The 128620-nt window shown below is 34.9% G+C and overlaps 6 protein-coding genes across 9 annotated transcripts; 2 read left to right on the top strand and 4 right to left on the bottom strand.

Moving 5' to 3' along the window:
- The first annotated feature begins 10045 nt into the window (after positions 1-10045).
- Positions 10046-21017, top strand: LOC138323839 (eukaryotic translation initiation factor 3 subunit B-like). The gene is made up of 18 exons (XM_069268700.1): positions 10046-10215; positions 11958-12150; positions 12538-12657; positions 12884-12941; positions 13279-13407; positions 13836-13993; positions 14957-15088; positions 15473-15539; positions 15924-15970; positions 16620-16860; positions 17211-17283; positions 17470-17592; positions 17834-17912; positions 18609-18747; positions 19169-19294; positions 19469-19546; positions 19865-19973; positions 20388-21017. Exons 1-18 carry the CDS (start codon positions 10074-10076, stop codon positions 20477-20479), a joined length of 2106 nt encoding a protein of 701 aa, XP_069124801.1. The 5' UTR covers positions 10046-10073; the 3' UTR covers positions 20480-21017.
- A 3224-nt stretch (positions 21018-24241) lies between these two features.
- Positions 24242-28726, bottom strand: LOC138323838 (actin, cytoplasmic 1-like). Its single transcript, XM_069268699.1, has 2 exons — positions 28499-28726; positions 24242-25590 (listed from the first exon to the last, which is right to left on the bottom strand). Exons 1-2 carry the CDS (start codon positions 28619-28621, stop codon positions 24586-24588), a joined length of 1128 nt encoding a protein of 375 aa, XP_069124800.1. The 5' UTR covers positions 28622-28726; the 3' UTR covers positions 24242-24585.
- Positions 28727-36837: 8111 nt separating this feature from the next.
- On the top strand, positions 36838-64855 carry LOC138323837 (sodium- and chloride-dependent glycine transporter 2-like). Of its 2 annotated transcripts, none has more exons than XM_069268697.1 (14): positions 36838-37204; positions 39891-40314; positions 45633-45764; positions 46216-46504; positions 46934-47066; positions 51871-52005; positions 53854-53957; positions 54526-54650; positions 54969-55081; positions 55793-55921; positions 56637-56736; positions 62497-62597; positions 62839-63009; positions 63406-64855. In XM_069268697.1, the coding sequence occupies exons 2-14, from the start codon at positions 40104-40106 to the stop codon at positions 63562-63564; spliced, it is 1902 nt and encodes a 633-aa protein (XP_069124798.1). In that variant the 5' UTR covers positions 36838-37204; positions 39891-40103; the 3' UTR covers positions 63565-64855. The 2 variants fall into 2 exon arrangements, with proteins under 2 accessions (XP_069124798.1, XP_069124799.1); XM_069268698.1 differs by having other exon boundaries at positions 39614-40314.
- A 1536-nt stretch (positions 64856-66391) lies between these two features.
- Positions 66392-92438, bottom strand: LOC138323836 (rho-associated protein kinase 2-like). Of its 3 annotated transcripts, XM_069268695.1 has the most exons (4): positions 91897-92438; positions 85560-85701; positions 68537-69985; positions 66392-68192 (listed from the first exon to the last, which is right to left on the bottom strand). In XM_069268695.1, the coding sequence occupies exons 1-4, from the start codon at positions 91948-91950 to the stop codon at positions 67768-67770; spliced, it is 2070 nt and encodes a 689-aa protein (XP_069124796.1). In that variant the 5' UTR covers positions 91951-92438; the 3' UTR covers positions 66392-67767. The 3 variants fall into 3 exon arrangements, with proteins under 3 accessions (XP_069124796.1, XP_069124795.1, XP_069124794.1); XM_069268694.1 differs by lacking the exons at positions 85560-85701; positions 91897-92438 and adding an exon at positions 84227-84379 and having other exon boundaries at positions 66393-68192; positions 68537-69983; XM_069268693.1 differs by lacking the exons at positions 85560-85701; positions 91897-92438 and adding an exon at positions 79076-79870 and having other exon boundaries at positions 66393-68192; positions 68537-69983.
- Positions 92439-97798: 5360 nt separating this feature from the next.
- LOC138323835 (testis-specific serine/threonine-protein kinase 6-like) lies at positions 97799-99481 on the bottom strand. Its single transcript, XM_069268692.1, has one exon. The coding sequence runs from the start codon at positions 99429-99431 to the stop codon at positions 97938-97940; it is 1494 nt and encodes a 497-aa protein (XP_069124793.1). The 5' UTR covers positions 99432-99481; the 3' UTR covers positions 97799-97937.
- Positions 99482-121137: 21656 nt separating this feature from the next.
- LOC138324568 (very long chain fatty acid elongase 6-like) lies at positions 121138-122932 on the bottom strand. The gene has a single exon (XM_069269618.1). It carries the CDS (start codon positions 122928-122930, stop codon positions 122109-122111), a length of 822 nt encoding a protein of 273 aa, XP_069125719.1. The 5' UTR covers positions 122931-122932; the 3' UTR covers positions 121138-122108.
- Positions 122933-128620: the final 5688 nt, after the last annotated feature.

Raw genomic sequence — 128620 nt, 5'->3', positions numbered from 1 at the left:
TTCGTTCTATAAATATATATCGTATATTCATGTGTCTTATTAGTTTGGCGATATGGCTTTACAACCATTTCCCGAGAAATCTGTAAAGTGCACAAACTCTTCTGTTCTAAACTCGGTTGATAAAGCCCAGACCCAGGGATTGGATTCATGAAAACGTTGTCCGGTTATTCTCATATTTCAATGTCTACATATTTTCAAGAAGCAGCAACAACATCAATTGCGTCACTGCCTTGTTACCATGGCAACGTCCATAATTTCACGACTTGAACATTGAAACCTACTACATTGAAACCTACTACAAAATGCCATAAAATGACAATAAAACGGCGTTTAATTTTCCATAGATGTTGTTACATCGTAAACTACACGGCTCACTTTGTCTGTGATGTGTTCTACACAACTTACCAATATTTGTTAGCACCACAAAACAGAAGAATGGTTTGTTTCGAAACCGATATTTATTTGATTATTTTTTGACGAATCCGTCCAGATATATCGGGATTTATTGAAAAAAGTCTGTGAAAAACAAGAAATCGATATCACTCATATCGACTATGAATGCCATTGACAATGAATCAGTCGTTTCATGCGGGTTAGAATAGTTGATGAATTAGTCAGAGACTCGGAGGTTGAACTGTCAAGTTAGTTTACATAAAACATAAAAGTACTTCATGTATTATATCATCTTTAATTCGTACAATATCATCTGCAATATTGTCATTAAGGTACCTAGATCCGTATGCTATTTTTAGCGATAGCACGTGCAATGTAGAAAATGTCAATGCTGTTACATATCGAGAGAATTGGTGTTAACAGTCAGCAGTGGCGAGCGTCTCTACAGTTACCGTACACTTAGTACTAAGGTGATGTAAGTCCAGGTGTGAATGTAATAATTACCACAGGGACCTGTGATTTCGTTAAAGTCTTCATGTATATATATTTATATATATCATGAACGTACCATAGACCTAATGGTCTAAAATAGAATTGTGTAAGAAAGTGTATCTCTGTGTGTTATACATGTGTAGCACATAGAGGTATCATTTTCACTTACATGTAATTTTAATCTCGACCCCGAAAACGTTAGAGAATGACTAATGGAGACGATGCCGCGGTCCAAATATATGTAGACTTAAAACTAATTATCGGGTCCTTGTGCGATACATCTGACACATGCCGTCAACATATTCCCCGTTATCATCGTCCTGTATAAAACCAATGTGAAATGTAAAGCGGTACACTTTGATACGAATGGGTTGCGTCTTCGCTTCCGTAATTGCAAGGTTAAAAGAGCACTCGCCTAAACCCTGGAAACAATAAAGCAGATACCATTAGTACCCCCTCCCATCCAAACATCACACGTGGCAAACAAAAAGTATATCGGGAAATAGAGTTAATGTGGAGCGTAGAATTCTAGGGATGGTGTACACGTGTTAACTGTGTCATTGTAAGTGCTGACGGCATGGATAATCACGGCATTGCGCGACACCTACGTCATTCTGGGCGTTACACAATATATATAAACCACCCTAATATCATTGTCTTTCTAACAGATTTTGATCTACAGGAACGACAAAAAGGTTGCAGCTGTTTTTTTAACATTTCCGGAAAAAGAAATCCTCATAAATATCATCGGCTGATCTTTGTTGTCACGATGACCGTCTGGAGAGACAGGATATGGTCGGTCCAGAATCCAAAGCAATTATGTCTACCAAGATAGCCCGGAGTGGGAGACATCGGGTCAACGCGGTCATCTAGTGAGCCAACAGTTTGTCTGTATAGAACGAACGGCGCCGGAATATCGGTGACGTGTCCGTGAAGGTGACATTTGGAATGGCGCGGGTTATGGCAAAGTTATGTTCATAATCATTGCCTACAAAACTATCTTAAACTTAATAAAAGCAATTTTCTCGAGCGAAGGTCGGGCAGTGTGAATGTTAAATACACGGTATAGGGCTATTTCTGCCACCATGGGATGCGAAATGTCAATAATAGTTACCTGCAATTCTTAAGGCAGTACATGTAACATATACCGACGTTGAACTTATATACGATGGTACAGCGCTAAGGACAGTATTGGTATCAATTATTTTCAAACATTCTAAGTTAATTTGACACAAAATCGCTACAAACTTTATTTAAGTGTGAGCATTAGGGCCTTGGTATGACCCAAACCCTCGATCTTGTATTGTTTCTAGTTCTCTCCCGGGGGTGCGACATTGTATTGGCGTTTTGCCTCCCTTCGTTGCTTGATCAGGTGGAAGCTTTAATGAAATAAAAGCCAAATTTATCTTACTGCTAACGGCGATGCCTGGTTGACAATTCATGTGTGCTGTTAAAATAGCACAAAGGTCTTTTAAATCTCGAAGACAATCCACTTTACCTCCATTTTGTTCTGTACTCGCCGATCAGTACGTATTCACAGAAGCATCATTGGTTCATAATAACCGCGAGAATAATTACTTCTGGGGAAAACAAACGTTTCATCAGCACTTCTTCCATCCAATTAATGGGAAGATATCTTTCGTCGAGTTTTTTTACCATCAACATAAAGAGAGGAGCGAAAACTGAATCGACCATCAACGAGAACAGAAATTATCATCAACAGGGGTGCTATCATTTCAGCTCATATAGATATAGTTAATCATATATGTATTGATTTTAAGGCATATAGCAAATCTCAGAAAAGAATGATAAAAAATGAAAGATGAAGCGAAATAAGGCGTTATGTGAATTTCAGCGTACATATCATACCACGCTCAAAAACAATAATCTGAACATCAAATGGTATTTAATAATACATTTATGTATTTGAAAATGGCTTTCTACTTTGTGCTAAGCTACATTTCATTTTTCCGTATGTTAGATTATGGGCTTTGCCGTAAGACCAAAATCAAGTGACTCGAACTATAAGATATTTAAAACATGAAAACATGGATCGTTCGTAAAATTATTTCAAACCAATAAGAATACTAAATAGATAGAAGCTGAGTTTTTCTGCAGATTAAAAGTTCCCGCGATTTTCATTTGAACGAAAATTAAAGTTATACTTTTCAAGTAATATGAGGGCGTATTTTTCAAAATCTATTTTGATATATCATGTCTTGTTTTCGTGACTATGTCTATGGTAGACTGGATTGCCTGCCGTAGGTTTTCTACTCACCGCTAGGCTGCGCTCCGAAAATACAAGTATTTATGAGCACAGCCTAACGGAGAGAATTGGTACTAAGGCAAGTAATCTAGTCTATGGGTCACAAAATAGCGAAAATATCATTCCTTTTACACAATATGCCAGGTGATGAGTGGATGAGTAAGAGTCATCCTCGATACTCCAGGGGTTCTGATCACTTACAATCTCTACACCCGTGAACTATCTCAGTAAAATTGGAGGCAACAGAATAGAACATGTATTTTATCAAAAGAGCCGTATAACGGTACACTGTGGTTGACTGTGTGGCTTTGAAGTTGGGCGTCCCTCTCTCTGTAGTCTTCAAAGATTTTTTCGCTGGCATGTGATTGGTTCAGACTTATTCCTCTGAGTTGCCTTCAATTTTAGTCCAGGAGTGTAGAGATCGTAAGTGATCGGAACCCCTAGAGTATAGGGGATGGTTTCACATCTGTAGTATATGTTTGTATATATTTGAACTGATAAGCCAAATGACAAATAAGTTAAACCTCCACGAAAATAAACTGGTGTTGCACCAACCACCAGGACGATATATTTCCATCGTCAGTGATTATAACGGCATATGTATAGTTTTAGGTAATAATCCGTATCATTTGTGATAATATCAGCATGAACCCAAAATAGGTTGTGCTGTAGGTTTTCAGATGTTTTTTGATGACTTCATTGCAATCCTTGATTATCTAGAACGTCAGGAAAACGAAAGGAATTCTAACACCAAAAATGTTAACAAGAGGCCCAAAGGGCCTTAACGGTCATCTGACTACCTTGGCAAAAGTAAAATTAATTATATATGGTGTCACTTTGTCAAGCCATAACAGGATCATTTTCAATTTCTTTCAACAAATTTCATTTCAAACAAGAGGCCCAAGGGCCTTAACATTTAGGAAATTAATTAGATATAGTGTCATGGTAGCAATCTTCGATTTGTGATCAACCAGAGATGTAACAATACCTTGTCGGACCATGTCAGGATCATTTCATGCAAGTTTCAGCCAAATCGCACCGGTAGAACTTGAGAAGAAGTTCAAAATGTGTTTTGAAGATGGCGGCTGTGGCGGCCATCTTGGATTTCAGATCGACCCGAAAAATAACAACACTTTGTCGGGACCATGTCAGGATCATTTCATGCAAGTTTCAGCCAAATCGCATCGGTAGAACTTGAGAAGAAGTTCAAAATGTGTTTCAAGATGGCGGCTGTGGCGGCCATCTTGGATTTCGGATCGACCCGAAAAATAACAACACTTTGTCGGGACTATGTCAGGATCATTTCATGCAAGTTTCAGCCAAATTGCACCGGTAAAACTTGAGAAGAAGTTCAAAATGTGTTTTCAATATGGCGGCTGTGGCGGCCATCTTGGATTTCGGATTGTCCCGAAAAATAACAACACTTTGTCGGGACCATGTCAGGATCATTTCATGCAAGTTTCAGTCAAATCGCACCGGTAGAACTTGAGAAGAAGTTCAAAATGTGTTTTCAAGGTGGCGGCTGTGGCGGCCATCTTGGATTTCGGATCGACCCGAAAAATAACAACACTTTGTCGGGACCATGTCAGGATCATTTCATGCAAGTTTCAGCCAAATCGCATCGGTAGAACTTGAGAAGAAGTTCAAAATGTGTTTCAAGATGGCGGCTGTGGCGGCCATCTTGGATTTCGGATCGACCCGAAAAATAACAACACTTTGTCGGGACTATGTCAGGATCATTTCATGCAAGTTTCAGCCAAATTGCACCGGTAAAATTTGAGAAGAAGTTCAAAATGTGTTTTCAATATGGCGGCTGTGGCGGCCATCTTGGATTTCGGATTGTCCCGAAAAATAACAACACACTTTGTCGGGACCATGTCAGGATCATTTCATGCAGGTTTCAGTCAAATCGCACCGGTAGAACTTGAGAAGAAGTTCAAAATGTGTTTTTTCAAGGTGGCGGCTGTGGCGGCCATCTTGGATTTCGGATCGACCCGAAAAATAACAACACTTTGTCGGGACCTTGTCAGGATCATTTCATGGAAGTTTCAGCCAAATCGCAATAGTAGAACTTGAGAAGAAGTTCAAAATGTGTTTTCATGATGGCTGCTGTGGCGGCCATCTTGGATTTTGGATCGACTCGAAAAATAACAACACTTTGTCGGGACCATGTCAGGATCATTTCATGCAAGTTTTAGTCAAATCGCACCGGTAGAACTTGAGAAGAAGTTCAAAATGTGTTTTCAAGATGGCGGCTGTGGCGGTCATCTTGGATTTCGGATTGACCCAAAAAATAACAACACTTTGTCGGGACCATGTCAGGATCATTTCATACAAATTTCAGCCAAATCGCACCGGTAGAACTTGAGAAGAAGTTCAAAATGTGTTTTCAAGATGGCGGCTGTGGCGGCCATCTTTGATTTTCGGATCGACCCGAAAAATAACAACACTTTGTCGGGACCATGTCAGGATCATTTCATGCAAGTTTCAGCTTAATTGCACTGGTAGAACTTGTGAAGAAGTTCAAAATGTGAAAAGTTAACGCACGGCGGACGGCGCACGGCGCACGGCGGACGACGACGGACGAAACATGACGACAATAGGTCATCCTGACCCTTCGGGTCAGATGACCTAAAAATAGACTGACTCATTTACACACACATACTGAATAAAAAATGATGAGAAAACAATTGTTTTTTTGTTCTTCAAATAATTGGCAAACGAAATATTGATTTAACCACAGGTTTTTAGCTCTATAGATTTTTTTTCTCTTTACATATAAGTAATACTGCGTCAGTGTTACAAGCCAATACCATGTACACACAATACGTAAAGGGAGATAAGTCATAGAGTTTGTCGCTTTTCGAAATCTTCTCGGAAAGTTGTTAGGAAGAAAGGTTTGATGATCATAGTGATGAACTCTTTTATTCTTGAATAGAGGATAAAACTATAGCGGTATACATCCTCAGGGCACAACGAAGGCAGAAATATACGAAAAAATGTGATAAGCACTTCAAAATTTCTCTTTAATGTCTTATCTTAGACGTTTTAGTAAAACATAAATCTTCTAAAGCTGCTGATGGATAACTCGGTCCGACAATTTTATACAACATATTTCTTATTTATATTTATCCGCGGGACTATCTAGTCTATCACGCGCACTGACTCATCACAGACGTTAAAGTGGCAGCTTGTCGACACTTATAGCATCACATCACAGCAGGCCAACCATTAAAATAAGTTAGTGAAAATGGTCATTATCATCTTACAGATTATATCGTACAGGAAATGGCCGATTTCGTTTGTTTACAAATCCACATTTATCTTTACTGAATATCTTAATAATCTAAACACGATTGAATCTGAACTAACTGCGTACTTGCACTTAGTAATTAAAAAAATCCATGAAAAACAGGAGATTCGTAATTTAGAAATGTTGTAGATGCCAACAAACAACCCCGTGCTGGAGAAATAAACTCACAACAATCTAAGACACAGGGGATAAACAAATTTGGTGTCGTACCGGTGATGTAACTGAATCTCAGATTAGGGAGGATACAGAGAATCACGAAAACAAAAAGAAATATTGTTAAAACACAGGCTCAGATATCCAAGGAGGGTGCAACAGTTGGGTAAGGAGGTGTTAAGTAGTCAAGAACGTATGACGTTTCATATGAGTCAATACATCCATTCCGTTTCTTTATCAACATGTTTTCCCAGTGACGAATCAAAACAAATTTGTAGATACAAAACAAACATGAAACGTGGCAACACGAATCTAATAAGCGATAAAATGAAAGCTAAAATCAAAGAAAAAAACGTGTTGGGTTCACTAAAATGAAATCAGAAATTACACGTACTTCAAAACTAGATTTTGACACCAAGTTTAAGGTGACAGCTTTGTATAGCAGGTGTTCTGTTCATTTCATATGGTATTCTATAAAACGCGTCTTGAGTTTAAAGATGCTCCACCGCCGACAGAGCATAAATGATATTCATCATTTGAACAATGATTGGTGTTTAATCGTGTATATGTATGTCTAATTAACACAAAAAAATAATTTAAAAAAAATAATTTATTTTCCTTTGGTAAATGCGCAATCAGTACATCTTTCCACATAGGTATAGTACCACGGATTTTTTTCGGGATGCAATTAATTATTTTTCATATTTTTAACTTGAAGTAAAATTAGAAGCTCAAACTTTAAACTTCAATGGTGGTAATGGTGTAAAGTAAGTCACTTTTGTAACTGAAGAAAAATACTAAATCGTCTGCTCCTGTTTTTGATAGTGAAAACATACCATTTGTTAGCGGTGGAGCAACTTTAAAGGCCCACTACCTTTCCGGAGCAAAATTTAAAGGTATCTAAAAGAACATTAATAACATAAGAATATATATCGACGGCATAAGATGAGGTTACAACATGAAGTTTATGTAAGATTTTATGCGTAATATACCTGATAACAGTTGGGTTTCATTTCTCTGTTTTGCCATCTGGCGCAGTGATAATTAACTACCGCGCGGTATTTAGGACGACGGCGGGAAACAAAAGACGACCCGCTTTATAAAAATTAACATTTAATTCATCTAAATTAAAGTGTTCAGAAGGTGATGATAAGCGTATCATTACCGGTAATTTGATAACTTTTGCGGCTTTATAAATTTATCAATCTCGTTTTACATTTCCATTTTAAAAATTAAAAGCCGTTTCGGAAAGGTAGTGGGACTTTAAGCTTTGGAATTAGCTCACCAAATCTCGTGCAAAATAAAATGTCAAAGAGGGAATACTGTTTCAAGTATCCTAAAGTAAACTGGAAGTTTCCCAACATTTTTGGCAATTTTGACTGGCATGGTAAAAAAAGTGTATGCTATTGCAGCCAAACAAGTTGAATGTTACGTTTGAAGGGAAGTAACTCTTGGTTTCTTGTAAGTACCGAGATCTCAGGTTTATGAGGTTTTTTTTATATGACCAAGATGTATATAGGTCCACTTCCTTTCCGAAACAAAAAAAAATATTAAAAACAATAATAATATTAGAAATTTTATATCGATGGATCAACATTTTGGCAGAGATTTAGATAGTATTCAAAGTTACTGGATAAGGTTACAACACCAAACAAATTCATGATTTCCTGCGTGACAGTGAAGATTTATTTCGCTGTTTTGCCGTCTGGCTAAGTGATAGTCAACTGGTATTTAGGACGACAGAGGCAAACATAATACGACCCGTGTTATGAAAATTAACTTATTAAATTATTGTTAAGGAGGTGATAATAAGTGTTAAATTAACATTAAAGGCCCATTACCTTTCCGGAGCAAAGTATAAAGGTTTCTTAAAAAACATTAATAACATCAGAAAATGCATACCGATGACCTAAAATAAGGTTACGACACCAAACATATGCGAGATATCCTGCGTAATATATGAAAACAGTGGAGATTCAATTCGCTGTTTTGCCGTCTGGCGCAGTGATAGTCAACTACCGCGCGGTATTTAGGACGACGGCGGGAAACATAATACGACCCGCGTTATGAAAATAAAAATTTTATTTATTTTAATCAAATTGTTCAGAAGGTGATGATAAATGTAGTATTAATAAATGTAGTATTAACGGTAAGTTAATAATTTAAAGACTCTACAAAATTATCGATCTTGTTTTACATTCCCATTTTAAAATTAAAAGCCGTTTCGGAAAAATAGTACGTGGACCTTTAATAAGATTTATATTTTTTTGCGAGTTTAAAAGTAAGCAATATCACCTTCAGAATTTGGCCTACAACACCAAATAAATGCAAGATTTCCTTAGTTATCTTTGATTACAGCGAAAATTCATGTCGCTGTTTAAGTAACGCGCGACAGCGGGAAACATAAGACGACCCCAATATAAAAATTAACATTTGATTTATTTGAATTTAATTGTTTATAAGGTGATGATAAGTATAGTATTAACGATTATTTAAGATAATAACTTTTAAAACTCTACTGAATTATCCAATTCGTTTTATATTTCCATTTTTTTTTAATTAAAAGCCGTTTCGGGAAAGTAGTGGGCCTCTTAATATTCAGGCTTTGCTATAAATAGATTTCTTTATAACCATTCAATTAGGTCCCGTTATGTTTTTGGCAACATGAATTAACGGTCTATAAACAAAAAATCAATATTGCAGACCTAAACTGATATCGTCATTAGGTCATAAACTCTATAATCTATTATTTTTGTTATAAAACATATGAACAGAGAATTTGTTGTGTCTATCAGAAACATGTATGTTTCTGTGTCTAGTGTTTGTATACGCAATATAGTCCGCTAAACCACTTTAAAAAAAGTCTAATATATAGACTATTATTGGCATGTTTAGCGGACTATGCGTAATGCTTCCTTGCAGTATTTTTTGTAGTTATTCTAACGTTACTCAAAATTTAAACAAGCCGACAGAAATTGAAAAAAGAAACCGCTTTGGGTATTCGTATTTTATTGTCATGTCGATATTTAGCTTAAATCACAACATTCCTTTCAAAGTACCCGACGATTCGGTATCTTTTGCTAAAGTGATCGGACAGAGAGACTTCAGACCTATAGTGTAGACCTCGGTGACAGGTAAGATTTTAATAGTTTTAGTTAAATTTTCTATGTCTCTGTTAACAGGTATAACTAATTTTAATTGGTCGTGTGCACCCTATAAAATATTGATGGAGTGTTACCTCCCTTTATGCTGCTGAACAATAAATATATTATTCAGACTATATTTTGTATAGCTATATCGAGCTGTAATAAGTGTAAAATTTGATTCGAAATATGAAAATATATCATATTTTTATACGCATTTATAGCAGGTCTAGTTGTTTTAACCAATTTAGCTTTCTTGTAAAATGTCGGACATGCGCAATCGCGAACCGGCAAAATACACGAGGTTTTCAAGATGGCGGCTGAAAAAGGCGACCACGAGTCGCGAAGACATAGAAAATCGGACTCGCATAGTCATGATGGTTCCCGAAACGAAGAAGAAGAAGAACCTGATTTCAGTGACCCTGAAGATTTTGTAGATGACTTATCAAATGATGGTTAGAATCTTTGAGATTACAAAATATGCTCAATATGGTGGTGGAGTAAAACCCGGCAGTAACCCCATTCTCGTGACACATTTTTACATTTTCGTGTCCGATATGTTAATAATTTCGGTTGATAAAATGGTCTTATAGTACAACAATGTGTTTTCTGTATCAGTGGTATGATTACTGGCTTTGATTGTTTTAAGCTATTACTGGCTTTGATTGTTTTAAACATAGCTTATATGACATATTCAATCATGTGGAATACAGTCAGGTGGCTGTCATTGTAATCTATCCCATAGGCCTTCCAGATGTATTTATTCCCTCGCATATTGAGACTAGTTTGCCTAAACCTAATTTCAATACGGACATCTTCAAATGCATTTCGACAGTCATCAACCAACAAAATAAAAATTAGCCCCACTGAATCTGTTTACCCTAAACTAGAATCCATTCAATCCAAAAAATATCTAATAAATTTCATGTTTCAAATTGCATTAACACTCAGCACAGATTTGTGATTTTCCATAATGAAGCTAGTATCGTGACTGAGTATTTAGGAACTAAAGAGGCCAAAAGTTTCTTTTTAAATTGGTACAGATCATACAATATCACTTCAAGTTGAGATGTCTGTTCAATGACCATGAATTTATCATGATCACCATTCACAGATTAATTGATCACCCACTGTATTGCCAAAACATTCCAGCAAAATGTGCATTATTAGATTTCTATACAGATGAGTTACTCAAATTGTTAAGCACAAGATTACGATGTAAAACTTTGCTCTGAAAAATAGTTGGTTCCACATTCAAAATTTACATTCATGTCCTAATCATCACAACACTAGTACAATTTCCATGACTTCACAGTTCTAAATAGATATCCCTAACTTACTCATTTGTCTTTGTAAATCAGGGAAACTCTTCTTCCTGTGTTATTATGAGTGAACTATTGGATCTACACGCAATAAGCTAGAATTATTGGCAAATTAATTTAAATAATGAGATAGTACAATTTAATAAGAAATTGTTTGTTTGCAGAGGTGCTGGTAGATCTGATGCGATCCAAGCCAAAGGAGACTGATGGAATAGACAGTGTCATTGTTGTGGATAACGTCCCTCAAGTGGGAGTAGAGAGGCAAGAGAAGCTGAAAAATGTCATCAGTAAACTGTTCACTAAGTTTGGTAAAATTGTCACAGAGTTTTACCCAATGGAGAATGATAAAACAAAAGGGTAAGATTATTAACTTTGTATTTATCACATTTCTATAATTCTTTTAAGTTTTCTTGCAGTTTTCTGTTTCATAATGACAAAGTGATTTAAACATTGGATGTCAAATGATCAGCTACATCAAACATAAATTGCATGTGGCATATGATAATCTTAATTTCAACTTTTCCTTATTTAGGGCTGTTCCAGTAAAACATATATGGCACCCAGGGAAGGCACTTTAAAAAATAGTATGTGCCATGGTGGGTTCAAAATAAAATCACTTCTGTTCCACATTCAAAATTCAGATTCATGTCCAATCTTCCAATTTGTTCATCACAACACTAGTACAATTTCCATGACTTCACAGTTCTAAATAAATATCCCTAACTTACTCATTTGTCTTTGTAAATCAGGGAAACACTTCATCCTGTGTTATTATGCGTGAACTGTTGGATCTACACTCAGTGAGCTAGAATTTATTGGCAAATTGATTTAAGTAATGAGTTAGTACAATTTAATAAGAAATTGTTTGTTTGCAGAGGTGCTGGTAGATCTGATGCGCTCCAAGCCAAAGGAGACTGATGGAATAGACAGTGTCATTGTTGTGGATAACGTCCCTCAAGTGGGAGTAGAGAGGCAAGAGAAGCTGAAAAATGTCATCAGTAAACTGTTCACTAAGTTTGGTAAAATTGTCACAGAGTTTTACCCAATGGAGAATGATAAAACAAAAGGGTAAGATTATTAACTTTGTATTTATCACATTTCTATAATTCTTTTAAGTTTTCTTGCAGTTTTCTGTTTCATAATGACAAAGTGATTTAAACATTGGAGGTCAAATGATCAACTACATCAAACATAACTTGCATGTGGCATATGATAATCATAATTTCAACTTTTCCTTATTTATTTCTTTTTCATTTCTTACTTCAAATGTAGAGCTCTGCTATTTTACCAAAATACCTACCTGATCTCGGGACACAATTCACTTTTACCTTGATTGAATTATGTTCCATTTCTTCTCTGTAGCTAAATAAAATATGTTGTTGGTAGGAACCTAATTCCTAAGTAGAGTAGATGTTTTACAATCCTAATCTTTGGTGATAATCGTTTATTTTACAGATATATTTTCCTCGAGTATACATCTCCTATGCATGCTATGGAAGCTGTCAAAACTGCAAATGGTTACAAATTGGACAAGCAACACACTTTTTCTGTCAACTTATTCTCAGACTTTGTGAAGTAAGTATTGAAACAGTATTGTTGTTGATATTAAAGATAAATGATGAATTTCACAATCAAATTAAATCTTGATTGACAGCATGTAAATCTTTAATCACAGCATGCAAATGTGAAAGAATGATATGAAAATATTGGTGTTTGTTAAAGATCCTTGTGCTAACTGATAAAAGACATTAAATTAAGTGAATTTTAAATCCATGTTTATGTAAAAATTGCTGTGTTTTAGATATGGAGATTTAGCAGATGAATGGGTACCACCAACAAGACAGCCTTTCAAAGATGTGGTAGGTATACTAGTCTGAAGCCAGTATCTTAAATGAACTGTGATAAAGGTTATCACAAATAATTGGTTATCTTAACTTATCTTGTTTTCAAGGAATTATTATTTTTGATAGAATGTTGACACTATTTTCAACACAAGATTTCTTTATCTCTCTATTTTAATTTCTGTCTATTCCAACCTGTTGGATATTTATTTTACAAGTCGTATTGTAACTTTTGTTTTGATATTAAAATTACTTTTTGTATGATAAGAAAATATGTTTTACTATTTTTTTTTCTGATATTCACATTGTTATTGTCATATGTAGATGAGACAGTCTTAAAACTTTCTTGTTACAGGGTAATTTAAGATACTTTCTCCAAGAACCTGACTGTGTTGACCAATACAGTGTGATTTATGAAGGTGGTGAACGGACGGCCATATTCAAAAACACATCGAGGGAGCCAACAGTTATAGAAGAGAGAGCGGTAGGTGTTGACTATAGTAGTTCCCTATCATAATATAATAATGTGTTTAAAGACGAGAATAATTCCTTTCAAGCATAAAATAAAACCTATTGTGAGCTCATGTGAGATAATAAGGGGAAGAAAATCACTGGTTTCAAGATTGTTTGTATCATTTTAATATTTTTGAATTTACTTAACCATATAAAGTTTAAAAGTATTTTGAATTGGGGGGAAAAACATAAGAATATCTGCTTTACTGACTTTATCAAAATTAGTAACATTATACATTTTGTTTGACAGTTATTTTTTCACATTCTTTCTGATTTACCTCTAATTCAGTGTGCTATTCATTCCAAACGCCATGTATATTCTACTATCTGTACCATAGATGAACATTACCTATTGACATGATTAAAAAATATGATGAATGTTTGATTTTTGTCCTTCAGAGATGGACAGAAACATATGTTCGCTGGTCTCCTCAAGGAAACTTCCTGGCCACGTTTCACGGAAAAGGAAATGCTTTGTGGGGAGGAGAAAAGTTTGATCAGATCATGAGGTTCAGTCACACTGGGGTTCAACTCATTGACTTCTCTCCATGTGAAAGGTGAGTTAACGTAAGGAAAGCTCTCTACAAGCAGCTCTTCCAGGTCCCTTGTACAGTTTTATAGGAAATACATTAAAGATGCTCCACCGCCGACAGCGCTTAAATGATATTCATCATTTGAACAATTATTGGTGTTTAATCGTGTATATATATGTCTAATTAACACAAAAAATTATATAAAATAATTGATTTAACTTTGGTGCATGCGCAATCAGTCCTTCATTCTATATAGGATATAGTGCCATGGAATTTTTCGGGATGCAAATAATTTTTTTTTTTATTTTCAACTTAAAAGTAAAATTAGAAGCTCAAACTTTTCAATGGTGGTAATGGTGTAAAGTAAGTAACTTTTGTAACAGAAGAAAAATACTACATAGTCTGTTCCTGTTTTTGATAGAGAAAAAAATACCTTTTGTCAGCGGTGGAGCATCTTTAAAGGCCCAATACCTTTCCAGAGCAAACCATAAATGTTTCTTAAAAACATTAATAACACCAGAAAATATATACCGATGGCCTAAGCTGAGGTTACAACACCAAACATATGCACGATTTCCTGCGTAATATATGATAACAGTGGAAAGACATTTCGCTGTTTTGCCGTCTGGCGCAGTGATAGTCAACTACCGCGCGGTATTTAGTATGACGGCGGGAAACATAAGACGACCCGCGTTATGAAAATTAACATTTTATTTATTTTCATCAAATTGTTCACATGGTGATGATACATGTAGTATTAACGGTAAGTTAATAACTTTTGCGACTCTACAAAATTCTCGATCTTGTTTTACATTCCCATTTTAAAAATTAAAAGCCGTTCTGGAAAGGTAGTGGCCCTTTAAGACTCTTTGAATAAAACATATACACTCTAACACTACACTCGCCTCCACCAGGAGTGTATTTATCTTTGAACGCTGGTAATATTATTTTGTTCTTTACAATTAAAAAAATTTCTTTGTGTTATAGGTACCTTGTCACCTTCAGTCCTGTCCCCAGTAATCCTGAGGATCCCACAGCCATCATTATCTGGGACATCCGTACTGGACAGAAGAAACGAGGATTCAACTGTGAAACACAGTCCACCTGGCCTATTTTCAAGTAAGGAATCAAAATCTTAATCATAAGTTCATTGAAACCTTGGTAACTCAACGTTGGTGGGATCAAAACTTCAAGTTAACAAAAAATTCATGTCATGTCTACTTTGAACATTATTTATACAATTTGGCTAGGCTGATAAAATGTTTTGAATAACACACCAAGAGTATTCAAGTTATTCTGTTTCTAGCTGATGAAGTTCAACTATTGTCATCAGAACTTCATATAATGTGGTGTTCACGAATAGCCGTCTACGTTATTAGTCTTTTCATTCCTGGTATGAACTCTCAAACTTAAAAGACAATATTTTGAATACAAAGAAAATCTTTATATTGTTTTTGCCTTTTCAAATATTTTGAAAGTAAAAATAAATCCTTTAATTTTCAGGTGGAGTCATGATGGAAGCTATTTTGCCAGAATCAGTAGGGACACCCTAAGTGTTTATGAGACCCCAGTATGTGTTTAGTGAAGCTTTATACAATCAGAGCAGTTCAATATACGGATACACTCTAAGATTGTAATGTCCATATATAGAATACCAATAAACCTTTATTTGCCAAGATTTTTCGGAAAACCACAAAGAAAGAATATTTTAAACTTTTTAAAACCAGGTGTATAAAAAAAAAGAAAATTAAAAAAAAAAACCAAAACAACTAAATTATATTCACTGTACCTTTCTGTAGTTGAGAATGTTCTGATGATGCTTGTAAACAACATAGGTAAAAAGGGCCTGTTTGAACTTTAATACCAGTAGAGTTTTGGTCCAAGTTGTGCAGTCTGTATCACACATTAGTACAGAAACAAAGACAGTTCTAATAAAATCTTTTCTGTTTTGTAGTCCTTTGGTCTGTTAGATAAAAAAAGTCTGAAGATCAATGGAATTAGGTGAGTAAACAAAATCTACAAGTCTTACTGGACAAAACACCAATAATAACTTTATGTTAGCCAGTCAATATTCTGTAAGAAATGTCCAATGTATTGTCTATTTCTTTATCTTTAACCATAAGAAACAATAAAGTTTGGTAAACAAAATATCGGGCAAAGTGAATAGTCGGGCAAAGAAAACCAGTCTAAATGCGTTCATTGGCCTTCCAAAAGTTCTCACATATTAATACGACGGTCAAGTTCTGTTTAGTTTCCCAGTTCTGACCATTAAAGTAAAGAAAAGTTGAAAGCATTGAAAGCGAGGCTGCAATGAAATGTAACCACGGACATAGTGAGCCGGGAGGACGTTTTAGAATTTTCATACTTTAAATTAATTTCTTCGTACGCAGACAGATTTTGACGAGAGATTTTATTTTTCAATTTCATAAGAAGTTATACTGGATACATTCACACCATTTTACCGACTTTAACCATCCTTGCCCGACTGTTCACTTTAATACAATTTTGTCAACAACAAAAAAATACCTGAATATTGCCTTCTAAAATAATGATATTGTTTAAGACAATTTTGTAAAAAAATAAAAAATAAAATAGCTGAAAATTGGCTTCTAAAATAATAATATTGTTTGATATTGTTTTAATTCAACAGAGATTTTACCTGGTCTCCCACCGACAATATAATTGCTTACTGGGTACCTGAGGAACAGAATGTTCCGGCTCGTGTGACGCTCATCCAAATACCTAACAGGAAGGAACTATGTGTGAAAAACTTGTTCAATGTGGCAGACTGTAAAATGCACTGGCAGAAAAATGGCGACTATCTTTGTGTGAAAGTCGACCGTTACTCTAAAGCCAAGAAAGTGGACGAGAAAGACCAGTACAAGTATAGCGTAAGTGTGGAGGATTTCTTAAACATATGGGGATCAGCCTTGATTAGCTCTGCGGATTTACTTGTAGGTTTTGACCAATCAAGTAACTTTTCATGTTTTAAACTTTAGTCATCTGGGTCAAAACTAAGAGTTGAATAATTGGAAGTAGTTACCTTCTTGTGAATTGTACATAGGTTTTTGTCAATAACTCTTTGAAGTTCAGTTATACTGACTTTTAAATTTTGTAAATTGCATCAGGTAAGAAAATTTATTTTAACATGAGTTTAACTTTTTTTCCCTTTTCAGTTTAAGTTTCCGACAAAATACTGTATATAAATATGATATGAGAATTTTTTTATTTTCTTACATAGGGTTTGTATTACAACTTTGAATTGTTCCGAATCCGAGAAAAGCAGATTCCTGTGGACAAAATAGAAGTAAAAGGTAGGCCACATTTACCATCACTTTCTGATTGGCCAACTTGAAAAGCATTTACCCAAGTGATACTTCAAAAGCTTCAAGACACTACAGAAAGTACACACAAATATATCATATCATATTATATAACAGTAACTTACTTCATACAAGTGATATTTTGTGGTGACAATAAAAACTTCTTTTTTTTTACAGAAAATGTGATGGCTTTTGCTTGGGAGCCAACTGGAAATAAATTTGCATTTATCCACGGAGAAGGTTCCAGGATTTCAGTTTCATTCTATGCGATACGTACACAAGGAAAGGTAGAACTGCTGAGTAAGTATTTGATCATTGCTGTAGTATCACACCTAGGCTTGGGATGGCCAGGACATTAGATACAAACTATTTAAATAATTTCACTGTTCACCTTAAGTTTTCACTGTCAAATTTGTTCTCTATTGCCTTAAAGGAACTGTTGATAACTAAAGCATCTGTATCCTGTTTCAAAGATTTGTAATACTTGATCACATGGAACATTTTGTCCGAAATCTAAATCGCATCATGTGTTCATCTACAGAAACTTTGGAGAGAAGAACAGCCAACCACCTATTCTGGAGTCCGACAGGCCAATTCATTGTGTTAGCTGGTTTGCGCAAGTAAGTGCAGTGAATGTTTTATTCAATGTAATTATATGAAATACAGTGTTACTCGTCTAAACTGGATGTCACAGATACCATCATATTTGGCCGGTATAGCTAGGTTTCCCGATTATACAGGTTTTAGTTATTATAAACTAAGAAGGGATATATATACAATTACACCTAAACACAGGAATCTGGATAAGACAAGGACCAGTTTGACAAGGTATACTTATAACTGTATTTTGATAACTGATGAACACTTAGTCTTTTTGATAAATAGTTATTTCTGTTGGATTAAAATAATTTTCTTTGGAGACATTGTAGGACACTACTAGACATTGTTTCAACCAATTCCACAAAGACATTTTAGTGTTCATAATATGACGGTTTTGAGATCCCAAAACGACGTGAGTAAAGTACAAATTACGGTGAATTTTGCGATGTCATAATCACCGAAGGTGGGACTAATTGACGGTAATTTTATACTTTACCCACATCATTTTGGGATCTCGAAACTCCCGTATTGCACTGGTGCGATCATCATAAAACTCCGCTTAGTTGAAGTTATTGAAATATCTTCCTGATCCGGACTCCAAAATTAGGCATTACCCATGGTTACTCATTTCTTTCTGCCGATTTATAAAAAAAATCTTTAAATTTAGAAATTGCTGAGTTGTCCAATATTTTACACAAGTGATTTTGTTTTGACAGTATGAATGGAGTGTTGGAGTTTGTGGATGCCTCTGATGTGACCGTGATGGCACAGACAGAACATTTCATGGCTACAGATGTGGAGTGGGATCCCACAGGACGATATGTAGTGTCTGCTGTCAGCTGGTGGGGACACAAGGTATTAAAACATGACTATACTTCTATTGATTTAATTCTGATGGTTCACGTTACACGTAGATACTAGTAGCATCATTTAATATACTTCAGTTTTGCTCTTGAGAAGCAGTATTAACTGATAAGTTTTAAAAAAGAAAAGAAATGACAATCTGATTAAAACCAGATTTTCAATTACACTCTGATACTTTACGTTTCAGTACAGATCTTTGATCATGTTTCAAATCTCTGTACCATTGTTAAAAGGAGTTATTGGAACGCAGGGTATTTTTGGTGTATTGAAAACTGGTTTTAATCAGATTGATTTTTTAACAGCATCACTTTTGGGGAAGTGGAGCAGCAATGATACAAAACTCATATCAATTTCTTATTGAGGTATATGTGTCTCTAATTGATAATTTTTTACTTAAAACCTTTCTTTACAGGTGGACAATGCCTTTTGGATTTGGTCTTTTCAAGGCCGTTTGTTACAGAAGCAGCCATTGGACAGGTTCTGTCAATTGCTATGGAGACCCAGGCCTGCTTCTCTTTTATCCAGTGATGCTATAAAGGTTTGTATAAAGAAGTTGTTAATATCCCGGTAACTTAACCTTACTACAATTTATCTATGAAATATATATATTAATTGCAAAAATATTTTAGATAATAATTTTTTCCTTTTAAGAAATTACTGGTTCTTTTTTGTATATACTTGTATATTCATTGCACAATTACTTTAATTTCAGTCCATTAAGAAAAACATGAAGAAATACACTGAGCAGTTCGAGATGATTGACAGACTTCGTCAATCCAATGTTTCCACTGTAAGTTATTTATGTTGATCAATAGTTTAATATATTGCAGTTGGAACAGACCATAAACATCTTTTAGTGTTGAGGCAGATATTAACATATGTCTTAATATATTTATTCAATATATTATCAAGACATTTACCAAACAAAACAAAATGAAAATTACCAAAATTTTATGTACATAATTTTGAGTTCAGACTTCTCATATGCTAGCACATCCCTTGACTTTGATTAACAGAATTTATGGTGACCAATTTAGTATAATTTGATATAGACAATATATATAAAGTGATGTTTAGCATGATTGATTGATTTTTTGGGGTATTGTAGGAACTGTTGGAGAAACGTCGTGCCCTGATGGCTGAGTACGAAAGATTCCGCGACAATAAGACGGAGGAGTATGAAGAGATGAGGGAGAGGAGAATAGAGCTTCGTAATGGTAAATACAAAATACTATTTTATGGGAAAACCGTTTGATGATATACTTCTAGTAAGACATTATTGGAACAACTGCTGTCTTAAGATAACAAATTTTGTTAATTTTTGAATCAAAATATTGCAATACTGTCATGATCTTTGAAACGTAATGGTAAATAAAACATACTTTTTTTATGGGGAGTTTTACAGTTTTAATGATATATGACTAGAAATTATCAGAATAACAGATTTTGGTAATTTTTTAATATAAAAAAAGTTGAAATTTTTGGTTCATTTTCCTGATTTTCTGGAAGTCATTTGTACTTAAAAATTAAAGCTAATGCGACATATAAACAGACAGATCATTATTTGGCTTCAATTGCCTGATCCTTGTATTTTTGAAATGTAACTGATGTTTTAATCTTTATCATTTCAGGCATTGATACAGATGAATGCTACGAGGAGGAATATGATGAGGAGACGGTCGAATTTTTGTTATCTGTCGAAGAGACCATCGTAGAGGAGTAGACAACTGGCCAAAACCATCCATTAGCCATCTATACATCACAGAAAAGGCCTGTACCTCTAGGCAGACTCAGTCTTATAGTTACCACCAGCAGCCATCTTGAAAACTGGTTCTGACTAGAGGGCAAGCTTGTAATTGCATGTGACACTGTTGAATACAGTGTATGATATGTCTTCTGCAATGAACTTCCGTTTTACCTTCAGGGAGATAAACTCTGAAGAGGACAACAGTCATTTTATTACAAAAAGTAGCTATTTAAGTACTATGAATGAATTAAGTTATTGCGTGACCTGTCACCGGGCCCATTGTGTTATAGTTCTGTTGTTCCGGGTAATCCTGCTACCATTGTTTAACTACAGCTTTTTGTCTCTATCGTTACTATTCGGCCATTATTCTGGACAATTCCCGGTTGCCTACAGGATAGCTACTTACCTTGCTAGTCTGTATTGTACTTCACATGTGTTTTTTCATGTGCACCAATTTATCCAGGGGATACCGAGGGGAATTTGTAAATCAAATAAAATTTTCTTTGTGATATTTGATATGTCTTCTGTTACTTTATTGAAGATTCGAGTTATCACTCTTAGGAAGCAATGATAGCGCCATATTCAACCCAATAAGTACCCAGGGTGTTTAAAAAAATAAATGAAAATAAGCAGTTTTACCTCTTTTAAAGAGAAATATTGGTCTTGAAACTTCAATACTGGTATGTATGATAAGGGTTGGATACCGTAACTCAATACCAATATATATAGTATTGTTTCTTAATAATCCACATTTATAAAGTGACTAAATGAAGAAGACTGAAAGTGTATTTTGAAGATGTTTTATAATGAAAAATACATTGTTTGCATATCATACCAATTCGTTCTTAGCCATATTCAACCAGCTGAAGTTAGACTAGATATTTTTCATGTGGGTAAATTGCGGAACAACGTACAAGTTTTTGAAATCCATAAGAATCTAAAATATACCAACAGATATTGTATTTGCTCCGAAAGATAAAAAAAAATCACTACATTATAGTGATGTTTATGTTTACCCTTGATTCAGATTTTATTTATTATTAAAACAAGAGGCCCAGAGGGCCTGTATCGCTCACCTGGTTTTTTGTTAGTAATTATCACAAGACTCAGACAATTAGAAAAATAAGCAAAATTGACTCCCAAAGTTTAATTTTGAATCACAACCATACAATGATGCTATTGATACCATACAAATATGCTATCCAATACATAGGTTCAGAGACAAAGTAATTTATATGAAAATAGTAGCCTAATTGACCTTTTGACCTCGCATCTATTGCCGTCTAAGGCCCCGGGGGTCAGCCCTATCATTTGTACAATTTCAAATCCCAACCCTATAAGGATGCTACCATTGCATTATAAGTGCTCTTCCATTCTTAGTTGCAGAGAAGAAGTCGTTTATATGGAAATAGCTAAATTGACCCCTTTTGACCCCACCCTTCAGGCCCCCGGGGGGTCAGCCCCATCATTTGCAAAATTTTGAATCCAAACCCTATAAGGATGTTACCATTGCATTATGAGCGTAATCCCATGTTAAGTTGCAGAGAAAAAGTCATTTATATGGAAATTGACCACTTTTGACCCCGCCCCTCAGGCCCCCGGGGGGTCAGCCCTATCATTTGCACAATTTTGAATTCCCACACTATAAGGATACTACCATTGTATTATGGGTGCTATACCGTGCTTAGTTTCAGAGAAGAAGTCGTTTATATGGAAATAGCCAAATTGGCCACTTTTGACCCCGCCCCTCAGGCCCCCTGGGGGTCAGCCCCATCATTTGCACAATTTTGAATCCCCACCCTATAAAGATGCTACCATTGCATTATGGGTGCTATACCATGCTTAGTTTCAGAGAAGAAGTCGTTTATATGGAAATAGCCAAATTGGCCCCTTTTGACCCCGCCCCTCAGGCCCCCGGGGGGTCAGCCCCATCATTTGTACAATTTTGAATCCCCATCCTATAAGGATGCTACCATTGCATTATGGGTGCTATCCCATGCTTGGTTTCAGAGAAGAAGTCGTTTATATGGAAATAGCCAAATTGAACCCTTTTGACCCCGCCCCTCAGGCCCCCCGGGGGTCAGCCACATCATTTGTACAATTTTGAATCCCCAACCTATAAAGATACTACCATTGCATTATGAGTGCTATCTCATGCTTAGTTTCAGAGAAGAAGTCGTTTATATGGAAATAGCCAAATTGACCCCGCCCCTCAGGCCCCCGGGGGGTCAGCCCCATCATTTGTACAATTTTGAATCCCCACCCTATAAGGATGCTACCATTGCATTATGGGTGCTATCCCATGCTTGGTTTCAGAGAAGAAGTCGTTTATATGGAAATAGCCAAATTGACCCCTTTTGACCCCGCCCCTCAGGCCCCCGGGGGGTCAGCCACATCATTTGTACAATTTTTAATCCCTACCCTATAACGATACTACCATTGCATTATGAGTGCTATCTCATGCTTAGTTTCAGAGAAGAAGTCGTTTATATGGAAATAGCCAAATTGACCCCGCCCCTCAGGCCCCCGGGGGGTCAGCCCCATCATTTGTACAATTTTGAATCCCCACCCTATAAGGATGCTACCATTGCATTATGGGTGCTATCCCATGCTTGGTTTCAGAGAAGAAGTCGTTTATATGGAAATAGCCAAATGGACCCCATTTGACCCCGCCCCTCAGCCCCATCATTTGTACAATTTTGAATCCCCACCCTATAAGGATGCTACCATTGCATTATGGGTGCTATCCCATGCTTAGTTTCAGAGAAGAAGTCGTTTATATGGAAATAGCCAAATTGAAATTGACCCCTTTTGGCCCCGCCCCTCAGGCCCCATCATTTGTACAATTTTCAGTTAGTAGCCCATAAGGATGCTACCAGTCAAAATTTTGTTGAAATCCGACCAGCGGTTATGGAGAAGAAGTCGATTGTTGACGGACGGACGGACGACGACGACGGACGCCACGGTATAGCATAAGCTCACCTTAGTCCTTCGGACCAGGTGAGCTAAAAATTGTACCGTGATCACCCTCATGTGACCTTGACCTCCGTATTAAAGTGCAATGATTGAATTAAATTCTAGATGGGTCATTATATCCACCATTGAAGAACTGTTGAATTGAAAATGTAAATCCTTGCGCAGTACATCCTCAATATTCCAATCACTTACAATTTCTACACCCCAGGACTAGCTCATAGTAAAACTGGAGGCAACAGAATAGAACAGGTAACTTAGTCATATGATGTTCATCAAAAGAGCTGTATAACAGTACACTGGCTGACTGTGGCTTTGATGTTAGGTGTCGCTCTCTGTAGTCTTCAAATGAAATATTTGCTAGCCTGTGATTGGTCAAATGTTTTCCGCTGAGCTGCCTTCAATTTCACTATGAGATAGTCCAGGGGTGTAGAGATCGTAAGTGATCGGAAGCCCTGGAGTATCGAGGATGTGTGCAGTACAGGTCACTGGCAAAAGTTTCTCATAATTTCTGAATAATCCTATGTTTTGAACTTTTGATGAAGAAGTTGTTCAAAATTTGAGAACAAAAAAGTACAAAAATTTTATTTACAGAGTGTAACAGTAGCGAGTACTGCAAGAAAAGATTATGTGACCAAAATTTGACCTCTTTGTGTGGACTTCATTGTCTACTGCAGGTGAGGGAATGGAATGCTCTTGTTGAAGTTCATCCTAATTATATGGCAAGGATTGGTTGATTTATCATAAAAAATGAAAGATGAGAAATAAAATCACAATTTTTAATTCAATATTTCATTTTTTTTTAAGTGAACATTTTGAAGCATTTGTTACAATGGTCTATAGATTTAATTTACTTTTGAAATAGTCTGGCATTGAACAGTTTATAATCAACTTTTAAAATTTGATCAATAATGATTTAACAATACAAAAGACACTTATTAGAATTCAATATATTAATTGTAGCAAGATTTTTTCCAGAAACAATGGCATGCACATTTAAATTATTGGATCAGTTATTCTATGAATGACAATTATTGTACGGTCAGATTGTCTGGGATTCACACAGGCAAGTAAAAATAACTAACTGGACAAATATAAATTTTTCTGACTCAGAAGCACTTCCTATGCACAACACTTGGGCCGTTCTCGTCATATTCAGCCTTGCTGATCCACATCTGCTGGAAAGTAGAGAGAGAGGACAGGATTGATCCACCAATCCATACAGAATATTTCCTCTCAGGTGGAGCAATGATCTTAACCTTCATGGTGCTGGGAGCAAGAGCAGTGATTTCTTTCTGCATTCTGTCTGCGATTCCTGGATACATTGTTGACCCGCCTGACAAAACTGTATTGGCATACAGATCTTTTCTAATGTCCACATCACACTTCATGATAGCGTTGTAAGTGGTCTCATGGATACCACATGCTTCCATTCCAAGGAATGATGGTTGATACATAGATTCAGGACAGCGGAAACGTTCATTGCCTATTGTTATGACTTGCCCATCTGGCAATTCGTAACTCTTCTCCAGAGATGAGGATGAGGCAGCTGTAGCCATTTCCTGTTCGAAATCCAAAGCAACATAACAGAGTTTCTCCTTGATATCTCTGACAATTTCCCTTTCTGCAGACGTTGTGAAGGAATATCCTCTCTCTGTAAGAATTTTCATGAGATAATCTGTAAGATCGCGTCCTGCCAGATCGAGTCGTAGAATAGCGTGAGGAAGTGCATAGCCCTCATAGATTGGGACAGTATGGGAGACTCCATCACCAGAATCCAGAACAATACCTGTTGTACGACCAGAGGCGTACAGTGACAGCACAGCTTGGATACCAACATACATAGCAGGTGCATTAAAGGTTTCAAACATGATCTGCGTCATCTTCTCTCTGTTAGCCTTGGGATTTAGGGGTGCCTCTGTGAGGAGAGAGGGATGCTCTTCAGGAGCTACACGTAGTTCATTGTAGTAGGTGTTATGCCAGATTTTCTCCATGTCATCCCAGTTTGTCACGATTCCATGCTCAATGGGATATTTCAGAGTGAGAATTCCTCTCTTGTTCTGGGCTTCATCTCCAACATAGCTGTCCTTTTGTCCCATACCAACCATGACACCCTGTAAGATACAAAATTAATGACAGATTGAAACACTTTGTGAAATTTTCATAGTTTTTTTAACTATGTATCAAAATATTGCTTTAGCAGACATTTAAGACATTAAAAGTTTAATTAATTAGTGAAAGGAGTGGTGTCAAATAAAGGCCCCCTTCTCCAGTGCTCTTGCCTAAAGAAATTTTGCTGTATTTTCCCAATTTCACATTAACATTTTCATAAATAAAGTAAAAAATTCTTTTAAAAGTACAGTACTTTTTTTCCCTATTCAAAAATGCAATGTCCCCTGAAATTAGAGAGTATGAAAATCACTAGCATCATAGTCTGGATAAAATTATTAGGACATCTGACCCAAAGGGTCAAGATGACCTATTGTCATCATGCACCGTCCGTCGTTGTGAGTAAACTTTTCCTTTAAATTGCTACTAGTCAAAAAGTTCTTATATGGATTTTAACCAAATTTGGCCAGAAACATCCTTAGGGGAAGGGGGAACAGATTTTGTATAAATGGCGAGTCTGACCCCCATGGGACAGGAGGTGCGGGGCCCAATTGGGGAAATTTTGCTAATTCTTTAAAACGCTAATAGTCATAATGTTCTCCTGCAAACTTGGTCAGAAACATCTTTGGGGGAATTCGAAGTGATTTTGTATAAATGATGGCTCTGATCTCCCTGGGGCAGGAGGAGCGGGGCCCAATAGGGGAAATTTTGCTAATTCTTTAAAACACTACTCGTCATAAAGTTCTTCTTGGATTTTGACCAAATTTGGTCAGACACATCTTTGGGAGAATGTGAGGAAATTTTGTATAAATGATGGCTCTGACCCCTCCCTGGGGCAGGAGGGGTGGGGCCCCAGTAGAAGATGAGATTTTTTTTTTGAAAAATTAAAGCTAGTAGCCATAAACACATCAATAAATTTTGGCCAAAGCAACCTTTTGGGAATGAGGAAAGATTTTGTATAGTGACTCTGCCCAATACCTTTGTTTCGGTTTCTATTTCACCAAATATTTGTTTTCCCTCCCTCTTGTTATAATTTGTTGAAATGATTTTCAGATGACCGTTAAGGCCCATGGGTCTTTCTTCTATTTTTGGTGGCCTGACTGGCCTCAAATCATAAGATTACAATTTTTTTATAATGAACTATTTTCTCCCTCCCAGGCTCAATATCTGAATCCATTAATGAATTTGGAAGACAAAGACTCACTGTTTGAGCAATCATGAGAGCAAGACTATAAGAACTCTGCTGAGAAAGTCTTCTAAAAACCTTAGAATCTGGTGGCCAGTCTAAGCAACAATATAATAATATTAGTTCTTTGATACTTGAAACTATTGAGAAAAAGTCAGGAAATTATTAGATGTTTATGGAAAACCAATGATGATAGAGGACAACATCAATTTGAACCTTTACAGTATATATCTAAAGAATTTTCATAAGTCTGTTCACTATTGTTCGAATTTGTTCCATTCTACAAATTAAACTCGTACTCATGATCAAGCGCTCATATTTAAATCTACAATGTAATAGCTGTATAGGCAGCAGTCTGATGCTTTTATTGTTTAGTAAAATTTTGGCCTCCATGTTTATTTCCACATCACTACAGTTACATTGTTATACTCCACTAACGCTATATTCACCCCTGGACTATCTCATAGTAAAACTGGATGCAACAGCAGATAGGTAATTTGAAGGGTAGTAGGGTACATGTGCTGGTTTGAAGATGGGCGTCACTTTCTTTGTATTATCTTCAAAGAATGTCTCTACGTGCTTGTGATTTGTCAGTTTTTTCTCTCCTGATCTGCCTCTAGTCTAGTCCAGGGGTGGATTTAACTACAGTGATAGTAACCACTGTGGTATCAAGGATGCTACAACTAATACAGAAAAGGAACCAATAATGCTTCTTCTACCGGCATATGACACACATTGGATAGGTCCAGTTTGTTTGTGGCCTTGTCTGTAATCAAAATTGCTAGGCTTAGACCTTATTAAAAATGATACAGGGGATGGGGTGTTCAAAAATCCTTAATAATAATAATAAATTTGATAATCATGATCTCCCTCAGTAAGTCATGTTTTAGCAGTGCGACCATAGAAGGTTACTGTATTATTGATAGAACTGCTCTGAGCCTCAGACATGGAAAATGAAACATTTGATAATCTCATGTCGGAAGATTAGTGTTAGATTTACGGTCTGGAGGACAAAAAACATCAGGAAATGTGACCAAACAACACTGTACAGGGACTGCTAGGTTGCTAAAGTAATTTATCCCATAACTCTGCATGTTTCACAATGGCAAAAACCATGTGATAAATTCCATAGTTATCGTTTATGTTTACACACTTAACACATACGGCGCTTCTGATTGGTCAATTCCAAGATCTCTTGATTCCGATTGGCTCTCAACTTCAGGCTTCTTTTCATAGCGCATTTTCTTTTAAATAGCATTATATTCACTGTTTGGCAGGTAGTTGCTATTTCAAAGTATCAAACAATAGAATAGTGGCTCACTATTAAGGCACTGTATTTTATGGCGGAAGTACATCACTACGCAATGTATGGTGGTAAGTTTCCCTGAACGAAGACGAGAAAATGGTCACCACGGTATAAATATAGAGCTAAAGTTATGGGATAAATAAGTTCCCCAACGCGTGACTGTTGTTTATCATGTTTATCTAAACTCTCGTTAGTTAATTTCCATTTTTTAAAAGACACTCGCTAAAGCTCGTGTCTTTTCAAAATTTGAAAATTAACTAACTCGAGTTTGATAAACATGATAAACAACAGTCACTTGTTGGGGAACCTCTATTTAACAAGCTGACTTGGTTTTGCATGTGTAAATTATAAAAAAAAAATCGACTTTTAGCCTAATTTCGTAAAGATACTTCACGTCTTGTCTATTTCCCAAACATCCTACCTGATGACGGGGTCTTCCGACTATAGAGGGAAATACAGCTCTTGGTGCATCGTCCCCAGCAAAACCCGCCTTACACATTCCTGAACCATTGTCTATCACAACTGCTGCAACGTCGTCATCCATTATGCTTTTATGTTGTTGATGTTCAAAGATTATTTTTTTCAGATTTTCAAGATCTGGCGGGCGTCAATTTCCGCTTTCTGGTGCGTGTCCCGGATGTTACCTTATTTGGTGGTCACGTGCAGCTGATCAAATAACTTTGACCAAATATGGAGACGTAGCATCACCATTTTCTTTACAATGATCTGAAAAACTATTTTTACAATGATGTGAAAAACTGTCTTGGAATAAACAATTGGTAAATACTTACACGCTTTGTTTTTAATAAATATCCCAATCTAACGCGAAGCTTACCAATATTTCGTACACTTTTAATATACATTGTATAAGCTTTTTGAGAGCAGAATTTTCAGTTTACAATCCAAACTGACAAGAATATTGTCCTGAACAAAAATAAAGTTGCTTAATAGTCTAGTAACTGTGAAATTTTTTGATATATCTTATTCTTTCCTGTTCTATTTAAACATGGAAAAATGAAATTGTGAAAAAAAACCGGTGTATGACATCGTGCGACAACCCTTAAAAACCACTAAACAGTATATATTTTAAAACAAGGAAAACATTATTGCTGAATGGGATATTATTGACTGATAGGTGACTTAAATAAACTAAAAAATGTTGAACTTTCCTTAAATGAATTCAAAGAGTTTGATCAGGTCTAGACATTTATAATCAAATCAACCCAAACCAGCTTGAAAAACAGGACTGGACCGGACATGCTTCAAAACTCTCTATTTATCAATATATGCGTTGCTGACAAGTAAATCTATAACGAAAACTGAAGGCATCTAAATGTGTAATGTTTAAAAAAAAGAAATCCAGAGTCAGGCACACGTTAAATCTAGAAATGATTTGTAATCAGTTAGAAAATAATCAGATTAAAGGGGAATAACTCTGACAGACATAGAGCATTAGCTATGAACAGGCTAAGGACAAAAGGAAAAAGAAAAATAAGGCAAAATGCATTGATCATGAATGTTTTTTGAAAAAGACTTTTTAAAGAAATTTTCTAGCTTCAATTTTGATACCGGTACTATAAACTCAAGATAAGACAAAAAAAATATCAAGCCTAATTCTAGTCTATATAAACCATAATCGACACATTTGTTCATCAAATAAATTACGAAAATATTGTGTCAGTTTTTTACTTTAAATCATCAAGCTTTATTTCCCCCGTTAGAGGATATTGAATACAATTAAATCCACAAAAAATAAAAGTTAAATAGGTCGGAGCTCGCTGCTGGAATATACAACTTATGAATAAGTTATATAGCCGCGCGGTTCAGTAACGTTGGTTAACTTCAGTGGTTCACAAAAGGCATCGCTTAACGCGTACAACATATTGAATTGACTTTATAAAGAATTGTCTTTGGTCTGCAACACTGGTGTAGGGGATTCCTGTACTGGCTCCTATAAGGCAACGGGTGAAGGAGGATTGATCCAAATTTTCAATGAAATTGAAAATAGAAAGGTCAAGTTCAGATTGGATATCTTCCATGAAAGTTTGTCTTAGGGTGTCGTAGAATGTACATTCAGAACAAAGATGAACTGCAGCGTTGTCAAAAGTCAGAGAGCAGAGCGGACACTGGTTACCGGCTAACACTCTCGGTACTGCCAAAACTTTACATAAACAGTGGATGGTCTTAATATCGGACAAAGATTCAGCAGCAAGCCACAGTATATATGGGTCGTATGAGGAATGTTCAGTCTTTAAAAAATCTAAGTCATTATCGTTTGCCATACGATCCTCGAGCGCCGAATTTTCACGTAATCTGATATTGGAATTTATTATACGTTTCCATTGGATCTTGGAAGGAAAAATGTAAGATCGTAGATAAGACTACTAAGCAAGGAGGTTGTATTTCTGGAGTACCTTAACTATATCAGGGAAATATCCCTTCTCTGGACACAGTTTCAGATAAAAGTTAAATCCTTATAATATATTTTGGCGTTGAAAGATTTGCGTAAATTGTGAGTGTCCATGACTACAAAGTGTTCACGATCAGTGTTCTATGTTGTTGATTTCAAAATATCGAAGCCTAATCAGACTTATTAGAGATGATAAGTAAATAATACTCATTTTCCCCTATAGATACATGTGTAGTTAAGTTGCATTAATGAAAAAGGCGCCATGCGAAATCATGGGAATGCGATATGACAACAGCATTTTTTTTCATTATTCTTATACAAAGTGTGGTATGAATATCGCAAGTTTTTGTTTGGACTATAAATATAAATGAGTTATATTAACTCCGTGTTCCGGAATTAGGTTATAATAACAATGACCGGGTCCTATAAGGTTGAAAATAAACATAGAATTATTCGTGTGAATCGGAGCAGCTAAATACAATAATGGAAACTTAAACGGCGGATTCGGATAACTTCGTAATTCTATACTGTATATAAAACAGCTGACATTTGAAAATTGTTAATATAATAGGCCACTATAGGACACTTACTGTCAATCAATTTCTCCCAGAGTGCATTGTGCGGGCCGATGTTTTCTTGACTCCATAGGAGAGATAGGCCCTCAATAGGACGTTAAAGAAAACGTAAATGGTGTCCAGCTTCAGAAAGAAAAAAAACTTAATTTTGCGTGCTATTAATATTTGTGTACTTCATGGTCGATTCAACTTCACAATACAGTTATCTTGTACACGTACAAGTTTAATTGTTCTTTTAGTATTATAACGTTTGTCTCTCCTAAAAACAAAACATTGAAAAGGGATTAAATAACAGGCAACGCCTATGTAAGTTCTCTCCCAGGTTATCATGAGTTGATGAATGTAAAACGACCGAATAGATCCCCTCGAAAAAATGTCTTGGAATATAAAAAATGCAAGAAAAACCACCATTATCTAAAAGAAAGGGATTAATGACAAGAAAAAATAACGAAGTCACCACGAGTTCTCCGAGGTTTTGAAAGTTTTCTTTAATCACAGATATGCGGAGAGATCTACCTCTATATGTGTAATTACAATATTGCATATTAAATGTATTTGTACGAAAGCCGATTGGGCTCCTTTTGGTAGAATACAAAAAAAACAATAAAAAAAATCACGTAATAATGCGATTTTTTTTTCTTTTGCCAAAATGAGCTCAATCGGCTTTCGTATATTTGTTATAGAATTAAAAATATCTTTACCATAGTAAGGTAACCACATAGTGAAAATGTCACTTTGTATATCATTGTTTGCACGTTGATGCATTTTAACAAAGGCATGCTCATATTGAATGATCATGGGTACATTTGAATTTATATATTTTGAAGAATTTAAGGTTAAGCAATTTCAAACAGTTAAGGAAGGGATCTTGATGAAAGCGCTTCTTCTTCTGGAGCACACTGTTACATTCTCATATTCCGTATTTGCGTATTACAGAGTTATCTGCCCTTGCGGATAGGTATTGATTGTGACGTCATGTGTTTTCGAGCGTAACGTCACACTTTTCGGAGAAAATGACGTGAATTGCGCTCACAAAATAATGACGTAACAATCGATACCTACCCGCAAGGGAGCTAACTGTAATATGCAAAGACGGAATAACGCTGTTATAGTGACAATAAACTAGGTATTGAGTCATTGAAATACCATAACATGCCATCTATCAATTGTCTCTAATCACCTTCCTACTTCAAGTAATTTTTCTATGTCACATCCACACTTACATTTAAAGTAGAATATTTTTGTTTTGTAATTTACAGGCACACGAATAGTGTTTACACGCTTTGAGTACAACTTTTTTGTGACACCCTAAAATCGTTTTTAAGACTACAATTTTTGTGACACCCTCTATACTGTAAAATCTATTACTGTGACACCTTCGTAACAGTAAAATCTATTATAAGACTACAGTTTTTGTGACACCCTCGCAACTGGAAAATCTGTTATAAGACTACAGTTTTTGTGACACCCTCGCAACTGGAAAATCTATTATAAGACTACAGTTTTTGTGACACCCTCACAACTGGAAAATCTATTATAAGACTACAGTTTTTGTGACACCTTCGCAACTGGAAAATCTATTATAAGACTACAGTTTTTGTGACACCTTCACAACTGGAAAATCTATTATAAGACTACAGTTTTTGTGACACCCTCGCAACTGGAAAATCTATTATAAGACTACAGTTTTTGTGACACCCTCACAACTGGAAAATCTATTATAAGACTACAGTTTTTGTGACACCTTCGCAACTGGAAAATCTATTATAAGACTACAGTTTTTGTGACACCCTCACAACTGGAAAATCTATTATAAGACTACAGTTTTTGTGACACCTTCACAACTGGAAAATCTATTATAAGACTACAGTTTTTGTGACACCTTCGCAACTGGAAAATTTATTATAAGACTACAATTTTTGTTACACCATCGCAACTGGAAAATCTATTATAAGATTAAACTTTTTGTGACACTCTCACAACTGGAAAATCTATTATAAGACTACACTTTTTGTGACACCCTCGCAACTGGAAAATTCATTATAAGACTACAGTTTTTGTGACACCCTCTCTACCAGAAAACTTGGGTCTTGAAAACTATAGCCATTGTATTAGCTATCCATTAAAACCCCATGGTCCCAACGTCACCGCGTAGTTTCAATGAAAGTGATCCAGGAGTTTCGGAGAAGTTTTCTGGGCAACATTTGCAGACGACAGACAGGCAGGATGATTCCAGTAAACCCCTACCAACTTCGTTCCGGGCTGGAGCATAAAAAAGTTCAAACGCGACACTCTTATATTACAGGCTTGTAAAAAAACTTCATATTGGAGAAGGTGTCTTTAAATTGATAAAAGTATGAAAGAAAAGCTGTATCATATAGAAGAATGGGGCTAAGCAAATGTTGTTATTGTGAGAAGATGGTAAACATCTATATTCTATTTGTATGGAAGTATACACAATTCTATTCAGGAGTGACATTCATATCATTTACGTCATAATAGTTAAAAGAACAACTCAATGGTCTTCAGCAGTGCTAAAACAAGCGAAATATTTCCACAGAAACTTCGCTATCAATGCGAATATTCAAAGAATAAATCAAATTGAACATTTCGCTATTTCAGTTGCTGTTACGAGGGAAGAACTACTTGATCTACCAGTTCGATATGTGCGTGGAGTCCTAGCTGAAGATCGTTTCATTTCAAACCACTTATTTTTGGAAGTAGGTCAACCATGACAGGAAAAGTCGGTTACTAGGAGAGATTTTCTTTCAGTACGAGTCTTCTAGGCTGTTAAACTCCAAAACAATTAGTCTAACCACTAAATGTAATCTTCCATTTTACTTCAGCCCCACCGCTAGAGAAGGCGTTGGATGCAGATGACTCTCCTTCTTTTGATCTTTTTTAAAAATTCACATTTTTTTTTTCAGTTAAATGTTTTTCTATGGAAATAATTATATGAAGGATTGTTGAAGAACCTATACTTTATCTCTGGACCAAAAGGATTTTGATGTAGGGTATTAATGGAACATTTAAATAGTTAATGCATTTCGGGTTGTGTCACTTCATTAAACCATGTAAACACTCAACTCCTTCTCCTCATCAATATCCATCCATTTTCATTTTAGAAGTCATTTAATGTTCAGATATATATTGCAATATGAATAAATTATTATCTGGGTACTATAGTGACCTCAATTGTCGATGGACCACGAGGGACTTAATGATGGATTGATGATCTATAACTTCTAATAAATAGAACTGCGGGGTATGACTGACTACGATATCCACCCATTACCAAATTAATCAATGGAAAGTCCAGACGCTGTTACAACCACAACTAAATCCTGATACTGAAATGTATGTCAATACCAGTAATACATTACGGGGAATAGATTGATTATCAAAAGTGATACAGATTATACAGTCAAGCCTGCTATAAATGACACCTCTGTATAAGGCCACCTATGTGTAAACTTTGGACAGACTTGTTAAGAAGTTGATGGCATTGGCAACGTAATTCACCTGTGTAAAGGACACTTGTCTAAAATGACATTTTTGCTATGTCCCATCGGTGTCCTTTATATACAGGTTTGTAACATCTAATCCAATACACACATGTATTTGGTCAATGAAAAGTCCTATTTCACCTAAGCAGACGACAGGTGTCGAAGTTGTGATATTTCTAATACAATGACCTAGAAATTCCGAGGAGTTAAGCTGCTGTTGAAGTACACGGTTGTTCAATGAAAAAAGAGGCGAAACTCGTAGGACGGGTTATCATGTTGAAGCTAAATCGAATATTCTTAAACCCGAAAGATGTCAGGTACATAATTGTTCTCTGAATCAAAGCTGTGTAAATTTCCACATAATCCGATGCTTTAAAATTCTCCACCGCCGACAGAGCATAAACGATACTCATCATTTTAACAATAATCAATGTTTACTCCCACGTGCGCAATCAGTACTTCATTCCATATAGGGCACAGTGTCATGGTTTTTTTCCAAAACCAATTATAATTATTTTTAATGTTTCTATCTTGTAGCAAAAGAAGAAGCTCAAACTTTTCAATTGTGGTAATTATGGTGTTAAGTGAGTAACTTTTGTAACCGAAGAAAAATACTAATTCGTCTGCTCCTCTTTTTGATAGAGAGAAAATACCATTCGTCAGGGGTGTAGCATCTTTCCAGTTTGTAAATTTCCACTCATGTTAGCGCTAAACTGAATACTCTTAAACATATTAAAAACTCTAACACATCCACTCACAAACATAGTTTTAACATAACCCAGGATATGGATGAAATGTATACTGACGTCAAAACGATCAAGTCCTATCTGTCATAATATTTAATGTTGTGTAACTGAAGTTTAATGGATATGTATCTCCAGTTCGTCAATGACTTGCCTGTAGATTGGTGGTATCTTTGTATGCATTATGTAATGAGTTTTGTCGAAAGAGACATAACTTTGTCGGGGAAATTGTTGTGATATTCGTGAGATTTGAGAGATTCGACGGAAATATGTGATAATGAAGTTAAAGAAGATGTTCTTGTTTTAAAGTTTATATAACAAAGACGATATATTTCCGTCTATATATTCACCAATACAAAAATTGTCATTTCGACAAAGTTGAAATTATGCTTGTTCATTTGTACATGAACTGACGAAAAGAATAAATAGCTTTGTTCATTGATTTGTTTGTTTTCTTTAAAATTACATGCTACATAACTGGGTTAGCACTTTGACATGTTATTTTTTCATCAGTTAATGGCAACCATTAGGTTTGATGAATAAGCTGTGAGAATCATCCAAATGTACAGACAAGCATGTATGATCTCGTATAAACAAATGTCCCATCAACCGTTCAGACAGAACTATTATATCTAAAATGCAGAGATGAAATGATCAAATTAAAAAGAAATTAAAGAGACAATTCACTAAGGCTAATTCTTTTACAAAATCAAGAAGCAAATTATAGCATAAATGTATTGTTCTACATTTCTTATAAAACACATAACGTAAAACATTGACAAATTCCACGATATTGTTAAGTATTTTAATTAATATCGTTGAAATATCAAATCGTTGATCAATACGATTAAGCAGGTACAATATGGACGCTGTACCCATACCCGAGACAAAGTCTTGCACGTTAAACAAATGCATTACATAACCACTGAGAAGGTGATGAAATGATTTTTAGGCAAGACAATTCACCTAATTAGGTTAACACAAATACTGCCAGAGCGGTTTGAGCAGTTCTAGACAAAAGTTGTTTTACTCTACGAGCAAGGGACAGGGTTCGGCATACAAGAAGTTTGACCATAGTGTGTAATGGCGGACATCGAGCGAGTTTGAACATTTCACACACATGTCACCACCATGGGCTTTTCAGGCATATCATAGTAAAACCGACTGATCTAATTTCCCTTAGAACTGTTTTTTTTCTTCAGGTATATGTACAAATTTTAATGTTCTCTTAGACTGAATTGTCCCTTTAAAATGAGATAATCATAAACCACTAAAATAAAAATATACCAGGTATATGGGTTCTCAAGGACATTTAAAACACGCATTTGCGATAAATAGAAACTATTAAAATAAAATATATCTGGTTTTCCAAGGACAATTAAAACGGTGTGCTAAATAAATTACGTGATCATATATTCTTTGATACAGGTTTCTGTCGTTAACGGCCACTATACCAGACCAGGTAATCTGCCAACTATTACGTAATCCAGCATTATAAATATATAATGTAAACTGAGGATGGGCCAGGACACTTAAACAACTGTCATCAACCTATGCAGATCATTGTCCTCCTAGGTAGATTAAACTTTACCTGTCTTAATCGACGTTTCCTTTGTTATGAATGCGACATAGACGTGGTTTCTGGTACAGGATATAACGACACATGGTATTACCTGCCGAAACAATGGACCGTGTGTTTATAGTTACGCCCCGTTCAGCATCATTCAGCACCATTAAGACACGTATAATTAGACTTAATGGAACGGAACTTTCTGTTAATGATTGACCGGAAGTGCAGCTGCTGCCATCGCAGCATGATAGAAAAGAGAGGAGACCAAATAGTTCTGATTTTGTATTTGTGGTTCTGATTGTATAAACATCGACGTTGCTCAGGTAAGACCGATTTTCAGAAGTGCTTTATTTGACTCTTACTGTATCAAAATAAGAATTTGAGAGAGATCAGTATTGGAAAGTTATAATTACCATTGACAAAGAGGAATTAATTCCGTACGTCATATCCGTATTCGGTTTCTAGAAGTGATAGGTGTTTGGAAATTACATTGTATTTGTCTCTGAACAGACTTCTTCCCGAGGGATTGTGCGTTAAACAGTAAATATTCACTATTGGAGTACTTAATTAATCACAGTAACAGTACATTTATGTTTCGTTTTATTGGATAAGACTTCATAGTCTCAACTATCAGTAACACTAGTGGAATCTACTATAACCTCTTATCCCATTATCATAAGCATACTTCAGCCGTAATATTTGCTCAATTTGCAATAGTTACGAAAATATAATTTTTATTACTTCAGACTAATTCAGTTATAGCCTAAGCGATTTTGGCTTTTTGTAAGAGGATAACTTTTTATATCTTTTGCCTTAACCTTTGGCTTCGGATTCAATTCAAAACAAAAACTCTTTCATTAAGTAACAATCCAACATTATAGGACATAAAATTAGGTCATCAAACTGCAGGGAACATTCCAAAATCAAATCCCGTAAACCAGGTCGTGAATAATTGTATAAAATGTCAATATAAATGTACGGTTGTCAGGGATAGCCCTTGGTCGGGTTATATATATAAAATGTCAATATGAATGTACGTTGTCAGTGAGAGCCCTTGGTCGGGAATATATAAAATGTCAATATAAATGTACGCTGTCAGGAATAGCCCTTGGTCGGGAATATATAAAATGTCAATATGAATGTACGTTGTCAGTGAGAGCCCTTGGTCGGGAATATATAAAATGTCAATATAAATGTACGCTGTCAGGAATAGCCCTTGGTCGGGAATATATAAAATGTAAATATAAATGTACGTTGTCAGTGAGAGCCCTTGGTCGGAATATATATAAAATGTCAATATAAATGTACGCTGTCAGGAATAGCCCTTGGTCGGGAATTTATATAAAAATGTCAATATGAATGTGTACGTTGTCAGGGAGAGCCCTTGGTCGTGAATGTATAAAATGTCAATATAAATGTACGGTGTCAGGGATAGCCCTTGGTCGGAATATATAAATGTAAATATATTACGTTGTCAGTGAGAGCCCTTGGTCGTGAATAATTGTATAAAATGTCAATATGAATGTACGGTTGTCAGGGAGAGCCTGGTCGTATACTTGTATAAATGTCAATATGAATGTACTTGTCAGGAGAGCCTTGGTCGTGAATACTTATAAAATGTCAATATGAATGTACGGTTGTCAGGGAGAGCCCTTGGTCGTGAATATACGGTTATCAGTGAGAGCCCTTGGTCGTGAATAATTGTACAAAACATGTCAATATGAATGTACGGTTGTCAGGGAGAGCCAAATGGTCGTAATTTGATGTATTCAAGAATACATGTTTGTGAAAATAACAGAGACACCAACTTTTGTACACGCGAAAATTTAGTAATTTACAGTAACCACAAAATATGGTAAATTACAGTAATTACAAAATATAGTAATTACAAACTACAAAATATAGTAATTTACGGTAACTACAAAATATAGTAATTTACGGTAACTACAAAATATAGCAATTTAAGGTAACTAAAATATAGTTATTTACAGTAACTACAAAATATAGTAGTTTACAGCAGCTAAAAAATAGAGTTATCTACAGTAACTACAAAATATAGTAGTTTACAGCAGCTAAAAAATATATTTTTTTACAGTAACTACAACATATATTAATTTGCAGTAACTGCAAAATATAGTAATTTACTGTTACTACAAATATAGTAATTGACGGTAACTGCAAAATATAGTAATTTACGTTAACTGCAAATCAAGTAATTGACGGTAACTACAAAATATAGTAATTTATTGTAATTAAAAATATTTATTAATTTGCGGTAACTGCAAAATATAGTAATTAACAGTAACTACAAAATATAGTAATTTACGGTAACTAAAAATATAGTAATTTTCAGTAACTACACAATGTAGTAATTTACAGCAGCTACAAAATATAGTAATTTACGGTAACTACAAAATATAGTTATTTACAGTAACTATAAAATATAGTAGTTTACAGTAACTACAAAATATAGTTATTCACAGTAACTACAAAATATGGTTATTTACAGTAACTACAAAATGGTTTCTCCCACTGGGAGGCCGTCTTCAAATGGCGTTAGCTGTTGATAAGGCGTTAAACAAAAGATACCATACGTTTATGATATGTTGGAACACTGTATCGTACTGGTACTGACATTTCTCGGTAGGATACAACATTTACTTACATAAACACATGTTGCGGCTCGCCTTCTAAAACCTTATCTCTAATGGTTTGTGTTTCCTACGTTGCAGGAAACAGAATAAAATGGCCGATAGAGAGACAGAACTCTACAAACTTTACAATCCGTCTTTAAATCGAAAACATGGAACTTGAACTATAAATCGTTATCAATATGATACAATAATACAGTTGAGCTTATCATTGGCAATGTCCGTTATGCTTTGTAGTGTTGAGGTTATGCAAGTAAATATTGTTGTTATGCAAATAATGTAGTGTATGTATTTGTAAATAGATATTGATTATTTTAATAATTTTAATTCAACCCTATTTTGATGATGTTCACGATAGGCTCCTCACATATATGTATATACTCTACATAATTGGACTGGGAACACGCACTGATGTACCCATGGGATGTTCCATACTAGAACTACTCAAGCGCAACTCGGCATTAAAACTAGACCAACGGCATAAACCTGCCATATCGAGGAGTTTGCCCAGACATACACACTTGTTTTATCACTCGCATAAGACGTATCATTCGGGCGGTAGGCTGTGAAAATGGATTCAAGTGTACCAGAAAGTGTAAAATTAGAAGTGGGGAATTATAACAACACCCGATCAAGCTGTAGCTCGGAGTCTTCCGAAAACAATGACATTGAGCGTGAACACTGGTCCGGCAAATTGGATTCACTGCTTTCCTTCCTCGGATATGCTGTAGGACTCGGAAACTTGTGGAGATTTCCATACCTTTGCATGAGGAACGGAGGAGGTAGGCATAGCTTCTGATTACTTAATATTGACGCTTTCATTTATACAGTTTTTTAATATGAAGCATTTGTGAAAATAAAATAGTTTTTTTTTCTGTATTTAACACAGATATTTATGATTTTTAGCGCCAGTCATGCCTTTCTGATCGATTCGGTCTGATGCCTAGCAATAATAGCACGTACTGACCTTGGTAAAATTCCATTGATCATATCCCTGCCTGTGATTTCCTGTTTTTCAAAAGAATGATAATGTTTTAGATAAATAATAACATGTTCAGTAGGAAGCTTACGGTTTTATCCATTCTTGACCTGAGTTAAACATATGTCAGAGCGCCTGGCACCACACAAAGAAACATTATTATCAACGGCCCGGTCAACACTAGACTTCTAATGTAGTTTAAGTTATGCTCAAGATTTTCAGTTGGCCCTAATAGCATGGAAAATTTTGGAGTAAATAGACTGTCGTTACTCTTCATCTGTTTGATGTACCCATTCTACAATGGGAAAACTTTTACCGTACACGATACTCAGTCAATCTAGTACACTTACAAATTTCGCGTAATTTCGCATAGGAGTTTGAAGTGATTTTATGTGTTTTGCGAATGTTTAAATTGAACCTATATATGCGTGCACCGATTGTTAGTTAAAGTATTCAGTAGCGAAGTTATTAGTAAAAATCCTCAATAGCGAAGTTATTAGTAAAAATCCTCAATAGCGAAGTTATAAGTAAAAGTCCTCAGTAGCGAAGTTATAAGTAAAAGTCCTCAGTAGCGAAGTTATCAGTAAAAGTCCTCAGTAGCGAAGTTGATAGTAAAAGTCCTCAGTAGCGAAGTTATAAGTAAAAGTCCTCAGTAGCGAAGTTATTAGTAAAAGTCCTCAGTATCTAAGCTATAAGTAAAAGTCCTCAGTAGCGAAGTTATCAGTAAAAGTCCTCAGTAGCCAAGTTATAAGTAAAAGTCCTCAGTAGCGAAGTTGATTAGTAAAAGTGCTCAGTCAGTAGTGAAGTTATAAGTAAAAGTGCTCAGTAGCAAAGTTATAAGTAAAAGTTCTCAGTAGCAAAGTTATAAGTAAAAGTAGCGAAATTTGTAAAAATCCCCAGTAGCGAAGTTATTAATAAAAGTAGCGAAGTTATTAATAAAAGTCCTTAGTAGCGAAGTTATTAGTAAAAGTGCTCAGTAACGAAGTATGAATATGTTGAAAAGAAAGGCTACGCGAAACTTACATGTGTACATAAACACAGGATCATAAAATTAGTGTTCATTTCATAAATGAATATTATGAAACGAATTTAAGAAGTTGTATTTTACGAGCCTTGACGAGCGAAAATTGAAACGTCGACACGAGTCCATAAAATTTCATGTGAAATGAATATCAATTATATGATTTTTTATCCCATAACTACGTCAACCTACATTTTGAAGAATCTTAACGTTTAAATATGTTGCAAAATTCAAGCGGATTCCGCCATTTTTCACGGCGTCATTGACATTATGTGACGTCATTGGTTTACTAACCTAAAGTCATGACCCTACAATTAATTTCAAGCAAATGAAAAGAGCTCCAGTTTACATTACACTAGTGAAATATTAAATGGTTATACAGTCACTGGATACCAGTCTGATTATGTGATAAGATAGTTTACAGTTCTAGACAGCAAACATCCTACAGTCTTGATTTTATCTCTACAAAGAATTGTTCACATAGTGAATATGAGAACTGTACATGGAAACTGAGGTCGCTGTTCGCAAACTCATTTTTGATTGGCTGATAAAGTGACTTCATAACTGCAAGGAGAGAAAAAATCCACTAATAAAGGTGATGTCTAACTGACATTGCTAGAACATTTATTTGTGAGAATTAAGTTTAATTAATATACTTTTGTGTCCTATTTTTGTCACGGTGTGTCCACAATAACTTCTTTTCATAATTTATGTCTTTATGGTATTCAATGGTATTCGTACTAACGTATATAATTACATATTAACTCCAAAAATAAAAGCTATCTGATGAAAGTCGTCGCTGATGTACAAGCTTTAAACAGCGTGCACCTATTTCAGACACAGAATAACTGAATTAAAGTTCATATATTATTTACAGACGTCTGCATCTGATAGGGAACACTCATAATAAAAAAATACTATAGCTTTCTACCATCAGCAAGGTAAACCACACCATCAATTGATCCTGTAGCGGAAGTCGTTTTTATGTAATAGAGTGTGCGATTGGTCGATAAACATTTGAAATTTTACATTAACGTTTACATCGGCTAATCAGTGTGTCTTTTTTTCAAAATCAATAGCATGGATAGCCAGCTGTTAGCTGAACCTTATTTATTTTTACATAAAATCAGTTACAGGGAAAATTCCATGTTTGATATACGAATTCTCAATGAACAAATATGTTGATAACAAATCGCTGTAATATCAGATTGCATTGTCAATTCTAAATGAATGGAATCTCATTCATTTGGGTTTCAGACATGCTTTACCTTGGTGATACACAAACCCGTGAATATGTTGTTTGTAAGTGATATGTAGGTTTATACAAACGTTTGTGTTTTGACCTAGAAAGAGGCACTTATGTTTGGCACTTCCGCCTAACCTAATGGTACAGCTTACAGCACGGCGTCTGATTATATCATTTATTTTAAGTAACTCTCGACATCGGATGTTGACATTATGCCAACTTGGACTTGTGTGATTTCGTTTTGGTTATTATTAATATTTCATTCATTTAAAACCCATAAGACAGAGCCGTTAATGATACCGACTTTTATTTTAATTAATTTCCGATATATTCTAAACTTATGTTTGATCAATTTCCGGAATATTCTAAACTTATGTTTGATCAATTTCCGGAATATTCTAAACTTATGTTTGATCAATTTCCGGAATATTCTAAACTTATGTTTGATCAATTTCCGGAATATTCTAAACTTATGTTCGATTAAATTTCGTGTAGGTTACGGTTATAAATAGAAGTCGCACAACAAAGTCTCCGCGAACAATAAATTATATTATGAAAACGCGAAATTAATTAATCTCGAAAATCACTTGATTTACAGTATGTACTGGTGGAGACCATGGAGACCATTTAAAGAGGTGTAAATATTATGGCGGCTCATTAAAAAATCGGAATCCGTGGCCCATTTTAAGTGGATACAGTGATTATGCGATTTCTACGAGTACATTCATTACATTCTGAAATTGGATAAGTCGATAATGTTAATTGATCCTGCTGTATATTCCCCGAGATGCTCCGAATTTAAGCGAACTAGTCAACTAAGGCGGAGATGAAATATAGTGGTTCCATGTGGTTGTTCGGTGAAAGTTATGCAGAATTTTTTACTTGTTTGGTTTTTAAACATTAATCAACAACTGGGTAAAACTGGAAAAACACTTTCAACTTAAGATTTCATACTTTGATATAAATATCTCGTGATTAACATCAGAGAAACAGAAATAATTTGATTTTTCAACGGTCATTATTAACTTAACTTTTATACACTTTTTTATTTGTTTGACTGACATTGATAATGGGCGTTTACCTTACAGAAACATGTGTTCCCATGAAGGAACCTTTTAACTTGTTGGTACCTTAATAATGGCTACTCAGTACTGAGTTATCGACAAAAAATGATCACAGAAGAATCAGGAACCCAACTTCTGTTATGGAATTAAATATACGTAATTTAATCCGTTCTACTGTTCATTATTTAAAAGATAAACAATTAATAATCTGACTTTTTAAAGTCATCAGATAATTTGAAAAGTAGAGACTGGTTTGTTCTCATATATGGCCAGATATTATGATATGATGTAATACTTGACACCGACAATAAAGTATCTTCACCCATAGTTATTACCGTTAATGTAGCCAATAAATAATTCATTAATAATTCTACTTCCATTGAATAATAACTCACTTATAGTAATTAAAGTTCGTTTCACAATAACCTTAATGGATTACAAAATCAGGCTTATCGATGGATCATTGATCAATCAACTTAACTGAAGATTCTGCTGTCTAATCTCCACGGTTAGTCTGGCTAATGTGCCGATTAAAAGTGAAATGGATGTAGTCGAATTATCATTAAGATACTTCACCACTGATGAATAACATTTATTCTCTATCAAAAAAAGAGGCAAACAAATTCATATTTTTTCTTTAGTTACAAAAGTTACATGCTTTACACCATAACCATCATTGAAAAGTTTGAGCCTCTTATTTTACTTCAAGATAAATATTGTGAAAATAATTAATTACGTCCCGAAAAAAGTCCATGGCACTGTGCCATATATTGAATGATATTGCGCATCCGCAAAATGCAAAACAAGTTAATTAATTTTTATTTTTTTTTTTGTGTAAATTAATGATGTCTCGTCTTAACCTGCAACAAATAGCCACAAATCTACCGAGTGTGAATCTTATAGAAAAAAATCCAGCATTCGCGTCGACGAAATTGTCGATTGCTTCACATTAAACGATTCTTATCAATGAAATGTTATAACATTAACGTGAAATTCAAAGCTAGAAGTATTTTTCATGACTTTTCATGCGTGAATATTCGATTTTATGCAAGAAACAACTTGCTGGCTTTGAGTCATTATATCAGTGAAATCTCCTCCGTTATGTCTGGTGTACATTATAGATTCACAGGCTCATTTCCGTTTGAACCCATTATCATCAGATCACATTATGCTTATAAATTGAATAGTCAGCTTCACTCGACCGACCGCTGTATTAATCGGGTAAAATTCGCAGGTGAATTATTTTCGATAGATATTGTCGTTTTCACTGAAATTCGCGAATTCAATGAATTCAACGAATGTCAATGGATTTCTTAATATTTCATCAACATCATTAAATCGCGAAATCTAACGCGAACACCACCCGTATAGGAAACCGCGATCGCGGAGGGATATCACTTTGGGCCGTTTTACGGCCACTCAGTGATAAGTAAAATATTTTGCATGAAGATACATTAGGGTCAGCTGCATATTGTATGCTATTCAGAATATCCGATTTTTTCTGCTTTCATGGTAATTTCATAGGTCAAAGGTCAAATGGTGAAAATTCACATTTTCATTATCTAAGTCCTAATTAATTAAAAATTAGAATTTAGATAATATTTTCCCCAGGTTTTGCCTGTAAATATTGGGTTTGTGAAGATCAGTTCAGAAAACTATGTAATACTAAACATCATCAACATTTTGTTCCATATAAACATGTCTCTGATACACTTGTCCCTGATAAACAATCTACTGACAAATATGCTATTGATTAACATGACCTCATTTTTCTTCTCTTTCTATTTTAGGAGCATTTCTCATCCCTTTCCTTATTTTCTTGGTCTTATGCGGACTACCGTTGTATTTCCTGGAGCTCAGTCTGGGACAGTTCACAGGGAAGAGCGCCAGTCATGCCTGGGAGGTGTGTCCAATTTTCAAAGGTAAATATTACCATTGTTCTTAAATTTTATAATATTACATTAAAATGCATAGATGATCTTGCACAAGTGAAAAATTTATTAAACGAGTTCAATAATTTGATATGCCGAATTTTATACGAGCTTAATATATCTCATATTACGTAGCCACGAGTGTGATATTCTTTTTATCACACATCTAGTATTTATAGAAATATAGACAAAACGTTCAATTTCGATTTGATATAAGAGTCGTTAAATTAGACTGAAATCCGTCTAGCGAGACAATCGTGTGACGTCATATTTTGATTATTGCATTGTTATTATTGTGACATCACAATAGTGTTATTACACGTTTGTATATATAAAAATAATTTTATGACGTGGCCGTATGGCATTGCTGAACGGTCCAGCAATTTGATAAAATATAATTGTCCATGTTATCAATTTATTTGAAATGCATTTTTTCCCCTAGGTGTTGGAGTTGGTATGGTGATAGCCATAGGGATAATAGCGTTGTACTACAACGTTATAATCGCCTGGACATTGTTTTACATCGGGAACAGCTTCATCAATCCTCTCCCATGGAGCACGTGCTCTAACGATTGGAACACAGACACGTGCGGGGTCAGAGTGGGTGACAACATAAACACTTCAGTTACCTTGAATGTGACAGGATGGAATGAAACTTTCCAAAACAGTACCCACAGGTACGGAGCCCTAGCGACGGTCAAAGGTCTCACGTCAGAAGAGGAGTTTTGGCAGTAAGTATTCTCGTCTACATTTATATGTATACAAATAGACGTTATTATTATATTAGTTTTGCAAATATTCTCAGAAAAGTGTAACCTATTAAAATGAAAAAAAAAAAATATTAATCAAGAATCAGAATTCCATTATCCAATAGCCACGTTAGTGACATTTTCATTATTTGTATTATTTTACATTCACTGACATAATACCGGAACTATAAAGTGCTGTGTTTATTTTTCACCTAAGTATCCACGTTTGCTTTATTTATTTTCTTTATATCGTGCACTATGTATAACTGAATGTACACCAAAATAGATAATTCACAAATAAACAGTTAACTAGGTGGATATACCAACATAGGCCACTATATTGAATGCTAGGATAAAGGTGTTTATGTCGAATATTAGGTAGGTGTATAAATTAAATGTGTGCTTTTGAAGGTATAAAGTTTTAAGTATGTCATCTGGCTTGGACGTCATCGGTCGGATTCCTTGGCACCTGGCAGTGTGCTTCTTCGCCGCGTGGATTCTCGTCTACCTTTGCCTGATAAAAGGTGTAAAGTCGATAGGAAAGGTACCCAGAAATCTCGGTGTATTTGTGATCATGTATTGCCTACCGATCAACATTTTCACATTAACCCACAGAAAAAACAAAGTATGCCTCAATATATAATTATAGTGTATCATAGATTCATTATAAAAAAAAAACCTGCGTCACGATTTTTGTTTTTATAATGCACGACAAAATCTAAGAATCTGAAAAAAGACAGAAAGAAATAATTTCAACATTAATTGAAAATCAATCGAGTCAATGTTTTCATCACTTTCACACACAATGCAGTTTCTTAAATATGTGTTTTTGACGTCAAAAATACATATTTATAGCTGCATAGTGCGTTTATTTTCAGAAAAGATACTGATATGAATCGTATGCATGATCACAATGGCACTTACCTCTTTCTTCTAATACCAAACCCGATTTATGTTTGCATCCTGAAAACTATATACAGGGAGTATTAACATAAACAGAGAAAACATATTTTGTTCCTTAAAGGGATTTTCCGGATAAGACGTTTGATCTCCAACTCCTTTGATTTAGCTGATAATGTAAGCTGAAACTCACAGATTGTTCTGTAATTTATCCGATGCATTGTTAATCAATGTCAAGATATTCCCGTTAGTAGCTAGGTAGTACCATCATTACTAAACAGTTATAGAAACGATATGTTTTTCGTGTCAATATTGTAATATATATATCAAAGCATTCTTTTCTGGCGCTGCCTTTATGACCATATCTCTTTTTTTCCTGATTTACTTCTAATATTGAGAAAATCGTTGGGAGGTCTCTCAACTGAAGAAATCATTCAGCATTTCGTTTCTGAAGATGATTAAATTAGCTATAAGTTATGGAATGTGAAAAGTACCGAAGTGTCAGACATTCTGTTCGGAACATCCCTTTATTGAATTGATGATGCCATGGTAAGTCGGGACAAGACAACTATAATCTACAACTGTCGACATCGATGAAAACAAAAGATATGTACATAGAATCTACGACAACGTTTAAGACTAAGATGAAAGAAGACGGAGTCAGGATCGCTTTTTGTACCGATGTGTGTGGTTCTAGGCTATGTGTTCTATAATGTAAAAAATCTACTCGTCTAGTTTAATCTGCATATAAGTGAAATATGGCTCATTTCATGAGCCCACTATCTCAATTAACTACGGCTCTGACTGTAATAGGACGGCGGTTTAAGGCCAAGTAATGTAAAAAATACACTACTTGTACGCCTTCCACGTTGGGACTTTTACGAGTCAGTAGATAAGGTTATAAGAGTTTCAGGGGATACTTAAATACTTCCGACGTTTTCAATGTGGTGAAAGAAAGTTTTAAGTGGAGCTTGAACAGCACAATTCAAAAAAAAAGGAAACACAACATTTTTTCCAGTAAGCTGTTTGTTAAAAGATACAACTAATGTTTTTTGACACAGCATTATCTGGAAAGATAACTTCTGACTAGGAAGTGGCTGATTTTATTTTATTAGTACTTGACCTGATCTAGTTGTCCTTGCCCCATAAAATACATTCTGGCTTATCGGAAAAATCCACACATCTGTTGTTTCATTTTAACATTCTGTTATCGAAAATACAAATGGGTTGTATTACATCATTAAATAATTCATGATATTCATGATAAAAACACCAGTGCGTATTTGCTACCATAAGGAAGCGAACCGTTTTTCAAATAACCATCGTTTAAACAAACAAAACAGATTTTTCTGTTGGGAATACCATCAATAGATAGTGACAGGATCAATACCAGATCGTAAAATAATGCAGCCGGGAAGGAAAAAATCTAAACCTCTGGATATGCATTTGTGTATGCTTTTACCTCCACTGAAGTATGCATTGCAATGTGCTCTTTACAAACCGGTAACATAATTTGTCTTATCAATTCCATGATAATTTACTACTGCTCAATTCTCGCCGTATACATCTCGATAAATTCATCTTTTAATCCCTCTGTAAGTACATTGTAGTAAGTTAACACGAGTTATCATTGTTTACATTGAAGATTTTGCTATTGTCCCTTCGCCTGATTTACAACCATAGTTATCCATCGTTTCCAATTATTACAACAACGTCTCAAATATACTTCTATTAACAGTAACTTAGAACATGTGTGCCAAATATAATGTAAAGTCGTAGAATACTCTATAGACAGCAACACCATAAGACAGTTTTTGACATTTTGATTTGCCCTGGAAGATTTGTTTAAACATAACGATTATTTATATATATATCTATATCTGTAGAATTAATTATCGATAATTGGACGAAGTGTTTAATACCATGCACAATATTAGTATAATTTGTCTATTTCACTTGTCCTCATATTGAGAGTTAGATGATGTTTGTGATGGGGTAGATACAGCAGGAATTTTCATATTTGCCAAACATATTATTATCTTATATGCTCATAAATGCTTTTATGACTTAGCAGTGTTGAAACGAAGAAGTACGCCTATTAATAAGATATTGTTTACAATGCATGCAAATTTTCATAGCAGATTTAGCTCAGAGTACAGTTAAGTCAATCCTTAGCAGAAATTCTGGCGTTTTGCCAATTCTATTTTTTTCTTAATACCCCATCTGTTCAAAACATTCAATCGTTATCCGTACTTTTTCTAGCTAAGAGATACTTATATTCAGCACCCTGACATTGAAAACACATTACCAAGTTACCACATTTTTCCTACGTTGTCCTAGCTTATGGCACGGTTTTAGGAGATAATCATGGTCTATTTCACATTGTCACGTCGTATCGCTGGAAATGACCGGTTTATTGACTGGTTTAGACCGGTTCCAATGAAATTCAAAATACTTTGTCAATGATTTTAAGATATGCAATGTAGGCAACACAACAACAAATCCGATGATTAGAAATTGAAATAATGCATATAATTATGATGAATATTCAAGATTGTTAGCCTGCTTTCGGTAAAGTATCTTAAACGCATGTACTTTTGACGTTATTGAATATGGCTGATCACGGACATTATTTTGCAATTCAGCAAATTGTTGATGAATAAATCTTGCTTTGAGCGATGGTGAGCGTTTTTCTTTATGAGCGTACATAGTGAAGTCACTATTAGTCACGGTACTTATGAATGACCGATACAACCACGTAATATTTCTAAAGAAAACAAAGCGTCACGCAATAATTAAGAGACTGGTGTGTCGGTTTAATATAAAGGATTCAGCTAAATACATGTATGTACTATGTATGAAGCTATAACACGTTTCGGCAAAGAATGTATTCTGATTTTGTGTTAGTTTAAAGATGCTCCACCGCCGACAGACCATAAATGATACTCATCATTTGAACATTAATTGATGTAATCGTGTATATATATGTATGATTAACACAAAAATAATATAAAGTAATTTATTTTGCTTTTGGTGGATGCGCAGTCCGAACTTTATTCTATATAGAACATAGTGGCACGGAATTTTTTCGGGATGCAATTAAATATTTCCAATATTTTCATCTTAAAGTAAAATTAGAAGCTCAAACTTTCCAATGGTGGTAATTGTGTAAAGTAAGTAACTTTTGTAACTGAAGAAAAATACCAAATTGTCTTATCCTGTTTTTGATAGTGAAAAAAATACAATTTGTCAGCGGTGGAGCATCTTTGATTTAAGCATATTTTATTGTCTTTAGTGAGCAATGATTTTGTGTTAGCGTTTAGCCTGTTTGCGGAATCAAATTCGCCATTTTAACTAAAAACAGATATAGCAAACTTAAGCGGTTTTACTGTTAGGATATCTACCACCCATTTCTCGTGGATCAAACGTCCTGTGAAAATGCCGAAATATCTTCCTTGAGAAGAAAATGTCTACGGTATATCGTCTTTGCATATTACAGAATTAGCTCCCTTGCGGGTAGGTATCGATTGTTACGTCATTATTTTGTGAGCGCAATTCACGTCGTTTTCTCCGAAACGTATGACGTTACGCTCGCAAACACATGACGTCACAATCAATACCTACACGCAAGTGCAGATAACTCTGTAATATGCAAATTCGGAAAAAGACTGCAATATAACATATCCACCAGATATGCTTTAGCTAATCCTTGAATAAAAATGTTTATAAGTAAACCATATTTTAAAGAAAGTTTGTATTAGCAATTCGCTTTATGAGACTAATGGTTTTTTTTCTTTCGTCATTTTGATATAATTAAGGCAATGGAATTTAGATATGACGGTACATCGTTCAGTAAAGTAAAATATTTGTTACGTTACACTTCCATCGTCAAAGTAATGTTGTATTTTAATTACTTGGGAGATCCCATCAACTTGATAAAAAAGTAAGGTTTGAGTTAATTCTATGTAGCACCATAAGGTAATTAACTGGCGTCATGATATTGTATCTAAAACAGAAAATAAGTGTACAAGGTAAGTAGGTAAGTAACTACTGATGACGTCATATTTATAACTCATTACCCTTTATATGCTTTCTCACCAGCTGTACTAGTTTAATTTATTCCGTCTGTGATAGACATGACTTTTCGTTTTCTCAGACAATCTTTTCATAAATTCAATCTCTCGACAGACACCATTCGACTTTTAAGCTCTAAGTATTTTTGTAATGCATGGTGCTGCCGTTTCAATAAATCACATTTATAAATACATGGTGATAAATGAATCTAGTACATTTGATGAATTAAATAAAATAGTTCAACAGCAAAATGAATATGTGTGACATGCCATAATAACAAGTGTTATGGTAATATGTATTGTCACTTCGAGATGGAGAAGAAGCGCAACATCAGTGAAAATTTTGGTAACATTTTTCTTTTTTTTATTACCTAGGTAGTATATGTCACCGCTACACTACCGTACATATTACTGACCGTGATTCTGATCCGAGGTCTGACCCTGCCTGGAGCTGTGGACGGTGTCCTGTTTTACTTAACACCAGACTTCCATAGACTAACCGATATGCAGGTAAACAATGAGTTTACGTCAGGTTTCAAAACAATGTCAAGAGTATGATGACGAAATTATATAATGCAACAAAAACATTTAATCAAAATCATGTATGTATGTTCAATGTTCAAGTTATTTAACTTGAATTTACCCCACAACACGAACTACGCTAGGCAGTTTGCCAGGTACCAACAAAACATTGTTGGCTACCTTCCGGGTAAAACTTTTTTTACCACGACTAAAAGTGCAATGATTTCATTTTGCGTCATGGAGTTCGATATAACGAAAGCTAAAAACCCGTATTGAGGTATTTTTTCAGCGAATCGCGCAGACAAAAAATGGAATGGCTTCGTCAAAATTATTACGCCGTATGAGAAATATCGTTATCAAATTTATCCTAATTTGCTGTCTCGTGTCTCTGTTCCAAATTTTCAAAATTAAAAATCAAATAAATTAACGCGATTATAATTAAGCCTATCGACATATCGACTGAAATCCGAAGTGGAGTGTTTTCACGAGATGCTTTGCGGTTAATGTGTATTTTGGTTTGCGGTCTATACATCGATAAACTCCATCATTATCTCGTTGAAGTACAACTTATTCTTGTGTATGATCACCTGGTCATGCATGTATGGCATAACTTTCAGAATTTCTCAAAGTTTCTTTTGAGCAGTTTTTTTAGAGAGAGAAATGACTTACCATTGGTTAAAACTAAAAGGAAGGCTATTAAAGGGACGATTCACTCAGGCTAATTCTTTTACATAACCAAGAAGCAAAATTGGCTTAAATGTCTTGTTCTACATTTCTTACGAAACATATAACATAAACTATTGACAAAATCCAAATCATTGTTTAGTATTTCAATTGATACCGTTGTAATTACAAATCGTTGATCAATACGATTAAGCAGGGTACAATATGTACGACTGTACCCATATCCGAATCAAAAGTCACGCAGATACGTTAAACAAAATGATCTACATAACCCACTGTGGATGTGATAAAATGATAAAATTGATTTTAGTCAATACATACCCGGCTAATAGGGTAAATCACACTAGCTGTAAGACGTGATTTGAGGCAGAGTTTCTAGACAAAAGACTTGCATTACTCTAGCGAGCCAGGGACAGGGTTCGCATACCAAGATATTCGACCACAATAGTGTAATGGCGTTTTACAGCGATCCGAGTTTGAACATTTCACACGCTTTTCACCACCATGGCGGGCTTTTCTGGCATATCACAGTAAAACTGGACTGAAACTAATTTCCGTTAGAACTGGGTAATGTACAAATCTTAATGTTTTCTTTTAGACCGAATTAGTCCCTTTAAATGAAATTATTAATACATGTTGACATTTTATCTGGAATTAGTGAAAGCATTTAACCTATTCTAAATTCTAAATAAACAATGGAAAAACTAAACTGAATTTTAGTCTAGCGAGTGGTCATATCATTGCACATAGTCCTGACCACTACGCTTTCGAAAGAAAACAAAGTTTATTAACAACGATTTTAATGTAAGAACATCTATATCGATTGCCTAAGATGAAGTTATATCACTAGAAAAATGCTTAACTCCTTGTATGAATCTTTGTCACAATGAAGATTCATTTCGTTGTTTTGCCGCGTGATGTAGTGATAGGTGCGGTAATTTGTAGGAGGACGCCGTAAAACAAAGACGACCCGCGTTATGAAAATTAACATCCATTTATCTGTTATTATTATTGTTATGGACGTGATGATAAGTGTAGTATTACCATTATTGTAAAATATTGAAAATCAAACTCGTTTTACAGATACATTTTAAAAATTAAGATTTCGATTAAGGTACCTTTAAGCTAACTGACCTCGTCTTTCGTCCATAGGTGTGGATAGAGGCTGCTCTACAAGTTTTTTACTCCCTCGGTCCAGCATGGGGCCCTATGATTACTATGGCAAGCTACAATAAGTTCAATAACAACTGCTATAGGTGAGCAAATGGCACTCAAATTGCATCTTCAATATAAAATATTAATAATTTATACATTTATAAACGCTTGTTATTTGGCAATATCTTGGGCATCATTATTTTTTTTGTAATGCCCAAGAAAATTCTTAATTCTTTAACAAAACAAAGATTCTGTTAATTCAAATTTCATAAACAGCAAACTAAGGATTTCTTGTTGATATGAAATTCTCCAATTAAATGCCCAAGAAAATTCTTAATCCTTTAACAAAACAAAGATTTTGTTAATATAAATTTCATAAAAAGCAAACTAAGGATTTGTTGTTGATATGAAATTCTCCAATTAACATGGAAAGGGGAAATATCGATATACGAACGTAATTGCAAATCATGCTCAACTATTGCACGTGGGAAAAAAATAAAATAAAGTTGACATTTTTTGTCAAATAGGATAATTAAAAAATAAAAAAAGAACAACTAATAAAACATGTTGTAACTTGACATTAAGAACAAAAATTTCCAGCATTAGTTATGACTGCTGAAAAGCATATCCCTATTCTATAATTATTTTTTACTTATCTTTCATTCACAGGGATTCTATCATTCTCACCTTTATGAGTGAGGGGACCAGTATATACGCCGGGCTAGTGGTGTTCTCTGTTCTTGGTTTCATGGCAAACAAAGCCAACCTACCAATATCTGAAATAGCAAAGTCAGGTACGTAACACATCATATCAAATCTTCGACTGAATGTTGATATATTTTATGTTTCATTACATATTCCGGCGAAAAGTTTGAATACATATACATAATGAAGTAGTTTATGTACAATATCTGTCGTGGTCATAAAGTAGTTTATGTCCAATATCTGTCGTGGTCATCTTCTCGTGATACATCAGTTAAACTTTAAATTTAACTTAATGTGTAGTTACAAATTATATTGCTTTTTTGTGACACATTTGTTATTTATTCTAAAGTGAAGCCCATGAAAACGTAAAGGATAGTTGTTATATTGTTATGGTGCTATTTATCTAGGTCCGGGTCTAGGATTCGTGGCGTACCCTGAGGCATTGGCCCAGCTGCCCATCCCCAACCTATGGGCAGCTCTGTTCTTCATTATGTTATTGACAGTTGGACTTGACAGTCAGGTATCACTTATTTCGTCTTTGTATATTACAGAGTTACATCCCTTGCGGGTAGTTTTCCATTGTGACGTCATTATTTTGTGAGCGAAATTCACGTCGTTTTCTCTGAAAAGTATGACGTTATGCTCGCAAACACATGACATCACAATCAATGGCTACCAGCAAGGACAGATAACTCTGTTATATGCAAACACAGACTACACTGGATTTGTTCGTCTTTGTAGTAAGGAATAATGTTGTCAAAATAAAAGAGCTTCCGTCCATCCATTCATTCATTGAACGATTATGTTTTAAAGCTCATGGTAGCCAAAACATATTTATTGAAAAATGCAATGATTTTAAGGTTATAAATGATGAGGTCTTTGAGACCGACATTTTATTGGTTTCTTTGAAACTTTTCAAACACCCATATTAAAGCGACACTATAACTTCTTGTTTATCAATCACATAACAAACAAGATATAAGATTTACAGAAGCCATGTCTATTAGTATACAGTTTGGGGTAAAAAAACTCGAATTTATTCAGTAATGGAGTATAAACATTTCGCATACTTTCCGTGTCATATTGGGTAGGCAAAATTATTATTATAAACAAATTAGTAAGAACAAAGAAGGAAACACTTTTACAAAATTCTAACGGTTCACAAAAGATATCATGAACTGGGACGGTGGACATTTTTCGTATTTGTCTATGTATATCTATGTATTTGCAGTTTGTCCACATAGAGGCCGTGTGTACAGCTATAACGGATACTTACCCGTCACTGAGGAAGAAGAGGGTGATCTTCTCGGCCATCATCTGTGCTTTGTGGTGTCTGATGGGCCTACTCATCTGTACTCAGGTAAGGAGCTTTAATTAGTGTTCACAGTTACATAAACTCAGTTTTGAAAATGATTTAGTTTATCAAAACTATTATGAGTCCTTTGTAAATCTCCATTCATTCTGTCAAAATGTGTCATTATATTTCGATTTTTCAACTTTTGTTTTTATTTGTCCCCAATTATTAGCACTAACGAACGAGATTCAATGACTAGCGTTAACTCGTAGCTTTGAGCATCAACCCAGTAAAAGGGGTGCAACTCTTTTAAATTCAGAAAAAGATGAGAGAGAAAAACCGTATACTTTGATGTGTGAATCAAATGATATTAAGCAATAAAAAGTAGCTTATACATTTCCACTCCAGGGAAAGACTGCACCAAATCAGTTTTTATTATTGGGAACGACCATTGATCTCTGTAGAAGAAAGATAGTACTGAAAACCACTTTTTATTCGTGATATATACCATAACTTGAACGCGAAGTTAAATGTTACGCGAATAATTGTTTATTATCAATACACTAAAATCAGTAAATTTAAGTCCCTGATCGCGAATTTATTAATTCACTAATATATCGAAAATAACAAAAACACGAAAATTATTTATAATAATACGCAAAATTTTTACAGAAATGTCATTTATTCAGTATTAATCATTAGCTATGATAAATAATGTAGGTTTGTATAATGTAAAAATCATCATATCATAAATTAAAATTTGTTTTTATCCATGGTACAGGGAGGAATATACATCTTCCAAATGGTGGATTGGTACGTGGCCTCCATATCTCTACCATTGTTTGGGTTAATGGAAGCCTTAGTCATTGGATGGTTCTATGGTATGTAGGGGTACACAGTTAGTATAATCACAGTGTAACATATGTGTTGTATCCAGTCATTGGATGGTTCTATGGTATGTAGGGGTACACAGTTAGTATAAAGAACAGTGTAACATATGTGTTGTATCCAGTCATTAGATCGTTCTATGGTATGTAGGGGTACCCAGTTAGTATAAAGAACAGTGTAACATATGTGTTGTATCCAGTCATTGGATGGTTCTATGGTATGTAGGGGTACACAGTTAGTATAAAGAACAGTGTAACATATGTGTTGTATCCAGTCATTAGATGGTTCTATGGTATGTAGGGGTACACAGTTAGTATAAAGAACAGTGTAACATATGTGTTGTATCCAGTCATTGGATGTTTCTATGGTATGTAGGGGTACACAGTTAGTATAAAGAACAGTGTAACATATGTGTTGTATCCAGACATTGGATGGTTCTATGGTATGTAGGGGTACACAGTTAGTATAAAGAACAGTGTAACATATGTGTTGTATCCAGTCATTGGATGGTTCTATGGTATGTAGGGGTACACAGTTAGTATAAAGAACAGTGTAACATATGTGTTGTATCCAGTCATTGGATAGTTCTATGGTATGTAGGGGTACACAGTTAGTATAAAGAACAGTGTAACATATGTGTTGTATCCAGTCATTGGATAGTTCTATGGTATGTAGGGGTACACAGTTAGTATAAAGAACAGTGTAACATATGTGTTGTATCCAGTCATTGGATAGTTCTATGGTATGTAGGGGTACACAGTTAGTATAAAGAACAGTGTAACACATGTGTTGTATCCAGTCATTGGATGTTTCTATGGTATGTAGGGGTACACAGTTAGTATAAAGAACAGTGTAACATATGTGTTGTATCCAGTCATTGGATGGTTCTATGGTATGTAGGGGTACACAGTTAGTATAAAGAACAGTGTAACATATGTGTTGTATCCAGTCATTGGATGTTTCTATGGTATGTAGGGGTACACAGTTAGTATAAAGAACAGTGTAACATATGTGTTGTATCCAGTCATTGGATGGTTCTATGGTATGTAGGGGTACACAGTTAGTATAAAGTAACAGTGTAACACATGTGTTGTATCCAGTCATTGGATGTTTCTATGGTATGTAGGGGTACACAGTTAGTATAAAGAACAGTGTAACATATGTGTTGTATCCAGACATTGGATAGTTCTATGGTATGTAGGGGTACACAGTTAGTATAAAGAACAGTGTAACATATGTGTTGTATCCAGTCATTGGATAGTTCTATGGTATGTAGGGGTACACAGTTAGTATAAAGAACAGTGTAACATATGTGTTGTATCCAGTCATTGGATAGTTCTATGGTATGTAGGGGTACCCAGTTAGTATAAAGAACAGTGTAACACATGTGTTGTATCCAGTCATTGGATGGTTCTATGGTATGTAGGGGTACACAGTTAGTATAAATAACAGTGTAACATATGTGTTGTATCCAGTCATTGGATGGTTCTATGGTATGTAGGGGTACACAGTTAGTATATAAAACAGTGTAACATATGTGTTGTATCCAGTCATTGGATGTTTCTATGGTATGTAGGGGTATACAGTTAGTATAAAGAACAGTGTAACATATGTGTTGTATCCAGTCATTGGATAGTTTCTATGGTATGTAGGGGTACACAGTTAGTATAAAGAACAGTGTAACATATGTGTTGTATCCAGTCATTGGATAGTTCTATGGTATGTAGGGGTGCCCAGTTAGTATAAAGAACAGTGTAACATATGTGTTGTATCCAGTCATTGGATAGTTCTATGGTATGTAGGGGTACACAGTTAGTATAAAGAACAGTGTAACATATGTGTTGTATCCAGACATTGGATAGTTCTATGGTATGTAGGGGTGCCCAGTTAGTATAAAGAACAGTGTAACACATGTGTTGTATCCATGTCATTGGATAGTTCTATGGTATGTAGGGGTACACAGTTAGTATAAATAACAGTGTAACATATGTGTTGTATCCAGTCATTGGATGGTTCTATGGTATGTAGGGGTACACAGTTAGTATAAAGAACAGTGTAACATATGTGTTGTATCCAGTCATTGGATGGTTCTATGGTATGTAGGGGTACACAGTTAGTATAAAGTACAGTGTAACACATGTGTTGTATCCAGTCATTGGATGTTTCTATGGTATGTAGGGGTACACAGTTAGTATAAAGTACAGTGTAACACATGTGTTGTATCCAGTCATTGGATGGTTCTATGGAATGTAGGGGGTACACAGTTAGTATAAAGTACAGTGTTACACATGTGTTGTATCCAGTCATTGGATGTTTTCTATGGTATGTAGGGGTACACAGTTAGTATAAAGAACAGTGTAACATATGTGTTGTATCCAGACATTGGATAGTTCTATGGTATGTACGGGTACACAGTTAGTATAAAGAACAGTGTAACATATGTGTTGTATCCAGTCATTGGATAGTTCTATGGTATGTAGGGGTACACAGTTAGTATAAAGAACAGTGTAACATATGTGTTGTATCCAGTCATTGGATAGTTCTATGGTATGTAGGGGTGCCCAGCAGTTAGTATAAAGAACAGTGTAAACACATGTGTTGTATCCAGTCATTGGATAGTTCTATGGTATGTAGGGGTACACAGTTAGTATAAAGAACAGTGTAACATATGTGTTGTATCCAGTCATTGGATGGTTCTATGGTATGTAGGGGTACACAGTTAGTATATAAAACAGTGTAACATATGTGTTGTATCCAGTCATTGGATGGTTTCTATGGTATGTAGGGGTACACAGTTAGTATAAATGAACAGTGTAACATATGTGTTGTTGTATCCAGTCATTGGATAGTTCTATGGTATGTAGGGGTACACAGTTAGTATAAAGAACAGTGTAACATATGTGTTGTATCCAGTCATTGGATAGTTCTATGGTATGTAGGGGTGCCCAGTTAGTATAAAGAACAGTGTAACATATGTGTTGTATCCAGTCATTGGATAGTTCTATGGTATGTAGGGGTACACAGTTAGTATAAAGAACAGAACAGTGTAACACATGTATTGGGGTAACGTTATATAAAGTCGGTAACATGTGTTGTATCCAGTCATTGGATGTTTCTCTATGGTATGTAGGGGTACACACCAGTTAGTATAAAGAACAGTGTAACATATGTGTTGTATCCAGTCATTGGATGGTTCTATGGTATGTAGGGGTACACAGTTAGTATAAAGAACAGTGTAACATATGTGTTGTATCCAGTCATTGGATGGTTCTATGGTATGTAGGGGTACACAGTTAGTATAAGCTAAAGTACAGTGTAACACATGTGTTGTATCCAGTCATTGGATGTTTCTATGGTATGTAGGGGTACACAGTTAGTATAAAGTACAGTGTAACACATGTGTTGTATCCAGTCATTGGATGGTTCTATGGAATGTAGGGGTACACAGTTAGTATAAAAAGTACAGTGTTACACATGTGTTGTATCCAGTCATTGGATGTTTCTATGGTATGTAGGGGTACACAGTTAGTATAAAGAACAGTGTAACATATGTGTTGTATCCAGACATTGGATGGTTCTATGGTATGTAGGGGTACACAGTTAGTATAAAGAACAGTGTAACATATGTGTTGTATCCAGACAATTGGATGGTTCTATGGTATGTAGGGGTACACAGTTAGTATAAAGAACAGTGTAACATATGTGTTGTATCCAGTCATTGGATGTGTTCTATGGTATGTAGGGTACCAGTTAGTATAAAGAACAGTGTAACATATGTGTTGTATCCAGTCATTGGATGGTTCTATGGTATGTAGGGGTACACAGTTAGTATAAAAGAAACAGTGTAACATATGTGTTGTATCCAGTCATTGGATGGTTCTATGGTATGTAGGGGTACACAGTTAGTATAAAGAACAGTGTAACATATGTGTTGTATCCAGTCATTGGATGGTTCTATGGTATGTAGGGGTACACAGTTAGTATAAAGAACAGTGTAACATATGTGTTGTATCCAGTCATTGGATGGTTCTATGGTATGTAGGGGTACACAGTTAGTATAAAGAACAGTGTAACATATGTGTTGTATCCAGTCATTGGATGGTTCTATGGTATGTAGGGGTACACAGTTAGTATAAAGAACAGTGTAACATATGTGTTGTATCCAGTCATTGGATGGTTCTATGGTATGTAGGGGTACACAGTTAGTATAAAGAACAGTGTAACATATGTGTTGTATCCAGTCATTGGATGTTCTATGGTATGTAGGGGTACACAGTTAGTATAAAGAACAGTGTAACATATGTGTTGTATCCAGTCATTGGATGGTTCTATGGTATGTAGGGGTACACAGTTAGTATAAAGAACAGTGTAACATATGTGTTGTATCCAGTCATTGGATGGTTCTATGGTATGTAGGGGTACACAGTTAGTATAAAGAACAGTGTAACATATGTGTTGTATCCAGTCATTGGATGGTTCTATGGTATGTAGGGGTACACAGTTAGTATAAAGAACAGTGTAACATATGTGTTGTATCCAGTCATTGGATGGTTCTATGGTATGTAGGGGTACACAGTTAGTATAAAGAACAGTGTAACATATGTGTTGTATCCAGTCATTGGATGGTTCTATGGTATGTAGGGGTACACAGTTAGTATAAAGAACAGTGTAACATATGTGTTGTATCCAGTCATTGGATGGTTCTATGGTATGTAGGGGTACGCAGTTAGTATAAAGAACAGTGTAACATATGTGTTGTATCCAGTCATTGGATGGTTCTATGGTATGTAGGGGTACACAGTTAGTATAAAGAACAGTGTAACATATGTGTTGTATCCAGTCATTGGATGGTTCTATGGTATGTAGGGGTACACAGTTAGTATAAAGAACAGTGTAACATATGTGTTGTATCCAGACATTGGATGGTTCTATGGTATGTAGGGGTACACAGTTAGTATAAAGAACAGTGTAACATATGTGTTGTATCCAGTCATTGGATGGTTCTATGGTATGTAGGGGTACACAGTTAGTATAAAGAACAGTGTAACATATGTGTTGTATCCAGTCATTGGATGGTTCTATGGTATGTAGGGGTACACAGTTAGTATAAAGAACAGTGTAACATATGTGTTGTATCCAGTCATTGGATGGTTCTATGGTATGTAGGGGTACACAGTTAGTATAAAGAACAGTGTAACATATGTGTTGTATCCAGTCATTGGATGGTTCTATGGTATGTAGGGGTACACAGTTAGTATAAAGAACAGTGTAACATATGTGTTGTATCCAGTCATTGGATGGTTCTATGGTATGTAGGGGTACACAGTTAGTATAAAGAACAGTGTAACATATGTGTTGTATCCAGTCATTGGATGGTTCTATGGTATGTAGGGGTACACAGTTAGTATAAAGAACAGTGTAACATATGTGTTGTATCCAGTCATTGGATGGTTCTATGGTATGTAGGGGTACACAGTTAGTATAAAGAACAGTGTAACATATGTGTTGTATCCAGCTGCTCGAAGTGGAATTATCATTGTCATTATTTTCATGTAACAGTCAAGTCACAATATTATATGATGAATTAGTTCGTATTTTATATGATTACTGTTAACCAACGTATTGTCGGTTGCTATATAATTTTGCGAAAAAAATATCCTCGCTGCAACAATTTGTATTCATAGTTGAAACCGATCATACGTTTATAAAACTAAAATAATTTTGTAAGTATTTTTGATATTTATTACTTTCAGGAGCGGAGAGGTTTGCTCGAGATATAAGTTTGATGTTAAATCGCGGTGTCCCAGTGTTTATGAGGGTGTGTTGGTGCTTCATCACCCCAGCTGTACTTCTGGTAAGAAAAGAATAATGTATGATAATTTTTCGACACGTCTTATATGATATAAAGTAACTATTGAAATGAAACGCCAAAATATTGTCTGTGATATAAAAATGATATCAAAATAAAAAACAGAGAGAAAAAAAACAATATTGGTTTATGTGGGTAAATCATTCTGTAAGCGCAATGCGTTTGGCTCAATATGCATCTGTAATACAGTGTACTTAAGTGTGTAACTTTTACATGTTTATTCTAGTTCTTGTTACTGTTCACCTTGTCTACATACAAACCACCAACATACGGGAACTACGTGTATCCTGAATATACGTCAATCATTGGCTTCATCCTGGCATTGATACCCATAATTCCAATTCCGATTTGTGCCCTGTTGACAATTCGTGGAGCACCAGGACAAACCTTCATGGAGGTAAATGCATATCAAATACCACAAGCCTGTTGTTTTTGTTGGTTAAGGTTTTCCCGGTTAAGTGGTTTAGTCATGAAAATTTAATTGGTCAGAATAACAAGAAATAGGTAAATGATATCTTCTCGATAAGATGGTGCGAAATCTTCCGTGAAAATATGCGGTTTTCCGGCATTGCAATTACAACATGTATATTGACATTGTTGCAATGTGGTTTATGAATGAGTGTTTGGTATCGTAACCATTTTTTTTCACTTCGGTGATATTAATAAAAAGTAAAAAGTGCATTTAATGAAATGATATTTTACGTTAAATTATTTAATCATGTACTGATTGCCGAGATATACCACTACATTTATTTACCCCTGATATGTTATTATGTTTTCTCCAATAAATCAGAAAGCTGCGGCGGCCTTTAAACCCTCACCTAACTGGAAACCCATTTCACAAGCGCACGCAAAAACGTACGATGCCACGCGGATTCAGAACGGAGGAACATTTCTGGAGATTACGAAAAGAAACATCCTTGGTGATAACAGCTATAACTACCACCTATAGCGGACTGTTACAGAATATCCTACATTACATATTATATATGTGACCATGTCGTATTCATATTGAATTACCATATTATGTGATCAATGTACCTGATCAATAATTCCGTCTCTGCAAAGTACAGAGTTACCTCCCATGCGGGTAGGTATCCATTGTGACGTCAATATTGTGTGAGCGAAACTCTCCAATCTTTCCCAGGGTGCATTGTGGTCCCCACATTCACCTCTGTCAATGGCTCACGGACTGTGGCGTCTGTTGACCTCGGGTCACAAAATAATACGTCATGAGTCATGACAATTGTTTAATACATTTCGCCCCCTTTATATATGACGTCACAGTGATTGTTTTTGAAACGGCGGACGTCGTATGCAATAGCGATTATTTACTTACAAGTAAATCTAGTGTGTCCGCAAAAGAATCCATTATTGTTTGGTTTGATATTTGATGATCAAATTCTACTATGTCAATCGTTTACAGGAAAAGGATACAAAAGGAAACTTACAATATGTATTAAAGAATTTAGTGTCCTTCCGAAATACTTTTTTCAAGAATATTGAAATTTCACTGAACCGCAATGCACCCTGGGAGAGATACCAAAACTCTCCTTAAAAGTATGACGTCAATACCTACCCACAAGGACAGATAACTCTGTATTATGCATATGTAAAATAGTCGTAATCATGTTTTAGCATTTAATGTAACTTTGATGATTTATTTACAATGACGATATAAAAAAATTGCCGACGGTTCTTGCCATTTGCAATTTATCTTTTAGCCAGAAATTTCGCGTGACGATTCAAAATTTATTATTTATCATTTATTATGGAAACCAGATATCGAGCAATAGAACCAAGAACTAATTACGATGGTCACATTTCATGTTAAGTATGTTACTTGGTATAAATGACAATTTAAACACAAGAATCTTATATCCATGTATTAGGACATTTTATAGTTTCAGTGTTATTCTGTGTTATTAATTAGAATATTTGTTTTTCTTAATTTGTTTTGATAAAACTAATTTACTTTCAATGATCAAAGATTAAGATTTTCCATTCCATTTTAAAGTTCTTTCTTATTCTAATTCAGTCAGTTTATATTATCATGTTAATAAAATATCCAATCATTCTGGTTTTCATTAAAATATGATGGGGCAATCAACAACAAAACAGGATTTTAAAATTTGGAGGAAAAAAATCAAAAATGAATGTACAATTTCTGTTAGGTATTTTTAATAATAATTTTGCTTTTTGTTTCAATTTCCGTTTCAATAAATATACACATTTTTATAATATGTGTCTGCGTTGTTATTACTTGACTGTGGTGTTGAAAACCTTATGACGTAACCGCATCTTTTCTGAATCCAACCAAGAGGAAAAACAGAACCGTCGTCTTTGGTGCTAATCAAAACCACTGCTATTTTAAAAGGTGTTTTTTTTATCTGATTTTTACTCTTGACTTTTTTTCTGATGAACTTGATGAAAACAAATGGATTTTTTTTGGGCTTTGTTGATACAACTCTATTTCGTCTGAAAATGTTGAAGGGGAGTTAATGGCATACAGTTGAACCGTGGCAAATATGTACGTATCGGAAGTTAAAAAATATTAGGAATAGTCTAGGGTAGCCAGCATAGAACTTAAATCTTCATGAGTACTCATGACAGAAAAATATGTACAACAAAAATATGTTTTCATTCTTCCACATTCTTCATAATCACAAGAGAACGTCATCTTCTTGAAAGGAAGAAGATCATTTGAGGAGCGTCAGTTAAAACCCGGCATTCCTTCACAACGAGATGTTAGTTTTAAACGGAAAAGAAAGTTGTCGAAAATAAGCTTCGTGTATATAAATTAATGAAATGATACATATTTTTAATAGTTTGGGATCTGGTATTAAACTTTTTTCCTATGCGTCATGCTGTGAGACTTGCTTGAATCAACATGTGCATATATTGCATCAGTTGAGTGGATTTTGACCCAGTTTGCTGTTTCGACTGGATAACATTTAGTTTTAGAGGTTATGGACGAAGAATGCTATTGTCTTCGACCATCTAAAGTAATGTGTACTGTCTTTGTTCTCCTAAATCAAATCTTTATTAAATAGTAATGTGTCGATAACAAGGACAAAGAAAATCAAAGCAAAATACTTCTTTATGGGAACATTCAGAAAGTATAAGGAAACAAAACTAGGTTTTCCTAAGAGTGAACGCTGCTATAAATATAAGTCATCGGTATATTTATTATAGTCTTTTAGAAGAAAGTTTCGAGTTCTGATCTATGTGAATCTAGAATTTGAAATAAATTTATAACGATTAGGTCTGTTTAGGGTTACCCGACTGACCTTAATTATTTACCCTCGACCCTAATTTTTTTTCCACTTTTCTACGAAAAATAAATAAAAAGTTGGTATTTTGATCTCAGACTCCGGTTCCGGTCATCATTTTAGAGTGAAAGACACTAAAAAAAACATATCCTCCCGACCGACCCTCCCTTTTTTTTTCCCCAATGGAACCCTAAAAAGACATATTTTTTTTCTTAGCCTTATGTAATATTGTCCGAATTCAATGTTTCATATAATAGAATATTATAATATCAGTTAATTGTTATCAAACGTATGATGTTTTACTGTCATCATTTTGATGCTTTATGGTATCTTATAACCATGCCAGAAACACGAGATGTAATGGATCATTTTTTTTTGTAGTTAATTCAGTCGGTGATTAGACAGTCAAAATTATTCCCACCCATATTTCACCCTACATATTGAATTTATTTTTACCTTTTTTCTTTGAATTTTTCCGATCTGATCTTATAACGTATGACGTATGTTAATTGAGTTTGACATACATGTTAACTGCCTTCTTGTTCAGCTCATACATGATAAAGATTGCGTTATTGTAGTTACTGGTAAGAGATAGTAAAAATCAGTTAGAATTCATTCATAAATAAAATCAGGTAAATTCAAATAAACATCTCAATCAGGTTTAATTAAACATAAAACAAATCTCCACTGATTGTTTATTATTTAATGAGTTCAATTCATCTTCTATAACTAAAAATAGAAACAATTAGAAATCGATATATGTGCATTATACATTCAAATCCGAAAAAAACTGAAAGTATTTTCTTACGTCTTCAGTTTGTTTTATTAAAATGATCAGAGTTCGTGTTATTCATAAATTTTGCTTTAATATCACATATATAAAAATATGAATCACAGTGGTGCATTAATTAGGAGACATTAAATCCTGTAACTCATACATGGTTTGTTTGTAAATTATATAAGCGATATACAATTGTGTATCCTGTCGTTCTAAATTCTTTCTAGGTGATACCGATTGTGTTACCGCAAGTTATGAAAAATCCCAAAACCATAGCGTTGGTTCTATATGACAGCATCTCATGCCAAAGGAAAACAATCTCTAACGATAAAACGATATAAACGATGATTCAATCTAACCTCAGCAACCAATGTAGTACTATACATCCATTGTTAAAGGAAAATTCCACTAGTCTAAGCTAGTTATGGAACCTTATTCCGTCTTTGCATATTACAGAGTAAGCTCCCTTGCGGGAAGGTATCGATTGTTACGTCATTATTTTGTGAGCGCAATTTACGTCGTTTTCTCCGATATATATGACGTTACGCTCGCAAACAGGTGACGTAACAATCGATACCTACCCGCAAGGATAGATAACTCTGTAATACGCAAATACGGAATACCCCACTTCCATACATTGAATTAATAAGATTCCAGGAAAGTTCCCTTAACATGTGCATCCATTGTGATAACATAACTCGGAGCTTACATTACCATTCTCCTTAGCAAAGTATGCGTTTCCGAAATTCAATATTCAAAGAAGCTAAATATGGGATTGCTTTCTTTTTGGATCGAAATAAAACACTTTGTTATGGGGATGGATAATAAACAAATACCGTGTCCTCCTTGATATATATAATTCTTGCTTTAAAACACCGTCGGGGGTAATGTGTTCCGATTCTGAGCTAAAAGGGTGACTTAACATCTCCACATTTACACATTTGCATTTACAGATTACGTACTAAACTTTCCATAAAAGATCAAATATATCTCGTAGAAGTGGCATTCCATTTTGTTGATAGCTTAAGCTATCAGACCAACATTTATTTGCAGTAAGTATATCCATCCAGATTAGTAAAACGTCTTTGTCGCTAGATGATGTCCCTTACTGTCGACCTGTTTTTACTTTGTGTGCCGCTCTTAGTTTATCATACCGCTCCACCTCTCTGTAAAACGGCACCAGTTCCGGTGCCACTGAGGGAGGAACATACGTTTCCTTCACTTCCTCTACTATTTTTGGAGGATTCACTATCTTGTCTACTTCCGCCAAAATGTCTAAACGCTTTATTCTCTTCAGAGTCTCCATAATGTCGTCTGTTTTAGCGCGTGTGTGGTGGCGTCGCCATCGGTTCAATGCGATGAGCGTGCGGTTTTCGCGCGGGCCACGTGCACTTTCCACACTGATAGCGCTGATGTCCTTCTCAATTGTCTGTTTACCACGTTTAGGGAAAAACGGAAGTTCTCGATATAGGTCCATCCATTCCAGGTCAACATACTGGGCCAGGGTCATACAGACCTTTGACAGTGTGTCTGAAACATACAACAAAATGTTATATACAATGAACTGTCATTTGAGGAACATTTTAGACTTTGGCATTTGTTAGTGAAATTACTGTTGACAATTCTGTCCATAAACATTGATGCAATACCATTTTCGGTTGGTATATTGCTTTAAACATATCAAATGCATAGTAACTAAACAGAGTGTTTCATCTTCACTCGCATGAAAAACCTAACCGTGTATTCAGAATGACAATATAGCAGGCAAATAGGCATCGAGGCGAAAATTCAATACAGCTTAAATTAGACTGGCAGATCATTCTTTAAAAATTTGATAACAAGTTTTAAATACAAAATCATATAATGGAACTTACCTTCTCTTGGAGTAAGAGACTGGAGTGCCTGGACACGTTGCCGATGTTCTATAGGGAGACAGAAATATATCTTCTCGGCCACATCAGTACTGGTCTTATATCTGTGTATCCGTCGGGCCAATTCAAGCGCTTTAATGAGCTTCTCAACATCATCCTCGCGTTGTTGTCTTCCATGGTCTACATCGTTGGCATCCCGTCTCAACTGCTGCAACTCCTTTTCAATTTTTGCCACGCATGCCTTTTTCTCGGTCATCCATTCTAGCTTGAACTGGGCGGCTGCTAACTGACGTTTCACCAGCGGTAGTCTGTCTTTTACAAACCGAATTTCATCCGTCAACATATCAAATGTCTCATTGAAGCTTTCTGGAGAAACATCCGCCATGTTCTTTTTTAATTCATCTCTTCGGAATACTTTGAATTCTAATTCTGATTGCAACTCTGCATTAAGGTTGATAAGGTAATCGGCCTCTATTTGGAGTGCCTCTTCCTTTTCTTTCATGTTGTCTACTTCAGATGCTGCCTTTTCATATTCCATTTCGCTTTGATTGAGTTTATATGTGACAGCGTGATACCTCTGTTTGCTCTCACGCATAAGTTTAACTTTATCCTCCTTGTGTTTTTCCATGTCATCGATGTCGTTGCGTAGGAACACGGGATAGTTCTCATCGGCTTGTAGCCACGTTTTTAACACACTCATCACAGCACGAATGTTTGTACACGCATCTGCGAATATTAGAATGAAAGGGACATTTTCACATTCATTCCTTTTACAAAATGTCGTCACTGGGGGCGTGAACATGCTGAAATGTATCATGCCATTTTTGAAGTCCCTTTGAAGTTTGTGAACCCTTTCTAAGCTCCCACGAATGCTTTTCTGCCAGGTCCGTAACTGTTCCTCATAGTGTGAAGCGGTCTCCAAATACACGTCAGAGTCCGAATCGTAGAAACTTACGAAATATTTCTCTAGTACTACAAGGATTCGGTTACAAAACTCAATGATTTCGTTGAATTTGTCGGGAACATACGTCAGCACTTTTGCGTACGCTTCTTTCAGAAGCGTTATGTTGTTTGGATCGCCTTTATACCGCTTTGGGTCACTTCCCAATTTAATGGCATTTTCAATCGCTGTAACGGAAGACATGTCGAAAATTGTAAGCATGCGCATAACTCCTTTTATAGGCATTGCGTATTTGTCAACTTCGTGCTGGACGCTTTTCCCGACGCCATAGTAAGATCGCTCAAGCCGCGACAGCTTCTTTCCAACACTTGTCAGCTCACTAGTAATGATATTCCTGAGGTCACGAAGACTTCGTGGAGGATTTGCTTCCAGACGCTTCAGCCCTCGTAATTTTTTGTGGATGGGCGGCATGTCTTCCAAGGCGGGCAGAGCAAAGGCCGCCTTGGTCACCAATGTGGGCATGCGCAGGTCCAGCAGCGGACGTCGGAGCTATAACATATAATTATAACATAACATAAGTGATGGTATGTCTTATCAATGAAATCGGTAATTAGGATATTAGAACAATCAACAAATTAAATGCGTTTTTCATCGAACTGATCCACCTCACACCGTTGTTGCTCACTCAAATGACACTTTTTGTATTGATGGACGCAAGCTAGTGCGATATAAACTTCTTTTTAAGATTCATAATGCGACAAACTTTGTCCTTATAATTTACAGAATTTTAATCCCCGAAAAATATAATATAGGCTCATAATCGTATTTTGTTGTCATGTGAGCCTTAACTAGCATGATAGATACGCCCGAACTGATCCCCACAGATCGATCATAAAATCCATGATTGTATGAACACACGTTATCAATAGCCGTATTGATTAGGCTTAAAAATTAAACTCTCGCTTCTACCTGCTATCTATAACCGTGACGTCGCTATCGACAGTTGGCTAAATATTTGTGTAGGGGACTACTTAACCATTGATAAGGTAACGATATCGTCTGATTCTCCTGACCAAAGTAAGGTCAGGTGGCCAAGAAAGCATTTAAAACCTTTATAATATTGAAAAATTGAAATTTCTTTTAGAATTAGTCGGCACTATTTCTATTGAAAGTGGTACGACAGTGTCTAAATACTAATTATTCCCTTCGTTGGGTCATATACCCGGTAGAATTAATTAGATTAAGTTGGAAACGACGTTAGATAACAAATAGTTTCTCAGCATTTTGTTTTGGTTTGATTTGGTTAAACATCCTACCAACAGCTTTTTAAGGACGACCTTTCCTGTATAAGGTATGTAAGTAATTTTAGAGACAATGGTAAATTCATGTCATCCTTGCTCTGCGACCACATTACAGCAACCTGTCAAAGACTCAGAGCCGCACACATCACCCAGTTACATTGACAATAGGTGATCCAGTCTGTTCACCTTCCTAGTGTGAAATGTTCAGCAAAAATTAAAATCTACTTTGTTGTGTTTAGACCAGAAGACAGAAACCATAGCCTTCCACACATTAGTGAACGCTCAGCTCAAGTTCAAATGTTAAGCAGTGTCAAGAGAGACGTTGGGAAAATGGGGAATGCGTTTCAGAACAAAAAAGACAATATTCCAAAAGTCTTGAAAATCCAAAATTAAGATTTAAATAGTAATTTCCTGGTATAAATGGGTCCTCTCATGTGTGAGGACAAAGTAGTGCGTGTCCTATTTGGTTTTTTAATAATAAAATTATTTTGAATTTAAAGATATATCCCATAAGTCTTTCATATCGATGCAATGGTGTGAACAGGTGCTATTCTAAAATGTTATCTATGGAGCCCATTTAAGCTGTTTTTATTCATACAACCAAAGAAAATTTGAAAGCAGTTCAAGTGTTTATATTCAAGTATGACCATTGAACTGGTATCTTATATCATCTAAAAAACATGATATAAAAAAATCTTTTCTTTAAAGACACAATTTAGTGAGGCTAATTCTGTTACATACCCATAAGGCAAAATATGACATAAATGTATTGTTCTACATTCCTTATGAAACATATAACAAGAAATATTGATAAATTTCACGACACCGTTCAGTATTTTGATTCATACAGTTGAAATTCCAAATCGTTGATCAATAAATTAAGCAGGTATAACATGTACGCTGTACCCATACCCCGAGCAAAAGTCAAGCACGTTAAACAAATGCAATACATAACCACTGAAGAGTTGATGGGATTATTTTTAGACAATAACATGCATCTAATAAGGCAAACACACTACTGTAGGAGCGATTTGAGTAGTTCTAGACAAAAAATTCTTTACTATACTGGCATTAAGGGCCATGATTCGGCATACAAGACATCTGACCACTATGTGTAATGACGGACAGTAAGCGAGTTTGAACAATTCACACACATTTCACTACGTTGGGCTATTCTGTCATAACACAGTAAAACCAAGTAACCAAATTTCTATTAGAATTGGTTTGTTTCCGAAAAATGTTCAAATTTTAATGTACTATTAGACTATAGTCCCTTAAAGTTATGTTTCATAACTGGATACAAATTTTGATATGATATTTTTCTTCAGTTATCTACTGAAAACCATAAGCTTTTATGAATTAAGATATGAAATTCATTCAAAGCCATGTTTAGATGTACTGTGTGCTGGTTAAATAAAGGTATGGCAACTATATATTGACATCTGAAAATGACATACTGCGGGTAGCGTACATTGGTCAACCTATTCTCCAATACTTCTAATAGACACTAAGTCAGCTTCTACATTCATCATAATATAACCATCACCATCACACTCCACAGTGACAAAGAAACATACAGGTAAACACAGACACTTAATTTCCCTAGCCGCTTGTTAATCAACCCATCCATATCGAGACCCTATTAAAACTTAATGTGCCACTCTTCAGATCTACATGGATATGGTTGCTATTTTGACGATAGGAATAATTTCAATTGTACATTCTAGTTATCGAAAAAAAAAAGATAAAATCATATACATATACCTAAAAAACACATTACGGAAATAAAACCAAATGATTTTTTCTATCCTGATAGATCTTCAAAAACATGTATTGGATAATTGCAAATAATAATACTTAAACAATTTAACTTGGGTAGTCTTTGATTACCTGTTCCCGATGGGGTTTAAGGCAATTTAGAATATTTTCATTTTTTATCGGTACAAAACAAAGGTAAGAGGAACTAATATAACAATATTCATAGACCTTGTCTTTAGCTGCATCCAAATTTCACGAGCATGAATCCGTGTAATATATAAACACTTATCAATCCATTTGAAACTTTTCTAAAGCGTAATGAAAATGGATGGAATGCACTTGTAAAGGGCATGCACCATTTGTACACAGGTAGGCGCCTTAAGACAAACAATCCATTTGCAACACATTAATCTTACCTGAATCCACAGACCTGTGCATTCAATTAGACGAAAGCGACATATATATTACAATTTACACGTAACACCTGAACTCTAGCTCGTGGATTCTTACCTGGCTGTACCTTTGATGTATCGGGTAGATTTGATTACAGGTAGGCAATACTTTCCATACTTAACCCTAGGTCGGCTGTAAGCTATCTACTTTCTTTTGTCTAGGTTTCAATACAGGCCTCAGTCTTAACTGTCGAAGTTTGTTATTTATTTCAAAAGGAAATGTAAAAACATTGAGCTCGTTGGTGATTAAAATTGAGAGGCCTTTCAGGTAGGGTATACTGTACATACGTAACTAACTACTGGTATCTCGTGTAACAAGCTAGCAACACAAACAGACCAGGCATACTACCCATTACGAGTAAGAGCTTTTCACACATAAACATCATAAAACTTCACATTATTCCATTTTAATGTTTGATGTTTATTCTTGATTTGTGAGATAGAAAGACGTTTATTTAAGTATGGATATACGGTAACACCAGAGAGAGATAGGGAATGGTATTTAGCTTTGTTTGAAATACAACTTAACGCATTAAGGTATAGTACCATGAGAAACACAACAAAAGTACTTTACAGAAACAGTCATGTTTATTGCTAAAACACAACCAGGTAAAGTCGTTTGATAAACAAAACATTAAGTATTGTAAGAGACAATGTAGATGGTAGAACTCATGTGCCATGCAATGGACAGGTACTACTTTGTATTAGAACTCATATAAGAAGAAAAGACGGTTTGAGTCCGCGAGACACTTCAGAACACATGCAATTTCAGCCTTCATTGAGACACAGAAAACATCACATACAAATTGAGTTCTGCGAGGCATTATAGAACATATATGTGTTCAGCGTGTTTAAGAGAGTAAAGAACATATACATACGAGCTGTGACACACACAAAGACACAAACAAGTATAGGTTTGTGAGAGGCACCAAAGAACACATAAAAGTAAACATGTGTAAGACAATTCAAGAAAGACTTGAATTATAATCTCATGTAAAACATATTAAAAACATACAGGAGCAATCTCAAATGAAATTGTATGGAACATATACAACTACAGTATTGTGTGAGACACCACAGAACAAGGAAAGCCTTGTGGTGAGATATCTTAAATACTTTACTACAATGGTATTGAATAAGAGACCAAAAACTACAGTCATACAGAGTTAATATATGTAATTCATCGCAATTCTCCGACTAAATGTTGAAGTTATTCTTATGCTGTATACCAGTTAATATATGGAATTTTAAAAGCTTCGAAAGAACTCTTATCTTCAAAGTCAATATATACACCAATGCAAATTTAAATTAATATCTTCAAATCCAACAGCTATCTAAATATTGAAGATAAATTAACTGTACAAATACACCCGTGTCAATAAACACACGGTATACCGACCACTAGTGTTCCTCGAGACCTAGGCGACAATCGTGCACTGCCTACCAAACAAAGACTGGCCTGAATCTGCAGCTTACATGGAGAGGTTACTTTGATACTAGTGAAGCAAATTATCATATTGATATGTATCTAAGTCGTTACTCTTCTGACGTAACAAACCTATAAGGTAGTGCGACTCTCAGTAATGGAATCCGGCTCAATGCCCCCTTTTGTGAAAAGCATTGACCAGTGCCTGATCACCATCACATAACCTCAATATGTCGACCTCAATTCGATATCGCGATGACCAGATTGCAATACATTGTATTAGGATTCTTACAATGTTATGGCCTTGCCATACGTTTATGTTTGGTGATAATTTACTTCGACATATCAAATATGAATGTTTTGCTTTTTGACATTGAAAGGAATGTATAGTCTTGGAGAAAAAATGACTACTGTTACAATATTGCCATGGCTCTTATGGCACTTTATCTTAGCGATATACACATTTAAGCGTAATTTTTGCGAGAGAGTATAAAACGTACACAGAATGTCGCAGAATGCACCGCTATCAGTAAGAGTCCTCGATCTAAAATTTATGTATTTGCGAAAATTTTGATGATGAAGACGATGCAAATTATTGTATGCGCGATAATAAAGTGGTCTACTGTTGTTTGCGATCCATGGACCAAATGCGAAGGCCAAATATCCTTAGATGGCGGCCATATGCTCTTGGCAACAATATCATTTCATATACAAATTACGGGGAAAAAATCCTATGAAAGGCTGACACATTTCGTTTTCCTATTATAAATGATAAGCCTTGTCTATTTTATAGTGCTCTCTCACTGAAGCATACTCTTAAAGACACTGTATAGAGCACACAGCCAACAGTATATCGAAAACTGTCCTTAAATGACCTAAGCTGTTGATCGGTCCTTTTACAAGTAATATTAATCCGAAACTAAAACTTATCAATGATCACATATCTAGGTGAGTGAGTGACCGGTCATTGTTTGTCGGATAGACCGACCTTAATTCTCATCAATCAACCTTATTAAAGCATGTGACTTTCACTGGAGTACTCTCATCCGTGTCTCATCAAATCACGACATCCAACAATTACTTGGGTATTGACATTAAAGTATACATATCGTGATCCTTTGAAATACACCATGTGCGTTCATAGTCGAAGATGTCATTAAGTGGAAATTTGTTTAACAATTTCGAAAACCTGCTGCTATGACTTGATGAATGACTATATAACACGCTATGAGTGGAAATCAGAAGGAAAGGGCTATTCATACACGATATAGAAACATTTAGCATAGAGAGTAAAAAACAATAACAGACACTTTATGGAACTTTTCCCATAGAGAATAGAGCAAATCCTTGCTATACAGTATTTCCCATAGAGCTATATTTTGTATATGACCTTTGACAAATTAGAGAAATGCTTGTATGTATTAATACAGTTTCAGGACCACACTGATCGCTCTGACCAAAAGCCAATAGAAGATATCACACACTCGATCTACTGCAATATCAGCCCGCCTCTGGATTGTGTGTTAAAGAACGTTCGGCCAGATAGTGGCAGTAGACCGATTATTTGAATTTCCTTCTGACTTTCCTCTACAGAAAAAAATCTTAAATGGAAATGATTGGTAATAGGACGTTTAACAAATTCAAAAATAAACACAAAACAAAAACAAAGAAGATTCCCAAACAGGCATTAAATTTTGATAAATGTAAGAGTATGGTTTAAGAGTTTTAAATATGTCATATGATTGAAAAGGTTGTCACATACAGCCCAATGTCATTAACCTTGTTTATATACCAGTTATTCTAAGTATTCTCGATAAATGTATCTATAACTACCAAACACAAACAAACAACAAAAAGAAAATAAAAACCAATACAGATCGTGAAAATTTTGTCTGTCCCATTTACTGTTGCATGTCCCATCACTTTACACGTCCAATAAATACATGCACACACCTGACAATTGTTGGTATGTATTGCCCGTCGTTATTTCCTGGTGAACGTGAGAATCACCTGTCTTTAATCACAAACGGATGTTTATATTAAAACATTTACTCCTAGCAACAAAACTTTGTCGTCAATACAAGCACGTTCGTATGTCGTACAGCACGCGACGGACAACGCTATTACGCGAAACAAATCTATATCGTATTCAAACTGATTGTGATTGTGTATTGAGAACGTTGTTGTTTAACCAGATACAATTAGAACATCAATCCAGAATCCTTGTGACAATTCAATAACTATCACAGGTAACAAAGGTAATTCGCTACATAAAAGTACCATACACAGCATAATATGCAAAAATACAACAAATGTCCCCAATTTTCAATTTCACAATACATTGAGTCTGAAATAGGAATGGACGGTTTTTATATTTTGCTGAAAGCTAACGAACTATCGTTGAACTAAGACAAACAAAATCTTGATATTGCCACATATTAATATATAGATCGAATATACGTACCCAGTCTACCATACATTTCGGCGGGTGACACCAGTATCTGTCTTAAAGTCTTTTGAGCTACAGTACTGGAGCTAGTTAATACAGAATATCGAGACAATACCACCTTTTTTTGGAATAACATAAACAAACGACAGGCGAGTGAATTTGGACCACGAGACTCTGTAAATTATGACCATGGAATTCTGTACATTGGGATCTCTCTAAGAATGTTGTTCATTTGGGACAATAATAAGTAATTTTTTTGAGATTAAAATAAGTTCTTGTCTTAGAAATACGAAAGTCATTATTTTGGACCATAAGACATTGGACTTTGACAGTCAGTACCTTGGGACCACGAAAGTCCGACCTTTGAGATTTAAAAAATTCAATACTTCCTACCACAAAATTTGGTATCTTGGTACCACAATAAGTCATCACAATGGGGTCACCACACAAAGTCAGTGCAGTTAGACCACGAAAGTCAGTACCTTGGGACTATTACATATTTTTTTTAATATTTATTGTATCGCTTCATATCATCTCGCCCCGCCTTTTTATGCTGAATAAAAGATGTAATATATTGGGTAATATCAAGATTTGTGAATAAATGAGAATTGTTTGCATTTACACTACGGCCAACATATCTCTCTAATTAAACATCAAAACTGTATCAATGTGTTTAATTTATCCAATATAACTGATAACAGAATTTTATCACGTGCATATATTCTAAGTTGTTATGTTAAATTTAAGGCCAAAAATAATTATCACATACCTAAGTGAATAAACTTTATGATTTAACACCGATAGGCTATCAACTAGGCCGACTGAGATCGTATCGAAGAAATAAAAATCTTTAAAGCCCGTCCCTGCCGTTGATAAATTTTGTAATTAAATCTTCTGTGCTGGTCCTTGAATGAATTACTTAAATTATCCGTCGATCGTACCCTATTAGATCTACGCCGGTGAATACAGGATTTAATTTTCCTACTTATAGCATATCAATTGATTTTAGTAAACATTAGAAATACAATAACATGTTGTAACAGATTTCAGTTAAAAACCTACCTGTATAATCATTTTATTTAAACGTTAGCGGTATTGTATTTTCACAGTGACTTTGGTTAGGAGAGTAATTACCAGAGGGGTCAGGGGTTGAGCTCTTGAATATCTACGTAAGCACATCAAACGTTAATTCAAATATATAGTACGGTAGTAAGTAAACGTGGCCGTGAAGAAGTACAGTAATTACTTCCCTGTACGGTGTTAGATAATTTTATATTTCGCAACGGACCTAGTCCGTAACTATAACAGGGTATCTATTGATAGTAGAGAATACTAAATCTACAGACGATTATTCAGATCGCTTACATTCCATACAAGGTTATTCGTCAATGAATAACACATAAGGTATATTACTTTTTACAATGTCACGTGTGCTGTTGATCAGATTATCAATTATAAACGGAAGAAATAAAAGAAACAATTCTTCCTTGAATAAATAAAGCATAATAAAGATCGTTATAGTGAATATATACTTCAGTTTTCCTCGCCAATTATGTTCTATTGTTTTCTCGTGTGGTCTTTAACATCAAATGGCAATAACAAGCTTCAACATCGAGTATGTCACGTTTCAGTCAAGTTTAAATAAGTGATCATATCTCTCTTCGATTTTGGACAGGGCACCAACTTCAGATGACCGAAGTAATATCAGAACCGAAACCGGATACGTAAGTCCGGCAACTTGACTTTGGATAGAAGGTCAACACGTTAAAAGGTGCGAGTGGTTTGTACAGGACAGTGTCGGATAATCCGGACACTTATTTTAGTATAACTGACCACTTGATAGATCCGCGGTGTAAAGACGCCCTAGGAAAACTTTATACTTAACGCTAAGAAGTTAAAAGGGGTTTTTAAACTGACAACACCGTGTCTAGAGAGCTGTTTATATTAGAGACATTCAGACTTATTTAGATATCAAACTTCTGAAAGTTGTTATGAAAACATTCCATGTGGTAGACGAAAAATTATAAAGCAAAATTATTGAACTATTTGAACCAAATGATATCCATACTTGTATAGTAACGTAAACACAATGACATATAACCTTAGCAACTATATATCAATTTAAATCATGACTCAGAAAAAAACATCTACGATAGCAACCATGATATCATATAATCCCTGACTCGAAAAAATAGTCAGTACTGAAAAATGTTTAAAAGAAACTTAATATGTAATAGAACTCTCGTATAATATACCTTTACATCCATGATTGTTCCTTTGAGAAAATCGGCTCTTGTCAATCAATGATCTGCTCAACGCGATGATTGCATCTTATGTCCAATGTATATATTAAATGTTTGTATCAGATCTGTCTATGTGACAGTAAAGTTTGATCCGGGTATGAACATCTCCGAGCCACGGTCTGATATTATAATCCACCAGCACTGAGCGTATATCCGAACACACAAGACAATCAGGGGTTATGTGTCTCAAATAACAAAACCTCGTGTCAGTCTACTTTCTTTTTAAATCCCGGTAATCGGACGCGACGTAATACCCGCCTACCCCACGACCGTTCTAGCTGAACGCCAGACTACCAGCTCCCCAATACCCAAGGTACTATCGATCCACCCGCTGCCACCACGAAATAAGGCCACTTACAAAATCCTACATTGGCCATCGACGGGAGCTGTATTTATTTTTCTCGTCATGTCGATATAATCGATTGACATGATTAAAGAGTTGGTCAATTATATCAATTAGTATCTAGACCATCTGAAGGGAATCGCGTTAGTTAATGAGAACGATGAGGGGTAATGGTGCGGGACGTCCATACACGGTTAATAAATCGTCTTTGCAAACGTAGGTAGATATTAAAACGAAAAAGTGCTGCACACAGAGTGAGCAGTCGTATACGGGCTATTCATCACCACGGGTTGTCAATACAAGCTCGTGTCCAATCAAACAAACGGCAGCACGATTGCTGGAATGGAATTTACCCGGAGTGGATGGCGATACAGACCGGAAGTACCAAAGTACACAGTGCCATATAGAAAGTGTCAGCGCCAACAGAAAATGCACAGCTTTGATGTCAGAATAAACAGAAACGTACGGTCTGAAAAATATGGCTTCCACAATCAATAAGATAAAAGGAAGTAGATTATGATCGAAACATGATATCTTTTTTAAATAAAACATTGAGTTAGCATGTCTTTCTCGCTTTGTGTGGTGCCTTGTTTAATGTTCGTTTGGTTTTTATGACACGTGTCACTTCTAAAAACCGCATCGACCACCATTTAAAGTACGTTTCTAGAACAAACACATGAGTTGCACAACATCTCTGCAATGTTGTGACTAAGTGATGTTTGTGTTTATCTGTATGACGAGGCAATGATATTGATTTGAAAATGATTGATGATGATGATGATCGATAACTGACCCATATTCGGTACTCAAATTTCCTACACATTGAACCAGTCTCTCACTGTGTCAGTTAATGTCATGTTTTCAATCTGTGATAAAGATTTTGTGTCCTGCAACATTTTTTCTCCTATTAATCTAATCGGGACCAACACAAACTTGTACCATATTTCTAAAACAAATTCTTAAACTAACATTTATTCAAAAATGCATTGAAATTTTACCGCCGGCCCTATTATATTCTTCAGTCATCATGTTTTATTTAACCTTCAAAATTATGCAACATTTGTCACAGATATGTTAATCATCGCATTTGGTCATGCCATTGGAAAGTTTATTCACCTTCATACTGTATAAACATTAAGCAAATGCATTCGGCACGCCTGCGTTTTTCCGGTACTCTTTAGGCCGAGGTGTGCCGAATGAAAGCAAATGTTGGTAAGGAACAAATACTAGATTCACAGTACAAAACAACATGCAGCTTATAGCTGATATCGGGATTAATAGTACACAAAAATATTGTATAATACCCCATAACTCGATTTAAAGTGACATCGTATTACAGATTAAAGGACGATTGCTCTTTGATTTGTTTAGACAAATAGTGTACAATACCCTACAAGTTTGGAATCCAACTATCAATGATATCCCTGTGTTTATGTAATATTGCATGGCGTAGACAATGAGTTTAAGACGGGCCAGACCGGATTGAAGCCGGGGTTCAATGTACTTTGAAAATACACTAATACGTTCGCTTTGTTAGCGTCCAAACATATTTTGTCCAAAAGGACAGTCACCCGAATGTCTATGTGTGTTTTGATTCCTGCCCACTGCCGAGGACAACAAGATCACCTACCACTTAGTCACATAGTAAATAGTTAATACTGACAGTAATATAACATTGTACAGCTCAGAACAAAACAGAACAGAAACAATCCCAAAACAAAATGAAAATTAACTATAGGCTTGAAAGTAGTAATATTTCCCATCTAACGAATATAGCCTTTCTTGACCAGGAATCAGACCCCTAACGTCATCCTACCCCACTTAGTACAAATGACACATTTTTCGCAATATTGTAATCCATGTGATTCAATGTTTGTCAGTTTGTCTGAGGTCTAAAGCTCAACATACCACAAGTATTGCAACACAATCGTTAAAGAAGACAAATTGAAACACAATAGTGAAGAAGCCAAAAAAAAGTTAGATCTTAAAGTTTAAACAAGCCTGCCATAAAGGCAGTAGTTATACTTTATAAGACCTTTCTGTACAGAGGAATGGAATGAGGTCCAACTACAGATATGACACAGAATGTGTATCGTATCATGTGTCATACAAGTCTACAGCTGACGGCTTTCAGCTAGCTTATGGTGCATTATTGATGGTAAACATCCACACTCGTTGTCACATAGCAGAGCAACACAATGGTTGATGCTGCTGTTTGTCATACTGAAATGGTCGGCCTCTCTACCATGGAATCGGAGGTAAATCAATGGTTGGGATAGAATTGGTATAATTATGTAGATATAAAGAATAAAACGTTGGGTGTATTGTTCTCAGACAGTATGGTATTGTATCGGTATATAGCACGATTTGGACTGACATTTCATACTTACGCTTCTATCATTATAGATATTTAATTATATCGTGTGCATTGTGTTATCGATTTGGTATCGAAATTAATTACAAACATACAAAAAGGAAGATGGATGGTATATCTGTGACATCGAAAAAATATACTGTTGTTGTGCGTCTTTGGCAAAATAAAAGTTTTTTGGACGATCTGACGCTGCCATTTTAGTTACATGTATGGAGATTATTTCCAATACCTTCTGTATTACCTTGCAACTGAGAAATCATCGATATTTAAAATCAGTAAATCACAAAATAATCAATCGATCCCAAAGAAAGGAATATGAGATTGATCCTCCGTTATTCAAATGATTATGAATTAATTTAGTTCTTGTCCCATGTGTCTTTATAAGTAAACTTAACCGTTGTCCTCGTCAATGATATTTATCACATCTATATAATGGTTTTTAAATGTATAATCTCCGTAGGGTGATTTATATCAGTAGAGAGTGACACAACTAAAATTTACAATGACATACCAGCAGTAAAGTACAATAACTAAATGTCCAATGGCGTGCTTTAGATTTGATAATCGCCATTTCTATGACGAAATTTGACAGTTCAAATAGACTTGAGTAGTGGATAAGTGTACTATAGGGTATTATGGGTAGCCTATTTATTGGTAGTACTTTAAATGTACGTTAAGATGGACCATTACTTTTTCAATAGTACAATACTACCTGACAGATACGCTTTCTCTATCAATATATATAAATTACAATCGGGTTATTATGAACCACGACCATTACTCAATAATGTCCATCATTCAAGCCACGTCAGAAAAAAATGATTAAATAAGATCGAGGATCAACAAGGAGAGCGGCACTAAAGCCAAAATGTAAATTAATCCCAAATGAAGGTTCATTACTGTAAACGTATCTGTTTTAGTGGTGATCATATTTTAACGCTTTTCTCGACAAAATACTGCGCTCAAATACATTTGTGCTAATTGTATGTTCTGTATGTTGTAAATATTGTGTTGACTTGCGCCAAAATGAATGTGTTTACAATCATCCCATCTATATAAGAAATATAGATAAACAATGTCTCCACAAAGACTACATTTGTGAAATAACGACGAGCAGGTGAACAATTAATGGCACATCCGACCAGTAAGTGAAAATCGTGTCTATAAGCAGATATTGGTGATTCTGACCTTTAATACACTAAATGATTAATTTCCTCTGATTAACTGCGGCCGGTCAACTCCGATCAATGTAACGAATGATTGGTCTCATAACTCGGTCAACGGTAGATGTCCGTGATAAGTACCGTTATGGTGAAGCGTCGTATGATTATTTTTGTCAGCAACCATTGTCGCATTCCGTGTATATCAATCGGTTAACAGGCTTTGAAATCTACACTTTTGACCAAGCGTTGACCAAGTGTTGACCAAGTGATTGAGGGTCCTTTTGCATGTTAAAATATCAAGATATAATGCATGTAATTATGTTAAACGCATCTCCTTGAGGAGAACGTATGTGATTGTAACCCCTGGAGATCGAGAATGGTGTAAATACATGATTAGTTATCATAAACTTCAACTGCCACATACAATGTATTTGTTTAGGGTTTATAAATCAGTTCAGTCCTCACTTATCTCTTGGAGAGAGTTTATGTGATCGTTACTCCTGGAGATCGAAAATATTTTAAATGATGTCTCGCACAAGTAAAAAATTAATTCATTTTATGATAAACATTCTTATGCATGCTAATGCAAGAAATAAGCTACATGTATGTTTTTAGAGAATTCAGTCGTTTTAGTTTACCATCAACTAACTTACTGAATCCCAAAAATAATAACCACTGTAGACATGACCTTGAAGAGTTGTGGATTGCATACAATTGTAAAATGATCTAACTCGTCAGTATGTAATGGAAAATTACGATCGTATAGTCAAAACACAGAGTGAATCAATTTGCTTTCAAACAAATGATATAGGTAAGGACAGAAAAAAGTATATGGGCAATAAAAGGATGTCTAATCAATGATGATCACGAGATACAAAGGAAAGTTTACTAAATCACAAGATTTCAATTTCACGAAGGTTAATTTTCCTTTTAGATTTAAAAATTGAATGGAAAGTTCTATCAATATAAGTGATGTGTACATTAATTAATATTTATTGATTAAATAAACATTCGCAAATTTACTTGGATGGAGAAATTCTCGAAAGTAAACTGAACCCGAAAGAAATTTTGTTAACAATAAAGTAAGTCTCCGTATTTTAAATATGGCAAATAGACAAGATTGTTTCAAAACAGAAATAAATGCTTTGAATCATATTTAAACGCTTACAAATGTCACATCTGAAAGATAATTATGTTATGATGGATGCATACAAGTCACTTACCTAAAAAACTCTTGTGACTTTGACAGACGCCGTACCACACGGATGGGACACATTCCACGAGATGACCATTTTGATGGTTTATTATGATTGTCTTAGTTACCTGCTACCAGGTAAATGACAGTGTTTACAGTCACTAGATACACAACAGATAGTGAAATCCTACCGCATAGTAAAGCATTTATTGTTCTACCGAAACATTATACTACAGACATCTGTTTTAAATGTCCGCTATTGTTCTAAAGGCATTGTTTAGGGTAGGGAATTCTGGTAAGCTACCCAATACACTCACACAAATTAAAACTATACAAAACACCTCATTAAGATTAATAATGGGCGTGTAGACTCGATATAGGAACTTACTAGAATTCCCAGACAAGCTAGGCATATGTTGTTATTTTTTGTAGTTTATAGAATAATAATCTCTCCTTTAAACAATGGACAGTATGCTACTGAGTGAATTTTCCTGTCAAACTTTATAATGACTTTTATAATCTGATATTAAAGTCGCTGACAATGTTACTTTGTATATAAGGAATGCCAAAGTAAAACACAATAAGAGGGAAAAACCTCGTTAACATAACTGGAACCTTTTCTCTGCCCTAATTGGATGTCGGTACGGAACCCTGTTTCGTCGTCCTCCACAGACAAACCGCGGATGAGCACGCACACTAGACATAACAGAACACACATCCTCCTAACCTCAGTTTGTCCGTGAAACAGTACGCTAGCATTGACAGAAATCTAAATCTTTTGTCACATGAATCAATAAATAATTAACGACACAGAACCACCCTCTGTCTTACAAAGCCTATATATACTTTCGTCCTATTAAATATCATTGACCCGGAGTGTAAGTATGATGCCACTACGCGTTGGTCCCTGCTTTGTGTTGACTTTTATAACTACACCTAGGCCTAACTGCGGAGTCGGGTATATATAACGATACTATGTCAGGACAGGCCGAAAACAGATCTATGGACCAATTAATATGGTTAAAATTAATATAACGAGACCAAGTCAGGCCAAATCGTAAAAAAAGCCGGATCTATCGATACGTACTAGTCGTTTATGCTTGTTTTTTCTTATTCTATTTCCGTGAAAGAAACACTTAAAGCAGGTTATTTAAGTGTTGCACTAAACCTCAAAATAACCTTGACAAATGTACATGGTGCTAGGTTAAGAATGTTTTATTAATGGATAAGGGAAATCAAGGACTTTTGACATTTGGCAAAACAACAAGTATCAATATGAATATTATTTCTAGTAAAGATTTTTTTCATTCCATCACATGACATGACATACTCACATCATCTTTTGATTCGTCCTTCGCTGTGATCTTTTGATTCGTCCTTCGCTGTGATCACATGATGTTTGAGCACCAATGTCTGTATAACCTCACTTTGACTCGATCTAATTGTTTTGACGCTTTTAATCTCATCTTCGGAATCATCAGTGTCCTCCTCATCACTTTCCTCCTGTAAAACATCGCAACTTATTTAAAAGAGAACTGTATTTAATAGTTTCCTTTTATGTTTCATCATTGAGTGTAATATTTTTGAATAGTCATTGCCTTGTGGAGTATAATGTTCTTGTAGAGATATATGCTGCAGTTGGTGTTTCGCATAAGCTTGTGTGCTAACATTACGTCGTCTTCTCAGGAAAAATCGACATGACAGTAGCAAACACTTTTTATCATAACAAACAGATGACAGCATTATTAAGAGCTTGAAGTAAAGCTAAATCATTTATATTCACTTTCCATTTCAAATTAAACTACTAATAGTAGCATGTGACATGGTAATAATTATTGAGTTGGACTTCGTATTAATTACTGAATACGACCAAACCTACATTTAAAGTTAGTTAGTAACGATCCTTAATAGATAGTGGAAAGATTTGGTCAGTTTATGTTATTCAATCTTGTTTTTGGGGGTCGGGGGGGTCGGGGGGGGTCGGGGGGGGGGGGGGGGGGTCGGGGGGTCGGGGGGGGGGGAAGAGGGGGGGTGTAAAAAAAAAACTGTTTAAGAAAAAATAGTTTAAGAGTTTAAACTCAACTTATTCCATATTAGTACGTCTATTCACCAATTTAAAATGTAAAATTATATCATTTAAAATACATATTACTCTTTTCCAATGAAATAGATTTTTGTCATTGAGCTGACACGAATAGGATCGAGGAATTTGTCATTTCATTTTGATGTCAAGATACAAACTGATGATGGTGCTTAACCTTGATTTATGTTCTCATTAAAAAAAGTCTTGAAAAAAAGCAAATAGTTGTCATATAGGGGAAAACAACTTGACACAAATATACCAATATTCAATACACACACGATAGATATAAAATAGATAAGGATCGCAGAGTTCTGGTGGTATAGAAATTCTTTGGCATTCTCATTATATCCTATCAAAGGGTATTGTGTGGAGTTTAATAAGATTGCTAGATAACATCTAATAGATTAAACGTGCACCTGTTGTAACTGAGTATTCAATTAAAATATGACAAAAAATCCTCGATGTCACCACATTATCATAAATGGGATTTAAATGCGGTATGCAGTGTTATGTACCTGTTTCTTTGACTGGGCCAATGTACAGAATCACTATTTGTTTGCTTTGAACTCATTTTGCCTAATGATATATGAATGGTACCACATCACCGAAACAACCTTCTTGCTGGAGAGCTGATTGTGGATTGTGTGTTGAAAATAAGAAAAGAAAATAAACAGTTATATCGTTAACGTACTTCTCTAAACGTTTGGTACAATAAGATCTTAGTGCAGTTATTTAATTAACAAGATGGCACAGTAATGAAATGGACTATATGCAAAGATTGTCGTATGAAAGGTACACAATGCAAGTCTGTCCTGCAGGTAGAACGATAAAATTGTACCTGTAGCCCTTATTACATCGTTATAAGCGACTAAATTTGGAGTATCATCTTTTCTTCTTAACCTTGTCCTTTCTAACGTCTCTTGTTACCGCCTCACTGTTGTGGTCGCCCTGTGAGAAATGATTTGTTTTCTTTCCCTGGTCGAAACACCATAGACTATATGAAAGGTAGTTTCTGCTCCTGCTTATTAAGTGCTCGATATAGGGAGTGGAAATTGCTAATATGCACATTGTCAGTATAATATGTCTAGGTGAGTATGCTTCAATGAGATAACGCTATGCAATATGCAGGAGTTACCACTAAAGAGATATACCACGACTGTACCTTGGAAGACCATGGATGTTACAAGACATTAAGCAAGTACTGCTGTCATACAAAGTGAACAGTTCGGAGAAAAAACATTAAAAATAATATTGCCACTTACATTAATTTTTGATATGAACTGGAGATTGCGCGAGTCACTTCCGCATATCGCATTACAATAACCACTTAATGGGTTAAATAAATTAAAAAAATATTTAGCTTACATCAATATTACACCTAATGTGTTTGACTGAAGCCTTTGGTATTGACAATATCTATATTAAAGTTGCTAACAGCACAATAGATAATTTTTCAATGATTGATTTTTCAAAATGTTAAATTATATTTATTGTTAATCAACACTGAACAAAGGGTCAGGGGTGTCCAAATGCCGTAGTTTTTATACGCCCAACACTAATATTTACTTTCTCACGAAAATCCAATATTGTAATGAAAGCTCTCCTATAACGCCATAATGAGGTAAAACAACCACAGTTTTGTGTCTGGAGGTAATACACAGAATTAATAAGAGGGCTCTCAAAAGCCAGAGTGTTCCATACTGAATCAAATAGCTTATAGCCGGTTATTTTTGCGGAAAAAAATTCGCGATTTGTACTAAAAAGAGAAAATTAAATTTCAGCGGATTTTAAATTATGAGATTTGGCTATAAGAATATCAATTCATAGCATTTATTTTTTGAAGTTTGAACTTTTGAAGTCAATATTGAATATCGTAAAGCTGGGGTGTTCTCTGAACGCCAACATATCTATCAACAATAGGTAGGTGTTGTTTTAGGAAACAATAGGAAGGCAATTATATACTGTTTCATATAAGCTGTCTTTAATTTCACCTGTAAAGTCACCACAGATTTACCTGTATTTCAATCAGTATCATAGGTAACATTGGTGGGTTTTGGAAAATAATTCCTTCAATATATTCCGTACAATTACAATGTAAATTATTAATTAAAGATAATCTGTGCTTTAATATACATAAAATCATAAATATTGCAAATGCTAAGAATTAATATGGAGCTACATGTGGATTATCAAGAACGATGCATTTTGAGTTCCAGGTGAAATATGTTTTTACAAATCATATCTCAATTTTATCAGAAAAACAGGTTTCTTGATCAATGTATATTCTAATGTAACAGTATTCTTTATTGACATAGGAGTTCTCCAGGGCTACATTCTTAGCCAACTTTCATTTCTTGTGACCGTGCATAGTTGCGCATGATTTCTTTTATCGCATAGACGTACACCTTGAAGTATTTGGTTAGAAAGTGGAGTGGAGAAAAACAATATCATAAAAGTTTAAATTAATTTTGTCGGAAATTTTGACCTGTTGATTATAGTTTAAGTTGGTAATCTATTGAAGCCGACACAAACACACATATATGATGTTTTATAAACATTGGTAATAATATATCATTGGTTTTTAATGCTCTATATGTTTTTTAGATACAAAATATTTTTAGAAGTCACTTAATAATATAAAAATACTAAATGAAATGAGATTGAAGACTGTTACTTAGGGTCTTAACCATATTCATTTTAATACATATTATAGATGTTAATGTTGCAATACTGGCAAAATTATTTCAAGTCGAAATGTTGTAGGTCTTGTAATTCTCAAAATGTTGCAAACTTTTAGTGCTCAGAATACCAAATTAACAGTTTTCTAATTTTTTCTGTTTAAAGATTACTATTATAGTACATATACCAATTTGTATCTACAATGTAGTAATAATGTTTGCCGAAAATCAACCATAGGAAAGAAATTTATATGTTATTTCTAACATGCACAAAAATATATCATTTTACTGCGCTGTTAACGGACAACAGTTTAATTATGGGTGCTCTTTTGCTATAATGATATACATTTACATTATAATGTAACATCACGTTGATCTAGAAATATCATCTTAGGATAAGAAAGCAGGAAAATTATATAGTTATGATAAATGATGCATCCTAATGCAACTTTCAAAATATATTGTATGTTCTGTTAACTTAAAAAGGTCAGTCAAGTACAAGTAATACATTTTTAAAATTTGGAAATCATTTTTGACATAAATTCACTTACTCTTTTGTAGGTAATTAACGCAGATGTTACATGTACATGTACTATATATGTATATAAGGTCACTTAACAGACATATATGGAAGACCTTGTTGAAATATATCACGTTTCAACAGGCAAAAGGCTTGTATTATTTCAAACTTTTAACCAAATTAGTGATACACTAAGTTGAAATAGGATAATTCTTTATTGGATTTTTTTCTTTGATATTACTGAATGGGAAAGTTACTTACATGTGAAATAAGTTTAAAAGAATTTTGCTTGATTTTAGTATCAATCTATTGAAAATCTAACAAGATTTATACCAGAGATTTTAGATATATCAAGGAAATCTTTAAAATTCTTGAAATAAAATCATTGTGAATTTAATTTAATTTCATTCATAGATTCTACTTTTTATATTTTCATAGCTATTAACAGAAACATATATTATGTATATATGTATCTGATATTAAATATGAACACTTGTTGAAATAAAAATTAATCAATATACATTTAGATATCAACACTGGTAACTTTTACAGGTAAATTTACCTGTTGGCATTGGGTCTGCTTTTAGGAAAAAGACTAAAACCACTGTCACAACAAACTGCCCTACAGGTAAATCCAAAATGTTGGCGTTCAGAGATACACCCGTAAAGCTTACGTGACCACTTTCAGCACACAAAATACCAGCCAGGTGCATAATGTAAGAAGAAAAAGTATTTTTACCTGTAAAATTAGAATAAGAAAAGGGATTTAACTACAACTTTTTTAAGTAAAATATTTTGTTATTGATTAATCATACCTTTTAATATTAATTTATAAAACATTAATGATTAGGTAAAAGTGAAAATTTTGGAATAAAAATGTTAATTGTTAATCGATTATGTGTTTCTCGGGAAGACGGACAATAGGCTAATCTTTTATACCATTGCAGTAACATTTACTGAAATATTATGCTATGCTAAATGAATTCGTTTATTTGCCATAGGTATGAAAATACATACAAAACAAGATCATTCAAAAACATTTATGAATGATCTCCTATTACTCGATTATGCCAGTACTTGTGTCGTACATGTTAACAGGATAATACGTATTATGTCACGTGATTTAAACATACAGGAAAAATAAACAACACAGATACTTAACAATAAGTAGATTATGCCTATATGGATGGGATTGGCCAGAGAAGTACATCTGAACTGCCTACTGCTCTTAAAGTACACAGATTTGACATTATGCAAGTAGCCGTAGTAGCGTCATACAGGTGACAAATTGACATTAATTCCCTCACAAAGAATCCGTTTGGCAAGAGGATAAAGGATTCTGTAAAACTTTTTTTTCTCATGTGGATATGTTCGTCCAGTCAGCCTTAACACTATTCGAGATGTGATATTTTCGCACTATACACTAGCTACTGTTGTAGTGGAAAAGATATCACTATGACTGACTGTTCAGCAGAAGGTGATATCTGAAGTCAGTCAGAAGGTGATATCTGAAGTCAGTCAGAAGGTGATATCTGAAGTCAGTCAGAAGGTGATATCTGAAGTCAGTCAGAAGGTGATATCTGAAGTCAGTCAGAAAGCGATATCTTTTCTGCTAAAATAGTAGCTAATTGTGTAACTACTGTAAACCCACTTATTTTCGCGGGGTTTTTTTTGTGGCCAATAACAAATCGCGATATTAAAAATTCGCCATAGAGTTGGTAAACATTAAAACGAGTCATCGCAAAAATAAGTTTGTTATCATGGGATAGAAATAATTTTTATATTAAATATTGCACTTGTTAATAGGCCAAGGGATATATTCGCTATGTTTTAATGGAAGCTAAATGAGCGAAATTTCGCGCATGATTCTACTTTTTCAGTATCCGAATTACTTGTTTTCATTCAGTACATGGTGATCGATGACCGAAATTGTAGATACGCAATATAATATAGTTTTAGTTTAAGCATATGCCATGTCATAGCTAAAATGGATGTGTTACAATACATATTACAATGATTCCTATCTAGTAATTTACAAAGACGTCTAGATTTTGTTCCTTTGCTATACAGATCGTAATTTACAGACGCAACTAATCATACTTATGGTAGATTCTATTTATGCAGTTTTATGCTATAAGCAGAAAATAACCCAAACAAAATGCATACATCCCATTCAAACATATAAAATTACGATCTATATGATTGGGAAAACCAAAACTGTCAAAATGGTTTTATCTTGTGTATAAAAAGTACATAATTATAAGATTACCATGTAAAACTCTGCAACTCATCATCTTATAAACGCACAATATACAGGAGAGAAAAGAAAAATAATAACATTTTTTCCAATAATTCTCTCTCCCACGATGTAACAGTAATTTGAGATAGACCGTTGGTAGCGTTAGTAATACACTTACCGGAACTGGAGTAACAAGTAGTCTATATGCTGATCTGAAACTCACGGCATCCATCTTCACAAATGTCGGATTTTTTTCTCTGCTATATAGTACTACTTTTAATTAAGAAAACATTTTAAAACTTTCGAGAAACTATTTCCCAGGTTTCCTCTTCTATGCACTCCAGAACGTTTTGAAGAGCAGGTTTAATCTCCAAATATCACGATTCCTCAGATTTCCCCTTCTTTGCGATGCAGTTATTGGAGAAATTTATTGAGGTTTAACACAAATATCAAATGTTTTCAGTGCTGAATAACACAACAAACTTTGAGAATCTATAATGTCTTGAATCCTCGGGTTTTCCATATATCTAAGCCGAGATGGAAAGCCCGTCTCATTCGTCTGAATCCTATGGTTATTCCTCTAAAGTACACATTAGTTTATGAACCACCCTGGAGGTGAGAGTCTCGTCTATTTCCGCTGATCTCGTTAGGATATGATTAATATATATATTTAATCCTATAAAGAACACTTTAAAGAGTCCGGGTGTTATGGATAAGCTAATGTCGAAATGTCTGGACCGTTTCCACAAATTTCTTTCTTTCTGAAAATTCCCATTCGGGTTAACGCCAAACATATATATTTAAACTTCAAGTGGACAACGATTTGTTGGACTAGTCATACTTTTTTATTTAATCATATGTGAACAGTGCAGTAGTTAAGGGCACAATTCATTACACAAAATAATATTGACTTATTTTACTCCATTTTCAACGGGGGAATAAAATATATTATTTTCTGTTTTTGAATCGTAGAAAAGAGTAATTATACGATATGCCAAAAGTATGAAGATGTTTTAAGACACGTTAATTTTGTGTTGATTAATCGTGCTAATTTGACCTATTGATGTGTTAGAACGTGTCGCTTTAATGATATAAAGCATTAGACCGTTTAAATCTATTCTACACAAGGTTTAATCCTAATCCAACAGATTATTACAGCTGGTCGTGGCACGTTCAACTCTACGTAACTACTCAGTATTTACTTTGGTCATTTAATCTGGTGTTAAAGAACCAAAATCAACAGTGTGTAAAATTTCGCATGCTATATTGTTGTTCGAATGAGCCTTAAAATATAATATATAGATGTCAGGAACTTTAAATTACGCTGTTTGTTGAATATTTTATCAGAAAGAAAATAATTAAGAGTATTTTTTCGCATCAGTATGATACCAGAGACTAACGATATTACGTCGCTAATAAAAATTAAAAGGGTTTTCTCGTAATTAAGCATTGAAGTCACTATTTTTTAATTTCATCGGGGTGTGACAGAAATTTTGTTTGCAAACTGTGTGAATCCGCGTGGCGGATTCTCACAAAATCAGTGCTTATTATTAATTTTCCAAGCTACTTTATAAAATGAAATACGTTTACACGTACGATTCCATTGATTTTTTCCGAGGGATTTTTTTTTCCAAATCAATACGCAACGTCAATGTTTCTATTGTGACGTCACGATTACGTCGGATTTCCGCGCCATTCTCGGTTGGTTTTTTTCATCGTGGGATGAAAAAAATGAATAGGCCAATCAGAAAGCCAGAAACAAAGAGAAAATTAATTAATATCTATATTGTAAAAACGCGATAATTAAAATGATAACATAATTCTGTATTATTACTTTAAAATGTTTTCGTAATTACGATATCTAAGCTGGTTGTTCGGAGATTTTCATTTTTTAATATTATTATTTTTTTTCTACGTGACACTATTAGGATTTCACATAAAATTCATATGCACAAGAAATTTAATTGACAAATAACAAGCAAGAAGCAAACCGTGATGATACAAACATCGTTATAATAACAAATCAAAACAAAATATTGTTTTAAAGAAAGTAATAGTAGTAATAGAAGTAGTAAAATAGAATTCCGAATAAAACTATGTAGAGAAATAAAGGAAAAGGAAAAAATCAAAAACAGAACAAAAGAATGTCAGAAATAGGAGCAACAATTATAGTACAAGTATGTAGGACATTGGTAGATGGGATATTATAGAACTCTCGATATATCCAAAATATTAACACGGGAACACAGAATAGTTTTTAGGGCGTACGACATTTTAATCTTAGGGCTTGAGATAATCATTAACATACATTCACGCACACTCTGCATGTTTAAAATGGATTGTCTAATCATGTCAATATTCCTTAATTACCTGGTCAATTGATGGCATACGACTCAACAATACAACAAAAACGATGGTTAGCTACACATGCAGTACGTCAGTGCTCCAACCTTTGTTCTGTAACCATGTATGTAATCAATTAGGTATACAGCCTATGTTTACCTTTCTGGTGTGTTACGTCACGTAGTTGACTCTTTAAAACTATTGAACTGACACTCCTGCTTTGCGTGGATACCATGTAGTAGACAAGGCATGATCAGAAGAGGGACTGTCAGTATCAATTACTAGTATTTACATATACTAGAGAAGAACTAGGACTGACTGTGGTACTGAAATGTATTGTGGTAGTGAAAAGGTAACAAAGTGTATGGCAAGCCAATTTACATTTAATAAAGAACAAAGGTGTATCCCGTATTTAATAGAATTATGTAAGATATGTTGTATATAATGAAGATATCATATATCTTTATAGGATATCTTTATTAGAAATCGTATATAACATATCATATAGTATATGATATATCTCATATAATTATATAAGATATCTTAAAAAATATAAATGACATATTTTATATACATATGTACGATATAAGATATCTTATAAAGAATCTCTTTTGATTTCTATATAAGATTTCTTATATAGTATTATAAAACTCAAGGGTCACAAAATGTTGTAAAACTCGAGGCTTGCCGATGGTAGAATATCTCTATCCTTCATATCCACGTATGAAAGAGTATTGTTCTCTAATATTGCAATTTTACTACTTTGATTTTCCGCAATTTGGAAATAAATTCGAAAAAAAAGTGAATGCAAGTCAATTCTCCATGCATGAAAATTGCGTAATATTTTCAATGCAAATTCCGTTTTTTGTATATTTTAAAGTAAATGCATAGTTTCTGAAAAAATAGTTAAACTTGTACCGAGAAAATGGTAATTTTCTTGGCGCTTTGACGTCATAAGGCTGTATTGCAAGGGTAGGTAACCATGCAATACAGCTTCAGACGACATTAGTGTATTTCTATAGACCAGCCAGTAGTACACGTGTAGGTATGAGAGGAATAAGTTATCGTATATATTATATGAGAATAGATACCCTTCTTGGCCCCCAAATCCGTCAAGTATTCAAAACTGTTAATAAGTATTTAAATTGTTTGATTTGACATAGTTAGTGCATCCCTGTTTGGATTGTAAAGACAGTTCTCATAATTTTTTAGTTTCAGTTGCCACGGTAACCACTCGAAATATGCATAAATTATAAAAATGTGGAAATTTTGACAGCTTTGGCAATTTTTGCTAAGTTTTTGTTTTAGAAACCATGTAGCGTATCTTTGAACAAACTTTATATTTCTCCTAAAGATGTATTGGAAGTGCATACATATTATCAGTAAATATTAAGTTTGTTCAAGGATGCGCTCTATAGTTTCATAGACAAAAACTTAGCCAAAAAATAGCCAAAATTGTCCAGATTTCCACATTTTCATAATTTGTGCTTATTTTGAATAGTTACAATGGCAAATATAGTTGCAAAATTAGAAAACAGTCGTTGTAGTTTGATTAAAGATGAACGTGTTCTAAATATTGAAAATACAGCAAATTAATCACTAAATAGCAGTTTTGAAAATTTCATGGATTTGGAGGGTCAGAAAGGGCCAAAACAATACATAGGCCTTTAGAATCGACATTGCTCCTTGAATAACATGTTAGCTTGCCATAAGACTGGCATCTTCACAAAGCAAACAATGCTCATTGACATTCATAGCTCGTGATTGTCAAAAACATCGTTTAGCTATACTGATTATGCAATGTGAGTATTTTAGCGGACATTTATATCGAAAAATGCTTTACCTCCTCACTTGGTTTAAAGGGCTGAAAATGCTATAAATACCGTCTAGCCTGAACACTCATAAAATGTTATAAATGTAGGCGTTTACTCAAAAACTCAAACTTTGCATCTATAAGTAAAACGTATTTCTGATGGAACCTACATGTAATGGCTTTCATACGGATAATGTTTCAATATATTTTTTTCTTATTTCAAACGTGTTTTTTTCTTTTTGTAAGCAAAATGTAAATAACTTTTATTTCGAGAAACTTTAAATTACATGAGTTTTTAGAGACCCAAAAGTATTTCTTTTCATGGTTTAAGAAATAATTATGTTATTTTTTATTCAGATTTACCTCCCTTTACTCGTAATTTTTGCAAAATTTGTTTGTTATTTTGTTTCATTTTCATGTTCGACATATGACGATTAATTACCAAGTGCTCCGGTAAAGAGGAGTGCCAATTCGGGCCCTCTGGTGATCATCGCAAACAGGTTTAATTATTTGTATATAGGTGCATGTGTTGATGTAAGGGAGTGGTATTGAGACCATTTCGCCTAATATTTATTTGATGCTCCTTTCTTCATTATTTCCATGTATTTTAACACAAAAGCACATCAAATGTCTTTTATTGTGGTCAAAACTTATTAAAACATATATATGAAAAATGTATTCTCTACATGTGAAAATGTGCAAAAAACTAGGTTTACCGTGACCTACTTTTTGGCTGTGTTATTGTTGGTTTTTTTTCCAATTATCTATTTGCAGTTCAAATGCATGAATATCATGAAAACATATTCAAGAGATATCATTAAACCTGTTCCTCTTTTCCTCTTCAAAACTCATGTGGTCTCCAGCTAGACCTAAATATTATGTCATGTCGTGACCATCAAAGTAACTTCAACGTTGAAAACAATGAAAATAAAACTTATTGGTAATGGCAATTACAGGTAAAAAGTGACATTGCTTTCTCTTTTACTAATGCGACATATATCATTAAACATGTATGAAGAGGAATTTCTAATGACTGATTGTAATATGTTATATATTATTACATAAACAGAAATCATCCAGTCCAAATATGATATCCTGACGATCTTGACAACACACAATACCAGCATGTCAGTAGACACAAACAGGTAAGGATATGTGCCAGAGCAAACCAGGCACTAGGCACATATAAACACAAAATGATGAAAGAAAGAAAGAATCTCCAGGACAATGGTGGTTTAAGATCTCACCACTGCTGCTAAGCTCAGATTAGAAAAGAAAAAAAAATGCAAAATCAGAAACAATCAGCAGATATTACGATAAATTCCATAGCTCGAAATTACTTGTAACATTAAAACATGGTCCCAGATAAAAGGAAATCCAAAGCATGTTATCCTATCAAGGAATTGACACAGGAATAAGAAAAGGAAACAAACGACAAGACAGTGCTAAGAGAGAAAAAGTGTCGATCTCTAAAACACTCATCAATTTACACTGAGTTGAATGTCGACGGTCCATCACTTTGACAACATATTGGAAATATACTTAGCTTCTCTTGTAGGTGTAGTTTGCCATCGTAACTTTCAAAAGTCACAACAAATAAGACGGAGTTCTTTCCGATCATGACACATTGTGCGTATAAAAAAGATTCATTGAAAGCATGCATAAATAGAGTCAGTTTTTTCACTGTTGTATATTGAATCTAAGTGTTATTGTTTCTAAACAACTTCAATGCCAAAAATAAATGTTGTATTCTTTCTTTTCTCATAATAACAACTACTACTTTTTTTTATCTTTCTAATGAAAATGACTATCATTTGATAGGCATATCAATGCATGAAGACCGATAGTGTGAGCGCACCATCATGTGGAATTAAACGTTCGGGTATTATAACAACGAAAGTTGATATTCAAAATAAGCCAGTGAAAATATTGGAATGTCAGAGCGTATCTAGATTTATTTCAAACAATAATGTTACAAACTTAAACAATAAAATGGTATGAATATCCTACCAAAGTATTTCTATAGATAACCATGATCAAAACCTTTAATGGCAGTTTGGCTATCACGTGACCTCCCTGAGCCATGGATGTTCAAGAACCTCTTCTATCTTTAACCTTAGGTCTGTATCAGCTTCCAGCATGCTGTAAATAAGGTTCTTACAATCGGCATGTAACTTATCTAATACGCGAACCGGAAACAGGACCTTCTCGATCACCCTCGTCCTGCGCATTAAAGCTAAGCGCATATCGTCGAAGGGCATTGTAGCACACATCATGATGTAAAGGACACAACCGAGGCTCCAAATGTCATTGATTTTGGCATCGTATGGTTGGTTGAACAGTAACTGGGGCGAGGCGTACGCCATGCTGCCACAGAACGATGTACTCGGGCACGGCTTCCCGTCAACAAGGCGAACGCGTTTGGCAAAACCGAAGTCTCCGATAACTGGAGTTCTGTCCTTCATCAGAAATATGTTTTCACATTTAATATCTCGATGTGATATGCCATTTTCATGGAGATACTTGACTCCATGTGCGATTTCAGAGAACATTTTTCGGGCTTCAATGTCGGACATACTTCCGTTTTGTCTGATCAGGGTCAGTAGATCACCTTGGACAGCGTAGTCCATGATCATGAAGACAATACCTTCATTTTGGATAATTTCATGGATGTTGATGGCGTTTCGGTGACTTAAACAAATAGAGATACTCAGCTCTGAAGGCAGAAAATGGTTCACAAATGACGTGTTCGGGCGAAGTGTGGTGTCCACTATTTTTACCGCTAATATGGTTCCATCACTCTCCCTCTCCACTACCCGGACGGTGGCGTATGTACCGTCCCCTATCTTCGGCCCGAGGCGGTAACCCTTATCAGACATAAGGTCCGCCATATGCATGAATTGCCTAGCTGTACTCTTCGGTCGGACATTCCTGAGTTTCATTTTTTTGGGGCGTTCATCATTGATTGGGGAAATAGTTCCATCCGGCGACGGAGTGGCAAATCTTCCACGGAGGGTTGAATATCTTTCACCGGATGTTGGAGATCTCCTACTAAATGTTGGAGATCTTTCACCGGATGTTGGAGATCTTCTATCGAATGTTGAAGATCTTCGACCGGATGTTAGAGTTTTTCCACTGGATGTTGGAGATCTTTTGTTAGATGTTTGAGAGCCTCCGATGTCGGAGTCTCCGCAGGGTGGTGACAGACCCTCGCCAGATATAGGCGACTTTTCGCTAGATGTTAAAGTTGAACTTCCACCGGATGCCGGGAGGTCATTGCATGGAGTTGATGAATCTAAACGGGCTGTTGGGTAATCTCGGTTGATTGTTGATAAACCATCGCCGGATGTCAAGGAGTCTTCGGGAGGTACTACTGAATTTCCGCTGGATGCTGAAGGATCATTGCGGAGTGTTGATGAACTCCCGCGGTATGTTGCACAATCTTCCCTAGATGATGATGGACTTCCGTTCGATGTCGGAGGGCCTTCGCCGGTTGTTGATGAACTTCCAGCGGGTGAAGACGTCCCGCTGTTATCAAACACGAGTCGTCTGTTCATCGATGTCCAACATCACGCAGTCCAAGTAACTACAATAATACAATAGTTTTGACATCATAGATAAGGGTTTATCATGACGTCATCGTGATTGTTTTTGGTTGAGCGCTAAAGTTGATAACCTCGGGCGATCGTTTCTTTTCACGTTAAAGCCGCGAAATTTATTTTTTTTCAGAAATCAACCCATCTTTCTTTAATAACTATATTCGAGCAATTAAATTAAATTTTGTAGAATTTAAATTAAATTGCTTAGAATGACTGAATCTGTCAATTTTTACTTTCGGTTTCCTACACATATACTCGAGGAATGAACTTTTTATGCTTGCACCCAGATACAATTTATTTTTGTTTTCTATATTAGGGTGCCATACAAGTGGCATGGTCCTCAAAGATCTCTACAGTGTAACGCTAAGATACGTGGATACATCATTATATAGGAATATTCCATAAGCTTTATGCTCTGAAAAACTCTTTAAAACTGAAAACAATAGATAGATCATATTATATCAAATGTTCACCATTCCCAGGCACAATGACCCGGAGCACTCAACACAAACACTACATACAGTAAACACGGTTATAATGAATATCTAGGGACCGATCTCTACCATACGTAATGAACGTATCATGAAATATGTTTCGGAAATTCTGAATACATAATGTTTTAGAAATCTTTCTAGAATTTAAAGATGCTCCACAGCCGACAGAGCACAAATGATATTCATCACTTGAACAATAATGTTTAATCGTGCATATAAATGTCTAATTAACACAAAAAAAATAATATCAAATATTTTTTTTTGCTTTGGTGCATGCAGAATCAGTACATCATTCCATATAGGATATAGTGCCACGGAATTTTTTCGGGATGCAATTAATCATTTTTTGTATTTTTAACTTGAAGTAAAATTAGAAGCTCAAACTTTTCAATGGTGATAATGGTGTAAAGTAAGTAATTTCGGCAAAAAAAATAAAATAACAAACAAAGATTATCGTATACCAGGTATTTTAAAGAACAACGAAAAACTTTGTGTTTTGTGATCAATGTGTTATTATCATTTTTTTCACTTTTCTTCATGTTGAAACAACAGCCACATGCACATTACATTTAAAATGTTTTTTTTTTCCTCTTAGGAAATACTAAATCATACATCATCAAATATTTGCTATTGATTAAAATAACAATGTTATCTGCTTCTTATAAAAAACCAACTGTATATAAAAAAAAAACCCAGAAATCTCGCTTAGTATTAACGTGCAAATCTTCTGATCTTTCGATTCTCACCTCCTTTTTTTAATGTATCATGCAAACATGCCTATTCAAACTATTCACAAAATCTGGTGAGGGCTACATGTACATGTAGCTATTACTACAAAATATATAATTATATTGCTGAGGATTTACATCGGATACACGGTCAGTTTCTTACAGTAGGCCAAGGACGTGTCCTTGAATAGGCCTGTTAGTTTTATTTTGGTGTCGACACGGAAAGACGAGATGACTCCTGTCTCCTGGCGTTAAAACAAATCATTTATTTCATCTAGGCAAATAATGATTTGAAAATTCCATATACCGCCTGCAGGGATACGTCCTATAGGCCTATTGCTACCCACAATGCACTCGATCGTGGTCTTATACCTATGTATTATGTAACTTTTCATCGATAATTTGATCCAGATATATCTGTCTTCGACAGTTATATTTAGAATTATGCATATGTGGAAGGAACGTGTGTACAAGATAAAAACAACCCATCTCAACTGCTATTCCGGGACCGTAAAATGTAATATTGGTCACCTCAGCCCAAGCACAGGGGCACGCAAATTATTCATCATGTAAAATAATTGCTATTTGCGAAAAATGAATCATATATTATGTAAATATCGATTAGCTTGTAACTGAATAAAAATACTAAATCGTCTGCTTTTGTTTTTGATAGTGAAAAAATACCATTTGTCAGCGGTGGAGCATCTTTAAATAACGTTTAAATATTTACTCTTACTTATTTATGTAGCTTTTATCTTAAGCATGTTATCCTCTTTCAATCAAGTTTTTATTATTTGAAGCACTCATGATGATCGACTCTAGCACGGGCATTTGCAGAGTAAAAAGATAATAATAACTTTATTAAAACAAAATGCGTGCGCCTGTGGTCTGTACGAAAAACACTCTGTGAAAGCATTCTGGGATATCTACAGTTTGATTACACCTTTCACAGATTTTATGTTCTGAATTCTTTAGATTTGTACCTTAAATTTCTGTAAGCTTTTATCACACACTAAGGTTGTACATTCAAGTAACGCATTAAAAGTATCCCAGTACCTACTGTTCTAACTTTCTGTACATAGACGTTATGTTTTGTAGCAAATGATCCGTCGTACAACTGAATACCTAGCGGAGTTAATTCTGTAGTTAGCGATTTTATACTCGGAATCTGGATTTTTTTTATTTAGTTTTGATAAAATATGGTAGGTCCAGTACATGTGCATCCATCATACCGCGGTGCCTTGTTATTGAGGAAGTGATTTTTTTTTTTAATTGATAAACTATATGACAAGGGAAGTAACTCTCGCGTCGATGACTAGATGTTCAATGATCGCTTCCCTTTGTCCCGTTCGTTTCATTGAGATTAAATTCAATTTTATTTATCAAAAATATTTCGGACGTTACTCTATAAACAAAATAATCAATAACTGTAACAAAATACATTGAGACGTGTACGGAATTTGTGCACATTTCAAGAAAATAAGTAGCGTCCCGTGTTAAAAGAAAGAAGTGTCATCGATTCACAATTTCAGTTAATAAAGAATCGCAAGAGAATACAAATACCATTTAAATATTTCTTAGTGCATTTAACCAGCATCTCAATAGCGTACAATAATTTTTCTTTTGGTAACTGTTTTGAAATTTATCTACATGGGAATACATTTCTTATACAGAGAGAAAACCCATTTCTAGATATAAATCATCAGAAACAACTATATGTACAATTGTCCCATATCCGCTACCTAACAAGTTCAGTCTTTGTCACAACAGTTGTAAATATTAATGTGTAGATATTTGACTATTTCACCATAGAGTTTTTAGTTTTTGTGACGTAACGATTCCATAACATGATTTTAATCCAAAGTGTTTCAATGTGTATATGGTATCAATGATGCCAGTCGGAAGTGATGTAAAAATCAGGCTGACAAAATACCAAAAGATCATACATTATTTATTTTCTTTAGTTTTAATTCAGTGATAAAGAATATCAAACCAAACTTTATTTACTTTAGTAATAGGCGGTCATTCATCCGATCAGAGGTCAATATCACACGACGATTCATTTTGAAGTTTGGCTTTAGGTGAGGCTGTGCTAAATGTCAGTACAGCATTTCTCCTTCCGCTTCACGTTGATGGATATGTGGATTGAGATGGATGTGAAGTGATTGCTGGCCATATCTGTCAGAATGGGCATACCGACGACTGTAGCGTGCTACCTGTCTGTCCATACAACACTACGTAACGATCAAGCTTTGCTCTGCCTGTGGAAACCATAATAGATGTAGACTCAAAGTCACGGCATGGGTACTCATATCGATGGCCTAAGATGAGGTTACAACACCAAACATATGCAAGATTTCCTGCGTAATATATGACAACAGCTGAGAGTTATTTCGCTGATTTGCCGTCTGGCGCAGTGATAGTCAACTACCAGGCGGTATTTAGGACGACGGCGGGAAACATAAGACGACCCGCGTTATGAAAATTAACGTTTTATTTATTTAAATCAAATTGTTCAGAAGGTGATGATACGTGTAGTATTAACGGTAAGTTAATAACTTTTGCGACTATACAAAATTATCGATCTCGTTTTACATTCCCATTTCAAAAATTAAAAGCCGTTTCGGAAAGGTAGTGGGCCTTTAAGTACTGTGAAATCATTTATTTTCGAAAATCCACGAAAATTCAACCCATACGAAAATAACTGATTTCACAGTACTCTATTATCGGTCATTTACCCTTGAGCATATCATACATTTCGTGTCAGTAGCCATGAACTAATTTTAGCTAGCTCATATAATCTGATAAATGTGTGACTGGTTATCGTCTTAAAGTACATCTGTAGTACAAAAATGATTTGTATATTCGATCATAATGCATTTCCAACTGATGTCATTACATATACACGCGATATTCACATGGATCGATGATCAAGTGCATGTTCTGTATAATAACCCTCGGGTATTTTATCTATCGGGTTCATTTGTCACCTAATATCGGTACTATAACCCCGAAAGTAGGTTAACAAGTATGAGGTTAATATCAAGATTATGATGAGTGCTAAAGGCGCAGTCATTGAGTGACATAAATCGGTTAGGTTCATGCCACAGCTTAAGTGAACAGTCGGGCAAGGATGGCTAAAGTTGGTAAAAATGGTGTGAATGTATCCAGTATTATTTCTTATGAAATAGAAAAATAAAATCTCTCGTCAAAATCTGTCTGCGTACGAAAAAAATAATTTAAAGTATGGGAATTCTGAAACGTCCTCCCGCCTCACTATAACAGACCCTAGTACACATTTACTTATTGAGATCTAGATCTTCAATTGCGGGTTGTTAAAGATTTAACTTAACATATGGCCTATTCGTAGAGGCGACAAACGTAATTTTTGGTAGAATTTATGAAGAATCGCTTCTCTCCTGTCACATACTACTGTAACATATGAAAAAGGAGTAGTCTGTGTTTGGACCATATAAATAATACCTAGTTCGTCATTCCGAGGTAGAGCATACGAATTAAAGTAGAGAAGCGATGTCGTCCTCGATTGATTGTCTGTTTGTTTGTTTTTGTTTTAAGTCCTATTGATAACCAGAGTTATTTATGGATTGGCCAGGTTTGTTACTTTTAAAAAGACATGCCAGATCTAAGAGCTAAGCTATGAATGCTGAAATATCCGGATTAAAACGACCCACGGTTGAAGGTATACAAAAAGAATAGATGAGCAAAAAAATGAAGAAAAAATATTATTATATATTATGACTGTTTATTAGCATAGCAATAATATTTACATTTACTTGTCACTTCTACTATATAAACTAACCAAGACAAAGTGAAGTATATGACGGTATAACTGACACCCAAAACGTGACCATTATGACGTCACTGATGTTGACGTGGTGACGTCTGATCACCGTCAAAATGGCTGTTCCATCTTGTTGATTAAAACGTCGTTAATAAACGGTTATCCTGGTCTAGTTTAAACAATGTTAATGCAGAGACCCTAAAATGAGTTGATAATGTATTTATATTGTAAATATAAGCATTAAACTATAATTATTATGGCATATATGATCTATATAGATGCCAGAGCTTTGCAGACAATCATCTCATAATGCGCTAGCGCGCATTAGGAAGATTGTTTGCAAAGCTCTGCCATAGGAAGATAGTTTAATGCTTAAATATTGTTAAGTTTATGAAATTAAAGCGATGATTATTCCCCTTACATTAGTATTTGTACTCATAATCGACAGAAAAAAGCAAATGTGGTACAGAATCGTGAGTAGAGTTCTTGGGGAAAGAAAAACAGAGTCAACGTGCTTCGGAAGAGAAAAGGTCCACTGCTTTCTCGTCGAAAAATGCTTTAAACAAATCTAAGTCAACCCCAAATCGATTCTGACATAAGCTGACCTCATACTACAAGGAATGTAAGCATATCCCGATAAAACCTAACTGTCGATTGTAAAACTTCCCCATACTATTCATTTACATTCATTCCTCGCCCCTGTGTAGTTGACTTTTCTTATTCGATGATTTATAAAGACTAACAGAAGTCAACAAATCATAATAAAGCTTTAGGCAAATCAATAAAACAAAATCGAAGATTGCAGGGAGGGCGACGCCTAACTTGAAAAAAAACACCTGTCAACTATAGTCTACCGCTGTTCGATTCTTTTGATGTACATCAAAGGTCCTGTTTTATTGGCAAAACAGAGAACCTCCCGTTTTGCTATGACATAGTCTAGGGATGGATGTAATATCGATAATATGGTTCCACTGACGTGTACAGTCAGCGATTCGATATCAAACATCAATCAGATACCAAAAACATAATATCTTGGAGTCCGAATCGAAAAAATACGGTGGCACTGAAGAGACACGCAAAATATTTGTAGTGTTGGACATTTTTTATGTAGAGCTTTCTTTATATGATAACGTAAAACGATTTGGGTTACGAAATGAAAATTTCTTTATAAATAATGGAAAATATGTTATGTAAGACGAAAAATATTTGTTTATGTAGGGTGTAAAATATTTTGTCTTTTACGCGCTCACGTAAAACTTATTACGCGAGAACATAATAAGTTTTACGACAGCACGCTATAAATTTTACGTGAGCACGTAAAAGAAAAATAACCTTGTCCTACATTTTAAAAAAATCGTGTCACCTCTGTGCCGCCGTAAAAAAAAGATCTTTGTGAGAAATAATGTTTCTTTTGTTACTTCTTCACATACTTCATTCGACCACCGCTTTTGAAATCCATGCCAAATTAGGTAAATGGTGGGAGTATTATTTAAACCCAGTGTAACAAGGCCATCTAATGTAAATTAAGTGTCTAAGACAATTAACCCCGCGTAACAGCAGAACGTTATCGCGTTACACATCGTTGATTAACAATCCAGCACTGTTTTGTCTGTTACACACCACTTCGAAATAGTTCATCTGTGTTGTCCTTTTTAACTTGTTACTAATTATCGTGGCACGGTAGATGCAATCATATAAAGTTTAACTTGAATCAATGTACGTGTAACCTTAATTGCACTTGGTATGTATTGTCTAATGTCTGTTTAAATACCCCTTTCAACAGATAACAGTTTGATATAATAGTCGCCCATTGTATGACAAAATATAAGATACTGACACTACGGAAATGTACTCCTGCTCAGAAAGATGCTCGTTATTTAGCTAATACTATTTCAAAAACTGTCCTACATCTCTATTTGCATTATCCCATCCTCGATATTCCAGGGGTTCCGATCACTTACGATCTCTACACCCCTAGACTATCTCATAGTGAAATTGAAGTCAGCTTAGCGGAAAACATTTGACCAATCACAGGCTAGCAAAGATTTCCTTTGATGACTACAGAGAGCGACGCCTAACATCAAAGCCACACCGTCGACCACAGTGTACCGTTATACAGCTCTTTTGATGTACATCAAAGGACTAAATTACCTGTACTGTTCTGTTACCTCCAGTTTCACTATGAGATAGTCCAGGGGTGTAGAGATCGTAAGTGATCGGAACCCCTGGAATATCGAGGACGGCATCATCCATATCTCAGGAGTTACTTTCACTGAATCCACGATATATGGATTTAACTGTATGATAACGAAAGTGATATTAACATCTTTTCTTCGTTATAAAAATAAAGGCCGGATTAAGATTGAAGTACAATTTTCCATTTTACGATTCTTTGTGGTGTAATAACCCATTAAAGATGCTACATTGCTGACGAATGATATTTTTTCTCTATCAAAAACAGGAGCGGACGAGTTAGTATGTTTCTTAAATTTCAACAGTTACTTTAAACGTAATGAATCGTGTCCTAAAAAATTCATTGACAATTTGTTTCCCATTTTTAGAATGAAGTACTGATTGCATATCTACCAAAAGCAAAACAAGTTATTTTATATTAATGTTTTGTGTTAATAAGTCATACATTTACATGTGTAAACACCAATTATTGTTCAGTGGATATATATCGTTTATGCTCTGTCGGTGGTGGAGCATCTTTTAAGTTATTAAAAAGAACCACGAATCAATTTGTTTGGTTTAGTGCATATCTACGGGATGTGCAATACTAGCCCGAGACACTCTGGCCCTGACACCAGACTTAGACAATATGATAGATATATGTCTGGCGTACATATCTATCTGTCATATTGTCTAAGCCTGGTGTCAGGGCCAGAGTCTCTCGGGCTAGTACAATGCCTGCTCTAAAATTCAAGTCTATGATACACAGCAGATCTCTAGAGGTTACGATCATATAGACGTTCTCTTCACCCTTAGAGATCCAAAAGTCCTCAATACATACTTACAAATAAGCTGTTTGATATATAGGCATCCTCGATACTCCAGGGCTTCCGATCACTTACGATCTCTACACCCCTGGACTATCTCGTAGTGAAATTGAAGGCAGCTCAGCGGAAAAGATTTGACCAATCACAGGCTAGCAAAGATTTCCTTTGAAGACTACAGAGAGAGCGACGCCTAACATCAAAGGCATAGTCAACCACAGTGTACCGTTATACGGCTCTTTTGATGTACATCAAATGACTAAATTACCTGTTTTATTCTGTTGCCTCCAGTTTTACTATGAGATAGTCCAGGGGTGTAGAGATCGTAAGTGATCGGAAGCCCTGGAGTATCGAGGATGATATATATGTGACAGCTACCTAACGTTCGTGATATTTGATAATAGGTGACAGCTACCTAACTTTCGTTATGTTTGATATATAGGTAACAGCTACCTAACTTTCGTGATGTATGATATATAGGTCACAGCTCCTAACTTTCGTGATGTTTGATATATAGGTCACAGCTCCTAACTTTCGTGATGTTTGATATATAGGTCACAGCACCTAACTTTCGTGATGTTTGATATATAGGTAACAGCTACCTAACTTTCGTGATGTTTGATATATAGGTCACAGCTACCTTACTTTCGTGATGTTTGATATATAGGTCACAGCTACCTAACTTTCGTGATGTTTGATATATAGGTCACAGCTACCTAACTTTCGTGATGTTTGATATATAGGTCACAGCTACCTAACTTTCGTGATGATTGTTGATATATATGACGTATACTTCATCAACTTCAACATTTCCGATTTTTTGTATGTGACACCAGACTAAACTCAGTGCTAATCAAAGGCTACGTGGGTTTGGTTTCTTGTCTATTTTTTTTTAAACTAAACAATTTCAACAGTAAAGCATCACAAGAAAATTAAAGAAAGTTGCTTAATTTAAAATCCTCCAAAAGAAAGGAATAGAAAATTTAAAGAAAGTTTCTTAACTTTAAATTTAATTTTTAATTATAATCATTTTTTACATAAGAAGTTGTGGAAATTCGTAAAAGTTTCTTACCTTTTGTAATACTTTCATGTGGAGAATATTATGTTCAGGAGTTCTTAAAAGTTAAAAATGATACTGGGCCCTGAATTGACTTTTAATTACACCGTTTAAGAAATATGAAACAGAGAACTCTTACTATTGAAAGCATTAATTCTTTTATGTTGTCTCAATATAAATTTATCTTTGTTCGCCCTGTCCAATTGTTTTGCTCTAAATTTTGTTAGGTCAAACATCTGCAATTTATCTAAGTATAGATACTGCATATTAATTAGCTGTTTTAAATTCAACCCTATCTAATCACAGAATCACATTTTAATGTAGCTGCATTACATTAGACTTCTAGGCTGCCATCTTTACGCATTTACTCAGTCAAAAAAGCATAGAAGACAGGGTAGGTATATATTCGATCAATGTTTGAGGTACAACCAAGATTATCTGCCTACATATATATTTCATGCATTTTCACATTTTCCCAGTTCATTGTCATGGATTTATTTTCTAGGTTATCTATATGACCTATTTCGCTCAGATTATGAATTATCTGTTGTTTACTTTGATAAACTTACAATAAAATCAGTTCCTTTGTTTTCAAGGAGTTACTGATCATCTTGAGATCAAAATTTTTGGAAATATCTAAAAGAAAAATGGCGACTCAAGTGTTTACGTGAATAAATAGAGTAATTTCACAAAATTGAATACTTTCATAGAAAATAGTAGCTACAGTGGAACTTGGTTGATATGAACTCGGATAATTCGACAACCCGGCTTAATACGAAGTACTTTGACGGTCCCGGCCGAATTTCCTCTTTATATTTGTTTAATGAACTCGGATAATTCGAATTCGGAAAACTCGAAGAACTCGGATAATACGAAGTAAATTTTGGGTCCGAATGACAAAAATCATACATAAAACGTTCGTATAACTCGAAATGAGATTTTTTGGACAACGAGATCTCCGAAAATGCCGATTTCTTTTCCATACATCTGCCGTAGAACGGTTTTTCAAAATATATATCTAGATTTTATTGTTATAATTTTGCACCTATCATCGGTGATTTTGACATCTCTCTTTTTCGCATCGTTTTACGACATGAAACTAGTCTAAATATACCAAGTAAAGTAGACATAAGAACTCGCTTGATTCGAACACTCGGATAACTCAAATTTTTATCTCGGTCCCTTCGAGTTCGTATTAACCGAGTTCCACTGTAATTTCAATTTTGTGTGCACAAACTCATAAAATTTGGCAGGGGGGAAAATAAAAAATAACAATAATATGAAAACCGTATAAATGCATGAAATATATTGTGCAACATCTCAGTGAATAGTTATGTCCTTTGCCTGTACATACTGATGCTAATTACTGGACAATGGCCATAATGTTCAATGTTAATGGATTCTGCCTTAGGTGTATTTCTATATGTTAAAGAGAGACCACATACCTGTGTGTAATTGTTCTATTGTATCTGTAATTTTATACTGACTAGAACAAAACATCAAGCGAAATATTTAGGGCTTTGATAAAACAACCCCACCGAAGGTGTCATTTGGAGTTTGAATTTGTAAAGCAAATAACATATTCCCCAAGAAATATGCTGTCTTAGCACGAAAAAGTTGGTATTTCAATGTCTAAATGGTATGTTTCAGCAAGAAGTCAAGTAAATTTCAATTTGATATTTTTAGTGTATTTATTAATCAGTCTGTTCTTTTTCTTATATGTATTTTAGATTGTCCTTTATGATGGGAGTAGTTAACTAATAATAGTATCATTAATCAGCTTATTCAACATGGGCCCTGTTATTAGGCCAAGGCTTTTTGCTGAGTTCTTCATCTAGAAATCATCCTTCCAGAAAGATTTGTTTTTAGACAAAAGATACCAAAATAGGCAAAATACCATCAAATTTAAAAGTTCATTGAATTTATGCATAATTTTGATGATGACTATTGTGTGCGATAAGTTTTGCGTGTGAATGCAATATTATTGCGTGCGAACGAAATTATTGCATGCAAAAGCAATAGCATTGCGAACGAACGAAATAATTATTGCGTTTTCACGCAAAAGTATTGGGTTCACATGCAATATTTTCGCGTTCGCATGCCAAACTATTGCATTGACACTCAATAACTTTGTTTTCAATTCTTCGTGCCCTTTTCTAGCCACCGTACAAAACACATAAGAATTCTAGATTTTAGGAATCAAAACGACCCAAATCATACAGTCCTTTGCTTTGTACCCTATGCCCTAAACTGATAGTAAGATATATCACTAGTAAATAATATTTGACTGATGAATCTATGTAGTCATAATGACCTGGGTAGACTGGGGACATATATCACTAGTATATAATATCTGTATGATGGACCTAGTCACAATGACCTGGGTAGACTGGGTACATATATCACTAGTATATAATACCTGTATGATGGACCTAGTCACAATGACCTGGGTAGACTGGGTACATATATCACTAGTATATAATATCTGTATGATGGACCTAGTCACAATGACCTGGGTAGACTTAGTACATATATCACTAGTATATAATACCTGTATGATGGACCTAGTCACAATGACCTGGGTAGACTGGGTACATATATTACTAGTATATAATACCTGTATGATGGACCTAGTCACAATGACCTGAGTAGACTGGGTACATATATCACTAGTATATAATACCTGTATGATGGACCTAGTCACAATGACCTGGGTAGACTGGGTACATATATTACTAGTATATAATATCTGTATGATGGACCTAGTCACAATGACCTGGGTAGACTGGGTACATATATCACTAGTATATAATATCTGTATGATGGACCTAGTCACAATGACCTGGGTAGACTGGGTACATATATCACTAGTATATAATATCTGTATGATGGACCTAGTCACAATGACCTGGATAGACTAGGTACATATACCACTAGTATATAATATCTGTATGATGGACCTAGTCACAATGACCTGGGTAGACTGGGTACATATATCACTAGTATATAATATCTGTATGATGGACCTAGTCACAATGACCTGGGTAGACTTAGTACATATATCACTAGTATATAATATCTGTATGATGGACCTAGTCACAATGACCTAGGTAGACTGGGTACATATATCACTAGTATATAATACCTGTATGATGGACCTAGTCACAATGACCTGGGTAGACTGGGTACATATATCACTAGTATATAATACCTGTATGATGGACCTAGTCACAATGACCTGGGTAGACTGGGTACATATATCACTAGTATATAATATCTGTATGATGGACCTAGTCACAATGACCTGGGTAGACTGGGTACATATACCACTAGTATATAATATTTGGATGATGGACCTAGTCACAATGACCTGGATAGACTAGGTACATATACCACTAGTATATAATACCTGTATGATGGACCTAGTCACAATGACCTGGGTAGACTGGGTACATATATCACTAGTATATAATATCTGTATGATGGACCTAGTCACAATGACCTGGGTAGACTGGGTACATATATCAGTAATATATATTATCTGTATGATGGACCTAGTCACAATGACCTAGGTAGACTGGGTACATATAACACTAGTATATAATATCTGTATGATGGACCTAGTCACAATGACCTGGGTAGACTGGGTACATATACCACTAGTATATAATATCTGTATGATGGACCTAGTCACAATGACCTGGATAGACTAGGTACATATACCACTAGTATATAATATCTGTATGATGGACCTAGTCACAATGACCTGGGTAGACTAGGTACATATACCACTAGTATATAATATCTGTATGATGGACCTAGTCATAATGACCTGGATAGACTAGGTACATATATCACTAGTATATAATATCTGTATGATGGACCTAGTCACAATGACCTGGGTAGACTGGGTACATATATCACTAGTATATAATACCTGTATGATGGACCTAGTCACAATGACCTGGGTAGACTGGGTACATATACCACTAGTATATAATATCTGTATGATGGACCTAGTCACAATGACCTGGGTAGACTGGGTACATATATCACTAGTATATAATATCTGTATGATGGACCTAGTCACAATGACCTGGGTAGACTGGGTACATATACCACTAGTATATAATATTTGGATGATGAACCTAGTCACAATGACCTGGATAGACTATGTACATATATCACTAGTATATAATATCTGTATGATGGACCTAGTCACAATGACCTGGGTAGACTGGGTACATATATCACTAGTATATAATATCTGTATGATGGACCTAGTCACAATGACCTGGGTAGACTGGGTACATATATCAGTAATATATATTATCTGTATGATGGACCTAGTCACAATGACCTAGGTAGACTGGGTACATATAACACTAGTATATAATATCTGTATGATGGACCTAGTCACAATGACCTGGATACACTGGGTACATATATCACATAGTATATAATATCTGTATGATGGACCTAGTCACAATGACCTGGGTAGACTGGGTACATATACACTAGTATATAATATCTGTATGATGGACCTAGTCACAATGACCTGGATAGACTGGTACATATACACTAGTATATAATATCTGTATGATGGACCTAGTCACAATGACCTGGGTAGACTGGGTACATATACCACTAGTATATAATATCTGTATGATGGACCTAGTCACAATGACCTGGATAGACTAGGTACATATACCACTAGTATATAATATCTGTATGATGGACCTAGTCACAATGACCTGGGTAGACTGGGTACATATACCACTAGTATATAATATCTGTATGATGGACCTAGTCACAATGACCTGGATAGACTAGGTACATATACCACTAGTATATAATATCTGTATGATGGACCTATAGTCACAAATGACCTGGGTAGACTGGGTACATATACCACTAGTATATAATATCTGTATGATGGACCTAGTCACAATGACCTGGGTAGACTGGGTACATATACCACTAGTATATAATATCTGTATGATGGACCTAGTCACAATGACCTGGGTAGACTGGGTACATATACACTAGTATATAATACCTGTATGATGGACCTAGTCACAATGACCTGGGTAGACTGGGTACATATATCACTAGTATATAATATCTGTATGATGGACCTAGTCACAATGACCTGGGTAGACTGGGTACATATATCACTAGTATATAATACCTGTATGATGGACCTAGTCACAATGACCTGGGTAGACTGGGTACATATATCACTAGTATATAATATCTGTATCATGGACCTAGTCACAATGACCTGGGTAGACTGGGTACATATATCACTAGTATATAATATCTGTATGATGGACCTAGTCACAATGACCTGGGTAGACTGGGTACATATATCACTAGTATATAATATCTGTATGATGGACCTAGTCACAATGACCTGGGTAGACTGGGTACATATATCACTAGTATATAATATCTGTATGATGGACCTAGTCACAATGACCTGGGTAGACTGGGTACATATATCACTAGTATATAATATCTGTATCATGGACCTAGTCACAATGACCTGGGTAGACTGGGTACATATATCACTAGTATATAATATCTGTATGATGGACCTAGTCACAATGACCTGGGTAGACTGGGTACATATATCACTAGTATATAATATCTGTATGATGGACCTAGTCACAATGACCTGGGTAGACTGGGTACATATATCACTAGTATATAATACCTGTATGATGGACCTAGTCACAATGACCTGGGTAGACTGGGTACATATATCACTAGTATATAATATTTGTATGATGGACCTAGTCACAATGACCTGGGTAGACTGGGTACATATATCACTAGTATATAATACCTGTATGATGGACCTAGTCACAATGACCTAGGTAGACTGGGTACATATATCACTAGTATATAATATCTGTATGATGGACCTAGTCACAATGACCTGGGTAGACTGGGTACATATAACACTAGTATATAATATCTGTATGATGGACCTAGTCACAATGACCTGGGTAGACTGGGTACATATACCACTAGTATATAATATTTTTATGATGGACCTAGTCACAATGACCTGGGTAGACTGGGTACATATATCACTAGTATATAATATTTGTATGATGGACCTAGTCACAATGACCTGGGTAGACTGGGTACATATATTACTAGTATATAATACCTGTATGATGGACCTAGTCACAATGACCTGGGTAGACTGGGTACATATATTACTAGTATATAATACCTGTATAATGGACCTAGTCACAATGACCTGGGTAGACTAGGTACATATATCACTAGTATATAAATATTTGTATGATGGACCTAGTCACAATGACCTGGGTAGACTGGGTACATATATTACTAGTATATAATACCTGTATGATGGACCTAGTCACAATGACCTGGGTAGACTGGGTACATATATCACTAGTATATAATACCTGTATGATGGACCTAGTCACAATGACCTGGGTAGACTGGGTACATATATCACTAGTATATAATATCTGTATGATGGACCTAGTCACAATGACCTGGGTAGACTGGGTACATATATCACTAGTATATAATATCTGTATGATGGACCTAGTCACAATGACCTGGGTAGACTGGGTACATATATCACTAGTATATAATATCTGTATGATGGACCTAGTCACAATGACCTGGGTAGACTGGGTACATATATCACTAGTATATAATATCTGTATGATGGACCTAGTCACAATGACCTGGGTAGACTGGGTACATATATCACTAGTATATAATATCCTGTATGATGGACCTAGTCACAATGACCTGGGTAGACTGGGTACATATATCACTAGTATATAATACCTGTATGATGGACCTAGTCACAATGACCTGGGTAGACTGGGTACATATATCACTAGTATATAATATCTGTATGATGGACCTAGTCACAATGACCTGGGTAGACTGGGTACATATATTACTAGTATATAATACCTGTATGATGGACCTAGTCACAATGACCTGGGTAGACTGGGTACATATATCACTAGTATATAATATCTGTATGATGGACCTAGTCACAATGACCTGGGTAGACTGGGTACATATATTACTAGTATATAATACCTGTATGATGGACCTAGTCACAATGACCTGGGCAGACTGGGTACATATAACACTAGTATATAATATCTGTATGATGGACCAAGTCACAATGACCTGGGTAGACTGGGTACATATATTACTAGTATATAATATCTGTATGATGGACCTAGTCACAATGACCTGGGTAGACTGGGTACATATATCACTAGTATATAATACCTGTATCATGGACCTAGTCACGTTGACCTAGATAGACTATGTACATATAACACTAGTATATAATATCTGTATGATGGACCTAGTCACAATGACCTGGGTAGACTGGGTACATATATCACTAGTATATAATACCTGTATGATGGACCTAGTCACAATGACACTAGTATATAATATCTGTATGATGGACCAAGTCACCACTTTAATTTATATCACAATCTGCTTGGTTATATAGTATATAGATATATTAATATTGGATAACATATTATATACGAATTTATTTGTCTTCAGTAAACATCATGTCCAATATCTCGATAAGACGATTCGCGCATAGTCCAAAGTTGATAGTAGATAAGTATGTTATTGACGTCATATATGGTATCTGTCCATTCGGATACCAAATGAAATATCATCATAAGTAAAATATGTGAATGATTAATTAATACCGATTGTGACAAGATAGAAGCTTTATAAATGATATCTGTAATAGGAATTCGATACACACGTATCTTATTCTAATATCAAAGTCATGGATATATTTCTAATTTATATATTCATTCGAGCATTAATTAAAAACAATTAATGTTACAATATCAGTCGATCCACTTCACAGAAGCTATCATGCCTTCTATCCTGTGTTTTGATGTTCTTGGTTTAGAGTTATAAGTCATATGAAATTGGTGTACCGCTGCACCGTGTGAACACCTGGTACAACGGCGGGCACCATTTTACCTATACTTACAGTTTTTTTTTATTATTTTATTTTACAACCATTGCCTTGATTACATACTGTAAACCATCTGGATTTCGTGTGCGACTAAAGATCGTATATTTCCCGGGAATCATGAATTTGCGAAAATAACCAGCGCGAAAGAGTGTCAATATAGTAAGTTGAGTGTAAACTGCGACAAAACAAATCGCCATGGATATCTACGTTGAGTTAGGGTATTGTTTAACACAGACCAATACAGGAAGTCATCAAAATACATACTAAAGTACATGTGTAGATGTACACCAGTTGAAAAGTACTTGGTTGAACTACCCAGGATTATGTCAGAAATGTCAACGATATGTCAAAATATGTCAAAATATGAGAAGAAAAAGAGCAACACAACACCACCCAACAACAACACACAACACCACAAAAACACAACTCACCTCACAACACATCACAACATAACAACAAAACATCAAACAACAACACATAACACAACACACAACCACAACAACACACAACACAACTACAATACAACATACAACAACAATACAACAACACCTAACAACACAACAATACAAAGCAACACAAAACCCGACAACAGTACACAACAGTACACAACATAACGCAACAACACATCACAAAAACATCACGTAACAACGCTTTTACACAAACACGGAACAACAACACAACACACAACAACGCAACACATAACACAGCCACACAGCACACAGCAACACACCAATGCCACACAACACGATAACATGACACAACCAACACACACAACAACACAACAACACATAACATAACAACACAACATCACACAACAACAAAACAACACACAACAACACCAGAAACAAACAACACACAACACAAAAAACACACAACTACAAAACAACAAAACACAACCATACGCAGAACACAACATAAGTGATCCATACGCAGATATATAAAACATTCTTGTATTGCAGGGAATAAATATATATTAAAAATTACTGAATATCTGACAAACGTAAAATCGTCGAAAATATAATCATAAAAAATCATTAAGAAACAAATTACTAATATCCCATAATTATAGTTTTGTAACACTATCCACTGGTACTCGGAAGTGAATACCACATAACAATTCCTTTTTATTTACTACGTTACCTCAGTGTCATATAGCAATTCCTCAGTCTGAGAACAATTAAATTAACATTATCTACACGGGCGAACAAAATAGCTATAGAAAAAATGAAAGTTTTGTATTCTCCATAATAAACATACAAAATATTTAAATGAGGTATTTGATACGATGATAACAATACCAAATTTCAATTCAAATCGAGGTGATTACGCAATTTAAATACCAGCATATCTAAGGGTCGCTTATATTAGGAATGGCGATAACAGAATTCGAGAATTATGTTTGTGCAGAATCATATATACATAGAGATTGGAAACTCCTTCTTTGTCTATGTTGACAGGCAGAGGGACCTCCAGTTTATAGGCATTTTCCCTTGGCTAACTACATTTAAGTGTATTCTTTTAAACATGATACTTTTGCATCAACACAAAGTTTAAACATTATATCATGGTTTGATGTGATCAGTTTTCCCAATTGATGTTATTTAATATGAATTTTGAAAGTATGAAAATGAGCAATTTTACCTGGTTTTTCGAAAATCAGGCATTCAAAACCGGAAGTGCATTTTGTTTTATCAACATATAAGTTAAGATATTATTTTTTTCTTTCCAAAATCGTACTCAAACCATCTGAAAATTACTTAACTTTTATAACATATCAAAGTTATTCTGCTGTATTTAACTATTTAAGAGTTTATCTAAAAGCCCCTGGGGACATAGAGAGGTACATCTGCCTATCGTAAAATTGGCGAAGTTGCCAATCTCTATGTATATATGTTTCTGGTTTGTGCAACAGTTTTATTTCAACAGACCATCCGTTGATAGTTTGCCAAGGTCATTTTTCAACGGTCATTTTTCAACAGACCTGGCGTTGAGAATTGACCCTAGGCACCGTCAATTTTCAACGGCATGTTCAATTTTCAACGGCATTCGGGGTCCGTTTTCAACGTTGAAAACTGACCCGAGGTCAATTTTCAACGGAGGTCCATTTTCAACGTTACACCGGCACCATTTTACCTATACTTACAGTTTTTTTATTATTTTATTTTACAACCATTGCCTTGATTACATACTGTAAACCATCTGGATTTCGTGTGCGACTAAAGATCGTATATTTCCCGGGAATCAGAATTTGCGAAAATAACCAGCGCGAAAGAGTGTCAATATAGTAAGTTGAGTGTAAACTGCGACAAAACAAATCGCCATGGATATCTACTTTGAGTTAGAGTATTGTTTAACACAGACCAATACAGGAAGTCATCAAAATACATACTAAAGTACATGTGTAGATGTACACCAGTTGAAAAGTACTTGGTTGAACTACCCAGGATTATGTCAGAAATGTCAACGATATGTCAAAATATGTCAAAATATGAGAAGAAAAAGAGCAAACTAGTTTATGGACGTAATTTAGCATGGGACACCGCTTTATTGCATGAAGGAGTAATTGTCATAAGTTTGTAAAACATTCGTGTTCATTTGACTTTGAATAAATCCTGCTTTATAGTGTATTACAGACGTGGCTAATACATTAAAAACATCCCAAGTGATATAACGTATGGAACTCATCGTTATATCTATAAATACACTTTATAATAGCTGATATAGCTATTATATCAGTAAATGAATAGTAATTTTCCAATGCAAAATCACTAATCAAAATTATTCACAAGTTACATTCGATATCATATGTAGCTATATCTCGTGGAAGGTTTGTTCCACACAAGTTACAATATTGCTTGACTGGTAGTTCTGAATTCTTCATATAGTCATAGATTTAAATAGTTAAACGCGATACAACAAAACATTTTCAGTTTTTACCACAGAACAAACCAAATGGAACATCTACGCAATGTTTACAAAACTAGCTTGCTTATACTTATATTAATTTTTTTCCCTATTAAAAATGCTCGGGATATATTTTTTTTACAAATAAACTACAAAAGCTCTTGAAATAAAATTATTTAAAGATGCTCCGCCGCTGACAGAGCATAAATGATATTCATCAGTTGAATAATAATTGGTGTTTAATCGTGTATATATATATGTCTAATTAACACAAAAAATAATATAAAATAATTTATTTCGCCATTGGTGCATGCGCAATTATTACTTCATTCCATATAAAATATAGTGACAGGGAATTTTTTCGGGATGCAATTAATTATTTTTCATATTTTTAACTTTAACTAAAATTAGAAGCTCAAACTTTTCAATGGTGGTAATGGTGTAAAGTAAGTAACTTTTGCAACTGAAGAAAAATACTAAATCGTCTGCTCCTGTTTTTGATAGAGAAGAAATAACATTTGTCAGCAGTGGAGCAACTTTAATCTGTCAGTAATAGTCCATAGGAAGGTGTTTCAAGTTTTTTTTTTCGAATTTTCGAAAAAGAAGCAATCGTCTCAAATCTCTTTTTTATGTCCCACTACATTTCCGAAGCAAACATTAAAAGTTTCGTAAAGAATTTTCGAAAAAGAAGCAATCGTCTCAAATCTCTTTTTTTATGTCCCACTACATTTCCGAAGCAAACATTAAAAGTTTCGTATAAAATAATAAAATAATAATAATAATATAATATATATATATATATATATATATATATATATATATATATCGATAGGCTTAGATGAGGTAATGACACCAAACAACTGGTCCTCAGCCTAAACCATGTTAACAGTGGAGAGTCGTTTCGCTGTTTGCCGCCTGGCCCAGTGATAGATAATAACGTTCAGTAATTAAGACGAAGGAGGAAAATATAAGACGACCCGCGTTATGAAAATTAGCATTTGATTCATTTTAATCAAATTGTTCAAAATATGATGATAAGTGTAGTATTAACGGTATGCTAATAGCTTTTGTGACTCTACAAAATTGCCAATTTCGTTTTACATTCCCATTTAAAAAAATGAAAAGCCGTTTCCGAAAGGAAGTGGGCCTTTAAATATAATCCATGACCAATCGTGCCGTACCAGAGTAATTGTTGTATTATCTATCTATCTACCGATCCTGAAATGAAGATAACAGTGTAGGTCAAGGTTTAAAGGTCAAAGTTGACATCCACTTGATCTTATGTCTATATACTACCATATTATCAACAAATTGAAATAAGTACATGCACTATCTAAATCCACAGTAAATGATGAACAATTACTCTACTAGTAGGTGTCTGATAAACATCTTCCTCGATATTTAGGAGCTTACTATCACTCTCGTTAAGTCTCCGTAAGCATTTGATTGGTTCGGATTTTTTTCTCTTGAAATGTCTGCAATTTGACTATGACATAGTCCTTGGGTGGATATCACAAAAGTGCACTTTACTTTAAACATATTTCATCATAAACACAAAAGGATCAGGCACAAGTTATTCCAACTTCAACAGCCGTCTCCTAACGTCATAATACAACATATTCATGATGACTTGGATATATAACACACATTACAATTGAAATAGTATTACTTTAATTAAATGTAATCATAATTCTGTAGTAAAATCTTTTTTTGAAAATATACAGAAACAGAGAAAAAAGAAAAACAAATTGTTGCCCACCTATGCAAAAGTATAAAAAAACGGGTCACCATGATTTGTTACCATTGGAAGGAAACGTCTCTTCTTGTACCATACTGATTTGTTTGTCCTCAAATCCATGTTCTGGTGATGTTGAAAGTTGACGACACACAGTAATGAAAACGTATCTCCAATATGTGTTGGCGTTAAAACAAAATGTCGTCCTGAGTACCGCATCAAATTCACAATTTAATTGTCGTGTATTTAAATTACCAGCAATAAAATCCGTAAAATGTTATCGCCATTTCTATATTAATGATAAGTATATTAAATTCACAAATTTGTGTTGAGTTATGTTCATCGAATTCACAATTTCATTGTCGTGTAGTTAAAATACCAGCAATAAAATCCGTAAAATGTTGTCGCCATTTTTATATTAATGATAAGCATATCAAATTCACAAATTTTATGTGGAGCATTCATCAATACTGATAGGAATCTCCGATGGTTTCCATTGCACTGACTAAAGCTTTGTAGGAAAAGCATAACATATGTTGCGTGTGAAAATGGTATGCCGGCATCACTTTGTGGGAAATCAAGCCAATTTCTATCTGTTTGCCGTGCAAGATTTGCTAAACTTTGGCTTTACGACAAGAAAGTTTATATAATAGACTCGAGCAAAGAGAACATGATGGAAAATCAAGTAAATCATTTCTTTCCGTTTGCTGTGCAAGATTTGTTGAACTATGGCTTTCCGGCAAATTAGTTTATATAAAAGACTCGAGCAAAGAAAACACGATGAAAAATCAATTCAATTTCTTTCCGTTTGCTGTCAAGTAATTCCAAATTTTGGCTTTTTGGCAAGATAATTTTTATAAAAGATTCGAGCAAAGAAAACATGATGAAAATCAACTCAATTTCTTTCCGTTTGTAGTGTAATGACTTCCTAATTTTGGCTTTTCGGCAAGATAGTTTACATAAAAGACTCGAGCGAAAAGAACGAAATACGATGCATACATAAGCAGTGCATATACAACAGGTATAAGAGATTCACCAAGACAGGTGTCATCTCCCTGCATCAACAAGTAGGTGTAACACGTAACAGAGAAACCAACCACCATCTGAGTTATTTGAAGTGAAGTAATCGCCATACTGACGAACTTTGGTATACGGAATTTCATTGCTCGAAGTGCATAGTAACTATACATGACAGCGTGGACCGTGTAGTTCATTGCGATAAACCATCTCCCCATTCCGAGTTGTGCATGTGCCATGTACCAGACGTATATCAGAACAGTGACATGATGGTACCAGTGCAAGAATATCAGTTGTTGCTTTCGTAACACAATGAACACTGTGTCTCCGAGCTCAATTACCTTGGATATTGCAAACAAGCAACACCATAGTCCGTTGACTTTGAGTAGATATCTTTTATTACATACCGAAAACTCCATTCCATAGTCTCTTACTGAGGACACAAGTTCTGGAACATTCCTCAGAGCACCAAACAAACTGAATATACCCAAAACAGCACTCCATGTTGCTAAACAGGGCCTCAAGTCGAATCTAGGACGGTTCTCCATCCATTTTTTGCCAGCGAATATAACAGCTATGTAGACAATGGAATATACTATACTGTCGGACCAGTGGCTGTTCATGTATTGTAAATACGCAGTACTGTCACAGTTTCGCTCAAATGGCAACAAAAACGAGTTGTTGTATGCATTCATGTTTTAGGAAGAATTCCGAAAACGCAAATGATACCTGCTGAATATATGAAGGATGTTATATCGACTTATTCTTAGGCGACCAGAAAGTGTATGAGTAGTTGGAAATTGAAGTAATTATATGTTTCAGGGAACCAATCAGAATTGTCCGTGCAAGCATGTTCCGTTATTGCAATTTCTATTTGCATGAATAAACGGAGGCCGGAAGCGTATTGGACACGGTTAATGTAATATTAGTTCAAACTGTTGTTTAATGCATATCACTAAGTATGTTATAATGCGAACATTGTCAGTTTAATGATTAAATGATATGTCTGAAAGCGGCACATATTGTTCGTAAACTATGTATTTACTAGTCTTAGCCAAAGACATCTTTTGGTTATATCAGAAGCCCAAGACATCTTTTAAATAGGTCAGAAGCCAAAGAGATCTTTTGAATATGTCAGACGCCAGTGACATCATTTGGTTATGTCAGAAACAAAAAACATCTTTTGGTTATGTCAGAAGCCAAAGACATCTTTTGGTTATGTCAGAAGCCAAAGACATCTTTTGGTTATGTCAGTTCAAGCCAAAGACATCTTTCAATGATGTCACGTTTGAACATTTTTATTCAGTGCATAAATGCAGCAGAGAGGTAAGCTAAACCACAGGTTTACGACGCGCAAAAAAAAAAAATTAAAAATACTGAGTATTTTTAGTGGTTTTTTTTTGCGCGTCGTAAACCTGTGGCTAAACGCTATCACCGATGTTCATATCTTAAATCTGCCTGTTATATTCGATACAATATTCCGTAATGGTTTATTTTCGATTGTCAAATGTATTTTTATTTCAGAATGTGTTATTAGTATAACCTGTAGTAAGGTACAGGTTATACTCTTTTGGGAGACAAAAATGATGTAATTCGTAGCCTCGTGACGATTTTATCATTTCACCTTACACATCACCATATAGGTTACGTAGGCGATATAACACTAATGTTAATATCGATATTAAAGTTAGTGTTCATATCGCCTGGATTAGACCTGGTACAACTATGCTTGATTTGTCACATGTGTCACACACTTAGCCTAAACGTGCATATGTAATAAAAACAACAAAATATATAAACCAATAAAATACAAGTTCTTAAAAACAGAATCTGGATTGGTGTCCATCTAATATGTTCCTTTTTAGGACTTGTATGAGGGAAAGACTATTCACTCTATCATCTTTATAACTCTCACAACTCTATAAAGAAGTAAGCCATGTAAATAGTCTGTGCGATATTATGTATATTTTCATTTTTCAAATATAAACTTTCCATTTATTAAGCATTGATGTCACTATTTTTTAATTTTATCCGGGTATGAAAAAAAATGTTTGCAAATTGTGTGAATCCGCGTAGGCGATTCTCACAAAGTTTGCAAACACTTTTTTTTTGTTCATACACGGATAAAATTTAAAATAGTGACATCAATACTTATAATAAACTTTATACTCTATTTGATAAAATGAAGTATGTTTAAATGTAACATTATAGTGGTTTTTGAAGGGATTCTTTTTTTCCGAATCAATACGCAACGTCAATGTCTCTATTGTGACGTCACGATAACGTAGGGGTTTCGCGCCATTCTCGGATTTTTTTTCTACGCGGAGTCACACAGTTTGCAAACAAATTTTTTTTCATATCCCGATAAAATTAAAAAAAATAGTGACATCAATGCTTAAATGCAAAAAAAAAAATATGTGAAAACAAAGAAAAATTAATTATTTGACGATGGTATCCCCTTTTAAACACATGGTCGTTTTTTATCTTGTAAACGTTTCATGATTTGTCATGAAATTATATAATTCGGTTATGTTTTGGAGGCAGATTTTGCTATTAAAAAACATCATTATTGTTTATCATAACGGTATTTTTTTAAAAAGTTAAAATACCAAACTTGTCTCAAAGAAAACACAAATACATGTACATATGACCTTAATGAACAATGATATAGGCTTTATTAGATGTGTCAGTACTAAGATAGTCAAAGCAATAGGTCAAAATTAAAATGAATTAATTGAATTAGAGTAGCTATAAATACTGCGTTAATGGTATGCTCTGTTCTTATAACCGTAATATATATCTATACGGTATCAATTTATGATTATTCCATTGTATCTACAAATAGAGATAGCCAAAGGGAACGATTTGATGTTACGCAGTTTTCAAGGATGACAGTCACTTTTCTCTTTGAGGTCATCAATTCTTGATCAATTGATAGAATTTGCAAACTCGAATCTCAAATATCGGATTATATAAGAGTTAATGTTCAGCTCGAAAAGCTAAATGCTCGACATTTGAATAAAATGATAAATTATATCATTAAATGTTTTGCGATATAATTCGAAGATACACAACATACATACATAATATACTAACATTTTAAGTCTAGATAAAAATCAGTGGGGGGGGGGGGGGGGGGGGTAAAAAAAAAAGAAAAATAACAACAACAACAACAAATAATAAAAAAAAAAACCACGAAATTATTATATGAAATGAAGAAAATTTTTCTTTATACACTTATAAAGTAAACGGATACCGGAACAATACATTTGGTGACTTTAACATATTACCTTATCCATGAAATAGAAATAATGATTGAATGACTTACGCGGATTAGCATTGTGGAGTGGACCATTTACCGGTAAAAATATCATTTTGAATACCAGTGGTCAGCTATGTGTGTTAGTTGTATCGAAAGTCCACTAGGCCAATAGTTCAATGTTTGAGGCATTATTTGGACACTTTACCAATATGCAATGAAAAATAATTAATGTGTAATATGAGATCATTTCATATTAATAGGATCGTCACGAAAATTGAATTCATGAATATTTCAGTACTGCTATTATTCACATTGAACAATTCATACCTGGTATTTACTTTGAATAATGCTCTGTCAACAGACGTTTAAATTGTCCAGAACAAGTTAAGCAATTTTAAAATTGGATTATACTCCTGCTGTTATCTACCTGACCCCGTGTATTTTGATATTTTTAGTTTCATTATAATACATTACATACATCATATACTTAGTATTGTTAAATACTAATACTTAAGTATGTTACTTATACGAAGAAAACCAGTCTAAATGCGTTCATTGGCCTTCCAAAAGTTCTCACACATTAATACGACGGCCAAGTTCTGCTTACGTTTCCCAGTTCTGACCATTAAAGTAAAGGAAAGTTGAAAGCATTGAAAGCGAGGCTGCGTGTAAATGTAACCACGGACATAGTCAGCCGGGAGGACGTATTAGGATTCCTATACTTTAAATTAATTTCTTCGTACGCAGACAGATTTTGGCGAGAGATTTTATTTTTCCATTTCATAAGAAATTATACTGGATACATTCACACTATTTTCACCGACTTTAGCCATCCTTGCCCGACTGTTCACTTTAAGTATGTTACTTATACGATTGAGATATATTCCCATGTCAACTTTCCTAATGACACATACTCGACTTGCATGTAATAAGATGATACTAGGAAATCAAGGAAATTATCGTTAAACGTTAATTAAGGTAATTAAGAGAACTTCGTGATAATTCTGTGATTGATATTGTTCGTATTCCTGGAAAGGGATAGAGAAAATTAACTTTCTATTAAGTGTAATCATATATTCGTTGGAAACTTGACAGTCAGGTCAATAGTTTATTTCATAATAGATACAGATAGATACATTGTAAACCATCTTGTTATCGCGGGCAATAAAAGATGCTCCACCACAGACAGAGCATAAACGCTACCCATCATTTGGTGCTCCATCACAGACAGAGCATAAACGATATCCATCATTTGGTGCTCCATCACAGACAGAGCATAAACGATATCCATCATTTGGTGTTCCACCGCCGACAGAGCATAAACGATATCCATCATTTGGTGCTCAACCTCCGACAGAGCATAAACGATCCACCGCCGACAAAGCATAAACGATACCCATCATTTGGTGATCCATCACAGACAGAGCATAAACGATATCCATCGTTTGGTGCTCAACCTCCGACAGAGCATAAACGATACCCATCATTAGGGCTCCACCGCCGACAAAGCATAAACGATATCCATCATTTGGTGCTCTTGTTTTTTGATAGAATACCATTTGTCAGGGGTGGAGCATCTATAGCAATAAAAGGTGTTTTGTCTTTGGTGCATGCACAACCAGTACTGAATTCCATACGGGGTATAGTGTCATGGAGTTTTTTCGTGACGCAATTAATTATTTTTAATATTCATATATTAGAGTAAAATAAAAAGCTAAATCATTTCAATGGTGGTAATGGTGTTAAGTAAGTAACTTTACTAACTGAAGACAATATACTAAATCGTCTACTCATGTTTTTCATAGAGAAAAATTGCCATTCGTCAGCGGCGTAGGATCGTTAAGATATCATTTTATTTTTGATCGACATTTCGTTAATCTATGTATTGAAGAGACACAAGCAGAGTAGAAGTAATTTCAATCAAGAAATTACATCACGTAGAACGGCGTTGGACATAAAAAGCGAAAATACAATATCCATTCACCCTTTGAATGTGATAATCATTTATCGTTATAATGCGTCAACAGATTGATTAATAAAATTAATTTTCTATCGCCACTCAAGCGCGTTAAGGATGTACTCCTCTGAGAAGTCAAAATTTTCTTGTATTAAACTTTTTTGCTCATATAGATTTTTGAAAATAGGAATTCATATCATAAAAGAAAATGGAAGAAAAAGAATATGTCCGTGGGAATTTTGTCGTTTTGACCATATACACAAGAGATTAAAGCCATAATTTTCTAATGAGGTGTTTGATATTTATGGATGTTTGTAGAATTTCTCTTCCAGAAGTTTTCTTTAAAAATATACCAGTTTTGATTAATAAGACTAATATTTTTCCTCAGAATAACAATATATGTTACCCCTACCCCTTAATTTTGAGCTACAAAATGCACCATTTTCAGCCATTTTTGCCAAATTTAACCCTTTATAGAAAAAGTTCTGGTATTAAGTTTTGTTTATATTTTGCATATCAACAGGGAAAGGGTTGTTCTTTCTAAATCAGGCAGAAAAATGGGGGGTCCGTGTGCTTACTTTTTTGCCCGATTCGAATATATGTTATTTTTCAGTATTTTAAGTAAAAAATAAAAGTGCTCAATTTACCATTAAATGATAAAATAAAGTGACAAAGGTGTATCATTTCACACATTAATGCTCAATATTTTTATTGCCACGAACCCAGTAAAGATTTACAGCAAAAATTAGCTCGATACAGCTGAAAATACTGGCGCAGTGATGATTCACTTTCAGAAAAAAATGGTAAAATTGAGGCTCTACTCAAAGCCAAAAAAGACACAATTTCAAAATGGCCGACAAATGGACCATTTCTTAAAATCCCAGTATAAAAAATCTACTAAAAATAGAAATGTAACTTTTGACAAAATTTGCAACTGGCAACTTGCTACAGATATTGATAGAATTTATTTGAAAATCTCATAACTTCTTTGATCTATGTCGAAACGAGACTTCAACGGGACTGAAACCTCAGAAGAATACAGCCTTAAGTGATACAATAGCGTGAATACAATGGTATAAATGGGCATACATTTGTCAGCTATTCAGAGAATAGTTTAAAATCTTTTATATAGAAATGGCCGGAAGATAAAACACCCCAGAAACAAT

The sequence above is a fragment of the Argopecten irradians genome, chromosome 5 (assembly GCF_041381155.1).
Source record: "Argopecten irradians isolate NY chromosome 5, Ai_NY, whole genome shotgun sequence".
NCBI classification, from domain to species: domain Eukaryota; kingdom Metazoa; phylum Mollusca; class Bivalvia; order Pectinida; family Pectinidae; genus Argopecten; species Argopecten irradians.
The sequence above is the reverse complement of the archived record's forward strand: the minus strand, read 5'-3'. Positions and strand labels throughout refer to the sequence as shown.

Coding starts and splice junctions, on each gene's coding strand:
- LOC138323838 (XM_069268699.1), bottom strand. CDS start 28,621: ATGGATGACGACGTTGCAGCAGTTGTGATAGACAATGGTTCAGGAATG. Junction 25,591..28,498: donor TCGGAAGACCCCGTCATCAG/GTAGGATGTTTG, acceptor TGTATCTTACAG/GGTGTCATGGTTGGTATGGG.
- LOC138323835 (XM_069268692.1), bottom strand. CDS start 99,431: ATGAACAGACGACTCGTGTTTGATAACAGCGGGACGTCTTCACCCGCT.
- LOC138324568 (XM_069269618.1), bottom strand. CDS start 122,930: ATGAATGCATACAACAACTCGTTTTTGTTGCCATTTGAGCGAAACTGT.
- LOC138323837 (XM_069268697.1), top strand. CDS start 40,104: ATGGATTCAAGTGTACCAGAAAGTGTAAAATTAGAAGTGGGGAATTAT. Junction 46,505..46,933: donor TCAGAAGAGGAGTTTTGGCA/GTAAGTATTCTC, acceptor GTGCTTTTGAAG/GTATAAAGTTTTAAGTATGT. Junction 54,651..54,968: donor ATCTGAAATAGCAAAGTCAG/GTACGTAACACA, acceptor CTATTTATCTAG/GTCCGGGTCTAGGATTCGTG.
- LOC138323836 (XM_069268695.1), bottom strand. CDS start 91,950: ATGGATGCCGTGAGTTTCAGATCAGCATATAGACTACTTGTTACTCCA. Junction 69,986..85,559: donor GAAGGACGAATCAAAAGATC/ACAGCGAAGGAC, acceptor ATTATATGTTAT/AGCTCCGACGTCCGCTGCTG. Junction 68,193..68,536: donor GTCTCTTACTCCAAGAGAAG/GTAAGTTCCATT, acceptor TGTATGTTTCAG/ACACACTGTCAAAGGTCTGT.
- LOC138323839 (XM_069268700.1), top strand. CDS start 10,074: ATGGCGGCTGAAAAAGGCGACCACGAGTCGCGAAGACATAGAAAATCG. Junction 10,216..11,957: donor AGATGACTTATCAAATGATG/GTTAGAATCTTT, acceptor GTTTGTTTGCAG/AGGTGCTGGTAGATCTGATG. Junction 12,942..13,278: donor GACAGCCTTTCAAAGATGTG/GTAGGTATACTA, acceptor TTCTTGTTACAG/GGTAATTTAAGATACTTTCT.